Source organism: Ambystoma mexicanum, chromosome 6p (assembly GCF_040938575.1).
Source record: "Ambystoma mexicanum isolate Mex_15411 chromosome 6p, UKY_AmexF1_1, whole genome shotgun sequence".
NCBI classification, from domain to species: domain Eukaryota; kingdom Metazoa; phylum Chordata; class Amphibia; order Caudata; family Ambystomatidae; genus Ambystoma; species Ambystoma mexicanum.
This window is the reverse complement of record NC_090935.1, coordinates 608974660-609118838: the sequence shown is the minus strand read 5'-3', so window position 1 is coordinate 609118838 and position 144179 is coordinate 608974660. Positions and strand designations below refer to the sequence as shown.

Here is a 144179-nt window from a genome sequence, read left to right as displayed (position 1 = left end):
ATTTCCTCTCTTCTATGGAAAATCTTGAGCCTGTTAATATGGAATACCTTAGGGGCTACCCCAGGGACGCCCATGTCAACCAGATAATTGACTTTGCCCACCTTGGAGATGATCCTGAAATGTCCGGTCCACTTATTTGCCAAAGCTCTAGGCTTGGTAGGTTCCATCACAAGGATCTCCTGTCCTGGTGTCCAATCCACTTGCGAGGCTTTAAGGTCATGCCAGTATTTGTTCAACTCCTGGCTCACCTTAAGATTCGCTGTTGCCTGGCCCATCATCTGTGCCATCCTCCGTTTGAGGCCTAACACCTAGTTCCCGACTTGCTTCGCAGGACCTGGAAGGGTGGCTTCTAACCCTTCTCTGATTAAGGCAAAGGGCCCCCTCACGGGATGTCCAAAGAGCAGCTCAAAGGGCCTGAAACCAACACTCTCTTGAGGCACTTCCTATAGGTAAACAGCAGGCATGGTAGAAGGAGATCCCATTTCCTCCTTAGGGGGCTCTTCCAAAGCACACACCATCCCCTCGAGAGGTTTATTAAATCTCTCACCCAGACCATTAGTCTGGGGATAGGAGGAGGTGGAGAACGTATATGTTACTCTGCATTTCTTCCACATCGCTTGCATGTAACTCGACATGAAGTTGGATCCTCTGTCAGAGACCACCTCTTTAGGGAATCCAACCCTGATAAAAATGCCCAGGAGAGCCCTGGCAACCACCTTGGCAGTAATGGTCCAAAGGTGTATAGCCTCAGGGTACCTGGTGGCATGATCAACCAGGATGAACCAATGTCCACCCACCTGATGTGGAAGGGTCAAAGGGACTGACAATGTTGATGCCAACCCTCTCAAATGGTGTGCCAACCACTGGCAAAGGCTGCAGTGGGGCAATGCCAGTACCGCCAGTCTTCCCAGACAACTGACAAGTTGAACCGTCCGGCAGTGGGACTCCACTTCTACTCCCATCCGGGGCCAGTTGAAATGTGCAGAGAGCCTCTGCTTAGTCTTTTTGGTCCCAAGATGACCAGCTAAGGGCACCTCATGCGCCAACTGCAACAGGAAGGTCCTGTAAACCTTGGGTACCACTTTGGGATGTATTGACCCACTTTTGCTCTGCTATGCTGCATCACTCTGTTATGGTGGTGCCAGAAAACAGCAAAATGGCCGCAAAACCCTTGTGCGCGCCAAAACCCCTACAAATCACACTTTTCAATGCACAAAAAGATGGCTGCCCAATCTGCCACGGATGTTGTCAGTGGTAGTGGTAGAACAGAGCTCTCACTACTGACATGTGTCACTGGGCTCCACAACAATTGAAAGTGGAGTGCAGAAGGAAAAAGCAGTGCTTTGCTAAATGAAACTCCAATATTGCTTTAAAATCACCTTTTCTCTGCTGCTGAAACTTCAGAATGCCGGTACAGAACACCTTCCAAATATTAAAGATTCTTGCTGGGTGTTACAATTCACTTAGTTTAAGAAATCATTGTGAACTTACAAGGTCCTGAAAGGTTGAGGGCATAAAGAGATTTCCACAGAAAAAGTGACCCGCCGGTGGATCTGTAAAAAAATCTCTGTGCAGCAGTGGGCTACCTGTGATGACAGCTGTCAGGCGCCTTCCTGATTAAACTTTAACATGTTAAACTGAAAGTCAAATGTTTGCAATCTAAGAGGCATGTTACGGATGGTGACCCATATTGTAGTTGTTTTGATCCCATAGGTTTAAAATCTTGAATGAGAATTCTAGCTGCTGTTTGATACAACAAGTTTGTTTTGTGCTAAGGAAAAGCCAACAGAGTAACAATTAAATTAAACCTGGTTGAAGCTGCCAAACTGGAATAGCAAGTTTTTTCTCACTGAAGGAAGGCCTTTCCCCTAGCAGGAACTCACTGGGAGGCGTTAATTACAGGGCAGGAAAGAATCTGGTCTACAGTGGGAAAAGGAACAATGACAAGCTGCAGCTCAGGAAATTCGAAGTGTGAAGAGAGTCGTAAAATGGCCTCTGCAAGGAACAAACATGGAGGATGGCTCCTGGCCTTCCAAGGAGAGACCAAGGGGTGGAGCCAAGCAACCATTTTTTGCTAAACATGGACAAAGAACACATTTTAAAAAGACTGATAACTTACGATTCAAAATTGTGAATAATATAAAGTTGTTCATTTACATTTTGGCTGCACGGGTGAAGAGGCGCCAGAACTGTGTGACATGTTCTGGACAGCAATGGCAAGAAATGTGATTTTACACAAAATGTATTTCCGCTAGAATTGTGAAACTTTATACACTCATTCCCATGTTAAACACGCACACTTGTAGAAATTTACTTAAAAATTGGACATCGTGTTCATAGTGAAAAGGGCAGAATTCTGTGGAAAGCGGAGACAAGATCCCACAGCTACGGGGTTTTGAGGAATAGCTGCTATGTAAAATATGCAAACTGTATATGTGGTTTTATAGAGGTTGCACATGTGTAAATATGTATTTTGCCAAAAATAGATTATGTGTTCCAGGGGATAGGGGTGGATTCTCAGCCTCATAAAATTGCACCATAAAGATGACACTCTGTTTCTCTCCTCCTATCAAGGCAGAGAGTAGACTCTGAACCAATCACCTTTCAACGGGGCAAGCTTGGCTAAACCAGCCCACACACCCCCTTTATGATGTCATTTCATAGCATAAATAGAGACAGCAGAGAGCAGATAAGCACAGACAGATTCACTCACTCTCCTGATGCTGGCGGAGCACCCTGCTCCTGAAATCTACATCTTCCTTGCTCCAGACTCCAGAAACTTGGCAAAGCAAAAGGCCTAATGCATAGCTGAACCATTTTCAGCTACGCCTCAAATTCTAGAACAAAACCCCACAAGCTTAAGAGGAAGCATCATAATACAGCCGGGCTGTGCTGTTACTGCTTGCCTGCTGAATTGAAATATCCTCAGAACCAAGAAGGACAGATCCAGTCCAGTCCTGTGCCGTGCTGTGACCAGAGCACCTTGCTGACCCTGCCCAGTCCGATGTGCCCAGCTGTCTTTCCTAAACAAGATCCAATCCCCTGACCAGAACTGACGGTCCCATTTAAAAACCTATCCAGTGAGGATGAATAGGAAGAATTGTGTCACTAGTATATGTACTTGCATAGCCTTATCCATATCTTAGACCCATCCTATCTTGTATTCAGAACCCCTATTGTTAGGAGTATCTTTGCATTGTCTGGACCCTCTCTCCAACCCATCCTATCTTTCCTCCAGAACTAGTATTGTTAAAACTATCTCTGCGATGATCCTTTTCTCATCTGAAGAAGGCAAGTGTCCTTAGCAGACAGTCACCCTGATCAAGTGACTATGTTCCTATGTGGTATTTGTTTTTTTCATAGTCATCCTCTAGTGTAAGCAACCCATTGTAATTTTAAAAGTGCATTCCTGTTTTCCATTCTCGCGCCTATCTCGAAAAACGACCTTTACTAAAATGCCTATAACTCCCTCCATTTTTTGTGATTGAAACAAAATTTCAACTCCTGCTTGTAGCTAACATCCACAGCATTCCATTGCAAATTCTCCTGTTATCACGAAAATCGCACAGTGAAAGGTTTGCTACGAATTTTCGTTTTGAGAAATTGTTACACATGTAAAACAGCTTTCAACTGCTTCCGACTTGAATTTTAAGATTTCAAATGTTTTCTTGGGATTAAATCATTGCTTGTGTTTGTGTGCAACTATCCAAAGCGGCTCCCATAAGAATTTAGAGAAATTTAGGTGTTTTTGACCACATTTGGTGTTTTTGCCCAGTACATTTTAAAGACAATCTTAAAAGCCATTCAGACAACTGGATAGTCAATTCCGTTTTTCTCTTGTGTTTGCTGGGGGAAAGTGGGATTGACATTCTGTTGAATTCTGCCATTCCTGAATACCTGCTCTCTCCTCCTATCTCTTTACATTGCCTATTGGGGTTTGAGGCATGTGCAGGGGGAACCTCTAACCACAGTGCTATCACAGTGCTATCTGATCAGAACCAACACAAAAGTATTATTTTCTGCGCTGAATTGTTTTGCTCAATACTTAGTTCTCGTGTATTAAAGATATTATTCAGTGTTAAATCACCCCATTGGTGATTGTTGTGTACCTATTAAAACACATTGTGATTACATTTTAAATACATAAATAAATATTTACCTTTGCAAACCAGCCTGATTCCTGGTTCAGTGTGACCGGAGGGTTCCAGGAGAAGGGTGTGATATGAGTGGTATATCGTTAAGAATAATGATCTTTTAGACACAAATAAATAAGGATTTCAGTTGTGCACTACATGCTGAGCATTGACTTGGGTGTGTGTGACTTGGGTGTGTGCTGGATTGAAATCACTTACACCACCAACCTCTTGAGGCCACCAGGTTCAGGCTTAGTGGGCTCTCTACAAAGGAGCTCACCCTCCCAATAAATCTTGTATGACCTAGGCTTGTGCCTGGGTCTGTTTTCTTTGACCCCCGAGAGAGTGGCATTCTCTCTGACCCTTACAGAGGTTGCCCCTAGGGGGGCCCCCTTCAGCCAGCAGGCATTGAAGGTCAGGGTGATCCTCTGGGTTGAGTACCTCTACCACAGGGGGGGCTTCTGGCTCTTCTCCCTCAGGAGATGAGTCTCAGGTTACCACTGGACCCAGCACGTCCAGAGCCTGAATCCCGGTAGGAGCTGCTGAAACAGCAGAAAGAGAAGGAGCCTCCTTCATAGAGGTTGCCTTCTTACTCTTCCCTCTTGCCTCCCCTTTGGCTTGGGTACCTGACTAGCAGTCAAACCCGGTGTGACTTATGACCTAGTGACTCCAGCAGCAGTCAGGTGTAGCCAATCCTAGATAAACCCCAACTCTACTAAATCATTCCCCAACAAAATAATGACAGGCACATTGTCCTGAACCAGGACAGGAATCTTCGCTGTCTTGTCCGCAATCATGATGGTGACTAGGGCAACAGGAGATAATTTGGGTGGCATTTGAGAAGTTCATCAAGTTTCAGCAGACTATTTGGATCGACTTTGCATTAGTAGATGATTGTATTCAAAGGACTAAGAGGGAGGAAAATAAGGCCTCTGTTTTGGATAAAAGTCTGTATTGTGCCGGTATCCTCTCCAATGACTTGTCTGCCTCCTTTGAAAAGTAGTTGGACCTTTTTTTTCTCTTCGCTATTCATGAGATCATTTGTCCTGTGGTTGTCAGGGGCACTGCAGGGGACTGGGGCTATCTCTTGAGCAATTCTACATGGCATTCCAAGACCAATAACACAGAGGCATGCAAAGTCACTATGGAGCGTAATCCGTTCCATGAGGGGGCAAATAAATGTATGTGTTGGTGACACACTGCCACAGGAAGTCCATGATTGTCGCAGTTCCATTGTTCAGAGCTGGCATCACATTGGTTGGATTACAGTGGCTGTTCTGGCCCACTGGCACACTTCCTTTGTCCTTGAAACAAAATGAAGATCAATTGAGTTCCTGTACTTTTACAGATTGCTCTTGTTGATGCAGACAGGTCAATGTTTTCACATGCGATGCCCATACCTTTCTATAACTCGCATCTATTTTCATTATAGCTTCTTCTGCGAATCCCAATTAGCCCTCTGCATTGAATATTGCTTGCCCCTTCATCCATGTGTTGCTCCAATACGTTGCTCTCTCTTTCATCACTTGTGGTTTTGCAAAACATTGTACACCTTAATTTTTCCCCCTGTCTTTACATTCTTCTATGGATCTATCTTCTATTCTAATTTGTACTTTGTGTCCCTGAACCTGCCCCTGCACCTTGCAGAGTACTAAATGTGCCAAGAACTGTGCATCTAAAGTTGGCATTTCCTTGGATAGGGATACTCTGTTATTGTACTAAATGTTCATTTCCTCAGAATGATGTTCATCTAGCAAGTTATTATTTACTCCTGCATTCAATCGTCTTTTGTGTCTGGTCTCGAGGTACTTTCTAATAGTGGCCACATTTACCACTTCAGGATCATTATTTCATTTACCTCTAATACCTAAACTAATTAATTTCATGAATGTAAAGGAAAGAAGAATAAAGAATAGACAACATAACTCTATAAACACATTCCTAATATTGCTATGATTGTTCATTTTGGCTACCTGAATATTCATTGCTGCATTGGCTCTGCTGTGCCCGAAAGGTTTCATTCTCCTAATGTAATTTCTAATGGACTTTTACATTTTTAACTCAACTGTGGCTACTGATTCTTTTTTGGGCCCCAACGTCTGCTTCGATTCAGTGTTGTGCTGGTGTTTTTGAGCAGATCGGTCAAGTGCACCCAGGCACATAGATTTGTCAACTTTGCTGCAGTTGGTCTGGCTCTCCCCACCTCGTAGGGTCCTGTGAACTTTGGCTGATTCCAGCGGCACGTGTGATGTCTGGCGTAGAGTCTGTTGCCTTGATTTAGCTGAAGGGATTCTTCTGTCGCTGTGTTTTGCTATTCTGTTGAAGCTCTTTGGTGCACTTTGATGTTTATCTGGGAATATTTAAGCTTAGCACAGGTCGGCATGTTTTTGAGATATACATTAAATACCTCCCCCAACAAATCAGCTCCCGTGCACATAATACACTGTTCATGTGGGCCCAGCTTCTGTAGAAAGTTTGTAATAATCTAATTTGTTTTGGTGTTCTACTGGAAGGAGTAGTAATCGGTGTAAAGTGACACCACCTATGTTGTAGGCAGCTAAACCTGTGGGGGCAGTTACAACAGCTGACAGTTTGTTTGTCAATTGTTGAAGGAACTTGCTGATGATTTTCATTAAGAATGTTTTGCCTGAACCAGCTTCACCACTGATGTACAGTAGTATAGGATTGTAATTTTGGCAGGTACATTCTTTATTTTCATGTTGTACACCATGTGCAATTTCTTTTGTTACTTCTTCAACAATGGTGTGCTGCTCTTTGTTTAGTTTTGATTGTAGTGCAGTTAAGTTTTCTGTATCTTCTTCATAGTGGCACATGGTGTTTTCTACTTCTGTCATAGCTAATTCTGCCTCATTTGCTATTAGTGGTTGTCCCAGTGGTTCTTGACTTCCTGTTATAGAAGGTTGACTACTGTCGGGAGTGTCCTTATCTAGTTGGGCCTGGAGTTCTTCTTCATGTTGCTGTTCATTTTGCAACATTGTTTTGTACTGCATAAAGTTCACATTGGTGATGGTGCTTTCATTTGCTTTGAAAGCATCTTCGTAGCAGTCATAGTTATCTAGTAGCTCTTCTTCTTTCTCCATCGTTTAAAAAGTTGTAGGAGGGACATGTAATATAGTTCTTTCTGTTGAGGAGTTTTTAATGACAATTTGATATGATTAATTAAACTTGGTTTGGTAAATTTTACTAAGCTGCCTTCACAATCTGTCACTGTATATCTGCCTTTGCTTTCATCAGGTTTTATATTATTTTTGTATGCAAAGTTTTGGGCTATGTGGTATAGACACATGTTTTCCAAAGTGGTACTCCTGTTCGGGTAGTATGTGTCTAGTAAATTGTTTTTCAAAATGTCTTGGCTGTTTGGATCATTTTTGCCTATTGTTTCTATGTCATCATATGATTTGAGAACTCTTTTTCTAGATTTAGCAGGACCAAGACTTAGCCATACTATATTTTCAGATTTCCCATACATAGCACTACCGGTTAAACGATCTGCAGCTTCATAGGTGCCATATTCTCTATGAGAAAGCATTTTTATGCCTAAGCTGTACAATTTCTGAGATAGTGTTTTGTCTGATGATAGGTCATTCCAGAGGTCTTGAAGCTCTGTTTTTTCTGCTTTTGTTAAGTATGCTGTAACATATCGTGCAACTGCAGTGGAATTGTCTGCAATGTACTGCACATCTATGTTTGCATTCCATAAGTGGGCAATGATTGCATTGTAATCATTGATATATTTTGATTCTTCTGTTCTTTTTATGTAATAAGTGTTCTTAGGTGATTTACCTTTAAGACTATGTCTAACTGAAGACATAAAGTTGTTTACTTCACCTGTTTCTGTAACTGGTCTAGGGAAACCAAACCGGCATTTGGTGTAGTATTTCCCTTTCTTTTTGTATTTGTGACGACAATATTGGCAACATGTGTGCCTTTGAAATCGTACAATTTGTGCATGAAGGTCACTATTTGTCGTTTGTGAAGGGATTTCACAAGTGACATATTTTTGGATGAACTGCAAAAAAGTGGCATCACTGTCCTGACCAAATTTAGGAGCATCTTTAATCCATAAAAGCATGTGGATATGTGGTGCTCCTCTGGCTTGATATTCTTTTCTCCACAAGAAATGTTCCACTTCTCCGAGTGGAGGAACAGTTTTATTACAAATAAAGTGTAGCATAGCAATGAAACAATGATGGAAATATCTTGAAACATTAACAGGATCTAGAGAGCAAAGTTCTCCAGGTGTTAGTATATCTAGGTTTGTTTTGTTTTTGTTTGATATGCGTAGGAAATCATGTAAATCTTCCCATGCATATTCTGCACAACTTAATGTAACAAACCAAGTGGGTGGTCCAAGGTTTCTGATCATACAACGTACATCTCTGTGACATCGGAACCAGTATTCTTTTGTACCACACATGGATACTGCAGCTGGATCCAGAAGTTCAAATTGACCAGTTTCTCGTGACTCTTGAATTATTTCAGTTGTTCCCCTTAAGTTTTCTTCAATATTTATTTCTTTGTAGTACTCATTATTGTCTTTTAGATATTGCAAGACTTGTCTAACTTTATGTAAGTCGACGAGTTGTTGCCAAATTCTTTTGTCTTTTGTTGGTTGTTGGTACACCATTTACTAAGATAATTAAAGATTGTTCTATTGGACTTTGCACTCCTAGAGTGTGTACATTTTCTGTCAGATTTAATGGTAAATAAACTACTTTGCCACAAATACCTTTCACCAATTCAGAGGGAGGTAGTTTTGCTGTTTTTGGTTGAAGACGTATTATTGCTTGAAATGTGTGTACTGTTTGAATTATGATGCTCTCATATAAATTGAGTTGTTGCAGGGGTTTTGGTAGTGGAAATAATTCCAAATTATTTGTGATAGCACGTGAAGGAGTTTTGTTGTTGTCAAGTTTTGTAGTGCAGTAACTGCAAAGTATTAAAGGGTCGGTTATTTCATATTTGATTTCTGCTATAAGGTAGAGAGGTAATTCAAACCATTTAGAATCTTCATTGTCGTCTATTTTGTATGTTATGTCTATAGTTTTTGTATTAGTTTTATAAAAAGTTCTGGGGCAACGCAAATGGTTTGGTATTTCAGCGGATGTACTTTTACATTTTGGTATTTCTTTTTTGTATGTGTGTAGTAGAAGGTTGCCATGTGTACAATAGTTGCTAGTTTGTTATTAAGGTATTGCATTTTGTAAGTGGCTTTCACTTCCAAAATATTACTTCTGGATATGATCAATTTCTTCAAGTAGTTCTTTGGCTGTACTATGTAGAACAATGTTATTTAAATTGGCTAGTGCTAATGCAGGACATTTAGCATAGTACAGTTTATAGACTAGATTTCTTATAGTTGGATGATGTGTTGATATCATTTTGATATGGTGGAGGGTGCTTTTGCAAATTGGTCCTGAAATGCAGGCTAATGAATGTCCTTGTAGCCCTGTGTATTTACGAACTGGACAGGTATCCATATTTTGCAGCAGTTTCATTTTGATTTTGTCTTTGCCTTTCACATATTGATTGAGAAATTGGCGTAAAGATTTGAAAGATTTTTTAGGAATGTTGCACCTTGACGTGCATGACCATTTGTATACTGGATGTTTTCGTCCAGTCGAATGGAGAGGTAATTCTGAATTTTCAGGGGATATTTTTGTAAGCAGTATTTCTTGTTCCATTATGGTATTATTAATTTTTTCATAACCTTGTCCACTGCTATGTATAGCAATCGTATTTGTTTGCTTTTGTTTGTATGCTTCTTCATTAAAATATGGTTCTGTGTTTGTGGTGTGACTCCATTCACCTCCACAGATATTTAAGAAGTTAATTTTGTTGACATTCCGTTTATTGAGAAGTCTTTTTTCTAATTTACTAATTCGTTTTTTTAGTGGTTTCATTCTTTTTAACACTAAAATAAATAATTTTCATTTGAGAAGGATTGCACTGTCTATCAATGCTTCTAATATTAATTTTCTATAGTAGGTTTTAAGGGTTGTGTATGATTTATCTCTGTTTTTTATAAGATTTTGAAGGACTCTGTGACGCAACATTTTTGCTAAAATATTTTTTTTGGTATGTTTACTTGCCATTATATCAAGATTTATAGGAGCAGTTTTAGCAGTAGTGGTAGCTGAATTCTTGATAATCATTTTCTGTTTCATTTTACATTTCAATAGAAGAGGCAAAGTTTCTGTACTTGAAGCATGTTTTGTTTTGCTAAATGACTGTATTAGCTGTTTTGTTGGAACGTTTTGTACAAATTCTCCTAGAGATGGAAGCTTATTTTGGATACTTCTTTCTTCATTTGCTCTACTTCTACGTTGTTTTCTACAGACATGCTTTTTGGTAGCCATTCTTTGGGGTCTGTTGAAAAAAATAAAGAAGGTATGGGTTGGGTTGTTCTGCGATGCATGTGTGCTCTGTGCCTGAGTGTCTGAGTATGATGGTAGAGATCTATGTGATGGTGTGTGAAGGCTATTCTTCTATTTGTGTGTTACAATGCTGGGATTCAGATGGCAGTAGAAAGTAAGCTAGTGGTGAAGAGAAGCACAAATACTAAATCTAATGGTATAGAATTAAAACAGTTCTTTGTTCTGCAATAATAACATTCTAGAGGCTGAGTTATGTCATTTGTGCACCGAAAAACGGGGATCTGTGCAGCATTCTGCCTGCAAATCCCTGTTTAACAAATGGATATTTGTGGGCAGAATGGTACACTGATCTTTTTTTTTGGTGCACAAATACCATGAATCAACCGCACAGTGTGTTTGAGTAACAGTAAGAATATTATGGTAGTATTGTACTTACTTTTTTTGTGTGGAAAGATTAGGTTTCTTCTGAGTTGTTGTTTGTACTTCGGATTCTGCTGCTTTTCAGGAGAGTGTTCTTCACTGTAATTGTAAATGAAAGAAGTTAGTAATTTTGTGTGTATATAGTATGTAGTTTCCTTTGACTATGTGCAGCCTTCATATTTTATTTACATTATGTTAGTTGAACATGCTATGCAAATAAGTAGAATAGAAAGTGTATGAAACACGCTTTGTTTCTTAAGGCTGTGTTATTGGATGTTAGGAGACAGAAGAAATAATGATATACTTATTTTGCAATTTTTATAAGGTAAATGGCAGATAATCTATAGAAAAGCATGGAATGTATGCATTTGTGAAGGTGTGGGTAATAAATCAGAAGGATGTGATGTACAGGTAGTGGTGTTATTGCATTTGGGAGTTTTTCAATGTTAGTGTTTATCTGTGTGAGTGTTTGAAGGTGCTTGACCTTATCCTGGCTGTGTGTATTGTTTTAGATAGCTGTGTGTGTAAAAATGTGTTTAGATAGTAGACAGGTTTGGAGGTGACAGTTGATTATAGTAGATGGGAAAAATGACGGTAAATTCATTTTATAGGTTATACAGATTAAGTGACAGTTGCTCTGTTTATATGCATCCATAAGATTTGTATTTGTACCGTGCAGAAAATATGCATATCTGTAGTTTGTATTCATGCATGTGGATATGCATGCAGCTGCAAGTAGTAATCTTGGAGACTTGTACAATAGTTTTTGTAGTAGGTGCTTTCCAATGATATGAGACTTGCACTCAGAGTAATCTACAGTACATATGAAGTGCTGAACTCTGATGATGCAGTTAGATGTAGAGGTCTTGAATGTGATTGGTGGATGGTTGTGTGACTGTTTAGTTGTATTCAATGAGGGAATGGCACAGAGAGTGAAGTGGAAATGGTAGAAGGGCTGTCTAGGTTACAATATGTCCGCGGACATAACGGAAGTCCTCGGACACCGCAAATTAGATACAGGGATTTTGGGGTAGAGAGGCATGCAAATGAGAATGAGCAGAGGAATTGATTGGCCAGTAAAGTTTGGTGGGTGTTTTTTGTAAGAAGACAGTTTGTCAGAAGGTCTTTTTCCTGAGAGAAGAACAGTTAGCTATGGCTGTGTGTTTCAGAAAACAGATTGTCTGGATTTTGGGAGACTCATGGATACATTGGTTGGAGGTGCATGCACAACGCTGTGGAGTAGCTGCAGATCTTGGATTCCCTCATGTGGAAGTGCACTGGCAGGGAGTATGTGGAATAAAGTGGCTAGACTTGCTACCTCTCTGTGCTAGTTTGCAGACAGAGCATCATCCAGACATAATTATAATTCATTGTGGAGGGAACAGTTTGGGGCATGTGTCAGAAATTTCTTTGCAATTTGCAATGAAAGAAGGATTTAGGAAGGTCATGGAAATGTTTCCAAATTCCCAAGTAATTTTTTCTCGTATTGCGCAAAGACAAATGTGGCTGTGTTCTTCTTCATTTGGTCCACAAATGGAGAAAGCGAGGCGTAATGTCAATAAGGCTGTTTGTGCCTTTCTAAGAGATGTTGGCATGTCCTCTTTTCACAATTAAAATATTATGGGTCTCATTACGACCCCGGCGCTAAACCATGGTGCTATTAGCACCATGGTCCATGCCGGGGTCCGACATGGTGAATGGCGGAATTACCGCCCCATTCCAAGGTTGGCGGGGCGGTAATTCCCCATTCACCATGGCCCCTTCCCCATTCCCATTTTTGGCCCATAGGGCTCAATGGGAATGGGGAAGGCGCTAATTACAGCACCGTAAATTACAGTGCCGTAATTAGCTCCTAGGTCCCTTTGCGGGTTGGTTTTTTAACACCTGCTAAAAGCAGGCATTAAAGTGCAACCCGCAAAGGGACCTCGTAATCAGGCGTTAAGGGTTTAACGGCACCGACACCTTTTACGGTGCCGTTAACCCCTTAACACCTGGGTTGCATTGAGGCCCTATGTTTCGTAGCACAAACATTTTTGGTAGAGATGGAATCCATATTACTTATGCTGGTAATCATATTTTTCTGAGAAATGTACAAGATGCATTGCGCCCTTTTGTGAAATTACAGCCAGCTTTTTTGCAGTAGGTGTTGATTTTTTTACGTTTTTCAAATACAAAAAAATACCACAAAAGGCTCTTTTCAGAGCCACCACTTCCTCCCAGAGAAAAGTGCAATAATTTTGATAGGGCAACACCCCAAAATTTTTGATGTTTGCGAACTGTCCGCGGACTTCTAAACAAAAAAAAACAGGAGCCTGCTAAATTTATTTCCCACTTCTATTTTTGGACTGTGAAAGGCGGCTCTGAAAAGAGCCTTTTTTTAATTTTTGTTGTTTTGTATTTTTTTTTTTTTTACACACAACACATTAGGAGAGGAGGCGAAAGGAGGGTAAGGGGGGACACCAACCACAGGGATAAGAAAGGGCGGGTGGAGAGAGGAAGATGTGGGATGGGCATTACTTAGGTAGTGAGTAGGTCTTCTCGTGCTCTGAGACCAGTGGCTCAAAAGCACTTCGAAGTCTCTCCCCCCTGCGGAGTACTGCATCGCAGTACATATACAAAACTGTGACCCTCAAAAGGTAAGGGTCATCAGCATTGTGAATGGCCTGTGAGGCAGCTGGAGGGATGCGCTCTCCCACAGGAGTGTCTCTTGTGGTGAGAGGAGCTGAAACAGAGGATGAAGTAGAGGAACTCAACCTACTACGCTCGTTGCAAGGTACGACCTTACGAACAGCCCTACCGTGGTACGACTTTAGGTGACGCTTCATAGTAGTCGTACCAAAGCTGTACGAATCAGGCCTCCCGCGACTCAGTACCATTTTGCACTCGTTGCAGATGACTTCGTTCGCACGCGCCTTGGATATGTTACCATGAATGGTAAATAACCGCCACACCCAAGAATCACGGCGAGTGCTGGTAGTAGGGACTTCCACTACCTCATCTTCATCATCCTCTTCATCCTCCTCTTTGCCCTAGATATGTCAGTAAAGGAATAAAGGGGGAGCCAGACATGTGATGTAATCAGTGATATCATCAATTACATTTGTGATGTCATCTTTGATGTCCTGGGTGTTAGTCTTAGCAGTGCACAGTGGTGGCGCGAGTTATGGTTGTTTAACTTACCATAACTGGCGAATTTCAGGGGGTTTTCGATTTTACTTGGAACCCTAACATCTCTTTAGCAAAGTTTTTTTACTGAATTTCATAGGTTTTTAGTAGAGCAACTTAACCATAACGTCCCTTTAACAAAGTTTTTTTACTGAATTTCATAGGTTTTTAGTAGCGCAACTTAACCATAACTTCCCTTCAACAAAAATGTTTTTACTGAATATATATATATAGTTACATCATTGCAAGAGTGAAAAAACTTTGTAAAAGGGACATTATGGTTAAGGTGCACCAATAAAAAACTATGGAATTTGGTGAAAAAGCTTTTTAAAGGAACGTTATGGTTACAAGAAAACCAAAAAAAAACAGAAATTCACCAGATGACATCACTGATAACATTACATATCTAGGACACTTGTTTTTGTTCACTGTTTTTGTTCACTGACATATCTAAGCCAGGTGTTTTTGTTCACTGACTGTCAGAATATGGAATTTAAAAGGTGCTATATATCTAGACGTTAACCTTGTTGAATGCGCTTAAAGTACTTTCCTTAGGGTTTGGTCCCAGCTCATGGAGCACATACACAGGGAAATAAGCAGGCCTCAAACACAATTCATTTGTATACATGAAGATGAACTTTATGTTATTGACATTTTTTCTGATGATGTGTTTCTTCCTTACTTTAATTTCCCTGTATGAGACTCTGATTTGTATGCATTGTGGGTCTTCATATGTATTTTTGTACTAGCACAAGTGTGTAGTAAGTCTTGAATTGTTAGCTTTTTATTCCATGTTTAACATTACTGAAAACTCTGATAAGGTAACATTCATTACTTTACAATCCAAAATTACAAGATTAAAAATAGTGTAGTTCTATCTGCATGCTGCAGCCATTGCCTATGTGTATGTATGATTAAGTTCCTGTATTAACAACAGTTGTGAAACACTTGTGTATGTGTGCGCTATAAATAAAATATCATATCACACCACTCCAGTATAATGTTTTGTTTAGATGAGTACATTCATTAATACATTAAGTAGATCAGAGTAGGTCTCCTGATCACCCCTGATACCTTGTTACCAACATTATGAGCACAACCCCTTGTGGGGAATTTTCATCAACATTTATTTCATATGTTATGTCATCAATGATGTCATCAATAACATGTGTGATGTCATTGCTGATGTCCTGGGTGTTAGACTTAGCAGTGCACGGTGGTGGTGCATGTTGTGGTTGCTTAGCTTACCATAACTGGCACATTTCTGGGGGTTTACGGTTGTACTTGTAACCATAATGCCCCTTTTTCACTGAATTTCATAGGTTTCATTAGTGCAGCTTAAGACTCAGGTTGGTCGGTTCTGTAGGGGATATTTTTTCAAATATTTTATTTTAAATTGAGGGTTCGCCCTCTTGTGAGGTACTTAAATTCCTTTAAAACTGTTTCATAGATGAAAAAAAGGTTTTTATTAGATTTCTCTATCCAGAGGACATAAAAATAATAATATACATATATATGTATTTCTACTGAATGTTCATATTCGTTTTTCTTGATGTGTAGTATCCAGTGCTTTCAAGGTTTCTTAAAAATTCAAATCTCCCATGTTTTTTCTCTGTTCTGGTCTTTTTCATTATTATTCCAGAGTCCAGTTAGACGTTTTTGATGGTTCCCATCTTATTTTAGGGAAAATCATAAACCAGGAGACCCAGCAAGTTTCAAGCAATTAAGCTGCTTGTCTGGGTTATTGCTGGTAAAGGAGCCACAAAACGCCGACCGGTTTCAGTGGCATTATCGAGGTAGAGGCCACATTCATCAGGGCTGGGCAGACACTCAGAGACTGACGTGTCAATAAGTTGGATAACAGTAAATACCACCTAGTTATAGGGGTCCCCACATGTATCCGTGTGGTTCCCCACGTTCAAAGTAACACAGTTCAAACAAAAGGGTCTTGAGGTCCTGTCCTCAAGACAGTTTTTATAGTTTATCATGTTTTGGGATTGCATTCCCCATGACTTCAATGTGACAACCACTATGTGATTGAGTCTTTCAAAGTTCAGCTTATATATGGGTCAACCTTACCCTCCTTCTGGTTGGTTCACAGTGTCTTTGGCTTTTACGATAGCCACGGGGGGTGCACCTCTGTTTCTGACTATATCACCACCCTGTGTTAGGCTAACAGGCGGCAATTTACTCTTGGTCACCTTTACCCTCCATCAATAGTAACCGCCTGCGACAACAAATAAAACACATTAGAAAACCTGCAAATAAAAGTCATGTTAGGGTGGGTTGGGTGATACAGAGTTGTTCCTGCAGCTGGAGTCCAAGCGGGGAAAGGGTCTGTTCCCCCTGCACAGCCCCTAGATATAGAAGTCCCCAAGGGGGGCCTCTGATGTCACCTATGGAGGTGGGAAAATACCTTCACCCTCCAAACCAGGGACTGCCCAGTGAAAGGGCCATTCCTCCATTTCCTCCCCCAGAATCTTTTATTACCCTCTTTCCCCTTCCATTGAGTCACCATTCCGGTGACCCCTGCTCCCAGTGCCTTCTCCCAAGAGAAGAAGGCGGGCGGGGACTCGGGGGACTCGGGGAACTCACCCACTGTGCCATGTTAAGCCCTGGCGCCCTGAGCACCTTTGGGGCAGCGCCGTAGGCTTTCCTGTGTCATGATTACATTTCACTGAGGATTGCATCATTCCGATTCCCCTGGAATCCGTTCATTTGCATCCATTGTGCCCAGATGTTGTGTGCAGACACTTGGTGCAATCTGTGGAGATGACTGGGGAATGCAGACAGCCATCTTTGGCATGGTGGGCACACATGCAAGCCCATGTTATGTCATATTATGTTGATTTATACCGTGCACTGCAACCATTTGCATGGGCTCCAGGGGCTATCGTGGCTCTGTAAGAAGTGGGTGGGGTAGAGATCTGCCATCATTCCCTGCATGCATGGAGTGAAAGTCACACAAATCTATGCAGATCCCGGGTCCCTGTGCCTTTTCCCACTCATGTGCAGTGATTCCCTGATCCATTTCCGCCACGTGCAGAGATATATCAGATTTTTTTTTTCCCCTATATTTATTTATTTATTTGTTTTGGTAGCAAAAATTAATTTACACCTTTACAAATAATACATATCACATAAAATTCATGTAAAATCATAAAAACTTGATCAAAGTTGATCGATACTTGAACAACTGAAGCATGATAAAACACTTGAGCATATTTCCACTACATCATCAAAAATCGCAAATGGGAATCTACAATATCAGGTAGCATACCTAACATAACATGACAATAATAATAATATGGCATCACAGCCCTCCACCAACTTAAATACTCCCACAGACAATTGGCTAGTGCAATCAATCATAAGGAAGACAAAATCTCAGACACCCAAAATTACCCACTCCAGAAGGTCCTATTGCGTGACAACAATTGCTCCTCAATTATTGCAACAAGTCTGACAGTTGCTAGTATGATGGAATTTGAGTTTCCTTGCATACATCTCAGCCATACTAGGTGACATTCAAACAGGGAATAGGAGGTAAGATATGCGTCTAAGCAACATTGCCTATGCTTGAAGAAGAAATTGCAGTACATGAAGAGATGTTCCAAAGTTTCGGGCTCAGATGTATTTAGGCAAAATCTGCATCCCTCCCATTTTGCCAAAGCCCTATAACAGGCCCAATTCCTAATACGAGCACTCGTCTGGATGAGGTCCAGGCGGAAGCGCATGTAAGACCTTCTTGCTGCTTTGTCTGGAAAACATAAGATATATGGCAGCCGAGGTGTAACTGCATGCCTAAAAGTGGCATAGTTGGAAAAGGAAGAGTAGCCTCCAATCTGATCGGAAATTTGAGCCCAGGAATTTTTGAAGAAGCGCCTTTTAACTTTAGCAGGGGTATTAATCAAATCCTCCTGCGTCATATTCAATGAAGTTAAGATCGCATGTGTCATCTCTTTCACTTTGGAGATCGAAATAGGACACTTTCCAGCAAGCATTGCCTGGAAGTCCTCGTAGAGTGAGTTTGGGGGTGGAGAAATCATTTTAGAGAATGCAATTACAGTCCGCCAAAGATATTTGTCTTCTAATGGATATAAGCCCAATTCATGTATAATGATAACGTTGGGTAGATATCCAGGAAGCCCCAAAATCTTCTTCCAAAGTTTACCTTGTAGGAGATTTCGGAGGGGCCCCAAATTCAGGAGGCACATGTCAACTGCATACAGGAGGATGGGCTCTATTTTCATGGTATAGTATTGTATAAGAGGAAGGAGGGAATAACGACAGTATTTGATGACAGTATCTCATTTGGGCCAATAGTGGGTTAAGCTTGGCATTCAACACTGTGCGCCACTTGCTAATAGACGTCCCATTCGATAGGTGATAGCCCAGATACGTAATCTCTTCTTTTCTCAAGATCGGCTGGGCATTTATTGTAAAGTTAAATCTCGGAAGCTTTTTTTTGGCAGTGAAGACCAATATGTGTGATTTGGCTGAATTAATGGTCATATTATTCAGTGTACAATATTCACAAAACAGGTTTAATTTATTTTGGAGTCCAAACGGCACTCTATCGAATATTATGACATCATCAGCAAATGCTAGCCAATTGAGCCGCATGGAACCCAGTATTGCCGGGAAAGAATTGGAACTGTGTCAAATCTTGTCAATATCGGCGAGGTAAAGATTGAATAGGACCGCAGCCAAATTGCAGCCCTGCTTGACACCTATGTCAGTTAATAGCCCTTCCACGTTGACACCTATGTCAGTTAATAGCCCTTCCACGTTGATACGGACCCGGTAGGATGTATTCTGGTGTAATGCTGCAATTAGCGCTACTAGTGGAGATGGTATACCACATGCCAGCATATTTTGCCAAAGCCGAGTGCGAAGTACATTGTCAAATGCAGCCGAAAGATCCAGTGCTGCCATGTATATGGTGCCATTTGAGTTGGAGTGTGCATTCCGAAGGAGATGGGCTAAAATTGAAGCATTTAGTTGAGTGCCCATTGCTTTCCGAAAACCGACCCGGGCTTTTGAGAGAATTTTTAGGTCGTGTATATGGACTTCCAATTCCGACAGGATCAATCGTGCAAAGATTTTCCCAGCTGTGTCTATAAGGGCAATAGGCCTAAAATTTAAAGGATTGCTTAAAGCATATCAGCATATCAGAATTGGGTATGAGCTGTACTGCGGTGCAAGTGGCGCCATCAGAATGAGCTTGAAAGTTTTCTGCCATTTGTTCCTATTTCAGATCCAAATGTTGATGGTGTGTGCGCTAATGCTTAAAAATCCATTTGCAGAATGTGTTTTTAGCAGGAAGCGGCACAAGTGCTAAAGTAAGCTCATTTATTCTCTCAGTCAAGTCACAATGCATTCTCGGCTGTGATGGAAGACGAAGCGATAAATATGTTTTCCCAATATCCCCCGGGGATAGCTTACAAATGCTGCGAATAAAAAGAACACAAGAAACCCTGCTCTATGTTAATTGAAATTCTCTTTTAAGATAGTGGCTGGTTGGTTAGGCGCTCTAGCTGCCCCTTGCTTTGGCATTTCAATGCATTCCATTTAGATGCAGAGAAAATAAGTGCTTTTCTAAAACTAACAGACAATACACCCCAAGTACTCACCATTATTCGACTGGCTTCTGTCAAATCTCTGAACGCATTAGGAATGTTAAAGGTTTATCCATCTTTACTTCTCCTTAATCGAAATCAAATATTCCTTTGTTAGATAGATTCGAGTGGATTTCAGAATGGCGGCAATGTAGAGACAAAATGTCGGTTTGATTGGCAGTTTATTGTCTGTGAGGACTGGATCCCTTTCCCAAAAGTATGGTGCACCCCGAGCCTTTAGCTGCAGAGTTTGAATTCACCTCATGCAAGGGGCTATTATCTATGCTTTACTTATGTAGTGCATCACTAGCGCCCCTTAAAGTTTACAAGCACTTAGCTAAAGAGGGCCCAGTGGGCAGGATGGAACGATCCTACCCATGGAGACATTTTGGGAGGAAGTGGTGGGGAAAGTCGTGATTCACAGTGCCGGCCTGCAGGGATTAGATAGTGGGCGGGTGTTGCTGTTGAGTTGAAAACAAGAAAAGAACAAACAAGCAGGAGTGGAGGTGGCAATGGCGGCACGTGCAGCGGTTCCCACAGAGGTTGTAATCGCGGCCGCTCATGCTGCACATAAAACAGAAGGCCAGGTGGAGGGAGTGTTCTGATGTGGGTACATCCCCAAAAGCTGACCACAGGTATCTCCTGAGAAAAATCAGCTGAAGGGGCAGTAGTGATCACGTGGTTTGGCAATAACCGCAGAATTAATGGCAGGGCCTGTGGTAGTGTGGGCTTCTTTCTAATAATGTAGTGTCACATTTTAGGCATGGATCACGTGTTCATGGTATTTAGTAAACTGTTTGCATATTGTTGATATAGGGGTTGTTTAATTTTGAGTGGGGGTTATAGTGTATTTTGCTAAAGCATAACGTAGCATTCTTGCATGATTGCATATCCGCACGCACGCACACACACACAAACCGTGCGCGCGCAGCTCGGCAGGCCTAGCACCAATTTCTCGCTAGATTTGCTGAGCATAACATAACTTTAGGCACACATGCACCGCACACCATTTTCAGCATTGTTTTTCATTCTCAATAGGACATACACACCTGCATGCGTATACGTAGACGCACGCACACACACAACATGTAGCTTGGCAGCCTGATATTTTGTTTAGGGCAGTGTGCACGTGCCATATAACATATGGTAAATATCATATTATGTGATAGACAACATGACAACTGAGGAAAGTGTATCAACTGGGACAGGGGCTTTGTCTTTTATTAGCATTTATGGTGAGGGGAGATGCAGAAAGGAAAATTTGACACACTAAAGCCAAATCGTGTTTTGACCTAACAGGGGTCTTTATCAAGGCGTGTGTTTGGGGTTCAATAAATGTGGGTTGGAAGAGCTCCTGGAAGGTGGCTGTGCTGAGTAGCAAGATGTCAGGCCTTCGCTCATCTTGTTACAGAGGCCTCGCTGGCCTGATTGCTTGCTACTCGGCAGAGTCACCACGCACAAGCTCATCATCCAACCCACATTTATTGAACCCCAAACCTACGCCTTGATAAATACACCTATTGGGTCGAAAAAAGTGACGGCTTTAGGGTGTCAACAAACCAGCACTAAAAACCAAACCAAAGTGACAAGACTTCTCATTTCTTTACTCTATTTACTCAACGTAACCCAATGTTCTACTTTATTACATATCCAGTGCACTGGTGCACGTGGTTCTCACAAACCTTTTTCGGAACTTAAGCCTTTTACTGAATTTAGGTGACCATAGAATAGTCTTTATGGAATCTAAGCTAATTGAAGAGTCTAGCACGGATTCTAAGTTAAATGAAGAATGTTAGTCAAGGTTTAAATCGTAAAGAACGTAGAGTACACCCATTTGTGGAATCTAGAATAATGTTGATGGTAACCTCGTACTTAACCTAGGAGCATGTAGAATTTAACCTCTAAAGTATGCTTAGCCAATACATGTATTATGAGTCACTGTTTAGAATGTAGAAAATAGATCTAACCTCTCTACATGCATAGGGAAACTAGCCCAAGGCACAGCCGCAGACCCACATGCATCAGCCATTATACACCACTTGAAGACACTTCGCACAACACCTCTGCCATAAGCATGCAGCTAACGTTTGCGAGAAAAATTCAATGAGTAGCTGCACACATTGGGCCTCATCAGGAGTTGGGCAGAGTGGTAAAAATGTGGCAGTAACGCTATTACCACTCCACCCAATCCCGAGTTTGGGCAGAAAAATGGGAGATTCACTAGCGACTAACTGAGCGGCTGTAACGCTATTTGCGTTGGGTGTTATCCTGGCTGATTTACCACTGGGATTTCGCCCAACCTGTGATGACCTCCATAATCTCTCTCCTGTTCTCACATATCTAGACCACTTATCATCACCAATACACATGCCAGCTCGACACGGGTGACTTGCATGGACTTGACCACCTCTCATATCATTGTACTGGCCAATATGCACACACGCATGCTAGCACCTCTTTGAATGTCTTCCCATACCTGGACTCCAGTCCCCTTCCCCTCTTGTTCCCCCCCGAGGGCATTCAACCTGCAGCGCATAGTGACAATTCTAATGGTGAAAGGCGCTATACAAATTACATTACATATGCAAATTAATGGTCATTGTCTCTTTACAAATAATGAGTTCACTCCCTGTGATGTCATTTTCTATATCTCCACTTACAGTGAAGTCTATACATATGCAAATAACTGTAAACATAACTGCAACATAACCTATTCCAGGATTCTGTTTACTCACAGTTCTTTGCATAGTTCAGATCTGTTTCCTATTGTTCAACCCATTCATGTCTTTCATATCTGTTCCTTGTAAGACTTAATTCTGCCTTAGTTTGTTATAATAAGATAACCTTTTAGGTAGCATACTTTTGTCATCTTGCAGTATTCCTATGGAACAAAATCCCTCACATGAAAACGATAATGGGTTTAAAGTAGTTAATCACCACATCATGAATCATATCCTCATTTCAGAACATTACCACAGGCTTCAATCCGTTCCCTCTATTGCCTTTCTATTCATCACCATTCACTGATAGTTACATTTTCTGCACACTAAAAGGAAGTAGGTTATGTTGCTTTCATGTTACAAGACTAAAGAGAGAGAAGAGGGGCATGCATCTATTGTTTTTCTCCCTGGGCTATTATTAGTTTCAGTAAATTAAACGTAGTTTTAGGAAAGAGCCGGCTGTGTTACTTCAGTTGAATTTGACTTCAGACACGTAATGTATTCTGTTTGTTGTTTGGGTTGGGGACAGGTGTTAAATAGGCTATGGGAGGGGGGCCCCCCAACTCTATCTTTGCCCCGGGCTCCAAAAACTGTTAAGATGGCCCTGTGTATCATGCAGCGTTTCAATGGCAGGAACACATGCAAGCAAGTGCAACGACCTGTTTTGAATCTTAAAAAACAGGGTGAAGCTGGCACACATCATCCAAAGACTGGAACTCACCCCTGGCACACAGAACTACGCAAAGCTACCTACCAGGTCAGAGGGAGTGACCCCAACTAGCAGAAAGGCACACCATACCAGGGGATGAACACAAAAACATGGCCACGGGTATCTCAACGCCCAGATCAGGCACTCGATCAAGAATAACAGCATCACTAACCTTGCCTGTCCCAGCACTGCCAATCAAGGTGGTGCCACAGAAGCACTGGGACCATTTGATCCCAACACAGACCCTTCATCGGTAGAACCCAGATGGATGATCTGGATACAAACATTTGAAATGGCAATGGACTGTAAGGAAATAAGGACACTGAGGAAGATGAGGTCTCATCTACTAATGCATGCCTGAGATGATGTGCTGCACATTTTTAACTCCTCGGCTATAAGGGATAGCACAGATGTATATCTCTCTGCTAAAGAGGCGCTAACTGTGCATTTTATGCCACAACTAAACCCTGATTACGAGACATTCAATTTTGCACCATGGTCCAGACAGAGGAGGAAACCCTCAATGCTTACCACACTAGGCTACGGCGATTGGCGTTATCCTCTGAATTCGAGGACATAGAAAAGGAAATCAGGTGCCAACAAATCATAAATGGCATGAACTCTGAATAACTGCGATGGATAGTACTGAGCGAGAAGGGGATTTCCCTAACAAGAATACTGGAGTATGGATGCCAAAGAGCACTATCACATGCCAGAGCAGCTCAGATGGGCACCACGCTGCAGAAGCTACAACTTGCCCCACCACCACAGCGGCACAAATTACCAATCGCCCAGCTGCCAGAGAAGAGCACAATGAATCCCACATAGCCACATGATGGCAACCAAGGATACTTGGACCAACCGAATGCAGGTAGTGCGGAGGTGTGTGCCATGGAAACAGAAACTGCCCTGCCCAAGGCACAATGTGCGGCGCATTTGGTCGCCGCAATCATTACACACGTGTATGTTGATCGTCAGAGCCACGGCAAAGTGCTCAATCTGAAACCGCTCATTCTCAACCACCGAAACCACACCCCAAGAAGAAGAAACAAGTGGACACACGTCTGGTGGTGACTGGTGACAACTCATCTACGGATGAATCCGGGAATGAAAAGTAGCAGTTGAGACAGGACGCACAAAGAAGAAAGGCAAGATTCACCTAGTTTCGGCCTTAGAACAAAGCAGCAAAACATCAAAGGAAAAGAGGAGACCCAAGTGCCTCATACACATACAAGGTCAGGAAACCGTGATGACGATCGATACCGGTGCATCCGTAGTGATGCCAGTTGAAACACTTTTAAGCAGATGAAGCCTCAGTCAGAGCTAAAACACACAGACACATTATTGTTCAAAGATATGGCTGTAAAACTCTGTTACCTCTTGTGGGACGGTTCTGAACAATGCTGAGCAGATGGGTCAAAGAGATCAGATCCAAAGTATACGTTGTGAAAGCAGGCATTGAGTGCTTACTCAGTTGGGAGTCAGCAGAGGTATTGGGACTAATCAAATTCATCTGTGACTTCTCTGACTTCACAGACATCAGCAACCTACTTACGAAACAGCTCAGCCTCCTACAGGGCATACAGCGCCTGAAAGGTAAACTTAACAAGTTACACATTGACCCTTTGGTGCAACCCAGAGCAGTGTGGCACAGACGGACACAGTTCAACATGCGAGATCTAGTCACCAAGGAGTTACATGAACTGGAAAAGGCAGGCATCATAGAACCAGTATCAGGCCCAACCCCATCGGTGTCCCCCATGGTCGCCACTAAAAAACGAAAACAATATGGGAAAGTGTGAATCTGCATTGACATGCAACTGTCTAATGCAGCCATTACAAGAGAACAGCACATTACCCCAACTTTGGACAAAATTGTGACAGACCTCAAAGGGTCCTGATTCTTCTTGAAACTAGACCTCAACGCTGGATATCACCAGTTGAAGATACACCTTCAACAATATTGGTGTATCAAGAGGGGAAAGACAACCCAGCAGATTTTCTGTCCAGACACCCAAAAGCAGCAACACTACGCGAGGTAAAGGAATCAAGATAGACTGCGAAACACATTTGCCAAATTGTCAGCACAATGAATCCCAAGGTGAAAACCAAGGTGCTGTGACATTGTAAAGAATGCAGTACTGGCAGGAGAGTGGAAGTCATTCCCCTGAAACGTCCACAATCGCACAGCAGCAGCCAGGGACTTCCTCACAGGGATATTCCCAGTTTGTCAAGAACTATCAGTTACAAGGGAGGGACTGATTCTAAGAGGTACACGCATCCTCATTCCCACCAGCTTGCAGGACCGGATCATTACTCTTCCACACAAAGGTCACCAATATACCTTGTATTAAAGAGAACGCATTGCTGGGAGGGGAAATTCTCTTTATTGAGGGTTCTTCGAAAATGTATCAAATTAGTGGAGAAAGGTATTCTGGCGCAGCTGTAGTGAGGCATAGAGCAAAAGGCAAGTTTGAAGTTGTAGCAAGTGCAAGACTACTGTCTCACTTTTTGGCACAAGCAGCAGAATTGGTAGCACTCATTGCCGTGCTGTACAGTGACTCTGCCTATGTGATGTCAACTGTACATGCAGGGTTAGCATGTTGGAAAAGGAGGGGCTACCGCCAAGCGGATGGCACTCCAGTGCAGCACACATCTTTATTGGCCACACTTATTAAGGCACTACAACTCTCAGTAGCCATAGCGGTCGTTAAATGTGCCACTCATACTAAACAAACAGACTTTATTTCTTGCGGGAAGAAACCTTCAGATGCAGATACACCTAATGTCAAAGAAGAAGTAGTCACAACTATGGTGTTGCAAGAAGGGTTTAGTAAATTACCAATGACCCAATTAATGGAGATTCAAGGAAGTGCACCACAGGAAGAGTAGGAATGATGGAAACAGAGTGGGTGCTGTTTATCCCCCAAGAAGCAATATGGTTACAGGACAGCACTGGAAAGCTGGTGATGCCAGTAGCATTGAAGATTGTGCTTGAATAGCTGCATTACCTTGTGCATGTAGCTAGGAAAAGTCTTGGTGCAACGATTGTGGAAGACTGGTTTATTCCAAATTTGTTAGAACAGGTTGCATTTTATGTAGTAAACTGCATTGTATGTGCAACGTTTACCACGGGGCAAACACTGAGAACATTTAAAGGAGTAATTCCTAGACGAAATGGTCCTTTTCAACATTTACATATGAACTATGTTGATATGCTGCAGGTATGCAGTGGATATAGGTATCTAATAGTGGTGGTGTGTCCCTTCCCCAGGTGGATTGCAGCAGGTCCGTGTACACACCCTGATGCCACTTGCGCAACTAAGTTTTTAGTACGTGAAGTCTTTCCAAGATGGGGTGATAATATCCCTGCAAAAATGTGGCCATACAAGGATGGTGCTGTTTTGTTTGCAGCTATATTACCCCATGGAACATGCGGACGACATCCCTGCAACCCCCATATTTTTTTAAAGGGAGCAGGGGACAGCCCCGCATCCCCTGCTCCCACTTACCCCATATATTGTCCCAATAAATAGACACCTATGCCGTTTCCAGGTGACTATATGTATGGCAACATTATTTATGGGGCTAATATTGCCGAATACTGATGGGGTGTGTGAAGTGCTGAGATACGATAATGGGCCACATTTTGTCAATTAAGTATTTGAACAGATAGGGCTGTTATTAAACATTAAGCATTTTTTTCTTCTGCTTATCATCCGCAAGCAAACAGGATATGTGAGAGACTCAACTGCCTCCTTAAAGAAAGGATTGCCAAGATTAAGCTCATTTTGAAAAAGGGATGGGTATATTACCTGCCCTTGGCTCTATATGCCATAAGGAATCAGCCTGGTTCGGACCATCACCTCACCCCCATGAGCTAGTAACAGAAAGGTTAATGGGAACGCCTCTTACCCCTCTATCGAGGAGTAGAAGTGATGCCCAGAGTACAGCAACATTTTTAGGAAATTAATCAAATTAATTTTTGACATGTATGACTTCTAGCATCTCTCTCATTTCAGATCAACTCAAGCGGCAAGGAGGACAGTCTGAGAACATAGATGAAAACCATTCAGCAACTGGATCAAATGAACTACTATTGGTACCTAAACTATTTATTGGAGACACTATATCAATTAGAAATGTTACCCGAAAGTGGCATGAGCCATGATTCCATGGCCCCTTTATCGTTGAAAACATAACCCCATCAGCAGTAAAAGTTCAAGGCAGGCAAGTGTGGGTCCACTTAAATGACACTAAACTGTATAGGGGCGAGACCGTACCTTCCACTGTTGCCAATTCAGAAGCGAGACAAGATGAAGAATTTCAGCATGTGCAGACTCAATCGATGACGAGGAAGAAGGACGATAAAGCTACAAATTAATAAATGCAGATTTTCATTTGGACTGTGACTCCCCTTGGACACTCCTTATGGATATTATAGCAGGCGTGCAATTCTTTGCTAGAGTAACAGGAATCTTTGAAAATGAACTTTAGAGAAATGCTGATGTATCACTATTATGCATAAACGACAATGCTTGATTAAGAATTGGAAATGAGAGCAGTACCCTGACTCGTTTCTACTGAGCATTTATTTGGCTAGCCCTATAAACCTCACAGACATTGATGTGCATCGTCTCGTGCTTGTTTTTGTGTTTATCCTTCAAGCTTACCCTGCTCTTATCAGAAGGAACGTGGATGTTTGCACTTTTTTTACATGATCCTAAAAATGGGCCAGTGATAAGAAGACTGCTAATTGCAATATATTAACAAGTGTTACAACTTTAAAAGTAAAGTGTTTTTCCTTAAATAATTGAAGTAAAAATGAGAAATGTTGAAGCTGGTACAATTTCAGAGAATGAGCAAGCCCAGGAAATTCCAGAATGGCACAATTAGTGGGGATTAATATGTTGGTTTGTGATGTGCATATGCACAATTATACTTTGTGTCTTTTTGTTTCTCCTGATTTGCCTCTTCTATTTCATTGATCCAAACAAAGCCGATGTCCCTTTAATTCTCCCCACTCCAGGAACTGCTGTTGATTTGCCCATTACAGATGAGCCAAAACCCCTTGTGTTTTCTTCCCGTAGTAAAGCTGCTTTACAGTTGTTTCCATTGGCTGCAATCCTTCTGTTAGGGAGACCCAAAAGAAGCACAGAGGAAGATAATGATGGGATAAACACATATATAGCTAGTACAGCACACTTGGGTAATAACATATGGTACCAGCAGTTGGGAGAAAGAACATCTAAGGAGGTTTGCTACGTGTGTTCCCTCATACCTTATGCTTTAGAGACCTCCAGAATATTCATAGCCGCAGAAGTCCCAGTGAAAAAAGCCCATTGCCTGACGCATCTTGCACTTTGCCTGACAAGAAGACAGTTTTAAGGCAGAACAGCATCCATAGTGTGGATGAACAAGGCAAAGGGCCTCATTACACGGTAGGTGGTAGCCATGGCGCTACTAGCGCCATGGCTACCCCTACCGCCGTTGGAGTCTGGGTTCCCGGAATAGGGACTTACCAGTCTATTCCAACCTTTGTGCGACCGGTAAGTCCCACAAAAAGGATGGGTTGATGGACTAGTTGTGTGCAGGGCAGCAGCACTAACTGGAAGATGGGAAAAAATTGTGGTAAATGCATAAAAAGAATGCAAGGATCAATGTCCGAAGATTACAAAATTATTGACATAGGTTGACGACCAGGGAGGACCATTGCAGATAATACCCTTGAAGGATGCATCCTTATTTTTCAGAAATAATGGTGAGAAGAAGGTTGGAGAGAATCGCCAGTATGGCCGAATATTTGATGTACCAGGTATGAAAGATGGAACAGCTGTCCTAATGGATCATTATTGGGCTTGTAGGACCAAAGCCTACATGAAGCTGCCTAAGGACTGGGGAGGAACGTGTTCATTAGTGCTTGTCCATGTTCCAGCGTTAGTGATTCATCAGAGTGACTCGAACACTGGTGAATTTCCAAAAGCGGATGCCCATTTGAGAAGGAGAAGAGCACTTGACTTTCTCAATCGAACAAAGAGAGAGAACTATTTCTCTGCAAAATCAATAGAAGCCTTTGATACTATTCCATATGAGCACAGATTGTTCAGCAAGACTTCGGCAATATTCAAAACTATCTTTAAGCCTGGAATCCAGACAAGCGTGCCAACCAGTTATAGAAGGCTGTATAATGAAGGGCCTTATAGTTTAAGAGCCAATAGTATTCTGTGTACTTAATAAGTGTTGAAGATGACTTGCACTAGGGGTGCGCATAAGTTGTCCACCTGACTGTAGAGACCCAATCACAACCCGTTCCTATAGAGAAAGTATACTTAGATGTTCCCCTTGATCCAACCAAAACACCCCATAGATTTCTTTTATTTGCCATATAGTATGACATTACTTATGACACATTTTTTGTATTTAAGTGCCATTTTTTAGGAAATAAATTGAGAGCTCAAGCGAACGTCCGTTGATGTCCGTTGTAACTCCCTATTTTAGACAACTGATATTAAAACAGCCGGATGAGACTTTTGCCAACTTCCTGAGTCTGTCTGATTATTTGATGTAAGACTTATTCTGCTTCCCATCCATGCATGACAAGGTCGTGATTAAGGACCTTATATTAACTGGAAAGCCGGACACCCAGCCGTTCGGGGCTGAGAGCAACCGATGTGACACGTCTCATTAGCGCTGCACAATCAGGTCTGCGGCTTACAGCTATGGCGCACCACAGCTGCAGATAGATATTCTATGTTTCAACTGTCTCTCCTCATAGTAAGTGGTGTGTCATTTTCTCTCCCAATACCTATTGTCCTGAAAAAATGGACATGGTACTCCTAAAGTATGTAAATGTACAAATTGTTCTATGGAGTATCCTACCTTGTGGCATACTCTGGGTATTCTCCACACTGGATGTGTACAGTTTTGGGGGTTTATATGCGTTTGGTGAACACGTCTCAAGTGATTGATTGTGGGTTTTTTTTGTCTCTCTCTTTTCCTAAATTTTAATGGGCATTGCAATTGTGATGCTTACTACCCTAACACAAAGTTTTGAAGAAATCTAAATCTGAAAGAAAATCCCCTGATGAATGTTCTACCATGTTGGTGATAGGAACAGAAACATGTTGGGAGTTTTAGCATTAGAGACACTTTATGAGTGCCTACTTTACAGTGTTGTCAATTGTGTCTGGTAATTGTTATTTGTTGTGTTTTTTTCTTGTTCATGTGACATTTATACCGAGTGTTTTTCTGCTTTGTGATTCAATAGGTGTTTTTATTGATTGATTGATTGATATTTTATTTCTATTGTGCTCATACACAAGTGTTTCAGAGTGCGACAAGGCAAGGGAGAGGGAACGGGGGCGAACAAAAACAATGATCTTTCTAGGCCCAGTGACATTGAGAACGTGCAAGTGCAGGGTAGAGGGAGAAGGGGGAGAAGTGCATGGAAGGGGGAACAAAAGGAGAATGAGGAGCGAGAGGAAAAAACAAAAATAATAATAAAATAATAAATAAAAAGGCAACAAACAATGGGAGTGCAGCCAGCAAGGGGCAAGTGCTGGCTTTATGGCAGCAGGTCGTGTAGGTCTGAAAGTGCAGGAAGAAAAGGGGAGGGCTGTATGGGTACAGATACAGACCCCAGTGCGGGGGGTGGCCCGGAGGCAGTGCATGAGGGTGGCAAGATCAGCAGGTACCTGGGCCCAGAGGACAGAGGGTGGCCAGGTGCATGGTGCCGAGGGAGAGTAGAATCTATAGGGGTGAGGGGAGGAGAAGTCAGAAGCAAAGAGGAAGGTTTTGAGGTGCTTCCGGAATCAGAGATGATTCTCCACAAGTTTTTGAGTGGCAGGGAGGCTGTTCCAGAGGGAGGCCCCAGCCGAAGACAGAGATCTACCCCCAGCTCGTTTCTTTAATAAACGATTGACCCTGATGGAGTTAGAGGTAGAGTACCGGAGTTCTCGAGATGGGAGGTATTTGCAGAGGGATAGCTGAAGGTATGTTGGACCCAGGCCCCAGAAAGCCTTGTGGACAATGCAGAGAGTTTTGAATTTAATCCTTGCATCCACTGGGAGCCAATGGAGAGAATTCAGAGCTGGAGAGATACGATCCCAGGGCTTGAGGCCAAGGACAAGTCTCGCAGTCCTGTTCTGGATAAGTTGTAAAGGGCGGAGAGTAGAGGCAGGTAGATTAAGAAAGAGGCTGTTGCAATAGTCCAATTTAGAGAGAACCAGAGCTTGGGAGACAGTGAGCTTCTGGGGGAATGAGCGGAAAGGAAGAATACCTCTGAGGAGGTGCAGTAGGAGGTTTGACTTTTTTGATACATCAGCGATGTGGGTGGAGAAGGAGAGTGTGGAATCAAAGGTGACACCAAGGTTTATGGCCTCGCAGGTGGGGATAGGAGGAGGGCCAAGGGAGGCCGGCCAGAGAGTGAGGGGAATTATGAATGTTTGCATACTATAATAAATTGAATCAATTTGTAAATGTATATACTTTTTGAGTACCATGTCCATTTTTTCAGGACGATAGTATTGAGAGAGAAAATGACACACCACTTTCTATGAGAAAATACGTTTGAAACATAGAATATCTATCTCTTTCCTTCCATGTTAATTTTGGCCGACCACTGGCTGGGGAGATAGATCGATCCTGTATAGGAGTCTATCTTTTAGGGGGTATATTGTTACCTGTATTAGCTATATATGCACCACAGCTACATACAGCACAAGCGGGCCCTGCAGTAGAATACAACAGTCGCCATGAGGGATGAGATCAGTTCCCAGGCAACAAACAGGGAATTTGGCTGAATAAAATACAGAAATTAGCTGAAATTATAGTCTAGCATCAGACCTCAATGGTGGATTGGCTGCAGTTCTTTCTGAAGGGGCCTTGGGTCTCAGGGAGTTGGGTGCAAGGGAACGCATCCAAGTAGAAAAACAACATGGCAAGCAGGGTGAACTGGAGGGCAGGAAATACCAAAGTTTGAAGTTATTCCTCTCTTTCCAGATTGGCTGGGCACAGTGGGATGTTGCAGCTCTTGTTGCTCAGGATGTCATGGTCCAATAAAGTTTATGCCCGCTGGGATACCACCAGACTCCTGATGAGGCCGATTGTGTATTATTTTTGGTGAAAGGTAAGTTTATGGTGTAAGGTTGTAATACATTAGTATGGGGGTGTTGTTAAGAATTGATGAGTGTGTGGTTGTGTAGAAAAGGACGGTGTGTGAGACGGGGAAGAATGGCAAGATACAAGTATTAAAACATTGATTTGCATTGTTAAAAGAAAAGATTCTGCAAGAAGAATTTGACAATATAAAAATGATGATTTCATAAGGTTGGGCAATAAGGGAAGAAGGGGAGGACAAACATAGGGGTTAGGGTGTTGCCCTGTAGGTTCAGGGGGCAAAGAGAATGGATCTGGAATCATGACAATGCTGATAGAACACATGTATGCAACATTCCTGCAGCATTGGGATAAAATATTAAGATTACACCACAGTGGGTGCGAGATACAGCAGGACAGCTTTTTATCCCGTGGCCCGGAGAGGGCACACATACGTCAGAAATTGTATATATATATATCTTTTGACAAAATATAAGGGGCAGAAATGAAAGATATTGGAGTTATAGAAGGCATACGAGGAAGAAGGGGAGGTCCCCAGAGGAAAAGGGGATAGGAAAAAAGAAGGCATTTGCAGCACCACCTCCACAGCACACCAGGTATGGGGCAACCATCAGCCCCACCCCTGACTGGGTTCTTTCCTCTAAAAGCAGCAGTGGGATTACCAACCCCCAGTGCATTCCCTTTATGGAGAATGGGGAAGATAGGGGGCCTGCGGTCTGCAGCAGGGGTAACATAAAAGAAACCACCAGCTGTGCCCTGGTCACAGAAATAGAGAAACATGCACCGCAGCAGATAGAGGTGTTGAATGAGGCAGATGAATAATTTATCGAGCAGCAGGTAAGCAGGAAGAGGAACGGCATGGTGGGATTACGCCCCCCAACCAGTGGAGATCAGAGCAAATAATGTTTAAGATAGATCCTAAACCAGTGTCTGATAGTATAGCTCCACTTCAGGATCAAGGCAGTGTGTGGAGTGATCTAGGAAGAATATATGGGGGAACTTGGCACCAGGAAGAGGAGGAAGACAGGGGCAGACCATCCTATCGGGCAGACCATGGTCTGAGACATTGAGAAGCTGTAACGCTCACCTGATTCCCGTAGAGGCGCCGGTCTTGACTGGGCGTATACCGTATCTTCTAAGGTGATGTGTAACACACGGCTGGCTCTTTGGGCTGGACCCCTGTGCACTGTATGTTTGACTTGAAGGGTAAGGTGTCTGCAGATAGAAAATATGGGATTAATGAACTGGGTTATTGAATGTCTCTCTCTTCTTCCCTTTCTCTTCTCCTGAAGGACCCCAAAGGTTAACGCGCTCACCTTAGGTAAGTGAACGCCGTGCTCTCCATCTGCTTCGGAGCAGGGTGCTGAAACCAGTTTCCTCACTGGATAAGGGAAGCAGGCCTCTTGACTTCAGAGGACTGCTGTCCGTCGTTTTCTTCACGCACGGTAAGTTTCGAGTAATTCAAATGTCTTTAAAAGTCTTTAGTAATGTTGTATCTTGTTTTGCAGGGTTCCGGTGATGGCCAAGATGGAGCCCGTGTGATGAATAGAAGCGCCTTGAAGCACGTAAGTAAGCGCTTGCTGCCTGCTTCACGGCGCTCTAACTGTCTTTTTCCTTTGCAGGTATAAGTTCGGAGTGGCTGCAGGGTGCCCGAATACCCACTGGGTTAGATGTGAAAGGAGTAATGGCTCGTGAGTATTTAAGTTCCCCAAAGTCTTTAAACGCACCTTGTTTTATCTTTCAGATGCGGGATGCAGCGCCGAAGGCCTCCGGAGCGTGCGCAGAATTGGTAAGCTTTTGTCTTTCAGATGCCGGAATGCAGTGCGAGGCGTTGATGACAGCCGATGGATCAGGTAAAAGGAGCGCTGTCACTGAAGACCGTAATGCTAACCTGTTCTTTCTTGTCTTTATAGGTGTTGCTGAAGACTGGATTCAGGATGGTAAGCCTTTTTCCTTAGGCCCAGGATCAGATGCAGAAGACACGATGAGCGTTCTGCTGCAGAGGATGCAGAATAACACAAAGCAAGATTCATCCATCGGGTGTGGTTTAAATAGCCTCCTGTAGTGCTTAGGTGTCTCCTTCCACAGCCACGCCTAGGAAAGAAAAGAGTCCCTGCTTTCCAGAACAGTTCCAGGGTTCTGAACCTAGGGAGTGGCTCCTGCCCCACCCAACAGGAAAAGTAGTCCCGAACAGAAGAGGACCAGAGGCTCAACTGGCAGGTAAGTAAGCAGCATGGTCTGCCGCAGGTAAGTCCACCCAAGCATTATGAGCCCGGCGCTTCCAGCGCTGGGACTGGGCACATTTATGAGCCTGGCGCCACCGGCGCCAGGACAGAGTCCAAAAGGTCTCAATTGGGACCGGCTGGCGCTCGGAACCTGGGTTATGGGTCTGCTTCCAAGGGAGTTGGTCAAGTCCTGACCTCTTGGAAGCAGAGATCATGACAGTACCCCCCCTCAAGGCCCCACCCAAACCGGGCTTCTCTGGGGGTTTGGGTTTGCCAGGAAATGTTCGATGAAATTTTTTGATTAGGCGAGGAGCGTGGACATATTCAGCAGGTGCCCAGGATCTCTCTTGGGGGCCGTAGCCTTTCCAGTCAATTAGGTAAAATAGTTTAGATTTGGAGATCTTGGAGTCCAGAATGCTTTTGACTTCAAACTCGAGTTCTCCATCAACTAGGATAGGTTTTGGAGATTTAGTTAGTCGGGTTTGAGGTTGCACGGGTTTTAATAGAGAGACGTGGAAGACCGGATGAATCTTCATGTGCGGGGGCAAGTCCAACTTGACCGCTACTGGGTTTACTATGGTAGTGATGGAATAGGGACCAAGGTATCTTGGGTTGAATGTACGTGGCCCTTTTAGAGGTAGATATTTGGTAGATAACCAGACTTGATCCCCTACTTGATATTGAGGGGCTTCCTTCCGATGTTGATCTGCTCCTTTCTTGTATTGTTCTTTAGCCCTTTGAAGCTGAGAAACAGCTTCCTTAAAGGCTTGGGTGATTGTAGCATGCAGGTATTCTACTGCTGGTGTTTCAAGATCTTGGAGGGGATCCAACTCCGAGGTTCGAGGGTGACTGCCGTATAAAAGAAAAAACGGGGTTTTCCCAGTTCCCGAATGGACAGAGTTATTGTAGGCATATTCGGCTATCCAAAGTATGTCTTTCCAAGTTTTTTCAGTTTGTTGCAGCATGCAGCGTAAATACTGTTCCAGAGTTTGATTGGTCCTCTCGGTTTGTCCGTCGGTCTGAGGGTGGTGACTGGTCGATAGTCTCACATCAATTTGAGCCGACCGACAGCAACTTCGCCAAAAATGAGAAATAAATTGACTACCACGATCCGATATTAGAACCGAAGGAAAACCGTGCAGTCGGACGATGTTTTCCAGAAATTCACAGGCCAGAGTTGCTGCTGTTGGCAAGCCTTTGAGCGGAATGAAATGCGCCATCTTGGAGAATAAGTCCACGATTACTAGAATCGTATTGTATCCGGAGCATGGAGGTAGATCGGTGATGAAGTCCATAGAAAGCGTATGCCAAGGGCGAGGTGGGATGTCAATAGGGCGTAAGAGGCCTGCTGGTCTTTCCTTTTGACTCTTGTTTTGGGCGCATACTCCACAGGACATTATAAAGTCTCTGATATCTTTTTTCCAAGACGGCCACCAGAAGTAGCGCTTGATCTTTTCTGAAGTCTTGGTCATACCGGGATGTCCTTCCATTAAAGAATCGTGATAACAAGAGATTACTTTTTTCTGTAAATCTGTGCTGGGCAGGTATAATCGTTCTTGGAAATACAACAAGTTGTCCTTTACTGCAAAGTCCTTTCCCTTTAAAGGCCAATTCTGTATGTCTGCTGGAGTTACAAGTTGCCTGGCTTTATCCTTAACTTCCTCTATGGATTGTGTGGCGATTACACCCAGGATTCTTTGTTCGGGAATGATAGGTACAGGTTTAGGGTTGATCAAGTGTTCTTCCACTCCCATTCGAGAAAGGGCATCGGCTTTACCGTTTTTTGTACCGGGTCGATAGGTAATTATAAAGTCAAATTCGGCAAAGAATAATGCCCAACGAAGTTGTCTAGAGGATTGGGCTTTTGCAGTTTTCAAATATTGCAGGTTTCGGTGATCCGTAATCACAGTAACGGTGTGTCGGGCCCCCAGCAGATAATGCCGCCAAGCCTTAAAAGCAGACTTGATAGCCAGAAGTTCCTTGTCAGTAATCGTGTAATTGATTTCAGGAGGCGAGAATTTGCGGGACCAAAATGCCACAGGATGCAACTGATTGGTTACCGGGTCCTTTTGTGATAGAACTGCCCCCATGGCAAGACTTGAAGCATCAGTTTCCACGATGTAGGGGAGTTCGGGGCGAGGGTGTTTTAAGATTGGTGCAGAGATAAATTTAGTCTTCAAATCCTGGAAAGCTTGTTCCGCCTCGGTAGACCATTCAAAACGTTTGTTTTTCTTTAACAAGGCAGTGATGGGCTGGACTATTCGAGAAAATTCGGGGATAAACCTACGGTAAAAGTTAGCAAAGCCTAACATGCTTTGCACACCTTTTACGGAGGATGGTGATGGCCATTTGAGAATTGCATCGACCTTCTTTGAATCCATACGTACTCCGCTAGGTGATAATATGAATCCCAAGAATTCAACTTCAGTCACGTTGAAAACACATTTTTCCAACTTAGCGAAAAGTTTGTGTTGACGCAATCTTTCGAGGACCATTTTTACGTGTTTCCGATGTTCAGATTCCGATGAAGAATAAACGAGGATGTCGTCAATGTAAACAACAACACACACATCTATGAGCTCTCTGAGGACATCGTTCATAAAATATTGAAAGGCGGCCGGGGCATTGCAAAGTCCAAAGGGCATGACCTGATATTCAAATAGCCCATATTTGGTGCGGAAGGCCGTCTTCCATTCATCGCCCTCCTTTATTCGAACCAAATGGTAGGCTCCTCTAAGGTCCAACTTTGTATATATGCATGCTTTTCTGACCTGGTCCAAGAGTTCAGGGATCAAAGGTAACGGATATCTATTCTTGATGGTGATCTGGTTCAGGGAGCGATAATCTATACAAGTTCTAAGGTCTCCTTCCTTTTTTGGAACGAAGAACAAAGCTGAAGAAGCAGGGGACTTGGAAGGACGAATAAACCCATTTGCCAGGTATTGATCCAGGTATTGACGAAGGTGAAGGTTCTCAGGCTCGGTGAGGGCATAAATTCTACTACAAGGAGGAGTAGATCCAGGTATCAGGTCTATCTGGCAGTCATAAGACCTATGAGGAGGTAGAGAGTTAGCCTGATCCTTCCGGAAAACATCTTGGTATTCTTGGTATTCGGGAGGTAACTGGGGAGTCGTCTCTGAAGAAGTAGCTGCCAGTGCAACACCAGGTGGAGGATGACAAGTAGAGACACATTCTGGAAACTGGACCGTTCTTGCTCGCCAATCGATCAGAGGATTGTGTTTCTCTAACCAAGGAATTCCTAGAATAACCTGAAACTGAGGGGCCTTGATCACATCGAACACGATCTTCTCATGGTGTCCATCTTGACTTACGAGCGTCACTTCTTGAGTGGTATGCGTTACTGGTCCGGAGGCTATCTCCGTTCCATCCACCGTAGTAATGACGTCCTTTACAGCCTTGGGACAAAGAGTTAGATTCATCCTCAAAACCATTGCATGATCCACATAATTGCCGATGGCACCGCTGTCGACGTAAGCTTCAATTGCATGTAATCGATCCGGATTATCAGGGCTAATGAGGACCATAGGTATCACGAAATGCGAGGTCACGGAACTGGTTTTCACGCTCGGCAAGAGGACCTCTATTCTTGTCGGGCGAGGTCGTTTCCCTGCTCAGAGTTTGTAACTTTGGTAACTGCAGCTCCTACTGCCTTCTTGGCAGGTTTCACCGGACAGTCTCGAAGAAAGTGCCCTGAGTTTCCGCAATAGAGGCATAATTGCAACTGTTTTCTTCTTTCCCGCTCCTTTTGTGTTAGAGGACCTTTCAGGCCCCCTATTTGCATGGGTTCCCCGGAGTCTACTCCTTTGGAAGGAGTTGGCGGTTTGGAAAATACTCGAGCATCAAACTTGGGACGATCAGCCTTCCTGTTCTGCAGTCTGTGATCTATTTGAACAACTAAATCTATATAGTCCGAACAATCTTGTGGGGGATTCACTACTTGGGCTAACACATCTTTGAGCTCTCCACGTAGACCTCTATAAAACAGCGTAATCCTTTTGTCCTCAGGCCATTGAGTTTCCACTATCAGTCTGTTGAAAGATGCAATATAAGCCAAAAGGTCTTGATTACCTTGTCGCAACGAAAGAAGCTCATTGTCCAAAGCCTGCCCCTGTGAATGTCTTGCGAAAAGTTTTTCCATACTGAGCTGAAAAGCTTGAAAATCATGGAGGACCGGATCATCTTGATTTACTAGAGGGATCGACCAGTCTGCCGCATTACCACTAAGGTACGAAAGCACGAAAGCTACTTTAGCCTGATCAGTTGGAAATGCTGCTGGCCGGCATAAGAAATGCAACCGACACTGATTGATAAATACTGCAAACCTCTTTGGGTCACCAGAAAATCGTTCGGGCGGAGCCAGAGGTACATTCCCAGGTAGGTTGATCTGCACTGGACTCATAGAGGATGTAGAAGGAAGATTTCCCCCAGATGCGGGTAACGGGGTCTGTCCGGCTTGTGACTGTAGCAATTGCCTAGCGAGATCATCTGTTCGCTCCTTGGAAATAATCAGTTCCCTTTTTAGAGCGTTGGTTTCCTGACGGGCTGCATGCACTTCTGCCCTTAGTTCCCCAAGCAACTGGGCTAGCTGGTCGGTATCCGAGGTTTCCATAGCGCCTGGACGGGAGTTTTGTGGTAGGCTTTGTGTTCTGTAACGCTCACCTGATTCCCGTAGAGGCGCCGGTCTTGACTGGGCGTATACCGTATCTTCTAAGGTGATGTGTAACACACGGCTGGCTCTTTGGGCTGGACCCCTGTGCACTGTATGTTTGACTTGAAGGGTAAGGTGTCTGCAGATAGAAAATATGGGATTAATGAACTGGGTTATTGAATGTCTCTCTCTTCTTCCCTTTCTCTTCTCCTGAAGGACCCCAAAGGTTAACGCGCTCACCTTAGGTAAATGAACGCCGTGCTCTCCATCTGCTTCGGAGCAGGGTGCTGAAACCAGTTTCCTCACTGGATAAGGGAAGCAGGCCTCTTGACTTCAGAGGACTGCTGTCCGTCGTTTTCTTCACGCACGGTAAGTTTCGAGTAATTCAAATGTCTTTAAAAGTCTTTAGTAATGTTGTATCTTGTTTTGCAGGGTTCCGGCGATGGCGAAGATGGAGCCCGTGTGATGAATAGAAGCGCCTTGAAGCACGTAAGTAAGCGCTTGCTGCCTGCTTCACGGCGCGCTCTAACTGTCTTTTTCCTTTGCAGGTATAAGTTCGGAGTGGCTGCAGGGTGCCCGAATACCCACTGGGTTAGATGTGAAAGGAGTAATGGCTCGTGAGTATTTAAGTTCCCCAAAGTCTTTAAACGCACCTTGTTTTATCTTTCAGATGCGGGATGCAGCGCCGAAGGCCTCCGGAGCGTGCGCAGAATTGGTAAGCTTTTGTCTTTCAGATGCCGGAATGCAGTGCGAGGCGTTGATGACAGCCGATGGATCAGGTAAAAGGAGCGCTGTCACTGAAGACCGTAATGCTAACCTGTTCTTTCTTGTCTTTATAGGTGTTGCTGAAGACTGGATTCAGGATGGTAAGCCTTTTTCCTTAGGCCCAGGATCAGATGCAGAAGACACGATGAGCGTTCTGCTGCAGAGGATGCAGAATAACACAAAGCAAGATTCATCCATCGGGTGTGGTTTAAATAGCCTCCTGTAGTGCTTAGGTGTCTCCTTCCACAGCCACGCCTAGGAAAGAAAAGAGTCCCTGCTTTCCAGAACAGTTCCAGGGTTCTGAACCTAGGGAGTGGCTCCTGCCCCACCCAACAGGAAAAGTAGTCCCGAACAGAAGAGGACCAGAGGCTCAACTGGCAGGTAAGTAAGCAGCATGGTCTGCCGCAGGTAAGTCCACCCAAGCATTATGAGCCCGGCGCTTCCAGCGCTGGGACTGGGCACATTTATGAGCCTGGCGCCACCGGCGCCAGGACAGAGTCCAAAAGGTCTCAATTGGGACCGGCTGGCGCTCGGAACCTGGGTTATGGGTCTGCTTCCAAGGGAGTTGGTCAAGTCCTGACCTCTTGGAAGCAGAGATCATGACAGAAGCAGAACAACTCGTATAGCAATGGTAGCTGGGATGGCAGATGGAAAGAGGGTGATGAGAAACAGGGGGACACAATTACCTTTGCTACAGAAGGGCTGGGGCAGCCCAAGAATGTTCCTGGGCCAAACATGGACAAGGAGAATTTAATAAGCAGCCTGCCATCTCTTCCCAAAGGGGCAGGGAAGTGGATTCATGCCTTAGAAAAGTAAACAGCAGGAATGCCTCTAGCAGTGAGGGCATGAAGTATTTGTTTGCTACCCTGTTGGGGGAGAAAGCAGACATATGGGCAAAGGCAGGATATGAAGGCATGACATTGAAAAGTGATGCTGAAGACGGGGCACCATTCAATAACTGCAGGGCTAATGTGGGGAAAGCACTGAGACAATGTACCCCGACACAATGGACAGGCAAGCAATCCTAACACATACAATGGGTCCAGAAGAGGACCCTGCACAATATATTGAAGGAATACACGAGAAGTGGCATCTACAGACGTGGCAACCATGGGATGCTAACATACCTGTTTTTTATCACATTTTAGTGAGAGGCTTCTGACAGAGTTGCAGGCAGAATTGGGAAAAGTAGTGGGAATAGAGAATAAGGGCTGGGCGGAGATACAAGCATACATAGTGCACCATTGAAAGGGAAAAACAGGACAAAGAGAGTACAAGGATAGAAGATAATAATAAAACAGAAGTGTAATTGGTGCAAATGAAATTGAGCAAGATAAGTTTGGAGGGAGCACTGATAACTGCTGCGTCACAAGGAGGGTTTGCACCACCAGGGGGCTTTTCACCACAAGCAGGGTTTGGACAGCAGGGAGGATTTGCACTGCAAGGGGAGGTTAGTTCCACAAGGGGGAATGGTGCCATAAGGGGGGTTTATGCCACGGTGAGGGTTACTGCCACAGGGAGGTTACGTACCATTGGTATTTACATGACAGGGGGGGTATTTCCCTAGGCCACTAGGAAGAGGGTTTCAAAGAGGGAGAGGAATTGGGTTTGTATTTGGATGGATGAGGGTGCCCTATGGAGGACAATGTGAGAAAATGGGCTAGATACAGTATGGCTTGTTTGGAAGTACAATATACCAACCCATTCCCTATTACACACAAACCCAGCAGCAGACACAAACAATACAGTTAACATATCCCCAGAATACCCAGATTATGCGACCACAAGCATAGGTTACCGCAGGTACCCAGGATGCACCGTTGGTACAACCACAGCATGTTGCAGTGCCACCAGCAATGGCACAACAGCAGGGACCGCCAGTGATAAAACACCACAGCAATTGCTTACCCCAAAACCCCTTCAGACACAAGCAGAGGTGCAAGTAATGTATTGTATTAATTAATTAAATAGAGCTCTTTCCCCATTTGTATGACCTCAAAGCGCTTTGTAGTTGGAACGCCCTTGGTGACCGCAGTCGATGTGCAGGAGGTTCTAAGATTTTAAATTAGAAAATGCTTGTGTGCCCGGTTAGGACTTAGGTGGCTGGCTAAGCTCCAGTAAGAAGCCCGGAGGTCAGGCACGTGGGTGGGTGCTGTTGGTGGTTTAGGATAGAGTGCTATTGCTGAAGATTCAATGTGTGCCCAGCTAGACTGAATTTCTTTTTTTCATTGGTTGTCGCTCTATACTAGTGGCAGAGGTGTTGAAGGTACGTCAGGTGTTTCAGTGTGGACGGCTATGTGTGCTGCTAGACTGGAGTGGTATAGCCGTAGCTGCATTGCATGGTGCATGGATGGATGGCCGTGCCTGTAGCCTGTGTCCACGGACATGGTGTAAGATATACATACCGTATGCTTGGATGGTGGAGTTCGACTGCTGTGTTATTTTTCTTTGTCCAATGCAGAGGGCTGGTCTCGCTATTCGTGGTCTCTCTGGAACAAAAGTCTGAGCAGCGAGGGAAATGCCTGGAGGGAGGAGGCCATGGGGGATGAGGGACGATGATAGGGGGTGAGGAAGAACGATATGGAGGATGGTAGTTTGTTACAGAGTAAATCTGTGAAAGCTACCAGCATTTGTGAGATATTGGTGGGTAGGAGTTTTGTTGTTTTACTAGGGAAGAGCAACATTTATTACTGTGTGCATCAGCGAATGCTGCTTCCATCCAAGGAGTATTTATGGGTAGGAGTGTTGTTGTGCATGGGGAGGGCGATAATTTGTCATGGTGAGCCACTGCGAACACTGCCGGCATCTGTGCAGTATTGATGGATAGGATTTTCTTTTGTTTGGGTTTAGTGATGTAGTTTATAGAAGCGAGAGGTTTTCATGAGGAGGGAGGGAAAAGCGAGGTTTTAAGGGCCGTTCTGAATGCAAGGTGATTTTTAATATTGTGAACATGTAGGGGTAGTGCGTTCCAGATGATCGGCGCTTAGATGGAGAACAAGGATCCACCCAGTCTGGAGGAGTTGTAAAGTGGGACCACTAGGCGAAATACTGTGCCAGATCCCAGACTCGTTGAGGGGTGGTAGCGCTGCATTTTGTCTTGAAGGAAATCTGGGTGGTAGTGGTGGATGGCCCTGTGGGTGATGCACATGGCTTTAAAGGTAGTGTGTCAACCAATCGGGAGCACATGGAGAACTCTTAGTGTAGGGCTGATGTGTTCTCTGGGAGGTAGGTTAATGACCATGCATGCTGCAGTGTTTTGGATTGGTTGCAGTTTCCTTAGTTGAAACGCTGGTGCACCTAGGTAAAGGTAGTTTACATAGTCTAAGCGGGAGATGATGATGAAGTTGATGACTGAGAAACAGTGAGAAAAGGTCAGGTAAAGGAAAATACACCTGAGAATCCGTAGATGGAAGAAACAGGGTTTAGATACAGAGGTGATGTGTTGGGCGAAGGATAAGCCTGTGTCCAGTGTGCATCCAAGGTTTTTCACCAAGTTGGAAGTTGCCGGTGGGGTTCCTAGGGATTGCGACCATGGAGTCGGGTGGGTTATGGGCACTGTTTTCCCACAGACTAGGATTTCAGTTTTCCAAGGACTGAGGATGAGGTGTTTGGTTGTCATTCAGTAGTCAATATCTGAGAGGCATGATGACAGATCTGGACTGTTGGAGCCTGGCGATTTGGGGATTTTAAGTAAGCATTTGGGAGCGGATGAATGCAGCAGAGGGGTTAGATAGATGTTGAAGAGTAGGGGTATAGGGATGCTCTTTGTGGGACCCCTTGCGTTACAGGTCGAGAGGTGGAGGTGAATGGGTAGAGGAGCATCATTTGTGAGCAATTACAATGGATAACAACTTGCTGCCACAGGGCAGAGTACCCCCACAACACGGGGGTGGTGGTATTTGGGGTTATCCTTTCTTTTCACTGGGCACTGATATTTCTGCCCAATTGGACAGCTCAGAGACAGCTCGGGCATGCTCAATCCTGTCAGTAAATGCAGACCAGGAAGAGGAACCACAGGTGGCATTGACAATAGGAGGAAAAACATTATAATTTCTAGCTAATAGAGGGGCTACCAAATCCTACATTATGGAGGGAAGGTTCCCATTGTCAGGCAGTATAATGGACACACAAGGGTTTTCTGGCCCATTTTAACTGTTTCTTTCACTGAAGATTTGCCCCTCACAATTGGTACACAAGAAATAGTGGCATCGCTGTTGTATGCCACAGACACCCCCGTTAACCTACTGGGAAGGGACATAATGCGCAAATTAAAGATGACCATCTCCTTTACTGATATGGGTGTAGTGTGTTGCACTCCTGAAGTATACTGTGTTTGTGCATGTGCAGTGATTCAAGCACTCTGTGCCTACAGCGCGCAAAAAGGGGTGCCGATATATCTAGAATTGTTCCTTTATGGAGTGCAGTTATTGTTAGGATGGGTGCCCAGAATCAAACAGAAGACATTTTGACTGCCCAGAGAATTTCTGTTCAGACCAATGGCACACAAGTAACACCAGGGACGATCATGAAGATTCAGCTAGATGTAGTGATTACACAAAAGGGCAAGGTATTTTACAGGGGGTTATTTATGACAGTGTTGAGTGGTGCACCGTGTTATGTATTGACTCCATACAACGTTCAACTGACTTGACTGATGAAAAACCTTTTGCAGATGAAGAGGGCATAGGGGAAATGGTATTTCAAATCAGCATACCATGTCACTTGCTTGTACAGCTTAAGAAGGTCCTGGAGAGCATTTGGACAAACGGGCATCATGATGTAGGTCTCTTAAAAGGGATAGGGGCAGTACAGATAAAATTAAAAGAAGGATCAATATTATCACAATTGAAGCAGTGCCCCCTGTCAAGGGAAGCACTGGAGGGAATATATGGCACCATCGTTGCATTATGGCAAGAGAGCATAATATTGCCCGCAATGACCCCATGCAACACAGCTGTGTACCCTGTCAAAACGTCAAAGAGGAGTCTTGGATGATTGTGCAGGGTCTTTGCCCACTGAATAACATTGTGAAGGGGAAGCTTCTGGTATTACCAAACCCAGCAATACACTTTACAGTATTGACCTAAAGAATACAATTTTCTCAATACTCTTGCACCTAGATTCACAGTTTCTCCCCGTGTTTACTTACTGCGTGCAGCAGTTTCAACACACAAGATTATCACAGGGGTACTGCGAGTCTCCAAGTATTTTAACAGGGTTTTGCAGGCATATTTGGGCTACCTACAGATGGAGGTACATCCAATTCAATATGTGGATGATTGATTGGTGTGCAGTTCCACAGAAGAACAGTGTAGAGAGGACTCAATGACACTACTGACATTACTGGAACACAAGGGGTATAAGGTGGCCAGGGGGAAGCTACAATACAGTCAAAAACGGTGGTGTACCTTGGACAGTTGATATCATCTGAAGGGAGGAAATTGACCTCTGAAAGGATCACTGAAGTAATGGCCATACCACGACCAAACACATTGAAAGAGATCCGGCAGTTTTTGGAATTGTGCAATTATTGCACTTCCTGGATATCTGTTTTTTGCATTTTTGCAATTATACCAAAACACTTCTGCAGGGCATCAAGGAGGCACAAAAAAGAAAGGTCCAACAGATTGGATGTCAGAAATGTTACAGTACTTCAGAAAATTGAAAAAATGCACTCACAACAGTACCTGTGCTTACCACACCAGATTACAAAAAATAAGTGTTCTTGTTTTCCTACTGCAATGGGGAGGTGATGACGGATGTCCTCACACAAAGTGACCTAACAAGGTCACAAGCCCCTGGCTTACTACAGTGGCATTCTGGACCCAGTGATGGAGGGTCATTTCCTGTATGAGTAAGGACTGGCAGCGGCAGAATTAGCTATTGAAATTTTTTTCATCATTCCGATGGGCAGTTCCGTGACATTATATGTGGAGCACCCCCTGTTTGCGGTTTTAGGGAAATCAAAAAGTACCTTCACCACCCAACGAGCATCTGAGTATGAGGTGATATTTTCCAACCCATCAGTAAAAGTTGTGCGTTGTCAACCCAGCCTCATTCATTGTACAGCTTGTGCAAAATAACGATGAGGTACATGATTGTGCTACTTACCAGGAAGGATTGGAGGATTTGTACAAAGTGAGAGAGGGTGCCTTGGAGGAGGGAGGAGTGTATTTCGTTGATGGCTTTTCAATAATTGATCAGAAAACATGATGCAGGCACACGAGGTGGCGGTTGCCCGTCTGGACAGGGTTGACTTTGCGGTAATAACACAGGTGAGACTAACAGCGTATTATTCTGCCCCAGCAGCCAAATTGATGGCTCTAATATCAGCTATAGAAATGTGTCAGGGATGTTGATCCACCGTGTATTCGGATTCATCATATGTAAAATCCACTGTGCACTCAGGATTGGCAAAAAGGAAAAGGAAGGTTTGAAAATGAGTGATGGCTCACCACTTCACTATGCATTCTTGCTAGTAGGATTGATGGATGCACTATCTCTCTCTGCCATACTGGTGGTGGTCAAATGCACCACTGACATGGGGGGGGGGATCTTGTCTCCCGGGGCAACGAGGCAACAGATTTACCATCTATTACTTATTACTAATTTTCTTGCACTGTTTTCAGCATTTGCCTGACAGCTATCATGCCTTGTCAATAGTTTATTGAGTCATGTTGGGACTCATTTATAGATGACATTTTTTTTGGGTGTTGAAAAGAGGTATTAACAGGTTGCGACACTTCAGCCACCCCACTCCACTCAATATTAGACAATGCCACTGACTCTCATCCATAGAATGTACATGGCTCGAAAAACCCCTATGTGGTCAACCTGGGCCTGGCAGTAGACGAGCTAATTATTTCGGAAGGAATGAAGTGTGCTATTTCAGGGGTATGTTGAGGCGCTTTCACTTGTAAAGGTACAGGTTTCCAAATGAGGGAGATTTATTTGAGTAAGTTCTTTGGGGGGTCTTGGAAGAAATTGTTTGGGGGAAGGTGGTTGCTGGGATGGAAGTCTCGCCAAAGATAAACTGCACCAGTAGTACGGTTTACTTCTCAGGTTGTACATAGTATGGTTATGCAGGAGTCATCTGAGAATAAGCAGTGCCGTACTGACAGTTCTTACCTTGGACCGTACGTTCACTTTGTGGTGAAGGTTGCAGCATGGAAGGCTACACAAATCCTAATTGAGAAGGATTTGATGCAACATCAAAAACGTTTTTCAAGGGAGGCACTGATGAGCAGCAATGAAGATGGCGGATTGAGCGTGAGCTATGATCTGGCAAAATCCTGTTAAAATAAATATCCTTTCTGGTGCCAGAGCTGAGTGGTTGTAGGTGCGAGGCGGTGGTGGAAGGTGTGACGCATACAATGGTTGACCCCAGTAAGCATCCGACCTTGGGGAGAGCCGTGAGAGCGGCTATAGCAGGCAACTACAAGGAAGTGCGGCTGAGCCTGGAGACTACATCAATTGCACCTGGGGGGCGCTGAAACTTGAATCTGTGAAGGTGTGTGGCCTGCAAGGGGGAGGAGCCGCAACATCCTGAGTCTCGCGCCAAGATCAACATATCGTCCGGGTCAGAGTGGATGGCTTTAGCCACATCTGCTATCCTGCTGTTGCGGACTGAGGCTCAGAAGCGTTGAGGCACCATAGTACAGAGACATTAGCCCTGGCAGTGCTGGGCTAGAACTGTGGAATCGGCCCGGATCAGCATGCAACGCTGATGAGCCTCAGTCCGCTACATTGGGCTACCCAATTAGCCCAATATCCATCATCTCTCCTGCAGTCTGTCATTCAATTAATACCTTTGAACTTGGCCTTGCAGTGGTTCACTGTGCCTGAGAATAAAAGGGAGTGAAGCATGGTCTTATCTTCTGGTCTCGGTCTAGCTCACCCCAAAGTTTATTCTCATCCGACCATGCGACTGGAGACCACGTTTGCGAGCTCTTTGCTGTGTTTTAATACCATTAAATGAATTAATCTTGGCAACCTCAATGGTTTTCATTACTCCTCAAACAGGAGCTGAGTTTGCTTCTCACATTTTTTTTATCTTCTTGAGTACATGGCAAGGCTCTCGGTGGTCCGACTCTTCACACTGCACCAGGCAAGACTTTCTCGAATCTTCCTTCGCCGTCAGCTATTGTTCTGCTGCGCCACACTTCCGACTCTTCCATTCATGGGGTCGAAGTTTACTAAAGTGTGTTGTAGAACATCCAGATTCTATAAATTCCTATGTATGTACATTGGTGCATAGCCATAATTTATTCACTACGTATCCAGCCTTATGATTACTTTGTCTACTTGCGTTGCTGCGTATGTACAATTGTAAAATGGTTTTGCATTTTCTTCGGTGCTTCTCTACAGGTGCAATATCCATTTCCAGAGGGAAATGTTGCATACTTCATTACTTCATCATCAGGTTCTATAAGGTTGATATTCTTATTTCATTTATATCTCTTCTGTGTGCATCACCTCCACTTCATGTTGCGTCAACAGTTCTTTCTTCATTCTTTTCACACTTCTTCTGGGAACTTCCTTCAGAAGGTCATAATTTCTTCGTGTATACATATAGGGTTTACTCAATGGATACCTTGTTTCAAGGACTTTTCGCGGCATTGGCATTCTTACTGGTTTTGCACATGTCACAATTTCCAGTTGCCCACATATAGGCAGAATAGGGGCTAATTTCCGGTTGAGGTGCTTGGCTCCTCCTCTATACTCCCCCCTCTGGGCAATTCATTGACAACTCTCTCATCACTCTTTACATCTACACATCTTCGTCTGAAGAAATATTTCTTCGGAGTCCAGATCTTGACTACTCCCTTCAGGCATCCTGCTGATTTCACATGCTCATCAATATTCCAAGTCATAAGACTGCACTGTCCGTTCGGACTGCAGTGAATCCATCTTCCCACATTCTTCTTGGGGCTTCTTGGATACAGGAATTACACTCCCTCTGGTGTGTCAATACTGCCCTTTACATAGTCTCTGATTTCTTCATCTGTCAGCAACTTTGTTTTGAACCCAGGCTCAACATTTCATTCCTGTTGCTTACTTTGCAGTCTATTTATACTGTGTGATTACAATTCTAACTACACAGAATCAAAACATGATCATCACTAACAGGGCTCCAAGGAACTTGACAATTTTCGCCATCCATTGTGGAGCACATGAGAAGATTGATTCAAACCAGCTGTCATCAGCAGTGTCTTCTCTTCATATTCCATCTTGACGTGCAAGTTTGTCAGCATCGTTATGGCCTGTGTCAAGGTACCATTCTCGTCATTATGAGAAGCTATGAATGTGCAACATGATGCTCCGATTTTGTCACAAACACCTCCATCCATAGCTGTAATCATATTCAGTACATATCTGTTCTGAAGAGTCATCAGTCGTATGGCTCTCAGCTGTTCCTTGAAAGCTTTGAATCCCTTTAAGGTAGTGTTGATCATCTGCAAAAGCTCCCATCTGGTTATTTGTAACCACTCGGCATTTGCCATCGACTGGATCCCAGGCACAAAGATAACAGTAAAAACTGAAGCAGTCTTGCTAAATAGTCTGTGTTCATATGGAATAGCATCAAAAGCTTCTATTGACTTAGCTGAGAAATAACTTTCCCTCTTCATTTGATGAAGGAGTTTAACAGATTTTTTCTTTCCCTGGCTGAGCATCTGCTGTTTGAAACTCTCCAATATTCAGGTCACTCTTTGCAATTATTAATGCTGGGCATGACTAATCCCCATAGAACATAGTCCTCCCCAATCTCTGGGCAGCTTCATATATGCTCTGGATCCGCAGGCCCAGTAGTGATCCATTATCACCACTGTCCCATCCTTCATTCCTGGCACATCGAAAATTCACCCCCATTGTTGATTTTCTCCAACTTTTCTTGTGGCATTATTTCTGAAGCACAGTTCTGCACTAACCAGAGGCACTATCTGCAACAGCCATCCTCTGTCTTCAAACCATGTTGGCAATTTTGCAAACCTCGGACATAGAGGTTTGCATCCTTTTTCCACTCGATCTATAATTGGTTTATGATGTCCAGCTACTGCCACAGCTCTGCATACGACTATGCCTTCTTCCCAGCCATCTGGAGAAAGTACTATTCCCCAGATCTGCATCTGTCCTCTTTCCTTGCATCTTCGTATTTCCTTGGCACTTGAGCTTTTGATTTATTTCCCAGCGAATTCCTGCTCCTTTCACGCCTGGCTGTTTGTATGTTATCACATGATATCTGGTGTGTGCTCTTGCTCTTGTCTTTAAATCCTGAACATAATAGTCTTCTTCTGACACTGTCCAATCAGTTGCCCAGACTGAAGATGCTTTTTGACCCTGGAATTGACCTCTGGTATGGCAGAGTGCGTTAAGCAATGAGCTGTTTCGGCATCTATCTCTATAGCTATGAATATCTTAGACTTTTCCATAGCGTAATGCAGGAGAGTACAAACATAGCAATCATCCTGAGAAGGTTCTCTTCCCTACCTCTTTCATGTGTTGATACATGTTATTCCCCAAATGTGCTGCGCTGTCTAAATAATCATTTAACTCATAATCGTCCTCTCTTGCACTTCTCTTAAGCCTTTTTCTTACCAGGTGAGTTCTCATAAGCATCTCATTTAATACATCAGTATACATTCTCCGTACAGGGGAACTCATAGGAACAGTTGTCAGTGAAATAGGTGACTTTACATGTGTCACTGGTGTAGGGATAATCACATATGGCCTTGGCTTCCTTGCAACCTCTAACTCTGCATAGGTCACTGGAGTGGGGAGAATCAAAGGGACTTCTATCCTTTTGGAACCAACAAGATATCAGCATGAATCAGTAAAAATAGAAAAACAATAACAGATGCTCTGCATATATAAATTATGCACCAGTACATGAAGCCCCACCATTGATGTCTCTCCACATGTCGTTGAGTTTGCTCACTTTATGGAACTGTATTATGCTCAATAAATCTCATTGTGCCTGTATACTTATTTCTAAAGGAAGCAAAATACCTTTTTAATCAGACAGCCTTGTTAAATGCTCAGGTAGCTGCTGAATCTGCTCAATTATTTCCACAACTAACCGGCTGATTGCAGGACGATTTATAGGATATCGTAGAAACACATAAGTGTTGGTGTTGCACCAAACAAGATAAGGATGAACTTTAATTAGGTAATACAAGACCATAACAAGTAATCTGTAGGTATCCTCATCCGATAAAACCATTTATGCATCAAAAAAGACATTCAGTGAAAAACAAATCTGGGAACTGCTCCCTTTTCCAATCATCAAAAAGGAATTCCAGATTGGGCATTTTACATGTATCTCAGCGCTTTCTAAGGTCCAATTTCAATGAATTCCTGTGGCTCAAGTACAGTAACTTTCTCACTTACTGCTCAAATATCTATAAGGAGTGTCCATGGGAGTCACAGTCCAAATACACACTTACATTTATTTATTCAAAAATCTTTGCGTCCTTCTTCCTTGTCATCGATCAAATCTGCACGTGCTGAACTACTTCTTTACTTGCTTCCGAATTAGGCGGGGTTGTTCTGGTCTCACTAGCATGTGGCTTCACATCATTAAGATATTATCCAGGCACGTCTTCTTTGAACTTTTACTGCAGATGGAGTAACATTCTCTTCGATAAAAGGACAACTAAAAAGGGGCTCATGCCACTTCCTAGTGAAGTTGCAGATCAGTATGCGATCTCCATTGAATAGTTTTGGTGTTGATAAAAGTTGTTCAGATTCGGTTGCTGAATGGTCTTCATCTGTGTCCTTAGACTGACACCCCATATGCCTCAATTGATCTTAAATGACAGAGATACTAGCAGTCATACAAGTTAAATAGGCATGTAACTAATTTCCTAAAAATTCTGCAGTTGTCTGGGCATCACTCCTAGTCCTTGATGGAGGAGTCAAAGGCCTTCTCATTCACCTCCCTGTGACTAATTCATGGGGTGTGAGGTGGTGGTCTGACCCGGGCTGATTTCTGAATGCATATAATGCAAGGGGCAGATAATACATCCACTCCTTCCTCAGTGTTAATTTCAACTTGCCGATTCTCTCTTTGAGAAGGCCATTGAGTCTCTCACATATTCCGTTTGCTTGCGGGTGATAAGCAGAAGAAAACTTGTGTTTAATACTAAGCAATATACTAATTTGCTCAAACACCTCATTAACAAAATGGGGCCATTGTCGGATCTCAGAAATACTCCTTGGACTAAAAACGTTGCAACACAAGTTGCATCAGGGTGTGTACATGGACCCGCTTCAATCCATATCAAAAAGGAGCAAACCACCAATATCATATACCTATATCCACAACATACTTGCAGCATATCAGCATCGTCAATATGTAAATGCTGAAAAGGACCATTCGGTTGCGGAATCACTCCTCTAAATGTTCGCAATGTGTGCCCATCAGTAAACTTTTGACATATGATGCAATTTATTACATAAAATGCAACGTGCTCTAATAGGTTTTTCTACAATAGCTGCAGCAAGACTCTCCTTAGTTACATGCGCTGAGTAGTGTAGCGGTTCTAATGCTACACTTAATAAGGCTAAAGGAATCACTGCTTCACCCTTGCTGCCCTGTCACCACAATGCTTCAGATGGGGATAAAGAGCACACCCTTTGCGTCCACTACTCTTTTTCTTCCTGTGGAGCACTACCTTGAACTTCCATCAATTGCGTTCTAGACAAATTATGAAATTCTTCATTTACAATCTTAATTGCAACAATTTTTTCTTTCACATCAGGAGTATCAAAACTAGAAATATCTGGTGAATATGCAACCCTTTTGGCCTCTTTGTCTGCAGCTTGGTTCCCGCGTGAAATAAAGTCTGTTCTCTTAGTATCTGCTGCGCATTTAACTATTGCGATGGCTACCTGGGAGTTGTAGAGCTTTAATAAGCCTGTCCAATAATGCAGCGTGTTGCACTGAAGTGCCGTCTGCTCAGAGGTAGCCCCTCCTTTGACCAACATGCTAATCCTGCATGAACGGTTGATGTCACATAGGCAGAGTCACTGTACACCCTCACTTCCTGCCCTTTGAGATTCTCCAGCGTGACAATAAGCTCCAGCAATTCTGCAGTTTGTGCCAAAAAATTAGACCGTAGTCTCGCACTTGCTACCACTTCAAATTCCCCATTAGCTCTGTGCCTTACCACAGCTGAACCGGAATGCCTTTCTAAATCAGTTTGATACATTTTCTGGGACCTGTCAATAAAGGGAACATCCCCCTGCTAGAGCAGTCTCATTTACCCTTGGGATTTCATCATAAAACTCCTCATAATTTGAGCAATCATGCTCGAACTCTGTAACAGGTTCCGCTACAAACCTGGCAGGGTTCACTATTTTACACCTGACTTTTTTGATTGCTGGATTTGATATGCCTACCTCATATGCAGAAGCCCATCTGAGACATTAATGTACCCTTAGGTTTCTCCAAAACAGCAAACAAAACATGGTCAACAAATAAAGTCAAGGAACACCCCATCAAGATGCTTGCAGATGTCTCAATAGCGAACGTGGCTGTTGCCAGCGATTGCTTGCAAGGAAAGTATCCTCTCATAACTGGATCTAAAATCCCACTATAATATGCCCACGGTTTATATCCAAGTGTTGTTCTCTGTGTAAACACTACTGTCATAACCATTCAATTTGTGTGCGAGAACAAAAATAACTCATTGGGAATTCCTAAAACTGGAGCTGTACAAGTTGCTTTCTTCAACTCCTCAAACCCTTCCTCCATTTCCTCAGTCCATTCTATCTTCTCATTATTCACTTGGGCTTTCTTTAAAGCCTGCAAAAGTGGTCGTGTATATGAACTATAATCAAATACCCATGCTCTAACATAGTTACACAATCCCAAAAACTGCTGCATTTGCTTTATTGTGTGCGGTTTTGATGTATTCATAATTGCCTCAGCCTTTTCAGGTGTAAACTTCTTTCCCTCATCTGAAATCAACTGACCTATGTACACCACCTCTTCCTGGCAATATTGTAGCTTCTCGTTATCTACCCTGTATCCTTCGTCTGCCAAAATAGTCATCAATCGAATTGAATCTTGTCTACACTCATCCTCTGTCATGCTACAAACTAAAATATCATCTATGTACTGCAGCACATTGCTTGGCAAATCAATATTACTTAGGTCCATCTGCATGACCCATTAAAGATCAATGGGGACTCGCAATACCCCTGTGGCAAACAAGTATTTTTCAATTTAGTCTTACGGAACGTAAATGACGTGAGGTCTTGAGAGTTCTTATGCAACGGGATTGAGAAAAACACATTTTTCAATATCATGCCTCTGTGGGAATACTACATAGAGTCATCGCAGAATTTGAAACTAAAGGAAACGCTGCCTCTACAATATGGTTAATTGGCCTCATGTCCTGAATTAAACGCCACAACCCTCCCTTTGATTTTTTTCACAGGGTACACAGTTGTATTACGCAGTGACTCTGATGTCACCAAAATGCCTTGTTCCATCATGGCAGATATAGTCTTGAAAATACCCTCATCTGCCTCTCGAGAAATTGGATACTGCCTTACTCGAGATAAAATTGTTCCTTGTTTCAGCTTAATCTTAACTTCTCCCACCCAATAGGTCTACATCATAAGGGCCTGTAGTCCATTAGGAGGATAGCACATTTTCCATATCTTCAACAAAAAATGCAGGGCGCTGCCACACAATCACCATTCGCTGTGGGATCTCCCATATCTCTATTCTGACCCACTATGTAATACTGTTTCATCATCTGATGGATTGTCCCTAAACATATCGTCATCTGTGACATCAGACAATCTATACCCTTCCCCAATGGCAATTACATTCTGCATGGCCTATCTTCATCGTCAAATCCTTCAAGCATGGCTAATTCCCCTCGTACTATAGCTGCCTGCAGCTGTAAGGGAAAAATCTGCCCCCCCTCTTCATACATAGGTATCTGTGGCCTGAACAAAAATGCATCAGGTATTCTCATAATCTTTTCCACTAAGCCAGATAACCATGTTAAGAAAATGCATACCCCATAAAGAAAAACTTCTGGCTCTAATGGCACTCCTCACAGAGCTACCTGCCCTGTAAACACCATAATAAATTAATCCACGTTTATATAATGTATCCCTGGAGTGGAGCACACTATCCCCTCATCAGTGAGAGAAATTGTAATATTTAACTTTGTCATTAAGTCTTTGCCCAGAATATTAACTGGTGTTTGTCTTGAATACAATAAAGGTACAGACATGTCACACTCTCCTACAGAGACTGGTAATTCATTAGTAAATGGAACTTTACTTGTAGATCCATTCACAGTGCCATCTTAACAGTTTTGGGGGCTACGGGGCACAGACAGCCTGGCACCCCCCCCAAAACCCATGTCACCCCCCCAAAATCCATGTTGCCCCCCGAAACCCATGTCCTATGACCACCCCCCTCCAAACCCATGTCGCTGTCGCCTTCCGTGACACGACACCCATGCCCCCGCCCAATGTGAGAAAGGAAGGGATTACATATCTCGAGTCCAATTCAACAGATACTCCTCTAAACTTTAAATGAATTATCTAGTTGTTAATAAAATATATACATTATACATATGTGATCTGTTTCCCCAAGAGGATGCTATATTAAGGACATTTCACTTTGTTTTTGTTTCAAATAATATATATGGCTGATGGCCATGATAATTGCAATCCCACCCATTCCTGCCTCTGCTCACCCAAAACACTGTTAATTTACCATCAGGCTTTGCATTCAAAGTTCCTGCCAAGGTCTGTTCAATCACTCTTCTGAGAGTTAACTTAATTGGAGTACACACACACTGAATGGGGTGGAAAACACTGAAGGAAACATTATGGCAAAAGAGACTAACACTGCAAGATAGCAGAAGGGGCGTACTGTGTATGTACAGGGCAGGTATAAGGAGCAAATCATTGCAGAAAATGCAAGATGTAAGTGTAATTGACTGAGCTCAGTTGGTTATAGTGGCGCATGTTTGACGGGCCCAGAACTACAGGGCACAATGTGGCGGGAGGATAGTTTAGGGCAACATGCTCGCCTTGGAAGCAAGACGAGTCGGAGCAACACAAGTTGGTTCGATCCCCGGGCGTGCAAGGCAATCAGAGGATATCTTTATTGCCCGGTTCCTGTCCCTGCCTATAACATATCAATCGCTGCCTGTCATGCTTTGCTTGCTCGCATGCACCTGGTTCCCCAAACGTGTGTTGCTTTATGGGGTCCTGGGGGGTAGGAGGCTGCAGCAGCTGCCTTTAAAGCCAGAAAAAGAGAGAGGCTGGCACAATGTCTCTAAGACGTGTGGTTCGCCCGTCTTTAATGTACCATTATGCATTTTTGGGCACAATGCAATGCAAACTGTAAAGCATGGCATGTGTTATAATAAAATAAAACGCATTGTCAGTGATGGTGATACACTTGGCTGTGGGGCTGGGATTGGGAAGGCGGCAAACGAGCAGGCCCATCAGACACACATGCACGAGAACGACTAAAATGCTCCTGTAATGAACGCTTTCAAAATAGTGCATAGGCCATGGGCACCCAAATAGAAATAAGCCGAGTTCCAGTGCTGCAAAATCCCACACGTACCTTTTCAGATCACACCCACCCACCCAGGTGTGCGGAGAGTCCAATCGTTGCAGCATCTCTCCATGTCTCGATGGACAGATGCGCTGTATCATGTGGAAATGTGCAAATTGGGGCCAATTCGTAAATGTTTTTTTACTTGAATATCTTGTGTTTAAGGTGAAAATGTATACCCTTGCCTTGCGGACACATGATTCAGATATGCGGGCACGTGCTAGTATGGCTTGAATGTCGCGAGAGAGGCTGCCTTGTGGTTTTTAGGTGGATGAAAGGGCAACGGCCTCTTTAACGTGAATGTCTGTGCGCCGCTCACCACTTCTGGCGAGGATGAGCGTTGGCGACGTGGGCACTTCAACTGGTCCATGAAACTTTAGGAATATCGTTGTGGGGGGACCGCTGGATCATCTGCCAGAGGGGAAGGGATGCTGCTTGGTCACGGTGGGCAGGGATTAGGGTCCCAGGTGACCTCCCTTTTGATAGGGCTTCTCAGCTGCGATTCCTTCTAGAACTCGAGGGTGGAGGAGGATGTGCAGCGTGCTGCCTGCACTCCACCTCCTCTTCAAAAAGGCAGCGCATCACATGGCTCTATGCCCACCCATATTTTATCTATATGAAAAGATTACATAAACACACGGGTACCCCGCCCGTGACACAATATGCTTTACCTTTTTTTTTATATACCCACTGTTACACTGTACTCTCTTGCATCTTGCATCACAGTGACACCATGCATTGCATGCCATGCAACAAAGGCAATTCAACTTGTATGTAAGAATGCAACATATTAATATGCTCAATGTGACCCAGTACCAAAATCACCTGGTTGATGAATCAAACTAATTCCTCATCCTAACACTTAAAATGAGTATTTATTTGAAAGTCTCAACAACACATCAATGACATATTTTTATGAACTCTGGATTGAGTTATGAATCAACATCTGAATGTAGCACACAGAAATGCTCTCTGAAGTCTTTTGTCTATGGTTGAGGTCAGGTAATGCAGGTGGTACGGGCCACAGCCATTTCAAAAACTCAATGTGGCAAAGATGGCACGATCATCAAATGTGATGCTGTGCACAGTGTGAAAGAAGAACCACATGCAGTATTCCAGACCAGGGAAGGAATCCAATGTTATTTGTCCTGCTATTTGTCATACTGGACAAGATGTTAAGAGGACTGCCAATGTCTGAGTGCCCTATGGATGTCTAATACCAAATCTTTCCACATGCAGGAGACCAGGCCTTCTAAATGGCAAGACACTAGAAGAATGCTAATGGCTAGCAAACATGAGGGGAAAGGGAGAGAGAGAAAGCACATTAGTCGAAAAATACCCCCCAGAAACCTGCTCTCCATATCTGGAGGAGGGATGGATCTTGGAAGCAGAGAAGAAGCAAGCAGAATCCAAATAGTAAAGCTGTACGTCAGGATTAGAAGTAAAATGCCTGAAGCACCTTGGCTAGTAAAATACTGAAAAAGTGCTCTATTGTGAGAGAATGTTGCATCCTGGAAACTAATTTCTAACTCCTACAGCTAACTTCTAACATCCATTGTTTTACTGGGATGAGACTTATATTTCTGAACCCTTTTTTCTAGTGTGCCCTTTGAAAACATTTGTTGTGTGACATTATTCTATGCTGGGGTATCACCCAACATAAACTTTTCATTAGAACATATTATAAACCGCAAAAGCAAAGGTTTAATCTGCAATTCGCCCTCCAGAAAAGGTAAACCAAATTCTGTGATGGCACATTGGATCGGTTCAACCAAGGCTGTACAGTACCATCGAAATTATAAAACCTCTCCAAATGAAATTCCTATTAAAAATGCATACATATTTCCTTAACTCGCCGCCCTCTTCCTAATAAAATACAGGTGCGGTTAGAAACTTGCTGAAATGCTCATGAGGGACATGCATTCCTCTGAACGTTAGGTCTTACGTTACAGCGAATGTCTGCAGTGCGAGGACGTGGACGTTTCCGTTACATTACTGACTGCAATTAATGTTAAGACCACTGCCCATCTGCTGCAAGTACTTACCTGATTTGGTCGGAGTCATTGTTGCCTCGTCGAACTGGCACACAGCTCACTGGCTCGGCTGCCAGTGACTCTGTCTCTCTCGGGCCTCTCGGGTGGGTCACTCACGTGGGGTGGGTTGGTGGGTGTATGTCAACCGCAGCTATGGGGTTCTGGTGCACAGACTAGTGCACAGTCAGTGCACACTGACACTGGCTAGCACTACCCACTACTGCGGCAGTGCAGACAGTGGCAGTCAGTCACCCGCGACCCAACTAGGTTGGTAGGCCGCACCCGCACACACGCGGCAGCAGCAGGCAGGCTCTAGTCTCTGGCTGAAGAAGAGATTGAAGATGGTCGACTGACGCCATGCCTAGACACCTTTGAGAAGGTGGCGCCATGCTGCCTCCTGTGGCAACAGCAACACGTCACCATGTCATTTCACAGCAGCCAATGAAAACTGCACATTCTGTGTTCCTGCATAGTAACAACAGAATGGTAGTTTTCATTGACTGTTGTTGTATTGTGGTCCATCCCAGGCCCAGCCTGCAATGATTTATGATCATCCAAAAGTTGTTGTTGTCAACTTACTACTCGAAATCAGAAAGCCGGCCCAGTGGGGATGGGAGCAGAGAGGAGACTAGAGCACTATGTTGCTTAGTTACTTCTTTACTTAGGAAGGAAAGAAGGATCATTGATCTTTAAATTAAAGTCAAGGCTGGGCGCGGGAAGCGGGAGCCAGCCATGCACAGTGCGCTCCTCGACGTGCGTCCTGCTGCAGGCAGGCTGGCACGGGCACGTGCTATTCTCACACGAGTGACACGACACTCAGGATCATTCTGGGGGGCCCCTCCAGGGCCACTGGGATTTGGGGGCCCCTGTTTGCCCCCCCATAGAGACGTCCCTGGCTCCATAGAAGCCTTGAACATTTATGGCCTTTCCTGATAACAAAAACTTTCCCTCCCGTATTCATGAGTGAGTTGCTCCAGTGTCTACTAGAAAAGAAAAACATTTGCCTTCTATGGTAACATCAACCCTCATTTCCTCTTGAGGATTTGGTGTCACTGATAGCACTGAACACATCAAGTCGCCCTGTGAGCTGTCCTATTGTGGCTACATGCTTATTCTCATGCCCGTGAAAGAACATTCTTCCGCAATATTGACACCCCCTACTCTAGCAGTCAATAACTGCACTGTATCTGCACTCTGTTGTATCGGCATGGGTGCATGCTGTAATTGTCTTGCAGCGGGTTCAATGGTGCTTGCTGTGGTTGTAAAGACTGTTGCGTTTGTGGCACTTGTGCTTGATTCACTGTCTGATCTTGGGCAAACCCATTCCTATCTTGCGGGCTATATGCTGGAGGATAAGCTGTCCCCCCCTCTTGAGAATTGCCCATTCCGCACATACCCTCGGCTACCGGATGTTCGGGCATTGTACCCTGTCATTCTACATGTCCAACATATAGGAGGGAATCTCCTCAATTACCCTCCCTGCACATTTTGGTTATCATACTGCAGATTTTGAAACCCGCCTTGGTTATTTTGAAAACCACCCTGATGATTCTGAAAACCTTGTCTTCCTCTAAAACCTGTACCTCTGCCTCTCGGCACAAACCCATTTCCTCCTTGATCCAGCTGGCGTTGATTATTCACCTGTTGCACACCTATTGCTTGCTGCGTTCCAAGCCCCTCTCTTCTGGACTAACTTAGCTTCCTCAATAACTTAGCTTTCTCAAGTTTCCTAGCATCCTCCCTCTTCTTACGTTTCTCTTGCAGCAATAGGCAATGATGTGCGATAGTCAACTGTATCTCTGCTCATGGGTTTGCTTCCATTCCCACTTGTTTCTTGAGCTGTTTCTGTACCTTTTCTGGCAACCCCTGACACAAAATGTGGTAAAATACTGTCACAGATTTCCCCAAGGCTCCCTCGTTTCCAAAGTCCACCGTTCCTGAAAATGTTGAATATAAGCAAGCAGATCTTCATTTTCTTGCATCGTACGTACCATAATTGCACCCATATCTTATGTATCAGGATACTGTACTCTAAGGGCTTTCCAGACAGCTGCCCTACAATTATAAAATGGCTCTCCATCATGAGCTGTGTTCTGTGTTGTGACACTTGAATAACCTGCTCTCGTCCATAAGTCATCAGCTCTTTCCCCAAGAATGGCTGCTAGAAGACCTTTAATGTCCCCTACAGTAACCCTGTTTCCTCCTGTCATCTTTTCTAGCTCATAAATCCATTTCCCCACCCGCTGTTAAACTGGGGAGTTTGCATCTTAAATGATTCTTGTCCATTTGGGGCCACGGGATATACTATGGTCTGGCCCCTCCTTTCTCTAGTAGGGGGAATTGTATAAACCCAAATCTGCAATCCGCTCCCATTGTCTGCCTACTCATTGTGGGAACAATGGTTCCCGATTGCCTTCTACCTGGCAATGACCTCAACCTGCTCACATATGGGGGTGATTCTCCCCTCTCGCTGTGCGACCGTGCTTTAGGTCGCTCTGGCTACACCATGGGGTCTGGCGTCCTATCTTTAGGTTTGTCTAAATCTGACCATTTTACTTCCTTATCTGTCTGCAGACATCCCTCAGGACCGCATGCACTTTCTCCCTCTTCCTCACAGAAGTTTTCTCTTTCTTCGTCTAACATGTCCAGTCCCCAGCTAGTGTGGGTATGAACTTTCTGATCTCTGTTTAATGTTAGTCTGTCCAAAGACAAGGCTCTATGCTCGAGACTAAATAGGCTTCCTTCATTTCCTCGTAACTGGGCCCCAGTGGATCAACCTTCTTTTTCCTTGCTTCTCGACTCGTTTTTGGTCCTCATCTCCTGATAAGCTTTACCCTAGATGGTCCTGGCATTGCTCCTTGCAACTGGATAAACTCCTGTATGTCGCCCCCTGATATAACTGGACTCAGTTCCATTAGCTCTTTCTCAATGCAATCAATATCGTGTGCCCTCTGTCTTTACTTTCGTTATATTTCTTCATCTAATTCCCTTTGGTTTCTTGCTTCCAATCTAACTAATCTTCTTCCTGCTTTTTCTCTTCCCTTCTTTCATTTGCTCTACGCACCTCTTCGTCTCTTCGTCTTTGCATTCTTTTATCTCGTTATTTCAGTTCTTCCTTTTCTTGTCTCCTCTTTTCTAGTCTATCTCGTTCTTTGATTGCTCTCTGCCTGTTGCCATACTTTCTCTGTTCTTCTGCCCTTTCTTCCTTTCTGAGTTGCACCTCCTGATATATTTGCTCTTGCCTTTGTCTATTCTTCCTTTTATATTCACCTTCTTTCAATCGTTTCTCTGGTTCCCTGTCTTTTTTATCTTGTTTGTCCTGCTCTTCCCCTTGCCTTACTTCCTCGATACCCTTCCCATCGAGTTTGAGCAGTATCTGTCCACCCATCTATTCATTCTGTACGAGCGTAATCTCATCAGTTCTATCCCTTTCTCCTTTCCATCTCTTAATTTCTTTTTCTTTATCTAAAGATACATTCGGCCGTTCACTCTTCTCCTCTTTATCTTGCAGGACCTTAGAGGTCTCCTCTTTTCCTTTAGCTCTTTCTCTTTCTGGACTCTCATCACTGCTATAAGCAGGCGGTTCAGATATTGGGTTACTATTGTCATGGGTATCAGGCAGGTAGTTGGGGCAAGCTGGGCGGAGGCTTTGCAGGCCTGGCATAGGCATTCAAAGAACCCATAACAAATCCCTCCTTTCAATCCTCCCTAGTGTTTATAGTAACTTTCTGGTTACCACTTCCTGTTGCCAAACAGGAAGTGCATGATAACTCATGAGCTCTCTAGTGTTTGGGTGTGGCTAGCTATAAAAGCTACACCCCACCCAAGATTCTTCCAGTGTTTCGTGTTGCTTACTGTGAGCTGTATCAGCAACACACTTACCGTGCTCTGCATCAGCCAGCATCTGCTTACCTGCTCCGGATCATCTTGTTTCTGCTTACCTGCTCTGGATCATCCTGCTTCTGCTTACCTGCTCCGGATCATCCTGTTTCTGCTTACCTGCTCCGGATCATCCTGCTTCAGCTTACCTGCTCTGGATCATCCTGCTTCTGCTTACCTGCTCCGGATCACCCTACTTCTGCTTACCCGCTCCGGATCATTCAGCTTCAGCTTACCTGTTTCTTACTCCACGCCGCAGCTATCTCCAGTTAAGAGGGACCTGTAAGAACAAAGAAGAACAGCGTTAACACGCGTACATCAGTAACGCTGCACATACTGACCGAATCGTCCACGACGCTGGAATCCAGGTTAGTTGTACGAGCGCACAAACCCCTGTAAAAGAAAGAAGAGACATTGTTCATTGCGCTCGCTCCAATAACGCGGACACTTATTTCTCTGTGCTCTCTCTCTCTACGCGGTGCATACTTACCAAAAGCCTCGGTGCAAACTTACCTAATCACCAAGTCTCCAGTAGCGCTGAACCCGGACCCGAGGTGCTAATACCACATAATTTCTCCTGCAAGGGAAAGGGAGAGACATTACCAGGCGCACTCGAATTGTAGGCGCTGCGCAAACCTACCAGCAGCTAGCTTCTACACACAGCGCTACTCACCCACAAAAAATCCTGGCAAACAAAGACAATACGGACAATTTTGGACACTCAACATTCTCTGCGCAACGTTCACTTGTGGGAAGGACTTTATAGCCAGTGAAGAAACTGACACCTTGAACTCTCGGCCTCGATGTGAAGGCATAAAACAGCGTTTGGCATCTGAACTCAGCCTACAGACATTGGCGCCAATCACATGAGTGAATCGCGCCCCTGCAAATGCAGGATGGAGTGCACAGCCTACTAAAGATCAAGGTAAGCCCATAGGGGGACATCACAGCACACAGTAAAGAGAAGGGAAGGGCCCAGGGGAATCGGGTGAATTCAGGTCTGAGTGTACACCTTGTATTTGACAGGTTTTCCTCCGGGTGAAACAGGGGAAGTGAAGAATAGGGGTCAAGGGAGGCTCGTCCATCGCTCCTGCAGAGACACAGGTGAATGTGACAGAACACGAAGCCCTCCTCAATACCTCTTCCCGAGCGATGGAAACCTCTGAGGTAGACCAGCTTTCCCTATTGTTAGGTGAACTACGGGCCGAGGTGCATGCAGCCCGCTCAGAGACAAATGCCTTAAGGCGTGAACTGGTAGTCAACAGGGACAAAACAGGCGATTTGGCAAGACAGCTCCTACAGACCCAAGCTGGTCTAGCACCCCTACCAGGTTGAGTTCCACATGGGCAGCCTACCGTGGCACCTGTAGCCACACCCGTTCAGGTATTGCTTCCAGGCCCTTTAGCACCCCCGGAACGCTTCTCTGCGGATCCCATGAAATTTGGAGTGTTCATGAATCAATGCCGGCTACATTTCATATGCAAATCAGACACTTTTCTGAACGACCAAGCTAAAGTAGCTTTTGTCCTCTCCTATTTAGGATGGCACACGGCGGACTGGTCTGTCCCATTAGTGCTTAGGGACGACCCTTTACTGAGAAATTACCCAGGTTTTCAGCGTGAACTGGAAAAACTATTTGCCCATCGGACTCGAGGTCAGGCCCTGGATGATGAGCTACTCTCTCTGTGACAAGTTGGTCAGGATCTTATCTCATATGTTGCTACATTCAATCACTTAATAGCCGAATCAGGTTGGCCAGAGGAGAAACAAATAATGTTATTTTATCGAGGACTGAGAGGAGAATTAAAAGATGTCTTGGCACAAGTAGTTAATCCTCCCGAAGATTGCAGTGAATAGATCTACCTAACTATGCAACTAGACCACTGGTTACAGGATCACAAGGCCGACCGAACCAGATCAGAGCATAGACCAGTGTATGTCCGACCAAAGAAAGCGTCCCTTCGACAGGCCTCAGAAACACAATCAGAGCCTGTGCAATTGGGTGTTCTCAGGGGACCACTCCCTAAGGCGGAGATAGAACGGAGGCGTCAGGAACAATTTTGCTTATATTGCGGCCAATCTGGTCACTTCCTACGGAACTGCATGATTAAACCCCCAAGGAAGACAATGGGGGTACTAGATAACACAGGGGAAGACACAGGTGCGGTAGCAGAAAACTCCAACGCCCGGCAGATGTAGAGGTCGGTCTTTAGAGCCAGGAACGGAGCACTCAGATCTCACATTTCAGTATTCCTGTGGTTTTGGTAGACCCTTCACAGCCCACCCGAATGCATGCCCTCAAGGCTTTCATACACAGTGGGGCTATTGGGAACTACCAGACATAAACACTGCAAAGACCTTGGGATTAGCATTTCACCATAAGGACACTGCAGAACGCGTGACAGCTGTGGATGGCACACAACTCCTTTTGGGACCATAACACAGTGTACTTCTACTATCACCTTAATCTGCCAAGATGGCCACAGAGAAAGTATTAGATTCAACATTATCGCTGCACCCCACTTCCAGGTGATTCTTGGGATACCGTGGCTAGAAATGCACAACCCAAAGATAGATTGGCGAACTCGAACCTTACTCTTTTCCATAGAATGCGCCTCTTGTTACGACATCAAAGGGATCAAAGGAAGCCATTGTTAGCTTCACAGGAAAAGATAGCAGGTTTAGGCTTGGTGGTCGCTTTACCAGAGGAATACCAGGAGTTCCAGGATGTTTTCGGTAAGGAGCAAGCTAATACACTACCAACACATCGAGTTTACGATTGCCAGATCGACCTGCAACCAGGGGCACAAGTACCGTGCAGCCGCATTTATGCATTAACCGAGGAAGAAAACACTCATCTACGGACCTACTTGGATCAATACCTGGCCAATGGCTTCATTAGACCATCTAAGTCACCAGCTGCCTCCCCACCCTTCTTCGTACCGAAGAAAGAGAGGGACTTCAGAATGTGTACTGATTACCCGGCCCTACATCAAGCCACCATAAAAAATAAGTACCCGTTACCTCTGATACCAGTACTCACAGACCAGGTGAGACAAGCAAAGATTTTCACCAAGCTAGACTTATGCGGCGCATATCACCTGGTACACATGAAGAAAGGGGACGAGTGGAAGACTGCGTTCCGTACCCGCTATGGCTTGTATGAATACCAGGTTATGACCTTTGGGCTTTGCAATGCCCCGGCTGCGTTCCAGCATTTTATGATTGATGTGTTATGAGAACTCCTCGATGTATTCACAGTCGTCTACATCGATGACATTCTGATATACTCCACCACTCCCCAAGAGCACGTAACCCACATGCGAGCTGTACTCCGCAAACTGCGTGAAAACCAACTCTACGCAAAGCTAGAAAAATACTCCTTCCACATCAGCGAGGTGGAGTTTCTGGGATATGTACTGGCACCGCAGGGGATCAAGATGGACAATAGAAAAGTGGAGGCAATCCTCACTTGGTCCTCAGCCACGTCTGTAAAGGGAGTACAGAGTTTCCTAGGGTTTGCAAACTTTTATCAACGCTTCATATCAGGATTCTCACATATTGTACATCCAATAACGTCCTTGCTGCGCAAACACGGAAAGTTCGAATGGACACCAGCGGTGGAAGAAGCTTTCCGAGCTCTCAAGGAAAAATTCACCTCAGCCCCAATTCTGCAACACCCATAGCCCGATTTACCATACATCGTGGAAACTGACGCTTCAAGCATTGCCATGGGGGCCGTATTGTCTCAACAAAATCCTGAAACCGGATGCCTTCATCCCATAGCCTTTTGGTCAAGGAAATTTTCCCCAGCAGAATTAAACTATGCAATTTCACAGAAAGAACTCCTAGCAATCAAAAACGCACTGTGTGAATGGCGACATTACTTACTAGGAGAAAAACACACCATCACAATAATAACAGATCATGGGAACTTGCAATACTTACTCTCAGCAAAAGCTCAGTCTTCTAGGCAGCTCTGTTGGGGCCTATCCTTAATGGAATACGACTTTGTAATCACCTACCGCCCCGGAGTTAAGAACGGGAAAACGGATGCGTTATACCGCATTGGCACAGGAGAGGAAGTAGGCAATGCCCCTAACTCGGTATAGATCATACCCAGCCATAAAATTCTCGGCCTCTGCATCGGCCCATCTCCGTTAAATACTCTGCAGGAAACAATAAAAGAAAACATTTCTGAAGTAGACCGACGTTCTGGGGTTTCGACCATATATAGTAAAGAAGGGTGTTGCTTGGGTTGATGAATGTGTTGAGTTGTTGTAGGCATACTCTGCCATCCATAGAATTTCTGTCCAGCTTTGGCTTGTTTGGTGTAATAGACAGCGGAAATACAGTAAAAAATCTACATGCCAGCATCATGAAAGCAGCCAGAGAAGCCAGCAGGAACATAGAGCAAGCCTAAGAAACACAGAAAAGAAACGCTGATCGGCATCTACGAAAAGCCCCAGATTATCACGTGGGAGACTCGGTCTGGCTGGCAACTAGACACATTGCTTTAAAGGGTCCCAAGAAATGTCAGCCTAGATACATCAGCCCATGTACTATAGAAAAAGTAATTAATCCAGCAGCCATGAGACTGGCGTTACCTCAACATATGCGTATACATCCCGTATTTCACGTGTCACTATTAAAACTAGCACACCCAGGAACCCGAACTTCCACACCTCCCGCACCCATACAAGTGGGTGAAGAAGCAACAGAATATGAAGTAAAGAACATATTAGATTCCAAACAAGTACGAAAGACCCTCTATTATTTGATTGACTGGAAGGGGTACGGACCCCAGGAAAGATCATGGGAACCCAGCACGCACATGCATGCCCCCCGATTGGTGCGGAAATTCCATCGGGACCATCCTGAGAAACCAAAGCCCTCATACACACCATTGGGAGGGGTCTTGAGGGGGAAGACTGTCATGGGTATCAGGCAGGTAGTTGGGGCAAGCTGGGTGGAGGCTTGGCAGGCCTTGCATAGGCACACAAAGAACCCATAACAAATCCCTCCTTTCATTCCTTCCTAGTGTTTATAGTAACTTCCTGGTTACCACTTCCTGTTGTTAAACAGGAAGTGCATGATAACTCATGAGCTCTCTAGTGTTTGGGTGTGGCTGGCTATATAAGCCACACCCAACATTCTTCCAGTTCTTCGTGTTGCTTACGGTGAGCTGTATCAACAACACACTTGCCGTGCTCTGGATCAGCCAGTATCTGCTTACCTGCTCCGGATCATCCTGTTTCTGCTTACCTGCTCCAGATCATCCTGCTTCAGCTTACCTGCTCCGGATCATCCTGCTTCTGATTACCTGCTCCAGATCATCCTGTTTCTTCTTACCTGCTCCAGATCATCCTGCTTCAGCTTACCTGCTCCGGATCATCCTGCTTCTGCTTACCTGCTCCGGATCACCCTACTTCTGCTTACCCGCTCCGGATCATTCAGCCTCAGTTTATCTGGTTCTTACTCCACGCCACAGCTATCTCCAGTCAAGAGGGGACTTCTACACCGGCACCTGTAAGAACAAAGAAGAACAAAGTTAACATGCGCACATTGGTAACGCTGCGCATACTCACCAAATCTTCTGCGGTGCTGGAATCCAGGTTAGTTGTACGACCGCACAAATCCCTGTAAAAGAAAGAAGAGACATTATTCATTGCGCTCGCTCCAATAACGCGGACACTTATTTTTCTGCGCTCTCTCTCTCTCTCTATGCGGTGCATACTTACCAAAAGCCTCTGTGCAAACTTACCTAACCACCAAGTCACCAGTAGCGCTGAACTCGGACTCGAGGCGCTAATATCACATAATTTCTCCTGCAAGGGAAAAGAAGAGACATTAAAAATACATAGATGGAGAGGAGGGCACTACTTTGATTCAATCTTAGAGCCGTGGGTTTCTGTAGATTAATCAAATTTAATGTTCAAAATGTTTTAGCCTGGAGCTGCCAGTCCACAATGGTCCCATAGCACTAAGACCAGTCCAAACTTGAAATATCCAAAAATAAAGTAACTCTACTTTGTTAGGAATGGCGCTTCTCAGTTTGCCCCATTCGGTTGCTGCCAATTCATAAAATGCGTATAACAATCTGAGTCAAAAATAGTAAATAGATTCAAAAGTATATGTTTTGTAGCAGGAAATGTTTAATTCACATTCCTGTCATTTTCCTTAAAATGACATGATCTTGCAAATCCAAAATCAGTAAATGGGTTTACATCTTGAATTGCCCACAATACGCAAGTTCTAATGCATTTCGGATTAAACCTTCTTCAGGGCGGTATTATGGCAAAATTAGTGTCACATAACTGATATTACATTCATATCTGGTAAATATTCAAACATTAATATTTATCAATATTTAAATCAACATTAAATCAATACAAAATCACATACCATATCATGTGTGGATAGCATCCGTGCGCATAGGTGAAAGAAAACAAAATACATGCATACATTAGTTAGCTAGCAGTTTAATGTACTCTATCTGAAGATATGGAATTAATTTGCATGTCCTACCTGGGTTATGTTAAATTCTTGACTATGTACGTGCCTGTACACAGTTGTATCTACAAACAGAAAGATTAGATGTCACTCTACTTCTAGTCTCACAGAAGTCAGCACATGTAGTCTATTGCGCGAGCCGTTCTTACCGTCCAGCTTCTGCTCGCGAGTCGTGTGAGCCGAGTGAGCCGCTGTAAAGCTGGAGCACGTACGCCTCGCGCCCCACCTCCGGGCGTAAGCCCTGGGGCAGGGATGTCACCATGGAAACTCAAAGGCGACGGACGCCTTTGGTAGAAAAATATCTGTATGTGTTCGAGAAATCTCAGCGCTCAGAATGCGGGCGTCTGATGCATCTATAAATGGGCAATACGGTGAATGTAAAAAGAGAGTGTATCTGCATTGCAAGTGAACACGCGGAGGTAGACAAATTGAACCCCAGGTCGGGGATGTTACCATGGAAACTAGGAGTGAACGGACGCATCGTACAGAAAAGTATCTGCTAATGTACAAGAAATGTTTGCGCTGTGAGAACGTACGTGTGTTGCATCTAGTATTCATCAGTTAGCAATTCGAAAACATGAGAGAGGGGATCTGTATGCGTTGCAAGAGAGCACCGGGAAGTAAACAGGTACAACCCTGTGCCTATCTGATGGTATAGAGGAGTATAGATGGACCTTCTCCCACTTCTCTAAAAAAATGTATAAGGTCTGTAGAGAGTGACTCATATGTTATGCACTGAGGGAGCTTCAGTAGGGGGTTGCATAGTACCTTAACATAGGAGCAGGACTAAAGAAGTGTATGGTGGTAGATGTTGTAAAGTTAATAGTGCATGACATTTGCAAAGATACGCAGTAACTTAGTATTGGTCACAAAACTAACAATTGGAATAGAAGCCAAAACAGATCTCCCGGTTAAGCACCCAAGAATATGTGCGCTTTGAAATTTCAATATCAAAAGTGACCAATGTCCAAAATAGTGTTGTGTGACTTACACCCATAAAACATTACAATGTAATAAGCATTATAAAAAGCACATGAAATTAATCTCGTCATTTAGCCCCTTTGGAGACAAGGAACTCAAGCGGTCAATCCAGAAGGATTCTCTTTGGTCCATCCTTTTCTGAAAATTCTCGTGGATATCTCTTTTGATTACCACTTCCAAAATCACAAATCGGATCTGAGGCAGGTTGTGTTTTCTGTCATACCAATGTCTGGCCACAGCTGAGTTGGGGTTATTGTTCCTTATACAAGACCTGTGCTCATTCCATCTTGTTTTAGCTACCCTTAAGGTCTGGCCCACATAGTATAAACCACACAGGCACTTAATAGTATAAATCACGTTGTAAGAGTAACTTTGGCACCCATTAATGGAACTGCATGACATTTTGCATGTATATTTCTGCTTCTGAGTGAGTATGCAAAGTTTGGTGGGATTCTGTCATGAGGGGGCAAAATTAGAGGTGGAATCCCAAAATAATGTAAAGGCGTATAAATGAGGTGCCATTTGATGAATCTACACTACATTTGGCAAACTGATAATAGAACTAGATTTACATGTTTTTGTTTCGTTTGGTGGGATTTTGTGAAGAGGGGGCAAAATTAGAGGGGGGTCCCAAAATATTGTAAAGGCTTATAAATGATAGATATAGATAAAGATGTATTTGTAAAGTCTGAATGGATTTTGTCAAGCGGGGGCTAGGTAATATGACAATTGTATGTGCATACATTTGACACTTTTGAAAAAATAAAACATGGGTGGATTTCCAGCAAACTTGCATAAGGAGCATTGCAAGGACCTACAAGCATGGTTTTGCGAATGTGCCAGTGTTTTATTATTTGACAAGTGTCATAATGTAGCTACAAAAAATAGCGGTATACATTTAGCGACTGAGGGGTAGCCTGTGGCCATGGGCAGTGGCAAGATTGTCCGGGTCATGGAATAAGGTCATGATCCGGACAATCTGGCTACTGGCCATGACCAGAAGGGCCAAAACATGGGATTAAAGTGGCCATGTCCACCTGGGACTGGCTTTGTGGTAAAGTTATTCGAAATTAGGATAGATCTGAAAGGGAAGAAAAATTTGGTTGTGGTAATATGGTCATAGGGTTCTCTTTGTGCCTTCTGCAGGCTGCCATGGAAAGCGAAGAGGGGCCCTGTATAGAACCCTCGTCTTCCCTTTCCATGGTGGCCATCTTGGAAGAAGATATTCCTTTCTACACCGGGATGCCACTGGCGTCCCGGTGTAGGAAGAAAAATCCTTTTTTTAGCACCCCGGGTTCCCACTTTGGGAACCTAGGGTGCTAATGGCCTTCATCCCCCATTTCAGGGGCTGGAATGGTGGGATAATGGTCCAGAGACCTTGTTATCCACCCTCGCTTCACTTGGGCTGATAACTTGGGCTGCTGGGCCGGTATCCACCATTCCAGTCCCTGGAACGGAGGATGAACGCCACAATATTCCCATTAGCATAACACAAAATGCAAATGGAAATGCTGGAAAATCTTATTGAGTCTATGTACTTTACTGAGAAATATAAAGTAGATTCAGTCTATACATTTTTCTTTTAGTTCTATTTTTTAACTGTGAAAGGTGGTTCCTAAAGGAATATGTCTTTTGTTGTTTTTGTATGTATTTGTTTTTGGCAGGAGAGCTGAGAACGAAAGGTGGGGAGGGAAATGAGGGAAGAGGCACCGAACACAAATATGGAGGGGTAGGTGGACATAGGAAAATGTTGCATGTGTGTTATTTCTAAGGTAGGGGGCAGTGTTTCTCATGCTCCTTGATTACAGCAGTGGTGGTGGCTCTTGGGGCGGATGGATGGCAACAGCTGTTGCCATTTTAAGATAAATAGCAGGTTTGCTAAAAATATGTACTGTGTACTAGATTGTTAATGGATAATGAGTAGGAATAGGTGTTGGAGCAGTGCAAGGGAAATTTTGAAGTTGAAAGTTCCTAGATCAGTAGAAAATGCAGTTCTGAACTGTCAGCGAAGCAGAGATCTTATCGTGAAGTGCAGATGGGTTCTCGGACACGTCATCATACCGCGCGCCAGCGTATGTTTATATGGCGCTGTCCGGAAGGTCCGCTATGAAGTCAGATGTTCGTAGACGTCTACGGATGCAAAACTAGTTGAAATAGTTGCCAAAAGTGTATGGAAGTGTTAAAAATTATTCCAGAAGGTGGGAAATGGCAGGGTTTTAAGGTTACACTTTGTAAATTGGACACAAACATTGCTATATTGGGTAAGTATGATATTAGTAAGTTGTAGGAAAATAGCATGCACTGGTAAAAACCTATAAAATTCACTGAAAAAACTTTGTTAAATGGACGTTATGGTTAAGTTGCACTAATAAAAACCTGGCATCTGTGAGGGGGGGAAGGAGTATTTATGTGTTTGTAATTATGTGTATAGTTTTTGCTACGAATTTCTTTGTTATTTCATGTTTTGTTGTTATAAGTAAAATGAAAATAAAACATGAAAGTTGCACTAATAAAAGCCTTTGAAATTCACTGTCATCAATGCCATTTGCGATGTCATCTTTGATGTTCTGGGTGTTAGTCTTAGCAGTGCACGGTGGTGGCGCGAGTTATGGTTGCTTAGCTTACCATAACTGGCAAATTTCTGGGGTTTTTCCATTTTACTTGAAACCATAACGACCCTTTAACAAAGTTTTTTCTTTGAATTTCATAGGTTTTTATTAGTCCAACATAATCATAACGTCCCTTTAACAAAGTTTTTTCAGTGAATATATAAATATATATGTACTCATTCCACCCTTGTTACTCTATACTATCATCACACTCCCCTGTTCTCACATTTCTTTTGCCACATCCTTCAATCTACTCACCATTCGCCTTTCGGCCATTGACACTCGGGATCATCTTCTCCTCCAACCGCCCACTTTCGCCTTCGGTCCGCTCAGCACCTATGGAAGCAAGGAGGGATTTCACCGTCCCACCTGTATCTTCTTTACTTGCAAGTTTGTCCATGTTTGGCCGCTCCCCACAGGAAACCTTGCGTTCTTCCAGCTAGATGGTGGAGGACACCAAAAATTCTGCAATCGCTAAGAGCTTTATCGGTCGATGGGCCTGCACCATCCTCTGCTATCAAGTGAACCCGGACAGCGGGTCCTGTAAAACGAGGTAACAGTATCTGAGATGGATGGGGATGCAGATCTTACTCAAACATCAATAATCAAACCGACTCAAGAAGTTGGCAAAAGGAAAAGCTCTTTTAATAATAAGTAATTTAAAATAGGGAGTACAACGGACGCTGCACAGACTTATTGCAAAGTATTTCATAAAAAAACAACACTTTTATAGTAAAAACTCATAATTCATGATGTCATACCACTTGGCAAATAAGAAAAACGTACGGGGGTTGTGGTTGGTGAACGGGGAACATCTACATATACTTTCTATGGGCTAAAGGGACGTGATTGGATCTCTAAGGTCAGGTGGGCAACTAAGCTCGTCCCAAGTGCAAGTCATCTTCCGTGTCATGAAAATATATGACATACAATTGGCTTTCTCAAACTATAGGGCTCCTTAATAAATGGCCCTCTATAATTGGTTGGCACGCTTGTACCCTTCTGGAATATTCCACTCGCTAGCAGCACACAACTGGGACTCCAGGTGTTGGGGGGTTTGGCCTGGTCATGCCTCCCCACCCAATTAGCCCAACATCCATCATCACTCCTGCGGTCTTCCATTCAATTAATACCTTTGAACTTGGCCTTGCAGAGTGAAGCATGGTCTTATCTTCTGGTCTCAGTGTAGCTAGCCCAAAAGTTAATTCTCATCCGACCATGCGACTGGAGACCACGTTTTCGAGCTCTTTGTTGTGTTTTAATACCATTAAATGAAGAAATCTTGGCACCCTTGATGGTTTTCATTACACCGCAAACAGGAGCTGAGTTTGCTTCTTACGTTTTTGTATCTTCTTGAGTACATGGCAAGGCTCTCAGCGGCCCGACTCTTGACAATGGGCCAGGCAAGCCTTTCTCGAATCTTCTTTCTCCGTCAGCTATTATTCTGCTGCACCACACTTCCAACTCTTCCATTCATGGGGTCCAAGTTTACTAAAGTGCGTTGTAGAACATCCAGATTCTATATATTCTTATGTATATATATTGGCACATCGCCGCAATCTATTTCATACGTAGCCAGCCTTATGATTACTTCATCTACTTGCGTTGCTGCGCCTGTACAATTGTAAAATGGTTTTGCATTTTCTTCGGTGCTTCTCCGGTGTTAAATGTTGCATACTTCATTACTTCATCATCAGGTTCTATAAGGTCTATATTCTTACTTCATTTATATCTCTTCTGTTTGCGTCTCATCCACTTCATGTTACATCACCAGTTCTTTCTTTATACTTTTCACACTTCTTCCAGAACTTCCTTCAGAAGGTCATAATTTCTTCGTGGATACATTTAGAGTTTTCTCAATGGATACCTTGTTTCAAGGACTTTCCATGGTATTGGCATTCTCACTGGTTTTGCACATGTTGCAATTTCCGGTTACCAATATATAGGCAGAATATGGGCGAAACTTCCATTAGAGGTACTTGGCTCCTCCTCTACAGTGACGTGTGTCCTTCCTGATGGGGCTGTACTGGGACCTGTTGGCAATTTTTGGCAGTGAATGGGCAACATGACGAAGGGAGCTGGGAAAAAGTGGGGACCTATGGATTCCTTTACAAACACGCCCGTACGGACCCCTAGTCTGAAAGATCCAGGAACAAATGTTGAAATATACCTGCCGGATGATACCTCATGAACTGGTCCATTGGTGATAGCCATGCAAAATGGTTTTGCGTCTGTAAATCTAAAGCTGGATGATATAGTGGCAAATACCAGCTCTCTATGCTGCAAACTAGACAAGGAAAGCGGTTGCATCGCGAAGGCTGAGACCAGGCTTGGGGACGTGGAAGATAAGGTTGAACAACACGGCTGTGCAGTATCAGGCTGCTGAAGGCAGAACTGACAGTGGTCCAGGTGAAATGTGATGATCTTGAGTCGCGTCCCCATCAGAACAATGTGCGGATTGTGGGGGTGCCTGGAAAAGCTGTGAAAGGACCCATGGGACCTCTGTTGAGGAGCTATTCAAAATACTGTTCCGGACGTTGCAGTTCTCTGCACAATTCCTTTAGAGCATGCCCATTGTGTCCTTACCCCAATCCTGAAACCAGGTCCTCACCCGCACACTATCATCGCCAAACTCTTGAATTATAGAGACAGGGACCTTGTCCTTAAAATGGCTAGAGAGCACAGAACACTGCACTTTAAGGCTAGTAACATCCACATCTATCCTGACCTTGCAGCTGGGGTTCAAGTGCTGCAATGATCTTATGATCTGGTGAAGCACCTGCAAAGGCCTCTGGAGATCTCATATGCCCTTATGCTCCTGGCCAAGCTACTGATACAACACAGTGGAAGGGCACTTTTTTTGAGAACCAGCCGATGCCATCATCATCTGCATAGAGGCATTGATCCTGCTTCCCCCGTGGGAGCATCAGAATAGTCCAGTTCCTAGTCATACGTCAGAGATCAGGCCCGCTGGTGCGGGAGAGTGAGAAGACTATTAACTTTCTGCATCCTTGGACCAAGGAGAACTTAAGCAAAGGTACAATGAGCTATGGATAAGGCTATGCCTAGGTGCATGGTTGATGTTCATGAAGCGTTGTTGTTCACACCACACCCCTGAAGGTTTCCATTGATGCTATTGGTATACATCATTGAGTTGGTGGAGATGGTGAGGAGGGGTGAGGTGGGTAGTGGAGGGTAGATGTGGAAAAGGATGTTATGCATGTTGTAGTTGGGGTTGGGTTTTGCAAGGATGTCTGCGTTACTGATGAAGGATGAGGGTGGGTGGAAAGGGAAGGGCAGGGCAGGTGTATGTTACTGTTGTGTTGGTTGGGAAGCAAGGGTGGGGATATAAACTGTGAGTTAAGTCACACAGTTTGGCAGACATGTTGTTTAGTGAAAGTTGTCACTGGCTAGGGGTTGACCATTAGTAGGGGCTGTGAGGTGGGGCCACATAATTGCTTTATTTGTGTGAATGAGTGATTTTATTACTCTAATTACATGGAACCTCTGTGGCCTTAATAATTCTACTAAAGCTAGGAAGATGTTAGCGTATCTTGAACAACGACACCATTCCATGATTGCTATTTTACAGGTGACACATGAGCTGGGTAGCTACATAAGGGGTTTGCACCTAATGGGGTCAGTAATGGTTTTAAACCGACTACCCGTCGCAGGTGAGAGTGGTGTTTACCCTTCGGCACCAATCATTGTGTTTTCAGGTCGATAAGAGCTGTATTGATCCTGTGGGAAGGTATGTGATAGTATGGAGAATGGTCTCCAGGATTATGGAGGGGCTGGTTAATACCTATGGTCCAAATGTGGATAACCCAGGCTTCTATGGACCAATCTCTGAGATACTTGCAAGGGCAACTGCTACCCCAACTACATGGGAGGGGTGATTTTAACACTATCCTTGACATAGTACATGACCAATTGATAGCTGCCTTGCATGGCCTCGCTAATGCAGTGCACATGATTGGGCAGATTATGTCTCATTTAGGTTTGGTGGATGTGTGGAGGAACAGACACTCTGATATTCAGGAATATACCTACTCTTCATCGGCCCATGATACGATGTCCAGGATAGACCTCTGGCTGCTTTCTACTGATTGGGTTCCAAGGGTGCGCGTATGTAAGGTTCACCCACGTAACCTGTCTGACCATTCACCGGTAGAATTGCCTCTTGCTCTGGATAGTCCCCTCAGACTCAGGCCTCTGTGAAGAATGGCTCCCTCTATGCTGCTGGACGCCGGATAGGTGTCATCCCTTCAGGATACAATTGATGGGTATTTTGCAGTTAAAGAGTGGTCAGTGTCTCTGTATTTGATAGTTTGTGAGGTGTTTAAAGTATGGAAGAGTGGTGAATTACTGGCAGTGTCCACTGCGACACTCAAGGGGTTTAGACTTGAACTACAGGAGATGGAGTTAGAATTGAGACAATCAGAAAATGAATACGGTGTGTCCAGCACCAGGCCCCTGTGGGGTATGATTAAGGGCAATATACTGAAGTTTCCAGCTGGTGGATAAGGAGGTTCATAGATAAGGGGAGGCTGACAGGCTCGGAAGGTTAATGGCTAGGGTGGTGAGAGGTGAGAGTAGGGTGCAACCTATTACTGGGATAAGGGGTCGAACGGGAGCATTGCTGAGCTCAGATGGAGAAATCAATGCAGAGTGTCTGCACTTTTATACAACCCTATATACTATGCTAATGCTGATAGGTGTACGGATGCAAAGCTGGACCAATACTTGGGGGGCATTGTTTTCCCATGACTGTCTGAGGAGGCGTGTTGAATCTTGGACCAACCTATAACAGTGGAGGAGGTAGTTGCTGCGATCATGTAGCTTGGGTCAGGGAAGGCTCTGGGCTTGGATGGGTTAGGGATTGAACTTTATAAAGAATTTAGGCAGATCTTGGTGCCCCGGTTGCTGCACCCATGTGAGGAATCGTTAGAGCATGGTCAGCTCACCCTGTCACTATTTGAAGTGATTATAACAGTACTAGCAGTACCACCCATCATCATCCGGGTCTGTAGCTGACATGAATGTGGGGGCCTGCTATAGCCTTGTGATTGTTTTATTGTGTCATAACTTCTATTTTTGAAAAATCGCAAAACCGCCTATACTGATAGCACAGGGCCGGACCTTGCTCCAACCCTGTGCAGGGTGAATGGGTGGGGTTGTTCAAATTTCACTATTACCTGTAAACCCCAGACTGGTATGCCGACCTTGTGTCCTAACTTCCTATTTTTGGAAAAGTTGCAAAATTGGCGATCTCCCGAAATTGCCTATACTGATAGCACAGGGCCGGAACCCACGCTGTGCAGGACGAATGGGTGAGGTTGGTCAGATTTCACTATCGCCAGTACACCCCAGACTGGTATGCCGACCTCGGGCCAACATTTCAGCCCACCAACTGTAGTGGGGCTGAAGCTAACAATCGCAAAACCGTGAAAACCATCAATCTACCGAAATCACCTATACTGATAGCACAGGGCCGGACCCGGCCCTCTGCAGGGCGAATGGGTGGGGTTGGTAAAAAGGTCACTATCGCCAGTGCAATCCAGACTGGTATGCCAACCTTGGCCGAAATTCCAGCCCACCAACTGTCATGGGGCTAGAGCCAATCCGTAACATACAAACAGACTTTCACAAATATATATGTAGATTGTTGAAACCGGCTAGAACACCGCATGAGATGGCCTCGTATAGGCCACTGTTCTTGATTAACACGGATGCTAAGGTGTTTGAGAAAACCTGGCTTCTTCCCTATATGTCGCTGATGGTGCACCCGGATCAGTCAGGATTTATCCCCAGTAGATCAACAGCACTGTATCTACGAGGGCTGTTCTGCATAATATCGCAGATTAGTCTGCAGACGGAAAAAGCTTTTGATTCAGTTTTTGGGAAATTCGTATTTAGGGTACTGAAGAGTTTTCAATTTGGAAGCTATTTTATCAGATGTTTACGGTTGCTGTATGCTGGCCCTGTTGCTAGGGTTTACACCAATCACACGATATCACAGATTTTTGAAATGGGCTGTGGAACACGCAGGGGTGGCCCTTATCCCCTCTATTGTTTGCCCTCACAATCGAACCCCTTGCGCTGTTGGTGTGATTGCAACATGGGTATAGATTTATCTGTATAGCTGGGCCTCCCCAGATAATTTCCTTGTATGCGGATGATGCCCTCTTATGCATATGAAACCCGGAGCGGAACCTTGGCCTTGTGATGGAGGAGGTAAACAACTTTGCATACTACCCAGGCTACAAAGTTAATAGCACTAAGTAGGAATTGTACCCGCCTACAGATGGGACGATGGGGCCTAAGAACCTTATGGGGTTCCGATGGATCCAGCTTCAGTGTAAATACCTGGGTGTAATTGTTTCCAGAATGCATCATTCTTTATATGCTGACAATCACAAGATTTACCTGAACTGCCTGACCATCAAATTGCAATTATGGGCCGCCCACGCCCTATGTCGATGTACGGGCGACTGTCTATATTGAAAATTATTGTTGTTCCAAAACGGATGTACTATTTTATTAATGTCCCAATATGGCCCAGGGACAGGTTTTTCACTGAGTTATATGATGGCGCAAGCACAGTGCGCTGACCACTGGTATTCTCTGGACTCCGGGACGGTGTACTTGTCACTAGAAAAATATGGGGCGGCACCGAGGGACCTCGGGACAGTCATTTTCAGTGACTAATATGTGGATTATTGCTCCTTCGTCCCAGTCTGCATGACTGCGAATGCTTGGTTGAGGCCATTTCAAAGACTAGATTTGACAGCCCTGTATAGCGGTGTGGTCCCCCTGTGGAATTTCCCCACACTTCCCCCCACACACAATGCAGACGTCCAGTCGTCTTTGGACACTGATGGGCATTTGGACCTTGGAGACCTATATACAGGAGGGAGGTTTGTCACGCTAGAAGATTTCATGGCGAAATTGGGGAATAGACCCATGCAAATTCTACAATATTACCGGTGGAGGGTGGCGGTCCATACAATGCAGACGTGCAGTCGTCTTTGGACACTGATGGGCATTTGGACCTGGGAGACCTATATACAGGAGGGAGGTTTGTTACGTTAGAAGATTTCATGGCGAAATTGGGGAATAGACCCATGAAAATTCTACAATATTACCGGATGAGGGCGGCGGTCCGGCGTTGGTGGTCGTCATTACCACAGGAACCCGACTTTCACAACTGTACTGAAGCTATAGGGTTCAGGCTGGCCAAACCTCCAGGAATGTGTCACGTGTAAAGTGGGAGCGGGATCCGGACACAGAGATACAAGATGTCCAGTGGCCTAAATATTGTCTCTTAACTACAGAAGTGTCGATGAAAGTGCGATTCCAACAAATACAATTTAAAATGTTAAATCAGTTATATTACACTCCGGCTAAGCTCCCCAGGTTCTCCCCGGATATGAATGATTAATGCAAAATGTGGGAGGGCAGGGGCGGACTCGGCCCACATGTTCTGGGATTGCGTACTCATCACACAATTTTGGAAAGAGGTAGCAGAGATGTTACATGGGATTGTAGATATATCCCCTGTGCTGTCGCCTCCTAAATACCTCTTGGGTGATATTAGAAAGGTTTCGATATCTGTGTGCAGGTTCTTCAATATTGCTTGCATTGTTGCGAAAAAATTTATATTGAAGTATTTGAAATTCAAAACAGCTTGTACATGCTCGGAATGACTTAAAGAATTAATATATGCCAACGTGAGGGAAGTGGGCTATGTGGCAACGGTAGTGGTGGCATGTCGACCAAAAGACATTTGGAGTCCGCTTTGCAGTTATCTATCTCACACGGAGCAAGAGGAGGAATGATAAGATAGGTTATTCATAACGCGCTTAATACCCAGAGGCTTCTAAGCGTGGACGCGGGGATCGAACCTGTGATGCTCCGTGTCGTCTTGCTTCTAAGGCGATCACGTTGCCGCCGAGCTATCCTCCCGAAAATCACATTGAGGTGTATCATGGATAGATAGTGACATTAACACTGAAGCTTCTTTCTCTGCTAATCGTGGTGATGATTAATGTATGCATTTGCAATTCTCGGTATGGCCTGTTTATTTCATCTGGGGACTGCCAGTACTTGTGCAACGTAATATACAATATGTGTGTCCGTCTGTTTACTAAATAAAGTAAAAAAAAAAAAAAAAAGAAAAGGTTCTTCTTGACTTGCTTCTATGAAGGGAGGTATAGCCCTGTGGTAGACTGCACTTCTCCATGGCACTTCTGTGCTGCGCTCGGTATGGGGAAGTGATTTTCAAAAGGTAGGCTCCATCTCCTCCCTCGCCGTTCGGCGCTCCAGGATCTCCAGATAGACAGAGCAAAGAGATTGCTGTCAGAGATGCAGAAGTAGACTGCACTTCTCCAACGCACTTCCAACTTGTGTTATTAGAGCTGGGAGAGTTGTTTGTTTCGGGCAATATACAGTCATTTCAGGTTTCAGAATTGGTTACTGTGAAGGGTTGTAGTGGGTTACGGTTGGAAGACAAGTTGGATCAAGAGGAGTCAAATGAACCAGCGGTCCAGTGGGGCGGTGGTAGAGCTGTACAATCCTGGGACAGGAGACATTTGCCCAGTGGAATTACTAAAGAGTTTTGAAATGAGAGGAACAAAAAAAAAGCAGGGGACGTATTTTGTGCGTGAGAATGGTAATGTAGGGAAAGGGGGGCAAGTGCTGGCAATGTTGAGAATTGCGGTGATGTGGGTTGGTGCGGACACAACATAATTTGCTACCTAGCGAGTAAGGCTTTGGGCAGATGGAAGTTGAGCAAGTACAGAGGGTATGGTATGTTAGGGGGCTTGAAAAGTTATGTAAAGGGAAACACAGAATCTCTGTCACCCATCTGGTGACAAAGGTCAAGCAGCAAATTTGATTTGTGGACATTCTATTGTAAAATGTGACAGACAGCAAAAAGAGACAAGGAAGTATGGAAAAGAACTGGGGAGGGCCTACGGCAATGCAGAACTGGTCTTGTCCGGGCTCGGGCAATGTGCCGAGGGCAGTTGCTACCCATGCTATTTGAACTGGGGGCCAGACATGGACGGTGGACCTCATGATAATTCGTTTGGGAGAAAAGGACTTGGTTCAGTGGAGTGGGCTGGACATAATAAAGATGATGACGAAAGAGTAGGGAATTTTAATTAGGTTATGTTGGGCACTAAGATTATCTGGACACAATTGCTTCCACAGAGGATTTGGAGAGGTGCAAGGGACCCAGCAGCCATTGCCAAAGCTATGAAGGAAATTAACAGCAAAATGCTGGGGTATTAAATGGTTGCTGGGAAGTGATGAGTGGGAAACAAAGTTATTCGATTTGAAATACCAGCATACTTTAGGCAGGACGGAATGCATTTGTGCTTTTTGGGGAAAGAAATATGAATTTGATGGATGTGGTGGACAGTTTTACGAAGGAGGAGGAGTGGCGATTTAGGGGACAGTGTAACACGAGCTGGGGAGAGTACAGCTGGGTGCTGCCAGAGGGAGAGCAAACCAACTGGAATAAGGATAGTAAAGTTAGAGTATAAAAGGTTGGAAAAGAGAATAGATCTTTTTGGTAAAACAAAGTGAAAAGAACAACAGTACTTGGAGCTAGCCCCACAGGAAAGTATGATTGAGAGAAGAAAAGGCAAAGAACATAGAGAGACAAGAATGGGGGGACATGCAGGGAAAGCTACAGGGAAAGACGTGCACGTGAATGGGCGACGTAAAGTAAAGAAATGGGCGAATGAAAGTTAATGGGCACAAAATTGAAGGGGTTTATGAAGAGGACGTTTTTATGATGTCAATTTGTAAACTGGCCCTGCCTCAATACAGTGGGCCTCATTACGAGTTTGGAGGTAGCTATGCCGTTTTTAGCGGCATGGTTACCCCCAAACGCGGGTCCGTGACCCGCAAAATGGGAATTACCGGGCCATTCCGACCATTGCGGGCCCGGTAATTCCCATTCGCGGGACCCGGTACGTCCCCATTCCCATTTGAGCCCCCATAGAGCTGAATGGGAATGGGGAGGATGCTACCAATGGACCCGTTAATGATGGGTCTGTTGTTAGAATCCTGTTCTACTAGCAGGTACGCTCTGCACTTCTGATCTGACCAGGCGTACAGAGCTGGACCCGCTACAGAACTCGTAATGTGGCGGCCCGGTATGAATGGTTCCGGTCCCTTACCGCCACCGTTCAAACCGTGGCCGCCACAGTTGTAATGAGGCCCAGTGTCCTTTCATAAACAGAGCTGGGGTCAGAGATTTTTATTTGAGCCGATCTCACACAATGGGACATACACCTGGATTATTTCTATTTGATGTTTCATGGAAAGAACCTCAATCCCTGTTGAACTTAGAGCTACAAAGTCTTATGTTACGATGTTTGCCAGCACTCCACGAATCCTTTGTAACTTAGCATAGCATAGAGTACTGGCATTACCCAAGCTGAGAACGTCTTGGTTCTTAGGCCATGGCTTACAAACCACAGTAGGACTAGTAGCACACTAACAGCTAGCCAACAGGTATAAGACTTGGGCCGGTTGATGTGGCACCAAACCATATTATTTGATTATTTCTGACATGGCTGGTAAAATCTGAGTTTGCCTAGCAGTGAATAGTAAGATATCATAAGCATAAAAAATGATAACATGGCAAGGATCTCCAAAGTTGCATCTCAACTTGCACACTGAGGGTTCCATAATCAGAGTAAACAACAGATGTGGAAGATGGCATGCCCATCCGGTTCCTCTGTCAAGTGTGATGAATCTAGTGAGTTCATCCCTAGAAACCCGGTATGGGCCTCCTCTCATGTGGCCAGAGATAAGAAGCTGCTACCTAAACCTGACACTGTGAGTGGTACCAGGTGGGAGGTTCACGTGGGAGGTGACACATGCCAGGGGACATTGCGGACCTCCATATCCCATGATTCCCCTATAATACCTGAACTATTGGTGGCTTACTGTAAAATAGAACAAACTAATGTCTAAACAATTCTTTACTGACTTCAGTTCCCATAATGCTAGAAGTATTGTGAAGAGGAAGAAGGGCTCAGAGGCAATGACGACTCAGAAGGCAAAGGTGCGGTCCAGTTGCTACCTACTAGAGCACCTAAGCTGGATATTTAAATCCCAAGATGAGGCACAGCTGTGGAATGTAGGTGACGTAGAGGAAGAAGGCGAAGGAGTTACTGAAGGCTGTGCAGGAGGCGTAGCTGAGAAAGCTGAAACTATCTGAGGTGCAAGAGCAGCCACAGTGAGAAGCACACCCACAGGAGTCACCCTGAAGTGCAAAAACAAACTGAATTGCAGAGTACGTGCAGCAGAAAGCGGCATACTAAGAAGAAGCCCAACTGGAGGGGAGACGTGCTCCCAGAGCAACATAATGCAGGTTGGTGAAACTGCAGAAGATTAGCGGAGCTGTCAGCGCTCCAGAAGACCGTCACGCAGCTTACCAGAGGTTTGCAGAGGTTGGAGAGAGAGCAGACTAAATGCTGGAGGTCTTCTCTGAAGCATGTCAGCAAGAAGGAGCCGCCGCAGAGAACCGGTGAGTTGGCTGAATGGGAATACTGACCCCGGGGCGCTGCATACTAGAAAATTGTTACAATATAACAATTTTTAATACCGAACAATTAATGAATCAAAACAGACACCATTTTCTGAATATCGAATAAGTAAACAAACAAATAAAAGTGGCAAAGAAGAAAGATCCCTTATAAAGGACTAACAGTGGGTAAAGTGTATGACCAGCATTATTAACAGCCAAGCGGCTGTCAAAAGACTTTAATAGAACTACCAGTGAGGAAAGCCTCTAAACAGTATTACCAACAGCCAAGAGGCTATGAGGGAAACATATTAAGACTACCACTGGGAGATGCTCTTAACCAGCATTACCACCAGCCAAGAAGTTATGAGAAAACCGTAATGAAGCAACCAAGGCATAAATCCCCTTATAAGAGATACACTTTTGGGAAAGCTTACATCTCAAATTGTCAAGAGTCAAGAGACTATAAGAAAAAGGCAGTTATTGTTCAACCCTCCTTTCAAGAGAGATTGGTTTGGAAAACCCTGGAATTAATATTGCCATCTAAGTCATGTTTGAAAGAAGTTGTAGGCGTTTTTCTTCATGGCAGGCGAGCATACCAGGAAAGGGTTTATAGTGGTTAGTCCTGGCAGGTGAGTGGACCAAGAAAGAAGATGTTGTGATAAAATACCTTTGTCACAAAGAGCTGTGTTTAAACAACCTTTGTTGAAGAAAATCCATTTACTTTATAATTTGTTTAACAAGCAGGGCATCACTTAGACAAGTTGATTTACTATCCTGACAAAGTGTTTTACTTCAAGAAGATGTATTAAGAAAAAGTTGAAATACTATCTGGACAAAAAGTAGTTGTTTTCAAAAGGTGTTACATGATAACAGAATAATTATATTGGTTTGGACGTATGTTTGTGAAAGAAAGACAATTATCTTTTCAATAGGGATATTATGGAAAACATAAAGATATTTTGAATTTTCAACCAAACATTGTGGAAGAGACATTTGTTGTATCCCAGAGAAAGACATAGTGGTTGAAAATGACTTTTATGTTACCTTGAACAGAACTTTGTTGAATCAGTACTGTAATCAAAGTATTACTGAATTCATCCAAAGGAAGGGAGTCCAACCCTGGTCGTAAGGAGTGCTTTAAATACATTTACGTTTGAATTAAGACATTTTTTTGTTGAACAAAGAATTAGCCATACTTACCTTGTATACTTTTGTTTTGTGTATTAGTGTGAGGGTCAGAGCTGTTTTGGACACTTTTCTTCACTTTTAGTTTACCAGGCAGGGATCTCTATGTTAGGGTATGGAAGGATAGGCATTTATCAAACACTTTTTGTTTGAATAAATGGCAAACATTGAGGAAACCTTACCTTTGTGTCCGTCACACATTTCTGACCCTCACACAAGTCAACTGGGGTCCAATTACAATCATTCATCCTGAATTGGGTAACTGGGTTGTAGCCAACTCAGTATGGCAGAACCAAAACCCAAAACGCTGGTGCATCAGACAAATAAAGGCCCACTCAATTGACCTGAACATGATTTCCCCATCTGGACTGGCCACTGCATAAACTCCAGAATTGCCGTTTACCAAATCCTGGATTACAAAACACTTCCTTAAATTTAAAGTAGTGTTTCTGCCAGGTGCAAATGCTGGTTGATTGTGAGCAATCAACTTGGTCTTCAACCCTTATAATCTACCAGCTAGCACTTTGCTATGAATCTTCACATCATTATTTATAATGATACATATATACAGGACCTGCATTTAGAATCCTATTTGCCATGTTTCAGCAAGAGTGCAATTAGTGCCTTTCTCCTGGATATGGAAGGGAGCTTTCTCCAAATGCTTCCATGAGCACTTCATGAAGATGATGAACCAGTAAATCATACAATGTTGAATAAAACACACCCAGTAACCCATCAGTGCCAAGTGGAGTCACACCCTGTAAGTTCTGCATAGCCAAAGTAATGTCTTGTCAGATAGTGGTGCATCAGGAGTCTGCCTAGCAGTGTCGGAGAAGCAGGGAGACTCCACTTCATCATGAAAGTGGGGCATTGTTCTTGATACATCCTCACATTTTTCATATAGAAAGACTCATAGGATTCCCGAAAGGTGTTTTTAATCAACTGAGGATCATAAGTCAGACTCCCAGTGGAAGATTGTATTCAAGTGATAGGTTTCCTATTGAGTGCTGTTGATACCATCAAGTTGTGTTCCTTGCCTGGCTTACTTCCAAATTAATGCAGTTATTTAGTGTATTTGGTCAATTTAAGTTTGCCCTTACCTTTCTAAAGCCTAATTCAGAGAAACCCCTGCATCTGTAGCATCGGATACATGACACCTACTCAAGTTCTTAATCTGACTCTCTAGCTTAGTTATTGTAGAGTGAGGAATTTTCTAGTTGGGTCTTAGACAATTTGATACAATTTCAAAATAAGATGAATATATATATATAGAGATAGGAATATCCAGATGCACTATGCACTTTAGACTAGCTGCTAGCACTATGCACTTTACGCCATAGACATATTAACTGGAGACTGGGATACCAAGAGGATTTAGAAAGGACCATATGTACATGTATGTGATGTGATGTAATGGCAAATGTGATGTACTGTTGACAATGAATGTGCAAGAAACATATAAGGTACAAACTAATCAGATATCTAAGATGCACTAGGCACTTTAGACTGGCTGTTGGCACTATGCACTTTAATATCTACATCATGCACATTGTAATAGTATGATGTTGCTTATGTTATGGCCCCTTAATACAATGATGCTGCCGTACATATGAAGTATATAATATGAACGGCACGAGCATTGATACCCAGTTGTGAATAACACTACACAATTTGCATGTTCAAACAGACTGGATTTCAAAATCAAGGTGGACCCACTCAAAGATGGTTGACACTATGACATATAGAAAAAACATACATTGTCACATGGAGTATTTTAAACTAAATGGGTATGTGGATCACATGTTAGGATCAGGCGACCGCGAAACACGTCAACTTTGTTATGTGTGGGCTGTACACTTTGGGAGAGCCACGATGTTAATGGACTTTTTACTCTTAGCAATGTGGTGCACAATATATTGAATAAAAAGAAGATATTTGTAATATTGGTTTCCTGAGGAATCTTTAAAGAATGGGGGAGTGCCTCTCAACGACTGCGGAAGCAACAGTCCCACGAACATATATATATATATATATATTCAATGAAAAAACTTAGTTAAGGGGACGTTATGGCTAAGTTGCACTAATAAAAACCTATGAAATTCAATGTAAAAACGTTGTTACAGGGACTTTATGGTTACATGTCAAACCAAAAAACCTCAGAAATTCCCCAGTTATGGTAAGCTAAGCAACCATAACTTACACCACCACCGTGCACTGCTAAGACTAACACCCAGGACATCAAATGTGGCATCACATATGTCATTGATGACATCACTGATGACATCACGTGTGAAATTAATTTTGATGAAAAGTCCCTACAAGGGGTTGTGTTTATAATGTTGATAACAAGATGTCAGGGGTGATTGTGTAATGTTAAACATGTAATAACTAGCTAACAATTCAAGACTTACTACATACTTGTGCTAGTACAAACACCACATATGAAGACACACAATGCATACAAATCAGAGGCATATACTAAAGTAAGGAAGAAAGAAACAGCATCATCAGAAAATGTTAATAGCATTTAAGTTTATCTTCATGTATACAAGTGAATTGTGTGTTTGAGGCCTGCTATTGCCCCATGTATGTGCACCATGAGCTGAGACCAAACCCTAAGGAAAGTACTTTAAGAACATATGAGAAGATTAACGTCTAGATATATAGCACCTTTTGAATTTTAATATTCGGACTGTAAGTGAACATAACTACCTGGCCTAGATATTTCAGTGAACAAAAATAAGTGGGCCAGATATGTGATGTCATCAGTGATGTCACAAATGACATTTGTGATGTAATCTTTGATGTCCTGGGTGTTAGTTTTAGCAGTGCACAGTGGTGGCGCGAGTTATGGTTGCTTGGCTTACCCTAACTGGCAAATTTATGAGGTTTTTCCTGTAACCATAACGTCCCTGTAACAACGTTTTTTCATTGAATTTCATAGGTTTTTATTAGTGCAACTTAACCATAAAGCCTGTGGCGTCCCGCTTTAGGAATGAAAATCCTTTTCGAAGGTGGCCACCATGCAAAGAGAAGGTGGGGCTCAGTACAGAACCCCTCTCCCCTTTCCATTGAGGCCTGCAGAAGGTCGAAGTCAGAACCCTATGACCATATTACCACGAGCACATATTTTTTTCCCTTTCAAACTTATCCTACTTTCAAATAACTTTATCACATAGCCGGTCCCAGGTGGACATGGCCCCTTTAACACAATTTTTCATTTCCAGCGGTCAAGGTCAGTAGACATATTGTCTGAGTCATGACCTTATACCATGGCCCAGACAATCTGACCACCACCCATGGCCACAGGCTATACCTCAGTCACCAAAGGTATATCACTATTTTTTGTACCTACATTATGACACTTATCAAAAAATAAAACACAGGGTCATTTGCAAAACCATACATTAAGGTCCTTGCCAATGCTCCTTACACGAGTTTGCTTGAAACCCGCCCATGTTTATTTTTTTTCAAAAGTGTCAAAATGTATGTATATACAATAGTCATATAGCTTAGCCCCCAACTTGATAAAAATCCATTCAGACTTTACACAAACATTCAAGGTTGGGTCTATAATCTTTCTGACAAAATTTGTCCAAATTCGTCAAACGGCAACAAAGTTATAAGCCATCTAAAAATGTTGACAACCCCTCTAATTTAGCACTCTCTTGAGAAAATCCCACCAAACTTTACAAAAACATTTATATCTAGATTTAAAATCGTTTTGCAAACATTTGTGCAGATTCGTCAAATGGCACCACATTTGTAAGCCTTTACAATATTTTGGGAGCCCCCCTCTAATTTTGCCCCCTCTTGACAGAATGCCACCAAACTTTGCAAGAGCATGTATATCTAGATTTAAAACCGTCTTGCAAACATTTGTGCAGATTCGACAAAGGGCACCACATGTATATGCCTTTACATTGTTTTGGGACCCCCTCTAATTTTTCCCCGGCTTTACAGAATCCCACCAAACTTTGCAAAGCCTTTCAGTACCAGGTCTAAAATAGAATTCCAAAATTTCATGCAGTTTCATTAAGTGGTGCCAAAGTTATAAGCCATCCAAGAACTGCTCCCGAACATCTGAAGTACCCCGAACGTCACAGGACTGTTCGCGAACATCCGGACTGTTCTCTGACTTTTATGGTGAAAACACCCATTTGTTGGCTTCTTATGGTTTTATCCCATCCCATCCACATCACCACTCACCTCCCCAGAGAATGTTTGATAAGTTTGACAAGTGTAATGTTGTGTTTTTTTATATGTTTTTACCACGATGTGCGCGATGTGCGCGGACATCAGCCAAAGTCCGCAAATCCAACATGGTGGGCGTTTCCAAAAATGTTACGCACTTCACACTTTTCACCATCCAATCAGGGGGTGCGTCCGATGTCCGCAGAGATCACGTTACCTCTAGACTAATCGTATGCCTGTCCGCGGACCGAACAGGTAAATGAGTCAGTGGAGCCAGATATCAACATTTTTTTACCTACATTATGCCTGTTTTAAAAAATAACTACTGGACGGATTTTCACCAAATGTACAAAAGCACGCTTTCGGGACCAAGCCACCGCTCCACCCGCATATTTGGGTAAAATCGGTCCAGCGATTTGGGCAGTAGGCATGAGCAAAGTTTTTTCTATTCAGTCTGTGGAAAAAAAAATTGGGACCCCTTCTATAACTTTGCCCCCCTTGAGGAATCCTTACCAAACTTGCCAAAGAAATTCAGAGCGGTCCATATGCTTTTTTTGCAGAGTTTGGTTAGGATTCGTCCAGGCAGAGCAAAGTAATACGCTGCCCAAAAAGTGCTCTTGCTATGGGTTTAGCAACATAACCATAACTACACGGCCGCTACCAAAGGCCGTGATATATATATACAAGTATCAGTTACACTTGGGGAAGCTGTCTGGCTGCATACAGAGGCAATCTTCTGGCAACTTGCATCTGGCAGACTCGTTCTTTTAACCTAGGAAGAGCTGAAACATTCACCATCCCACTTAATGTCACTTAACCAAAAATCTTGATATTTATTTCTCCTCCATTGCTTGCCAGGTCGTTTTGCTCTTTAAGAACCCCCTTACATACATATATCTTCATTTGTATATTTATGTTACACCTGACTGTGAACAAATATTGAAGTCACAGCACTGTGTAGCAAATATACCAACCAAAGAAATATTTCTATGAGTGATCATTTGTATGTTCATTTAACAGTATTATTACACTCGATTGGACAAGATAATATTCCAAAGCTCAGTCAGAACTGTACACTACTTTCCATGAAATTAATACGTGTATTGTGGAAGTAACTATAATTCGATTGGCCTGGCCTATTCTAGCCTTGCTAGGGAATGACCTTACAATGTCTCAGTGACCTATCATGTAGTTTCTAAGGCAGATATCCATGTTGACCATGACAAGCAATGGTTCATGCCCAATGCGTTGATTGAAGGTAAAACATCATTTTAGAAAAGGGTCTGTCTCTGTGGGCTGGCCCAATAGGAGAGATGGAGTGGTGACCCACAATCCTTCAGCCACCACAGATGAGAGAAGTTGTCAAAAAACGGCAGGAAGCCTACCACAGTCTATCTATACTGACCCTAACCCCAAGCCTAGTCACAAAAGTGGGTGGATGTAGGAGTGAAGGTAGCCAGGTTTCTGTGAGACGGTCTTGCCTGAGTGCAAGCTAATTTGTGGCGGGGGGTTCTGTATATGGGGGCAGATCTTTGTTCCTTTGGGCATTCAATGTCAGCAAGAATTAAACGTGGTAACAGGCAGAATGAAAATATATATTCTTCAGTGGCAATGCAAGCATATATTATTGACACAGACCATGTTATTTTCTTAGGGCAGAGTCGGGATCATGTGCCACATATAGTTGAAAGGGAGCCTCATGAGTATCTCTGAGCACATTCTGCATTAGGTGGCAGTAGTGAAGCATATACTGTGGATACAGGGCTTTAAGAGATTCATTGGAAACGATTGGCATGAAAAAGTGGCAGCATGGCATATTTTGTTCAGACAGGGTCTCATGCATGTCTTTGGGTACAATCTGGAGAAAAAGGGGCAGCAGAGTACATATTGTAGAGACAGGGCCTAATTTCTTTCAGTGAGCACAATCAGCATGAAACTGGAGCAGTGTAGCATGCAAGATCTGGGACAAAGAGAGGCAGAACTCTTGTATATTGCTGCCAAGCTTCCAGGTCTGCTTTAGTTATAATCACCATGAACATGTGTTCTACTGTAGCAGTGCTTACCTATCTGGCTGACACAAGCATCATGAGTTTCTTTGAGCACAACCAGCCTGAAAGGGGGTCAGCATTTGTGTATATTAATAAAAGTCTTCCTGATCTTCTTCAGTACAAGCTGATTAAAATGTGTTTACAGCTTCATTACTGGCATATCTGGCTGAGACAAGCCTGATTACTTTCTTTGGGCACCCCCAGCATTAAAGCAAGGTAGCACTGGTGTATATTGTTGACAGGTCCCTTGGACTGCTTAGGGCATAGTCATTATAGAAATCTGCTGCAAAATGCACCTGTGTACTGTGAGGGGTCTGAAATCCAAGACGTACACAAAGGTATAGTTTTCTCAATGTTTGCCATTTATTAAAGTAAAAAGGGATGAGATAAAGGCCTATCTTTCCCTATCCTAATGAGGATGACCCTAACTAGAAAACTAAAACTAAAGAAACATATCCTACCCTAACAAGTCTCTGACCCTCACACTAATACATACAACTAAAGTATACAAGTTCAAACTTATAGGTTTTAGAAAGTACACCTTGTGACCAGGGCTCCCTTCCCCTGGACAAATCCAGGAATACCTTTGGAAAAGTTCTGATTCTACAAAGTTCTGTTCAGTTCAAGAAAAAATGTTTTTACCCTCCACTGCGTCCTTCTACTTGGTAAATTAAATGTATTGTTCACAAACACATTAAAAAAACGGTTGTTCTCCACAATAGCCTTCTTTGCAGGGCAAATGTCTCACAAAATACAGGTTCATAAACCAAGGCAATTGGTTTTCTCATGATGCAAAGCAATTATTAGCATATCACACTTTTTCTTAAAATTAAATACTTTTGTCAGGATAGCACAGCAACTACCAAAGAATTAACATGTTCTTTGTACCACACCTTTTTGCCACGACCACACTTCTTCAAAACATCTTCTTCTTTTCTGGTATACTCTCCTGCCAGGACTAACTACTGCTGATGCCCTTTCTGGTGTACTTGCCTGTTAGGGAGAAACCTCCTACAATTACAATTGATCTTAGTGGCAATATTTGTTCCAAGATTCAACAGCCCAGTATCCCATGTGAGGAGGGCTGAACAATGGCTGCCTCTTTTTATAGTCTCTTGACCCTTGGCAATGTGGGTTACAGGTTTACCCAAACTGGAAACTCAAGAAAGTAGAATTGCACCCAAGTTGCCTTTTGACTGCTTCTTTACAACCTCTTGGCAATGCAGGTTACAGCTTTGCCTCAGTTCGTGTCCCATAGAAAGGGAGTTGTGCCCCTTGTATCCTCTGCTCCTTTACAGCCTCTTGAATATTGGCAATGTAGGTTACAGGTTTCCCCCAGTTGATATCTCATAAAAGGGGAATTGTCCCCTTGTATCCTCTGTTCTTTATTTGTTCGGTATTCAAAACTATTCTTTACTGTCAATTGTCTTGCTCAGAGCCTTAACATCAGGCCAACTCACCGGTCTCCTTTGTCATCTCTGCTTCACATTCTGCTGCTGCGGCAGATCTCCTGCATTGTTCCTGCTCCATTGCAAGCTCCTGTGTAACTCCAGCGGACTGCAGGTCTCTTCTCCAGAGTTCTGCCACCACTGTTGGACCTCCGCGTCCTCTTGCACACCGAAGCACCACACGTCAGGCTATGAGCACGTCTCCCCTTCGGCTGGGCTTCTCTTCCCAACACCGCTTCCTGCTGCGCACACTCTGCAATGTCACACACCTACACTTCTCGCGTCGATTGATTTAAGATATGGCTATAGTGCATGAAGACAAGCTCTCTAGACACTAATCATCACAACCCTAAGGGAAAAGGAGGGTTTTGTTCTGGGACCTAAAGGGAAGCACTGACTGTAATCCTAGTAGGAAACAGTTTGGCTTCTTGGACTGCGAACTATTGCACACCTGTAGAAATCAGTTTGACTGTTGGAGGCTGCAAAAGCAGTTCACTGGAGCCTTTGAGGGGGCCTTCAGGGACATGCTGAAGAATTTTGTTTACGAGCTAAAGTAGGGTAGAGACAGAGAATGCACATATGCCCAAGCTTGAAAAGCTGACTTAAATAATACTCGATGATGGACATCAAGTTAATGTTAAGATACCCTGACGGAGTACACAGGTTGTATTGGTACAGTCTGATGAGACAGCATAGATAGAAATAACCCCCTTGTTGCAACGTAGTTTGGGCGCCACTGTTCAATTTACATAATACTGGCTCCCGTCATAGAATATGAAGCTGTAGATGCAAGGCCCCATTTGGGTACCACCCCATTACTGTGCAGCCGAAAATACAGAAGCCCAAAATACTGAATTTAAAATGCTACATTTCACCACATATATATGTGGGGGGTGTGGTGATAATAAATGTGAGAGGTCTGAGGGGCTGTGGGGGCCTCCTCCGTCGCATATATATGTGGCAAAATGGAATTAAAGAAAAAATAAATTCAGCATTTTGGGCGTCAGTATTTTTTTTTTTTAAGTTTTCACATAGATCCTCCCATTTGACAGTGCAGGAAGTAATGACTCCTAATAAGCAATGACTGTGCCTGGGGATGTGGTGGAAGATAGCATTGGAATCCCTTCCTGTACACCCCAGTAAGTGCACTGCCTTTCTGATGGAATATTGAAGTGCTCCCCAGCAGTGCCCAGTTCCTGCAGGGGCCATGGTTGAGTCAGGCACTGCTTTATTAACCACATCATGCAATTACAACAGTGTATAACCCTAAAATGGCTACTGTGAAGACAGATACGTATTACCCTTCATCCCTCTTCCTTGTCACAGTCCTACATAGATTGAGGGTGACTAATCCCTGGAGACATGTACTTACTACCCATATTAACAAAGAATATGGCTCGTTACACAACTTTTTCTTGTAGAACTGGTTTCTCCTTTTATCGATGTTGTTTTAGAAGGAGAAGGCATAGAATGTCCAATAAAGTTTCAAATTCAAACAGCAATTGAGGAAACACATTTTTTTGTGTTTAATATTCACTTGATCCCCAATTATTGCTTTCTTAATTCTCAGTTGAAAGACTAGACCGTTAACTGCTTTTCAAATGCTGAATGAGTGGCAAAACCTCTGGGTTACTGAGACTCACTTCCTGTCAGCTGTGCTACTTTCCTTTTTGCCTCCGTATTTAGTAGGATTGTAGAAATAGTGTTTCCTGCATGTGCCCATTGAAGCACTGGAATGGGCGGCGAAGCTTCCCATCAGAAATATGTCTGCCCCCGCCTTCTGGGGCGATTAATGCACCATTTCCAGAGTCCGCAAGAGTTAATATCGTTTTACAAATGTAGCGAATTTATCTTTAGTATGCCTCAAACCTACATAAATTATGAAAAACACATAAAATACAATCTCATCAGGAATTCTTAGGTGAATAGTTTAGGAAATGAAGTGCCTGACTCGGGAAAGCGACGCCATTTATCCCTGAGCTGAAAAGGAGGAGTTACACTTTTTTTTGTTGTTTAAGTTATGCTTAGGCAGCAAAGTGCCTACCACTGGGGTTTGGTCACCCTCAAACCTTTTAGGACTGTGACGACGAAGCGTAGGTCTCAGTGTAAGGAAGATCACTGGTAAGGAGTTCAAGCATGTTATGGCGCACACCAATGAAATGATAACATGGCATATGGTAATGGCGCTTCATCTAAGCTCCATGCATTATTCATGATGCTTGACTTGCTCACCGCACCAATCACAAAACATAAAAAAATGTATTCCACAGCCTTCTGTCGACATTGCCACGTTTCTCCCTCGCCAGGCCTTACACACTATGCTAAAATCATTGATTAAAGCATGAAATACAAATGGCAGATTTTTGGGTGATTATAGTTTGCATATTTCCTGGGTTATTCTCATACATTGGAGGGACATATTTGCCGCACGTAAACAGTTGTGTTGAAGGGTTTTACCTTTCCTACGCCGACTGTGTTACTTACCCAGAAAGCAATAGGCTTTCAATCCGAAAAATATTCTTGGGAACCCCTCTTTCGCCTCGATCGGTTAGACGGCGGTTCCTTTTTAGTTCAGGCCACAGTGTTACGGAACTCTCGACCCAATTCTATGCTCAGTATCCCTGATGTACTTTCCTTTAAAAAGTACCTTTGTTCTATTTAAACTGTTCCTTCATAGGATTTTAATCCGTTAACGCCAAGAAACCAGCAGTGGAGGTAGATTGTCCTTTATGCGTGGACAGCAATTGACATAGAAATCCCTCCATAACAAAGGACTGCACAAGGCAGTGCGCGGTGCAGAGCCTTGAAGGAACAATTCTTTTAGGACTGTGTTCCAAAATATGTCGACCCTCATTGCTGAGACTACTTAGGGTCGTGCTGCGGCTGACCCAAATGATACCCAGAGTGCACGCAGGCTTTCTGCGCAGCATTGTGAATGATCACAACATGAAACCTGACATAACCAGCGTTAATGTGTGAGGAATTAGCATCTGGCAAGGGTGTTGGAGCCCTAGCTTTTTTAATTAATACAATGGAATGGGTAAATCCAACTCTGAAGGGGAAATCTGCTGAACAAATTCCCCTTTCATAAAGGCCCATGCCAAAAGCATAATGTGTGTCTGTGCTCTGCTGCCTTAGTATCCTGATCTGCAGAGCCTGCTCTACTAGTGGCACAGAGCAGTTACAGAGGTTACAAGTGCACATTTGACAGTTGCAGTGACAGCCAAGTCTCTGCAGTGCAGGGGCTGCATTTGAGTCATGCAGCCATGTACCAAAACCCTATAATTATGGTGGCAGAGATATCTTTAAATATAAGCCATACTTGAGTTATGGTGTGGTGAATGGTATTGTAATAATCATTACAGCCATGCCAATTTCATATCACACATGTGTCACAATGTGAAATTAGCTCAGCTGTGAAGGAATTATCTGTATTCTCGCCAGACAGGACCTTGCCACTGCTGGCATGAATCTACTGTTGGGGGATTGCCTCTCTTTGGTGCTTTGTGATGGCAGGTAACTCCTCGCAATAGAGACAGCCCACTCCACAGGAAGCTCCCCTGGGAACATGCATCATGCCCAATCACAAAAGACTATGGCCCTCATTACGACCCTTGCGGAAAGCGAAAAACGATGGCGGAAATGCAATACCGCCATCGAATAGCGCTCGGTGCGACTATGACCCGTCACCGTAAAGTACGATGCCATTAGCGACACCGTAGTGAACGCCAACGCTAACTGCACCAAGTACGCGCGCGCGCGCGCGCGCCATGCCAAACCGTAATCAGCACCATGGCGCAAGGGTACGCGAATTCCGACCCTAGCGGACATGTACTTAACGCCATCAAGCACGGCGGAAAGTACCATTCCGCCATGGTGAGAAGTACGGCATCGCGAATCAACCGTAAACGGCCCCACTGAGTGCCTGTACACCGCTCCCTGGCCACATAGTACAACTCCCCGTAGGTGCAACGAAATCACAATGCAACCAGTGAAATGTACAAGTCACCCATGCATGCCAACGAACAAAAGAATCACCAGAGGGGCCAATGGGAGCTGCAGGGCACAGATGGCACGAATACAGAAGCCATACCAATGGACATGACCCCAGTCTCCCACCAAGAAACGCACGCAAACACAGGCACCTGTGACCAGCAATATTCCGATAATCACATCATTCCACCAATCCACCTGGCTGACCGGCATCTGTTACACAAAACCTAATCCCCCGCCCCTGAGCATGACATCATCCAAACAGTCATATTGGCAGCCCTCACCCCTGACCTCACTGGGCTTCGTAGGCAAACGCGCCCAGCACAGTACCACGCAACTATACTCCGAAGCTGGAACCCAATGCAGATCTCCCCACAATACATCGCTCCCCAAATAGGAATATGCCACATCACTTGCAAAGAAGAACGCTACATGGCCCATATCAGAATAGAAATTTAATGCACAACAAATTCACCAAGCCCATACAGCCATTAGGCCATGAACTCCAAAACACATTTCACCATTGTGGGCTGCATCCGCAAGAAATGACCAGCTACTTCTTGTGTGACGCCCTGTTCCTACATGGTACACAGGGGCTACATTCCGTACGAAAAGGCAACATGGAAGCGCCTAGAACCGCAGGGCCGTCCCAATAGGGAGGCACTAGTCCAGCTGAAAGGCCGAAATGTTGCTCCGAGCCACTAGTACTGCGTAAGGGCATGTGGCCCATTGGCGATCGTCCCATAAAATCGTAATGCTGCTCCACTGATTAACACGAAGCAGCAGGTGTCGGGAGTAAAACCCATCTGCAGGAGTGGCATACAGATGGCAGTGGCAAAAGGGGAGGAGATACCTGTCAACCAAAAGAAAAGAAAAAGAAAAGAATGGCCATCAGAACTACATCCGAACAACTCACCTCAATGATCACACTAAATCCACAGCCATATGCATGCTAGCCCACTCCAAAGGATCATCACCACCCCAAAACCACTTGCGACTCATAACTATCCATATCGAGGTGAAACCACCATCACAAACGAGTGTACCTGTGCATGCGTCTGTGAAAACAGAATCCATCAGATGGGATTGGTAACGTGCATGGACACAAGTGTCTGAAGGCGCGTCGAGACAGGGAGGGCTCAACAAGGCCAGATAGACGATGGTCCCACTATGGCAGCCCTGCATCACATAGCGCAGGGGAGGCGGACAGATTCCAAGAAGCCCTGTACATGGCAAACACCGTATCAAATCATCTGCCCATGCATCCATTCATCATTCCCTCATCCCGTAATGATAACGCCTGTTACCATACTCACATAACATGTGAGAATTCCATTGAGTCTGTGCGTTATGCAGCCTGCAAAATCCACTGTGCCCCAGCCCGTAATTCCAGTGTTGTGAAGTAACATGTATTTGGGAACGTCCGGCCTCATCGCCCACTTCGCTATTGCGCATCCCAAACTATTCATATCAATCATTGCATCCTCGCCATGGCCCCTGTCCCAAGGACACTGAACAATAGAACGTTATATTTGCAGTCAGACCTGTGGGCATCTCCTCGCCGCTAGCTGAAGACCGAAAGCGCCGCCCTTCGAATTCCTCATTTGCAACATCACGTCGAAAAGGCATATGTGGCCGCTTGAAATCACAAATTAATCCATCTAGTGCGGCTGTGTGTGAAAATGGCAACTGCCTTCACTCACAAATGGGAGGCCCCGCCCGTCGGTGAACCTCGGTACAGTGATGCATGAGGGTCCACCGTTACTCGAGTACTACGTTCCACTGACCCTTCACAAGTCTGTTCGCGACTGCAAAGAATGCATGTGAAACAATGGGACCATAGCCGAATAAACATATCAACCAATGTTACACGGCCATCGGGTACTAATACATGATTGTAATAGCAAGATGCCATTCCTCGAATTGCAGCGTTGTGTGCGGGACGTGCTCGCCCAAAGGGGAGAGCAGCTTGCACAGGTGGAATGAATCACCACAGGTGGAGGCCATACAGCCTGAAAACACATAAATTGCACGCCCAGTCTCCTCCCACAACCACTCCGAAATGCTACCGGCAGGACTCGCGATGTTGGCCCTGGGGGACCTGATAGCACTGCAAGTACTCCAACTCCAAGAAGAAGACGAACACCAACTACAACCGGCCGCACGGAGGAGACGCAGGAGGAGGAGGAGGGCAAGGCAGGGCCAGCAAGGGCTGCCAGCACAGCCACTACCACCACGCAGGCAGCCCGCAATCCCACGCCTCCGAGCACATCCTTTCAACCTCACTGATGAGCAGATCCACACCCTCTACCGTTTGGACCGGGACACCATAGCCGCCATTGTGGACATGACACAGGCTGACCTTGTCAGCATGATAGATAGCCCAACCGCCATCCCACCCCTACTGAAGGTGGTGTCTGTACTCCACTTCCTGGCCACAGGCACCTACCAGCACACAGTCGGACAGTTGCATGGCATTTCTCAGCCACTGTTCTCACGGACACTATTGCAAGTGCTCGATGCCCTCCTGCAGCACGCAGACGACTACATCTCTCTACCACGCTCGGAGCAGGAAATAACCAACACAAAAGTGGGATTCCATGCACTTGCCGGCATACCGGGTTGCATTGGTGCCATCGACTGCACCCATGTGGAATTGGTCGTCCCATATGCCATGGAGGCCCAGTACCGCAACCGAAAACAATTTCATTCACTGAATGTACAAATGGTGTGTGACTCCAACAGGATCATTACACATTGTTGTGCCCGATTCCCTGGATCAACCCATGATTCTATGGTCTTGAGGAACTCTACAATACCACGCTACATGGAGCGACACGCAGGGAACAGATCCTGGCTCATTTCATGCATGATGATGTGGGGTATGTGATGCGGCAATGACCTGGCAGGAAGGGGGGGGGGTGCGTACGTAGCAATGGCATTCCACATAATTCGTTTATCGTCCACATACAGGTGATGCCGGATATCCACTGAAGAGATGGCTCCTCACACCAGTCCGGAACCCACGGGACCAGCATGAGGAGGACTACAACCATGCCCACTCACGTACCCGTGTAGTCATTGAACAGGCATTCGGCCTACTGAAGACTCGTTTCCGGTGCCTCAGCAGGTCTGGCGGGGCACTCCTGTACCGCCATGAGAAGGTTGCAAAGATGGTGATGGCATGTGTCATGCTCCACAACATGTGCGTACGTAGAAATGTGCCCATGCCCCCTGACGCAGAACTGCAAGCACCTGAAGATGGTCATGATGAGGGTGGGGATGTGGCAGCACCTCAAGGAGTCTGCGAGGCACAGGAGGGCCGTGAAATTCGTCAGCATCTCATAGATGCATGCTTCTAGCACTCACGCCTGGTGGCTGATACATGGACACGGGACTCGTGGCACTGTGTGTGTCTGGTACATGCACAATATGGACTGTACGCCTATGATGGCCTAGTACACAAAGATCATTGTCCACACATCTCATTGTTTGATCGTGCATTGTTTATGGCATATGTGATATCATGTTGAACACCCTATCGACCCGCCACCCAAGTGAGCCCAACACACCCCCTCCACCCTCCTACCTCCCCCCCGAACACCAGTGTCCAAAGATGCTCATTGTCAGTGGGCAGTCGCTATTGCAAGCCCCCTCTGCGGGTATCAGGGGCACCCCTGCCTGTGGAGCGCAGGTCCCTCCCAGATCTACGTTGGGGGCTGCCCTGGACGGAACTTGCAACGGATGATGTCTCTGCCTGCTCACGTCCATGCATGTCCCTAAGGGTTTGTGAGAGCTCAGTGAGCACACGGCGCACTGCGGCAAGTTCGGCACATACGTCTCTGGACGTCGCATGCAGTTCCCCCCTCAGGCTCTCGGTGCTTCTCTCCATTTGGACTCTCAGGCTCTCGGTGCTACTCTCCATTTGGACTCTCAGGCTCTCGGTGCTACTCTCCATTTGGACTCTCAGGCTCTCGGTGCTACTCTCCATTTGTGCCCTAAGTGTCTCAGTTGATGTTTCTATGTCTGCCTTAGTGCCCCCACATCCATCGGCATGGTCCTTGAGGAGCGTGGCCAGTTGCTGCTGTTGCACGATTAACTGGTCGAGGGACTGTTGCCTCTGCTGGGCCATGGCCATTTGCGGTGGTGTCACAGAGGGGCTGTTCGCCTCATGTTGCCCTGCCACAGGGCTTGTGGGGGATGGCCAGTCGTCGTCTTGTGGGTGCCCCTGCGTGGTATCCTCATGGTGTACGGGATGGAACAGACAGGGGGATTGGGACAGGTCATGGATGGATCTGACTTCGACATCCCCGTCTTCTGTGTCGGAGCATGCTGCCATTAATGGGGTGTCACCTATGGTGCTGCTGCCACCAGAGGCAGTACCTTCTGTGGCATCCATTGGGGGGACCTGTGGTGGTGCTGTTGTGGGCATGCTGGCTGCTGGGGTGCCTGTTGATGTTCCCTCCTGTGTGCTGCCACTTGATATGTGCTGCTGCCGTGTCTTGATGCGTGCAGCTGAGGTGGAGGGTCTTTGGCCGTCGGTCTTGGCCCTCTTTGCAGGTGTGCTGGTAGGGGTGTCCTGGAGCTCGTCGTTTGGATCGGACCCTGTGGTGGAGTAAAGGAGGGCGAGCGTTATTAATGGGTCTGTGGGAATTGGAATGGCAATGTATCACATGCATTGGGGTGGTACCTGAGGGTGATTTGGGTCGGGGCCTTGGAGGTGCTTTCATTTGTGTGTGGAGTGAGGGTGCAGTTGTTTGGCAGCCTGCAGCTAGGGTGTGCCTGCTGCACGTGTAGTGGGTGTTTTTGGGGTTTTTACTTATTTATGTATTTATTGTGGTTTTAAAGTGCGCTATCAGGCCAATGTGTGTGGACGTTCTCCTGGCCATGTGTTGCTGTTGCGCTATGTGGACACATGTGAGTCACATGATTGGACATTGTGGATTTGGCATGTTTTTATTTGGGCCACCTACCTGATTCTCCGGATGTCTGCACTCCTTTCTCCATCCCTCCGACTCCCTCTATGCTCTCCATTCCAATGGTGGAGGCACAGATTTCTTCCCAGGGGGTCAACTTGATGGGTGATTCCGACCCTCCCCCGGTGGCTGTGGCAATGTTGCGGTTGGCAGAAAGTATGCTACGGACGCGTATCCGCAGGTCGTCCCACCGCTTCCTGCATTGCTGTGGGTTGCGGGGTGCGGTCCCCACCGCACTTACCCGCTGTTCCACCAGGGCCCATATGGCCTTCTTGTTCGCTAGTGCCGTCCTGGTCATTTGCGTGGAGAAGACGGCGGCGGCATTCTCCTGGGGGGTCTCTGTGAGTACGGTGAGTTCCTCACGGGAGAAGTGGACCTGCCGCTTGCGGTCGCACGCTTTCTTCGCTACTTTTCCCATTTTTCTTGGTTTCACTAGGGTGGATGACGGGTTGGGATGTGTCTCAGGGTGGTGTTTTTAGTGGTTGTGTGTATTTTGTGGTTTTATAGGTGTACGGGGTGTTGTTTCCCGTTCCGGGCCCATGTTTTTACTTCCGTTTCCGTATATTTACGGTCGCCGTACTTTCCGGTTGGCGCTCACTGCGGTGTCCGCTATGATGGGTGGCGGTATTGCACCTAGGGCGCCGTACGGCGGCGGTGTGGGCCGTTTTGGGGTCATTTCCGCCATCGCGGACTTTGCACTTCCGCCATGGCGTGGTGCTCGTGCCCGATGGGTCGGAATGGGCCGCACTTTGCTCCATCGTGCAATGGCGGAAACGCTATTTACGCTGTGGCGGTCCGGTCAGTCGCTTTCCGCCAGGGTCGTAATGAGGGCCTATGCCTCACACCAGGGTGCTACATATCTAAAGGCCTTTGACTCTATTGAGGAGGGGTGGGGTTAATGGAGACAGAGGTGCATCTTTACAGCTGAAGGAAGGTTCCGCTATCTTGTTTCTCTCTGTCACATGTTTCCTTCCTGTCCCCTCCACTTCCTTTAGCACAAAGCCCTTTGGGTTTGATGTCAGAAGGCAAAGTCCACTTGTTCCAAGAATGGGGATTGAACATCTAAAGCAAGCTAGATTTAGTCTAATCACATCAGGTCTTTTGCCTTTAACAGAAGGGGGTTCCCACCCCTTCTTTGAATCATCTTTTGGACTACAGCTCTTGAATATTTCGTTGGACCCTTTTGGGAGAGCAGTCCTTTACAAAGTCCTCCAGTTGTGAGGTGAAGACAGGTGTTCTAAGGCAGATGCAAGTTCTGTCCCCTATCCATTCCCAGGGACCATTGGGGGGGATCCTGTTGCTGGTACAATGCATTTAGGTCAATCAGCTACACTGCTGCCCAGGACCTCACTGTGTTGATGGACCCTTGGAAGCTGTGTGCCAGCCTCACCTGTGATTGGGAGTGCAGGAAAATGACTCATCTTGTCCTGTAGACCCTGGAGTGGGACTCACAGCTCCTGAGAATCAAGAAAGCCAATATTCTTGCCATTTCACCAACAAACCCCTGCGAGCTGTAATTGGAGCCTGTTCAACCCAGTTCCAACCACCAGGACCCTCCGGAGCTGCCTCAGTATGCTTGTTCACACAGATTTGCCACCACACTGCCAGCTAAAACGCATTGTTGGCTTGGCTTAGTTATTTATCATTGTATATGATGTTTAATGACGGTATATATGTTTGTAAAGCCTTGATTGTACATTCCTTTATTTTGGACTGTTATGCGTGGCTGTTTGGGTTGTGTCTGAACCACCTTCACACACCTCTTTTGAGAGTATGGCCTTTCCTCGGCCCACGTTACCACAAAAGGTAAAGCAGGTATATCTCTAAACTGTGCCTGGTTTACCTTTATGATTGTGTTAGCTTTGGGTTTGCAGAAGTGTGATGATGGAAGTGGCTGGGGAGGGTGATAGTAATGACGCTGCCTACCATTCCTCCCAGAGAACAAATAGCATTGTCTCTCAGAGGTCCCAGAGTTACCACTGGTCCCGGTCGTCAGCAATTGTCCTTGGACTTCACTTTACTTTATTTATAATGCGCAGCCAATGACCCAGAAGCTCACGAGCACACATAAAAACAAAAGACTTAACACACAAAACATTAATCATAAAAATCATTCAGCAAAAGAAGAACAACAAAGATTAAACATAGAAAATCAGTCAATTACAATTCTAAGACTCGTGGTAGAGGCCAACTTTGCTAATGAATTGCAGCAGTCAAGAAAAGCAGGGAGATTGCTAGAGCCAAATCCGCTGACAATACAATCCGAGACTTATTTTGGGATGTACATATCCCAAAATATCGAATTATGAAATCACAGAGACCACTTGCCTGTATTTTTTAAATGTATCTGTTGGGATTTCATCTGTTTGCCCCCGCACTGCCTTTAATGTATGTGGGGGACACCCCCGCAACCTCCACAGCACATAATACCGAACTGGGGGACTAGGGTTGCGGGGGACACCACTGCAACTCCGGCTCCCCTGTTCGGTATTATGGCCAACGTGCATTCAGCATTTTTGATTCAATCTTTTCATTAATTACTGTATTTTGAAGTCCATTCCTTAATTTGTACCCTCGGCGGAAGTCTCAGATCTTGGGTTCTGATATAACTACCCCCAGTTTTACATTGCAACCATGTCAATACCTTATTCCAAAGGGCCTCCCTCGGATCAATACCCTTTACATTATTTACATTCACAATTACCATATTCCTTTTTATCGACAACCAACCCTTTTAAATATGGATCTGAAATCCCTGACATTGAAGCCTTTTTCACACAAATATCTTTAGTATGTGAAAAGCCGGTTGAATTGTTCTTACGACAATTCGGTACTAATGTCTGTACTCAATTTGTCATCACCTTGCAAACTGAGGAGGTTATACTGCCACCAAAGCCTTGTTTAATGGTATGATTTACGGCAGGTTCAGCCGGTATGAACAAAGGGTTACTAGATAATTCCCACTAAGTTTGGCAGCTTGCTTCTGCCTTATTGACAGTATTTAGAGCAATCAAATGGTCTGTTTGGCACTCTTTATCCATCCTAAATAGCCGAGTGAATCCAAATTCGGAAGTCTGTAACTGTCTTACATTTATCCAGGTCACGAATAATCCGCTCTTTAAGAGACTGCCAGCTAGTGGCCAGATTCCATCCCTTCTTATCATGAGCCATATCAGCAAGGGCTTCAGAATTGACAGTATCCATACTATTAAATGGATGTTCCATAGTAATACTGAGATTGTTCTCATTGGGACCCCTGCCCCCGCTTTCCCACTTTCACTTTGGCCGGCATCCCTTGGTCCTCCGCCTGCACCCACTTGCGAGGCTAAAAACCTTGGAGTCATCTTCAACTCCACTCTCTCCTTCTCCTCTCACATCTCAGACATCTCTACAAAGTCTATCAGCTACACCTCCTCAGAGGTTCTCTACCTTTTCTCACTTTCCCACAGTGGCTCACTGTCTCCAGAGCCCTGGTTCTCTCTAGGGTGGACTACTGCAACAGCCTCTTCCTCAACCTCCTTGCTTCGGCCTTGCTACCTTTGCAACTCATCCAAAACAGAACTGCAAGACTTATCCTTGGTCTCAAGCACAGGGACCGCATCTCTTCGGTGCTGAAATCCCTTCACTGGCTCCCTGTGGCTGCAAGGATCAAGTTCAAGGCCCTCTGCATTGTCCACAAGGCTTTCTGGTGCCTGAGACCTATCTATCTTCCACATTGCCTACCTAAATACTATCTCTCCAGAGCCCTCCACTCATTAACCTCCAACCTTCTGTGAGTGAGCTGGTTCTCCAAGCAGAGATTTGGAGGGAGATCCTTATCCTCGGCAGAGGCATCCCTCTGGAGTAGCCCCCTGAAGCCCTCCGTCTTGAGCCTGAACTCCATAAGTTCAGGAAACTCCTTACGACCGTCCTCTTCCCCTCTTCCTTCTCTCTCCATCTACCCTGCTAACCTAGCTCACTGCTCTTTCCCTCTATCACTCCTTTTCCTTACAGCTTGCTGACTGGTATCCGGGTGCACCTCAGAGTCTCAGAGGTCACTGGCATCCCCGCCAGTCCTCTCTCACACTTGCCCCAAGGCCCGGCACTCCCCCCACCCTCAATGCACTTAAGAAATGACCTAAGAGAGTGTCTCTCCCTGCACTTACCCCAATCTCCACCAATCGGTTGCACTTGGACCCCCCCCTTCCCTGTAACTGTCCGTACACTTGCACGATCAGAATGCACCGTGCCTGAAGATCGTCTGTCTGGCTCCCCTGTCTTCACCCCTTAATTGCACTTGGTAAAACTGCAGAATCGTCGTCAGGCCTATTTGCTGTGACTCAACTGTTAATTGTATTATATGCACTTACTCTGCCTGTGCAGACTATTATCGTCTCAGAATTTCAAGGGCTCTGAGCAGCTGTTGTTTTTTTCCCCTTGTTCCCACCCTCCTTGAGCGCTTTGAAACACTTGCCTTCTGTATAGGCGCTTTATAAATAAACATTACCATTACCATAGCTTTGCTCACTGCTATATTAAGGCTTTTTGTTTTACCTATTTGTGATTTACAGATGATTTCCTCATGTTGATCCCGATTCACTTGAAGAACAGACTTAGGAGGTGAGGCAGAAGTAAATCCTGAGATATTATATTATTGCAATGCACCTATGATCAGAGTCGGGTTTCTGATATTATTGACTTGCAATGCATCTGTGATATTACTTTCGTGACCCTCCACTGTCAGGGGAACATTTATTAGCACCTGATTACTGGCAGAAGAATCTAAAAAGTGACATACTTCATGATTTCTTAGTACACTTTTTACTTTTTTGCAGATGCTGATTGCGCTGAGAGGTCCTGGCCAAAACATCCAAAAGACGACGATCTCCTGGTGACAAGGGGTTGACAACTCGCCCCTTTACTGACGCCAGAGATTCCAATACAGCTTTTAATGCCTGTGACCTGGTGCCAGGAATTATATAGGTTTTAGACCAAGACCAAGCAAACACATAAAAACGCTTCCAAACCAAGAGATGACACTGCTAGAATGAACTTAGGCAGGAGACTAAAGGGTAACGTACAGGCTACTGCATGGCCCACGTCGCCACGCAGATCCCAGTAAACAGCGGTGTCATTTCACCAAAAGACCAGGAGACGCGGATGTGACATCACAAGACCCTTGACCTCCGATGCCATCCCAGGTAGTGATGTCATTCGGCCCCACCCCAAAGTGACATTACAAGAAGCGAGGGAACATGACATTTCACCCATTGACAAAACAGGAAGTGGCATCACAAAGGATTGTTCCTAAGTACACTATGATAAATATGGTTACGATATCACTGTACAAGAAAGGATCGCCATATTACCAAATTACTGTGAATGCAAGCAGAAGTCCAAGGCCAAATGATAATGATGTGTTATTGTATAGCACTTAGGCTTAATCGCTTTATATAGAACAAATATATATATACAATATCACCCAGCCTGTGTTGGTACTCATTTATTGACCGCAGAAGAATGAATGGCTGAGTTGACCTTGGTGAGATTCAAACTTTCAAACTGCATATCATAAACACATTGCAGAAGAGAGCACTCAACCCACTGAGCTATCTTACCAGCTATAGCTATTTTACCGGCTGTAGTAAAATGGGCAATTACATGTCTGAATGTTCTCAAAGTCAGAAAGCAAATTACACTCTGTAGTGGGTACCATTAAACTGGTAACTGAGATTGAACAGCAGGTCAGTTCATCTGCAGGTCTGGTGCAATGTTGGCCACATGTCAAGCTTCGGAGGATCTACTTTTCAGGCTTCATAGTTTGGCGAAATTCATACCATTGGGAGGGTTCATAACTGTGTATTAAAGAATTTAGAGTAGCGCAGGTAAAAGTAGCGCTCTCACACGGCACTCTGGGCACTCGTTACCTCATGCATGCAAATATCCTGAACTGCATGCCGTGGGCATAGGAAAGATAGACACATTACAACAAAGCATTAATTGTGGCACAATGAAAACAAGGCCCACTTGATGTGCTAAGGTCAAACATGTCTACACTGTACACAACCTTTTAGACGCAAGGATTTTGTCAAGTGACCGAGGACACTGAGATGGAATGACTTGAGATGATCGTAACAGACAACGGCAGAAAAAAACATGCTGTAACTACAACTTTCGATAAGCAAAATACATAGTCCGAAATGGATGCTTATTCTACTCTAAATGTTTTTTGGACGTTTTTGTCTGCATTGTGAATTTCAGATGTTTAAGAACAGACTAAATCAGTGACTCACCCACTGAAGTGTGCCTGAATTGAACCATTAATTGTATAGAATTCCAGAAAGACAAATTATTTGTTATTCCTCTTCTTTCATATTTTGGGTCATTGATCAAAGTATTTTACTTTTGGAACTTTTAATAGGCCTGTACAAGAAAGCCAGCCACTCCATTAACAAAGAGCCACATGGCACTGGCCACAGCTCAGGAGCTTCCACTTTAAAAAAAAGATGTTTTAGTTTTTTTAATTTTCTTCAGGGGTAGAAGGAAGACCACAGGTGTAGCAAGGGAGACCTCAGGGGTCGCAATTGCGACCCCTGGTGACCCCAAAATGAGGTCCATGACAGTTAACCTCTTATATAAGCAAATGCTTCTCACCCTTCAGTCCCCAGTCAAAAAACGGGTTACCAGGACATAAAGAGGACAACAAAGGCCCGGACATCAGAGGCACGGTAGCAGCCAGTTTCCGACAAAGTCCCATAACGCGGTAGACTCTGATGCTCATGCAGACTCAGACATCAAACCAGCCTCTATCTGGTTAAAAGTAGAAACCTTACGACGTGATCACTCGTCAAGCTGCACTGCTGATGCAGCCGCCTCCAACAACCTCGACAGGAAGTTGGAGCACCGAAACGAAACACCATTAGGAGAAAAGAGATGTGTTAAACTTCGCTGTGTGGGTTGCTTCTGAGCCACATTCACACCGCTCTTGAGAGTATAGCCTTTCCTCAGCCACGTTACCACAAAAGGCAAAGGAGTTCTATCCCTTAACTGCACCTGTTTTACCTTTATGATTGTGTTGACTTTTGGTTTAAAGACGTGTGAGGGCTGAGTGGGCCTCTAATCATCCTTGCACGCCTGCAGGGCAGAATTCAATTTGTCACATAATGTTAGTGAACATGCTTGTTAAAAGGTTAGCATGAACTGTATGGACAGCCGGACACCCACCTGCCTCTCACACATAGCATATATTTATTTAATTTATTTTTACATTTGTATAGCGCTCAGGCTGCCCTTGGGCATCGCAGCTCTGTTACTTGTGCACAACTTAGTTACAGTTACATCATAATTTACATCATTTGAAGCTTCGTTTCATTTTCATATCATTATACATTGTACATTTTATTATACATTGTACATTTTATTACAGTGAAGTTACAGGCTAGAAGGGTGTGGTGAGAGGTGATCAGGTGAAGATAAATGTTTTTACAGCTTTTCTGACTGCTAGATGAGAGTTTTCGGCTCTAATGAGTGGTGGAAGGGCGTTCCACTGCTGGGCTGCTAAGTAGAGGAAGCTGGCACCTCCTGCTCGGGCTCTCTTGATTTTCGGTAGCGTGCGTGAGCATGTTTGAGTAGGGCCCTCTGGTCGGTCTTGTGGATGTGGAGAGGTTTATTCCTGGAGAGAGGTGGGGCGGTGCAGTTTTGTGGATACACTTTTGTGTCAGAGCAAGAGCCCTAAAGAGTACTCGCTCTTTGATTGGGAGCCAGTGAACTAGCTTCCTGGCGGCCATGATTCTTTTAGGAATCTCGATGGATGCGCATTGACATGCTGACAGAATCACAGTTGGAGCATAGCTCTGGCCTTCACACACAGGACCAGCCACGGCCACATGTCCCACTTCTTCCAGGCAGTCCCCCTTCCGGCTTGAAGGCTCATTAGGATAGACATAGCCTGTGCCTATCAGGTGCCTAACATTGCTCGCTGCTACACTGCCATTTCTTTGACTCAGCAACAAAAACGCAGCCCCACGAATGGAGCACTTACCTGGCCAGCACGCATGCCTTCCAACATAATCCCTCTAGCGCCCACTCCAGCCACACACTCAGCTTCCCGCTTGCCGTGTTTCCAGACAAGCCGAGAGTGGTAAGACGCCACACGCTGGACAAATGACAAATAACATATCCTAACATGAGTTAATCCTGCATACAATAGTCAGTACTAATAACAATTTTTCAGAAGTGGGGATTTTTGGGCAGGGATTATGCTGTACTGTTCATGGGCCACACAACCGTCACTGTGTACACAAGAGGGCAAGTGTGGGCCGTCCAGTACTGTGCCAGAGGATTGCGTGCTGTTTCTCCCTTTGATTAGGATGAGGAAACGGTCTCCCACCCCCACTGCCATTTCCCAGTGCGTCGTGGAAATTCTCTTCCCATTCCCTGCCCCCGCCGCGAGTCTGCATGCAAGCAAAGGCTGTAAAGGGAACACACATGGATCAATAACACTGTAATTGAACATCTCAGATGAATGTGCCTGCAGAGCAACCCCCGTCTGCCTTCAGCCCCATCGAGAGGACGTCCATTTGCTGTGCTCAGAACAGCCACCTACCATGCAGGAAGCGCTGAGCAACGGGAACGGTGGGAATCTGACTCGTGGAAGGTTTTCTTTTAACCTTACCCTTGCAGTCTTTTTCTCTTCGGATGAGGGGTCTGCAGGAGTAATTCATCCGCCCTCCAATTCAGCTTTGTTCAGCTGAGAGGGTAATTATTGTCAGAGATTGGGAGCTATGGAAGTTTGTTTTAGAAAGGCTCTTCTGGATATCTTTATATATAAAGCTGAATGTATGTATGTGTGTATGTTTGTCCGTCTATACAAATCCACACTGTGGAAGCCACTGCTACCATATTCTGAATGGATTCCTCATTTGTCTGGGGCAAGATTGTAGTCTATGTTTGAATGCAAAATATTCACTCCGTAGACACCCTAATTTACTAATGCTCACCGCGATTCACTACAATAGGTATTAGAAGGAGGCAAAATTTGGAAAAGTGAAGCAAAATGTTCGATGTGTTGGTTATCCCTTTGAAATGTATGACTGCTGTATACAGTTCAAAACCGTTTATTAAAGCATTTTTAAAGGGAATGAAGCATTTTTCTTTTTTATCATACCACTCCAAATATGGGAAATGGCAAAGTTAAAGTTTACTTAAATTAGTTCACCAGAAGAGAGCACAATTAATCAATCTTTCTTAGATATTTTCCCAAATGTACTGAAGCCATTGCATGACTGAAATATGCCACACAAAAAATGAACATCACTTGGAAAAGCTCCATCTGATGAAAAGCGAAAATCAATATCAAGAGCTTCTGAAACACAACAACAAACAGTAGCACGGCTTGCCGACCAGAGGACAAGAGCAACTTTCTCCAGGGTAAATGAGATGCCAGAGCAAACAAAAGCAAGATTGCTGACATGAGGACAAGAGCAACATCCTCCAGGGTACATGAGACACCACTCAATCAGGATACAAGCAACACCGCGTACCCCAGTTAGTCACCTAAGTGCCAGGCTATTATGCAAGTCTATGCAAAAAGAACAAGCATACTCGTCCTTGGTATTTAAGGGGTAAAAATGCATTTTGTTTCACAAAAAAGTAATTGTTTTTTATCAGGACCGGTTTTAGGGCAGGGCTGGCTGGGCAGCCGCCCGGGGCGCCATTAGCTCCCTGCCATGCCAGCTCGGGGGAGTCTTTCAAGGTTTTCCCTGAAATGTCATGGTGGGAGAAAGCACAGCAAGTGCCCTATTGAAATTAAATGCGCCCAGCTCTTGTGCTGGCACCAGGCATTCCAGCGCAGGAGTGGGGTGCATTTAATGACAATAGGGCGCTGATGCTTTTGCATCGGCGCCTATTGAAAAATGTGTCCCGCCCTCCCCCAGGCCTGACCGGGGTGCGCAGGGTGTTAAGTGGTTAGGCACTGAATTTTGTTTTTTCTACCTGGGGTGCTGCTGTTGCTAAGGCCGGCCCTGGTTTTTATATAGTAAGTACCACGACCAAGGAATGGGTATCATACTGTGTGCTGCATGACCATTTGAAGCAGCACACACTGTAATTTACTCAGGTTTTAGCATATACTTCTGATTTAAAAAAATAGTAGCACCAACAAGTACTAGGGGACAATTCACAGAAACACGTCCTCGGGTTAATGATTATTTATATTTTTTAATACGCACTTAATACCGAGACCCGCCTCTAAGTGCGGGAGCCCCATCAGGGAGCTATCCTCCCGCCCCCTGTGAAGGGCTCTTAATGAACCCTGCAATCTCGAAGTTTCCAGGCGTGTACAGTTGTGATGGAGCAGTGCCCCCTCGAGTTACAAATGGTTCGGTCATGGCAAACTGTCAATGCCTCGAGGAAGGGCCTGCAGAAAGACTTTAAAAATTGGCAAGAAGCCGGCAGCATTGGTTCTCTATGAGGTGCACCTTCAACACGTAGAGTGTAAGATGCCAGACATATACCAATCCTGGTAGACGAAACCCCTGTTCCACATTTGTGCCAAAACAGAGTTCTTAAATGTAGGATTTGTGATGCAATTGCACAAAACATATAAAGGAGAGATTTTTATTTTTTTATTTTTATTTATTTATTTACAATTATATACAAAATGCAAGAGAAAAACAAACAGTACACAGTAAAATACATAACACATCCAAAACAGCATATATGTATAAAACATCAATGGCAGAAAAAAAGAAGAAAAACAAATCAACTCTTTAAAAGAAATCATTAAACTTTCCCCAGATTTTATCATACAAGGTCAATTTAAATTTCAATTTATAAATCATTTTTTTCAATTCTTGAAAGTTTGTGCATCTCCTCTACCCATTCGTCAAGAGAAGGAGAAATCCTGCTTTTCCAGCCTCGAAGTACCAAGCGTTTGCCCACAATGCCACCCCTGAAAAGCCATTTTTATGGGCAAAGCTGAGATCAGATATCCCAGAGTCATCTCCTAGTATTATTGTCTTGAAATCCAAAGTGGGACCTGTGATGCTGGAAATGCATCGGAGGAACAGGGCCTCCGTATCCTTGTCCTTTATTGCTTTTTATCGTGTGTTCTGTCGTGTTTTCCGCGCAGGAGTTCATGTGGGACTCTTGGCGGTGGTGCTCTCTCTCTTTTGGTTTGGCGAACGGACCCGTGGGATACCCTTATGGCACCCATGGGTGGGGGGTACAACCCTGTGCCCCTAGTGTATGTTTTTGGGCACCTGCGGGTGGCCCGCAGAGCAGGGTATGGGCTGGTGGCAGCTCCATGCTTAATTTGACAGGTGCGCAGAGTATCCTCCATTTTGGGATACCCTGGCCCTGCCATTGGGATCAGTTGATTCCTGATGGAAAACAAAATGGCCCCTGTGGCCTCTTGCTTTCTATTACCTATTACCTTGTTTTCCCAAAGTCCTGGGAAGCCCTGACTCTGTCCCTTCCCCCTGACTGGCTGTTGGATGGAAGTGCCATATATGGTGTTGTTGTGAAGGCCTGGCCAGACTAGCTGGAGCCTTCCCGGTGATGTATGTTGTGGGTACCTCCTGTGGGTGGGACCTGGGTGAATAGAGTATGTGACGAATATGCATTCTGTGTTGTGGATGTCTAGTATCTGGTGGTTGACACAATGACTGAGACAGCCCTGCCCGAAACCGGTATGAATGCAGCTTGGAGTGTTGAATGGCTCGGTACTTGTCCCAATACACATAACTTGTTGTGAGTGTCTGGAGAGAAGTGAATGGCCTGAATACCTCATGTGCCTGATTGGCTGCCTGCCTGCATGAATGCCCTTAGTCGTGATTAGATGCTTGAGTGTGACCCAGCGGAATGAATGGGAGATCAACAGTATATCTGGGGACCTCTCACTGCTAGGAAGGGTGTTCAGAAGCTGAAGTCCACTACGACGAGTAACTGGAGTAACTGAAGCTTGACTTTGAAGCCCTGCTGGACGAGAAGAATTGCTGTTGCTCTCCTTCGCAATCTGAAAGCTGCTGTGTCTCCAAGGACTGACCCAGAGAGGACCTGGTAAGGCGCCCTCTTCCTGAGCTACGAGGGACCATCGTGCACCAGCTGATCTTTGCCAAAGCTCCCTGGTGGACAGACCTTCGACAGGCTGCCGACCCGAGACGGGGACTGCTGCGGAATCTCAAAGAGAAGCACCCGGACTGTTGTCCGCCACTGTCGACGTCCGCCGTCACCGACCGGAGCCACCGTGCTCCCGTTTGCCTAAGAACTTCATTTTGATCATCGGACGCTCTCGTCTGCAACGTCGCCCGCTTTATACCGCTGGAGAAGGCCCGACCGTTGACGCGCCGAGGAGCATCCGCCGGTGGGTTTCCTGCCACCTAAAGACCACAGAGACGCCGACGCCTCGACGCCCTTGCTGGGCCACAGTTCTTCATCATCTCTTTGCGGACCAGAACTATCGTCACCGAGGAGCCCCGCACGCCTCTTCCTTGCAGGACGCCAAAGCTCTGTCGTCGACGAGCACCGCTAGGAACGAAGCTGGCACTTCACTGCCGTAGTTCAACCTGTTCTCCGTCGGACGTTCGACGACCCGTGACTCCTGCCTTAAAGGGAGGGCACACAAGAAGGGCCATCGATTCCCAGACACCGAGCGCCGAGTTCCTCAACGCCTCTCGACGATCCGTGGCTCCTGCTTTAAATGGAGTCACTCAAAAAGGATCGGTCGAGGCATCTTCGGAGAACTCTACTCCACCAGGTACATTGGGGGGGGGGGTAAAACCTTAATCGGAGGAAATAAGACTATTGAACAATATATGGACTGGGGTTGTGCTATATATCTTTATTTTACAGGTTGCCCAGGTGGGAGGATCTCCACACAGAACTGTGTTTAGGTAACGGGGCCAGCATTCTGCCTATTGTTTCACCCATCTTACGTTCCTTCCTATCTCTATTGCTGGTGTCCTCGTTATTGATCTGTGTGACATTTTAACCATACAGTTGATGCACTTTAATGAGATTCGATAACATTAGTGGTACCACTTTAGAATTGTATATATTTATCATTGATGATTTCCGAGTACAAAGTGCGTTATTTTGATCGTCTACATACCTTTGAATATTAATTATATAAAGACTGGGTTTTCAGTAATACAGTGTGTGGACATTCCTTTGTGGGGGTTCGGGGACTACACTGTACTTAAGAACCAGCCTGCATCACCTCCTGAGAAGCTAGGCCTTGATTGCTCGTCCATTGCTACCAAATAGAGAATCTTGGCTGGGGTCCTCTGCGCCTCTCCTCTACCATATAGAGAGCGGAAGTGCAGACACCCCCTACCAGTCTTTATACTGGTGGCATGCTTATGGTTTTAAGAATCAGTGTATAACCGTGCCACTTACAAAATATCTGCACTTTATTAAATTAAGGTTTGGTTGTGTACAAAATAACTACATTACAAGCAATGGAGTCTATTGCAAATGGTAAATTGACTCGGATGAGCTTAGAGGCTCTCCAGAGTGCTTGTGAAGCCAGGGAGTTACACTTTGTGGATAAGTCTAGGGCCGAGCTGATAGCTGCCCTGGTGGACTACCAGACCGATGGTGAAACTCTTGATGAGGGGGGGAATGCAACCAATGAGGACTCTGCCCCTGGGGTTTCTACTGAATCTGTTTCTGGGAATGCCGCCATTCCTCCTGCCTCTGTTCCGAACCCTAGCAATTCCTTGGAGCTTGAGTTATTAAGGATGAAATTGGCCTTTGAATATCGCAAGTTGGAAATAGATGCTGAGCATAAGAAGGAGGAGTTGGCTCAACAAGTTGAACTCAAGAATAGGGATCTTGAACTCAAAGACAAGGACACTGAATGTCAGAGAATCCAGCTAGAGAAAGCTAGAGTGGAGACTTCAGCGAAACCCCTTGAGAGTGTCAGGTCCCCAGCAACTAAATTCATGAAAGATTTGATTGGTGTGTTTGTGGAGGGTTCTGATATCCTCCAATGGATTGAAGCGTTTGAAATGGCTTGTGCAATTCATGATGTTGACAAAAGAGATTAGGCTAAGTGTTTGCTAAGCAGAGTGCCTCAAACTGAATATGACTGTATTCTGAAGCTGAGTGTGGAAGAAAGGGGTCAGTATGAGTGTATGAAATCTGCTTTGATTGCCAAGTTTGGCAAGACACCTACCCAATACCTTAAAAGGTTCAGGGATTTTAAGAAAAGAGAGAATGTGTCTCGGGTTGACTGGGTGAGTGCTGCGCACATGAATATGATGGGGTGGATTGAAGGTTACAAGATGAAAACTTTTGTTGTATTGTCCCACCTGTTGTTTTTTGAGCATTTTTCTGAAGCCTATTCACCGGAGCTGCGTCAGTATGTTGCTGACCGGAACATCTTGGATCCCTTTAAGCTGGTTAGGTTGGCTGACAAGTGGGTCTCCCACCGGGTGTCCCCTAAGGACTCCAGTGGGAAGGACAAGGACAAAGAAAAGGGGGCCTCTCAGAAAGCTGAGGAGTCCCAAAAGCAGTCACAGTCGACTAAACCTAAACCCTCCTCTCCTAAGACCCAAAAATCTAGTGGGGATAAGTCATCTGTGGGTGGGAATAAGAGTAGTGGTCCACCTGCTGCAAAGCAGGCTCCCGGTGGTTCCAGTACCGTACTCCGCACTCCCGGCACTTGTTGGGATTGTGGGGCTCAGGATCACAAGAGGGGTGACTCCAAGTGTAAAGGTAAGGCACTTGGAGTACAGGCTGTCAGCCTGACCTACCCTTACCCCATGTCTGAGGTGGAGGCCACTGTCCTCCCCTCCTCTACAGGGATCACATTTGGTGCTCCTGTAGAGATTTCCTTAGTGTCCCTTGGGGCCTGGGACCAGTACGCAGAAGTACTGGTGACTATCCCACAGAACACCCGTAGATTTTTGAGAAGTGTCCTCCTGAATGGCCAGCCTTCTACCGGTTTGAGAGACACTGGGGCAAGCATGACAGTGGTGGACAGGACCCTGCTCAAGCCAGGGGACTATGTAGGTGCTCCTCTGAGAACCACCAGGTTAGCTGGTGAGCCTTGCAAATTATCATCTGTAGCCCGAGTCACACTCGTAATTGGAGACAAGAGAGCAAAGCTTCCTGTCCTGGTTCAGGACAATGCCCCTGCTAACATTCTGTTAGGAAATGATCTAGTCGAGTTGGGATTGATCGCGGATGGTCTTCCCATGACTGCTGCTGCGGTCACTAGGTCACAGGTGACCCCGGGTCTGGCTGTGAGTCAAGTACCCGAGCCAAAGGCGCGGCCTAAGGCAAGACGAAGGAAGAGCAAGAAGGCCACCTCTGTGGAGGGAGCTCCTTCTCTTCCTGCTGTTCATACAGCACCCATTGGGATCCATGCTCCGGACGGGCTGGGTCCAGTGGTAAACCCCGTCTCAACTCCTGTGGGAGAAGAGCCAGAAGACTCTCCTGTGGGAGAGGTTCTCAACCCAGAGGATCATCCCGATCTTCAATGCTTGTTAGCTGAAGGGGGACCCTCCCGGGCAGACTTCTGTAAAGGACAGAGAGAGTGTCACTCTCTCGAGGGTCTGAGGAAACAGGCCCTGTCCCAGGCACAAGGAGAAGTGCCTAGGACATTCCGGATTTATTGGGAGGGTGAGCTCCTTGTTAGTGAGCCCACTAAGCCTGAACCTGGTGCCCTCAAGAGGTTGGTGGTACCCCAGGTTTACCGGCCCTTTCTACTGCAGTTGGCGCATGAGGTGCCGTTAGCTGGTCATCTTGGCACCAAGAAGACTAAGCAGAGGCTCTCTGCCCATTTCTACTGGCCCCGGATGAGAGTAGAAGTGGAGTCCCACTACAGGACCTGCCCAACTTGTCAGTTGTCTGGCAAGACTGGAGGCAGTGTCATTGCCCCACTGCAGCCATTGCCAGTGGTTGGCACCCCATTTGAGAGGGTGGGCATCGACATTGTTGGTCCCCTTGACCCTCCCATGTCAGTTGGACATCGGTTCATCCTGGTTTTGATAGATCATGCCACCAGGTACCCTGAGGCTATACCCCTTCGGACTGCAACTGCCAAGGTGGTTGCCAGGGCTCTCCTGGGCATTTTCACCCGTGTTGGATTCCCCAAGGAGGTCGTCTCTGACAGAGGATCCAACTGCATGTCTAGTTACATGAAGACCATGTAGAAAGAGTGCGGAGTAACCTACAAGTTCTCCACCTCTTACCTTCCCCAGACCAGTGGTCTGGTTGAGAGATTTAATAAAACTCTCAAGGGCATGCTAGGTGCTTTGGAAGATCCCCTAAGGAGGAAATGGGATCTCCTCCTGCCATGCCTGCTGTTTGCTTACAGAGAGGTACCTGAAGAGGGTGTTGGTTTCAGCCCCTTTGAGTTACTCTTTGGACATCTCGTGAGGGGGCCCCTTGCCTTGATCAGAGAAGGTTTGGAAGCCACCCCTCCAGGTCCCGCCAAGCACGTGAGGAACTATGTGTTAGGCCTCAGACGGAGGATGACACAGATGATGGGTCAAGCAACAGCGAATCTCAAGGCCAGCCAGGAATTGAACAATTACCTGGATGACCTTAAAGCATCGCAAGTGGATTGGACTCCGGGACAGGAGGTCCTCGTGATGGAGCCTACCAAGCCTCGAGCATTGGCAGATAAATGGACTGGACCCTTCAGGATAATCTCCAAGATGGGCGAGGTCAATTATCTGGTTGACATGGGAATCCCAGGGGTAGCCCCTCAGGTATTCCATGTTAATAGGCTCAAGCCTTTCCACAGGCGAGCCGAAGTCTCATGTCTCTTGATGGCTTCAGGGCAAGAAGAGGATGAGAGTGAGCCCCTTCCTGATTTGCTGCATAGCAACCCTCAGGATTGCTCAGTGGAGGGAGTGCATCTCTCTCCAGATTTGACAACTGAGCAGCAGAGGGCCTGCAGGACTTTGCTCCAGCAGTATGCCTCTCTGTTTTCGCTGACGCCAGGCCTTACACCGTGGTGTAAGCATGAGATTGACACTGGTGACAGCGTGCCTGTCAAGAGCAGGAGCTCCCGAATTCAGATACGGTTAAGAACCACATCCAGGCTGAGGTTGCCAAGATGTTGGATCTGGGTGTTATTGAACCCTCAACCAGTCCCTGGTCCAGTCCCGTGGCCCTTGTCCCCAAGGCAAGTTCCCAGGCAGGTACCAAGGATTGGAGGTTCTGTGTGGACTACCGAGGAGTCAATGCCGACACCAAAACTGACACGCACCCATTGCCCACGGCTGATGAGCTTGTGGACATCATAGGTGCTGCCAAATTTGTGAGCACCTTTGACCTCACCTCAGGCTATTGGCAAATAGCTCTGACGGACCATGCCAAGGAAAAGATGGCGTTCTCAACACCAGAGGGACTCCACCAGTTTAGGGTCATGCCTTTTGGGTTGAAGAATGCCCCTGCCACCTTCCAGAGGTTGGTCAATCATGCTCTCAGTGGGCTGGAAGCCTTTTGTGTGGCTTATTTAGACGACATTGCCGTCTACAGTTCCACTTGGGAAGAGCACCTGACCCATCTGGGTAGAGAGTTGCAGGCCTTGAAAAGGGCTAACCTCACTATCAAGGCCACCAAGTGCCAGATAGCTCAGGGGAAAGTCACGTATCTTGGTCATGAGGTAGGAGGGGGTCAAATCCAACCCCTCCCCAGTAAGGTACAGGATGTACATGACTGGGAGACTCCCACTACTCAAACCCAGGTGAGAGCCTTTTTGGGCCTCACTGGGTATTATCGCAATTTCATGGCGGACTATGGAACCATAGCTGCACCACTGACAGCTCTGACTTCACCCAAACAGCCTAGGAAGGTTAATTGGACTGAAGACTGTCAGAGGGCCTTTGATGGCTTGAAACAAAGTCTGTGTAGGGCACCCGTGTTGTGTGCACCCGACTACAGCCGACCCTTTATCGTCCAGACGGATGCCTGCGACACCGGAATTGGAGCTGTCTTGTCCCAGTTAGATGACAAAGGGAAAGAACATCCTATCATATTCATCAGTAGACAACTCAAGGGTAGAGAACGTAGGTGGGCTACTGTTGAAAAGGAATGTTTTAGTATAGTTTGGAGCCTTAGGCGTTTTAGGCCCTACATTACGGGGTTTACCTTCAAGGTCCAAACAGATCATAAGCCCCTGAAGTGGCTTATGCAGATGAAGGGTGAGAACCCAAAACTGCTCAGGTGGTCCATTAGCCTGCAAGGGCTAGACTTCACCATAGAGCACAGACCAGGGAAGAGTCACGATAATGCAGATGGCCTTTCCAGAAGGTATGTTGACCGTCTGGATGTGGGTGTCTATCCCGTGGGAGATTAGGCACCATCCACCTCAGTCTGGGGGGGGCGACTGTGATGCTGGAAATGCATCGGAGGGACAGGGCCTCCGTATCCTTGTCCTTTACTGCTTTTTATCGTGTGTTCTGTCGTGTTTTTCGCGCAGGAGTTCATGTGGGACTCCTGGCGGTGCAGCTCTCTCTCTTTTGGTTTGGTGAACGGACCCGTGGGATACCCTTATGGTACCCATGGGCGGGGGGGTACAACCCTGTGCCTCTAGTGTATGTTTTTGGGCACCTGCGGGTGGCCCGCAGAGCAGGGTATGGGCTGGTGGCAGCTCCATGCTGAATTTGACAGATGCACGAAGTATCCTCCATTTTGGGATACCCCGGCCCTGCCATTGGGATCAGTTGATTCCTGATGGAAAACAAAATGGCCCCTGTGACCTCTTGCTTTCTATTACTTATTACCTTGTTTTCCCAAAGTCCTGGGACTCTGTCCCTTCCCCCTGACTGGCTGTTGGATGGAAGTGCCATATATGGTGTTGATGTGAAGGCCCGGCTAGACTAGCTGGAGCCTTCCCGGTGATGTATGTTGTGGGTACCTCCTGTGGGTGGGACCTGGGTGAATAGAGTGTGTGACGAATATGCATTCTGTGTTGTGGATGTCTAGTATCTGGTGGTTGACACAATGACTGAGACAGCCCTGCCCGAAACCGGTATAAATGCAGCTTGGAGTGTTGAATGGCTCGGTACTTGTCCCAATACACATAACTTGTTGTGAGTGTCTGGAGAGAAGTGAATGGCCTGAATACTTAGTGTGCCTGATTGGCTGCCTGCCTGCATGAATGCCCTTAGTCGTGATTGGATGCTTGAGTGTGACCCAGCGGAATGAATGGGAGATCAGCAGTATATCTGGGGACCTCTCACTGCTAGGAAGGGGGTTCAAAAGCTGAAGTCCACTACGACGAGTAACTGGAGTAACTGAAGCTTGACCTTGAAGCCCTGCTGGACGAGAAGAATTGCTGTTGCTCTCCTTCACAATCTGAAAGCTGCTGTGTCTCCAAGGACTGACCCAGAGAGGACCTGTTAAGGCGCCCACTTCCCGAGCTACGAGGGACCATCGTGCACCAGCTGATCTTTGCCAAAGCTCCCTGGTAGACAGACCTTCGACAGGCTGCCGACCCGAGATGGGGACTGCCGCGGAATCTCAAAGAGAAGCACCCGGACTGTTGTGCGCCACTGTCGACGACCGCCGTCGCCGACTGGCGCCGCCGTGCTCCCGTTTGCCTAAGAACTTCATTTTGATGATCGGACGCTCTCGTCCTTAAAGGGAGGGCACTCAAGAAGGGCCGTCAATTCCCCGACACCGAACGCCGAGTTCCTCAACGCCTCTCGATGATCCGTGGCTCCTGCTTTAAAGGGAGTCACTCAAGAAGGATCGGTCGATGCATCTTCGGAGAACTCTACTCCACCAGGTACATTGGGGGGGGGGGGGGGTAAAACCTTAATAGGAGGAAATAAGACTATTGAACAATATATGGACTGGGCTTGTGCTATATATCTTTATTTTACAGGTTTCCCAGGTGGGGGGATCTCCACACAGAACTGTGTTTAGGTAACGGGGCCAGCATTCTGCCTATTGTTTCACCCATCTTACGTTCCTTCCTATCTCTATTGCTTGTGTCCTCGTTATTGATCTGTGTGACATTTTAACCGTACAGTTGATGCACTTTAATGAGATTCGATAACATTAGTGGTACCACTTTAGAATTGTATATATTTATCATTGTTGATTTCTGAGTACAAAGTGCGTTATTGTGATCGTGTACATACCTTTGAATATTAATTATATAAAGACTGTGTTTTCAGTAATACAGTGTGTGGACATTCCTTTGTGGGGGTTCAGGGACTACACTGTACTTAAGAACCAGCCTGCATCACCTCCTGAGAAGCTAGGCCTTGATTGCTCGTCCATTGCTACCAAATAGAGAATCTTGGATGGGGTCCTCTGTGCCTCTCCTCTACCATATAGAGAGCGGAAGTGCAGACACCCCCTACCAGTTTTTACAGGACCCCCATCGGTGATCATAACATATACATTACATACCTCAGTCCAAAAGCCACATACCCGTATACAACTCCACAACATGTGTTCTAAAGAACCAGCATCCTGTACACATCCCCAGCATCATCACTATTTATCAGTCCTCTCTTTTTTAATTGTTCTGGACACCAATAAACACAATGAAGTATTTTAAGTTATTGTGACCTTTCACCCAAGTTCAATGAGCACAAGGAAACATTTTACAAATATTTTGCCAGCAATCAGGTGTAATCTCCTATCCAATCCTTGCACTTTAAACATCCCGAAGCTTGTCATTACCACGATAGCGTGACACAATCAATTTATATATTCTACTTTCCAAGCCACCCCCATTTTCTTTAGATTTAGCAAGAAAGATATTCAGGTCCACAGTATTTGACCAATCAACTTCACATATTGACCTCTTCAGACGTCTTTAAGCAGAATCCGTCAAACTCTCAACATTCCACCTCTCTCTCAACTCATTTGCAGTCAGCCAATGACCATCCTCACCAAGGTCACCGATCTGTTTAATGCCAGCAAGATACCAATCAGGCCAAAAAATGGTTTTGCTGTTGTCTCGGATCTTAGGGTACAGCCAAATTGAAGCCCGTAGACATTTAAAAGCATCTTTGCCTAAACACACCAATAACTCACTCCAAGCAGTGCGTAAAAATGTGATCACCATTGATCTACAACCAGGATCTTTCATATTTGTAGTTAACAAAGCCTCCGGCCCAAGCAGAACGAAGGCATTCGATTCTGCTACTGCCCAGCGATCCAGAACTGTACTCAAAAAAGGAATGAATGAATGTGTTGAAAAGGCCAATGATATGCTTTAAAATTCTAAACACCTAGCCCACCCTGATGAAGTTGCAACTTCCAAATACTAAGCCTCAGCGGTTTCTTATCCCACAAAAATTCCTGCATTAGACGGTCCAGATCTTTCCAGTAACGATTTTTAATTTTCAAAGGTAGCATACTAGTTCCAAAATTAACTTTGGGAGTCAAATTTATTTTAAGGGCGTTTACCTTACCCCACAGTGACAAATTTAGAAGTGACCACCTATCAAGATCCATTCTGCATTCCTTACTGATTGCACACATATTCTCATAAACAATATTAGAAACAGAGGACGTCAGCCAAACGCCCAAATAGCGCAATCGTGCATCACACCATTTAAATCCCATCCCTGTGACTAGAGTCTCATCACATCTATGAGAAAGAGGCAAAATCTCTGATTTTAACCAATTCACCTTATAACCAGATGACTTGTGAAAACCAGACAAAATCCGCATCAGGCAGGGGAGAGATTCATCCAAATTTCAAAGAACCAACAGAAGATCGTCAGCATAAAACCAGGTCTTCTGCGTAACTCCCCAGCAGCTCACTCCACTCAACCCAGGGTCATTTTTGAGAGAAATAGCCAATGGTTCAATCGCCAATATGAACAAAAGCGGTGAGAACGGACACCCCTGACGAGTACCCCGTTCCAGACCAAAGGGTTCTGACTTGACTCCATTCATTTTTACATCTGCTGTCAGGTTGGAATACAGAAGCTCAATGCTTGAAATTAACTTGTCACCAAGATTAATTTCCCTCAAAACCGAATATAAATAATCCCAATTTACTCTGTCAACCGCTTTTCAGTGTCAAGGGAGAAGACAGCAGCAGCATAATCAACCCTATTAGCCTTTTCCATAGTATGTAATCATTTCCGAATATTGCTAGATGTGCGTCTATTTTTCATAAACCAGGATTGTTCCTCATCAATCAATTTAGGAAGAAATGTTTCTAATCTTAAAGCCAAAACCTTAGCTAAAATTTTGTTATCAGTGTTGAGGAGGCTGATAGGGCGGTACTTTGCTGGTTGATTGCCGTCCTTTCCCTTTAAAAAAAAACTGAGATAGAGGCATGACATGTGCTCTTAGGTAGTGCCTTATCCATTGTACTAGCGATAAACATATCTGTCAAATGTTCAAGGGCTGAATCTGGAAGAATTTTATAAAATTCACAAGGAAGTCCATCAGGACCAGGGGATTTACCAACATTCAGTTCAGAAATTGCAGTTTTCACCTCGTCAATCATCAGTTCAGTATCAAGAAACCTACATTCAGCATCCAGAATCTTAGGAAGCACAAGATTCCCAAAGAAATCCTTCCCTTTTCCTTTATTGCCTGCCTCATTGCGATATAGATTCATGTAGAAGTCACGAAAAACCAGATTTTTTTTTGGATCAAACGTAATCCTACCCTCCAGATTCCAACATTGTCTTTTTCAATCTGTATGCGAGCCACCTATCACATTTCTCACCCTTTTCATAATAAGTACACTAAGAGTAGAGTAAACTAAGTTCCGCCCTCAACTACAAAATATCATCCATTTCTCTTTTAAGTTTCTTCAAAATTACTATCTTAGCAGAGTTAGAGGATCAATCATCAAGTCCCTAGATACTTCACCAATTTTCAGATCAAGTTCCAGTCTGGTTTTTTCTTCTTTTTCTTTTTACCACTTGATAATCCCAAACAAATCCCACGCATACAACATTTGAAAGCCTCCGTAAACTGACCTCACATGAACGATTCTCCTCAGCAAAAAGTTAGCTTCCGAAACAATTCTGTCCAATATTTCATCATCTATCAAAACTGAAGTGTTCAGTTTCCATGAAAAAGATCTGCAACATTGAAATTTAAATTTCAGGTGTATTATTACAGGAGCGTGATCACTCACTAAAATATTACTAATATCACAAGAAACAAAGCTTTCCTTCACCGCCCCCCCGGTCAAAAGCATGTCCAATCTTGAGTACACACCATGAGCACCCAAGAAAAAACTGTATTCAAGTCTGTCCAGGTGCACAAGGCACCAATTATCCTTTAAGTTGTGTTCAACTAAAAGTGACATAAGTGCTTATAATAGGAGAGATTGAAGGCCTCTCCCTGAGTCTCTGCATGAATGGCGGTTCTGACATCAGGTTGGAGAACAAAGATTGGATGATGCTTGAATCTCAGCCAAGGTTAACGGGTTTGTTTGTGACTAGGATCTTCAATGCGGGCTGTGTTATCATTTGCATCTGGTACAACCTGCAACGGATTGGATGAATGATATTATCTCTAGTGGCAGTGGTTGTATGGCCTTTCAGGTACGTGTTCATTCACGTAAACATATTTGTAGGTGAAGGTGATTTCACAAATGAAGACAATCATGAATCAAAATGGCTGCCATGAGAAAATGAAGAAAAAAAACGGTGAACAAAGAGCCCCTTTCTATGTTTCTGGCGTCTGAGGGGGAGCAATGGAGACAACATGAAATAAACTTTGGCAAAGTGAATAGGTCTTCTTTTGTTGTTAGTATCTAGGTGAATACGATTGTATATGTGGATACATAGAGGAGCATTCATATAGTTGTTCTGGATGGATGAGCGTGTGAAAACGGTTGGTTGCACATATGGGTATGGTTGGCGGGGTGGATAATCAGGCACTGTTTTGTTATCAAGCCTGTGCCCTCCATGTTATAAAGATGTATGTGGTAGATTTATACAGCTACGGTGAGGAGGTGATTGTCTCTTGCAGAATGTGCCTTGGGGTTGGGGCGGAGGGTGACATGGTCTGCCAGCACGTGGGGGAGAGCACAGGTGCTCTGCTATCAAAGAGAAATGATCTGGCAGAGGAATGGGCGGAGGAGAGGTCTAGAAATATGATCTGTCTTTGTGGATACCCGGATAGCATTAATTAATTTTCCTACATGAGCCATCACAGGATGGTAATAGAGCACTTTGCACCCTAAGCTAAATGTGCCATCCCTGGACAGAATCTTCATTTGTTTTAATGTGCCTTTGCTTATAGAACAAACATTAAGCACTTAATTTAATGGTATAGTCAAACATAAATGTACACATTAATTATGGGTTTGATCCACATATTTTAAAACAATCAAATACAGGAAACGCAATATAAAATATTTCCAATATTTTGAAATACATAAAAAAATGACAGGTAAAAATATCAACGTCATCAATACAATGCAATTAAAATCAGATTACATTCTCTCTAAACCGCTCCAAGTCAAGAATCTCTTGGAAGAGGTCCCCGAAGGAATATGAAAACGAGAGTAAGAGAAGATGGTGATGTCACAAGAAGTGATAGTGACGCACGAAGAAGATAAGAAAAAGACAAAGATGTATGGACCTTATAGAAACTGATGACGAAATAAGGAATTGAGTGAACATCCTTATGCAGAAAAGAAGATTGCTTGTGTGTGTGTGTGCGTGTGTGAGACACACTGCAGAAAAAGCAAACCGTTCAATGAATGTACAGACGCAGCAACGCAAGTAGACTAAGTAATCCTAGAAGTTGGCTATTGGTAGTGAATAGACCGCAGGCGAAGCCGCCATTGTATAGTGTCTGGACATCGATGTAACAATTTTAGTAAGTTCAAACCCACAGAGAAAGAACTGTGTGTTGCAGCAAAGAATTAGCTGGAGATCGCAAACTTGAAGGGTGAAGCTGTTTGGCCTGGTATCAAAGTTGGAGCAAGGCAAGGCCGGTTATCTATCCATGAAGAACAGAAACCGTGAAACACTGAATAAACCCTTGTTAAGGTGCAAAGAAAGAACACCATGAGTGACAAGCTTATTAAACCAAGACAATTAATTGCTGAAAAATTGACCGAATTGCGGTCTCCTGTCACATGGACTAAGGATGAAAATAGGAGTTGGGCATGCAGACGAGAACTGTGATAAGCATGTGCCCGTACTCCTTTATATTCCCAGAGATGAGAACACATTACAAGGCCAAGTTCAAAGGCAAATCTTCATGGCAGAAGGCATAGGCGATGAGAGATGTTGTGCTCATTGGGTGGGAAGCAAAATCAAGTCCATCTCCCGGTACCTGGGTGTGAGCTTACGTGCTGCTAAGGAGCCGACTAATCCAGACATGGCACGAGCGTGCCAACCAGTTATAGAGGGCCTTATAACAAAGGTCCTTATAGTTTACGAGTCAATAGTATTCTGTGTACTTAATAAGTGTTGAGGATGACTTGCACTAGAGGCAGGCTTAAGTTGTCCACCTGACAGTAGATCTCCTATCACAACTCGACCCTGTATAGTATTCCCCTTGAGCTAACCACAATCCCTTGTAGGTTTTTCTTATTTGCCACATAGTATGACGTCACTTATGACAAATCTTTAGAACATAAGAGTGTTTTTATGTAAAATATTTTGAGAGCTCGAGCGAACTCCCTGTTTTAGACAATTGATATTAAAACAGTTGAATTGGACTTTGCCAACTACCTGAGTTGGTCTGATCGTTTGGTGTAAGATTTACTGTGCATCCCATCCTTTGCATGACATGTTACTGATTAAGAACCGTATGTTCACCACCCCAGGACAACAACACTAGGGTGCGACAAAGATATTATAAAGAGCATTTTAATGAGCAGAGCTATATGCTGCTCCTGGATATCAGTCAACAGCCCGCACGAAGGAGGTAGAACACATCTTGCTGCACATCGAACATTATATATGACCCTTTATGTTTCAAATGTATTTTAGATGTGTCCTAGTGGTCATTTATGAAGACCTAGGATGCCTGGAGACCATGCAATGATCAGCAGTGCTCTATATAAATACCACCAAACAATAGTGGTAACAGCAGTTTTTACTGCAGTAGAATTCATTGAAGGAGAATTCATCACATTTTTTTAATCAGATTTTGGCTAAAATATATGTGGGGTGGGTTTAGGGGAATTACAAAATGTAGGCGGGTTAAGTGGTGGTTGCGGGGGTCTCCTCCCGCATATAATTGCGGCAGAATCGATCAGTAAAAACTAAAAAAAAATTGATTTATTTTCAATAAAATCACATGGAACCACAATAGTAGTTTCATTCACGACTTGTCTGAACTATCTTAGGACACCATACCCTACATGAAGCTTTAACAGAACAGTAACAGAGTGCTTGGCATTCAGAGCTGCCTGCGCCCGCATGGCATGCTAGGGTAATAAAAGACTACCTTTTATTCCGCTCTGCCTAATCACCATGGTTTCCCAATGAGACCCTCCAATCGCAGCATAGCTAGGACAACCCAAAGGCATGCAGATGGTTTCTGCTCTGCCTGCATGGCTGCCCCAAGCAGCACCTTTCAAATCACCCAGTAGGAACCGTCTCAGGACAGTGAAGGAATATCCTTATCACTCCTGGTCGAGTCACCCTGCCACACATTATTTCTCATCCAAGGCTTTTTACTCCATCCACTCCTTTTCGGTAACACTTCTCGGAGTGAACCCTGTGTCAGGCTATTGTTGGGATCCGATGGGTTAAAATGGAGTGAAGAGAGAGAGGGTCTAGGAAGTAAAAATGATGACACTCAGGCTGATGGCCACAGTGCTGCTGCTTCTGCCTCACCCATAGACCGAGACAAAAAATCCCCTATAGAAAGGGAAGAGGCCGACTCCTTATTATAAGCAGTGCTTAATTTATAAAAAAAGAATAAGTGCCAGGTCCCAAGTATTTTCTAGCAGTCCTGTGACACTGCGGGTGGGCAGTTCCCCACCCCTGCTGCCACCACCCATAGCTGCTCCCCACAGAGTAGACTTATTTGGGGTTATACTACAGCTCACACCTGCTCATTGTGTTAGATGAATGCTCTGACTATCACCACTTCCTAATTAAAATGAGTCTGAGACAATAAGTGCTGGGGCTCAAAAGTAAGTGCCAGGGCCAATACTGATTATAAGGTTGTTTCTATGACAGCAGAACATGTGCTTAATTTGTATTTATTGTAATTTGGACATACATTGCCATGGCCGTGCACTGGGATAAGTACACAATAATATAGCAGACACTCTGTTTGGAGCCAGTGAAAAAATAGAAGGAAGGATGTCTTCGTCCATTTCTTCTCTCAGCGTGAGGTGTGTGTTTGTAAGTACTTATAACGATAGTTGCGATAGAATACAGCATAACAATGAAAAACACAATGGGCCTCATCACGAATTTGGCAGTAGCCCTTAAATCCGGCGGTAGCACTGTTACCGCTGGATTTAAGGGTCCGCCAAATCACGGCTTTGGCTGATTTCCCCCCAGCTATGAGCTGGGGGGAAATACACCGAGAATTTGCCGATTTTCGATGCATTTACTGCCGGCGGGAAATCCGCCGGCGGTAAAAGCGCGACATTTCCGACATGTCCCCATTGAGCCCAATGGGGAATGGGGCATTCCCAAATGGGCTCAATGGGGAATTCCCGTTCCGCCAAACCCGTGATTCGGCCTAATAGCGCCAGTGGGTTTGGCGTTAAGGCTAATAGCGCTGGTGTTACCGCCCAACTCGTGATGAGGCCCAATGTATCAAAGAGCATGATTCACAAATCTCTTCCCTACTGAAATAGGTCCCATAGCTCCTAAAAGCTGGACGCTTCTGGAACTGAGCATTACACAGAATGCGCCCGCCATGTTTGACTGGGCAGATTGGGTTTCTCTACTAGATGCATGCAGAAGCTGGCAAAATAGAAGAGCACGATAAACACTAGTGGAGGGTCAGCGGCGGGAGCAGGAGAGAGAAGTCAAGTGCATGCGTGCGGTGTGCCTCGCATCAACAGACACGGGATGTACCCCTAGCCAGGGGACTGGATGGGGCAGTTGGTTCTGATGCCAGTTAATGTCTCATATCCGAGATGTAGTCACTGCCTCAGGGGTCCAGGTGCTGCCATCATGTTCACTATGGTGAATACGGGGCCCGTGTGCTGTCCTCTAACTTCAGGTGGTGCCATCATATTTCAAGAGCAGCCTCAAAGACCACGCTTGTGCCATCTGATTGCAGATATGCCTCGCATGGCACATGTTTTAAATCTGTTCTACTTAGACCGCTTCTGAAGAAACCGTCTCTTGACCTATCTGGCTCTACAAGGTGTCACCCAACCTGTCTCATCACAGCTCCAGCAAACAGGCTTGAACCTTGTCAGACCACACATCTTTGCATGAATGTGGGTGGTTTATATGGCACAAAACTAGCTAGAAAGCAACAGATCACTGTACAACAAAAGGACTGGCACACAGTGGGCTGCATGACCTTGTCAGTCTATGGTTTGTACAGAATACTTATACTCTTTACACCCTCTGCAAGCTGGCTCCATCCTGGTCCAGATGCGTCTGGCCCAAGAAACACCACTCAGGGATACCCACACTTAAACATGGACCACCTACTTATAGTCAGTATATGTAAAGTGCTAACTCAGATGTCCAGGTGCTTTCACCATGGGCCAAGTGCAAAATCAAATGCCCCTTTACTGCCATTAGTTGTGACATAGCCTGGTATACACATATGAGGTGCTAACCCCGGGCTACATTCGTATCCTAAGTGCATCGTCAAACACCCTAGGAATGCCATCAAATGCCAGTGAATGCCTCATATGCATGGCATAGTCACATATGCAAGGGTCAGCCTCAGATATGCATCACCCCGCCCCCTCTGAACCCAGCTTCCGCAACTCTTACCTTGAAGGGCCCCAGTGAGGCCCCTGCCCCCGTGCACAGGCTCCTATATCCCATAGCGCAGAGAATCCACACTTGGGGAGCCACCTGCCATGCGTGCTCGTACCCGCGAGGTGCATCTCTTTTCCACGCCACCGCTGCTCTTTCCACAGCGTCCCCCTTGCTTGCACCACGCTGCCACCGCGTGTTACTCCGCTTACCTCTCAGCTTCCATTTAGAAGCTGCTGGGGGCAGTGCTTTAAGTGAGCCGGGGCCTGCCGGGCCGTTCCCCGGCAGCCTCCAAAATGCGGGGCCCTCCCGGGGCCGCCGGTCCAACACAACATTGGCGGGACACATTATCCTGCCGCGGCTGCAGCCGCGACGGGAGATGGACCCGCCATTTTAATGTCAGGCGAGCTGACAGAAGTGCCAGGCAGTCAAAGGAAGTTACAGTCCCTTTGTTTCCCCAGGTCGCCGAGGCGTCTTTCACCCTCGGCGAATCTGGGGATTCCTGTGTTTCTGTCTTTATAAAAGATGGGTTGAAAAGTAAACAATTCAATCCTTCTTTTATAAAGCTTTGCCGACAAAGACGCCTCTCGTCAAAGCTATATAAAATATGGCTTGAATTGTGTACTTTTCAAGCCATCTTTCATAAACAGAAATGTTTAAAAAAAAGATGGTTTGAAAAGTACACAAACCATAAGGTATGCACACAAATATATAAATGTTATATATCTATGTGCGTACCTTACCGTGGTTTGTGTGCTTTTCAAGCCATCTTTTATAAACATAGAAGTATGTCACATATTTCTATGTTTATTAAAGATGGCTTGAATAGTACACAAACCATAGTAAGGTAAGCATACAAATATATAAATACTTACATGCATTTATATATTTATTTGCGTCCCTTACTATGGTTTGTGTACTTTGGTAGGCCACGCCCATCCCACAAGCCATGCCCCCAAACAAGCCCCCCCCAGCACCCCCCACCCCCACCCTCAAGTTCTTACCCCACTTATAGCCCTGGTTGGGGGGCTAGCTGAGGGTACTCTATCAGGTGCAGTGAGGGCAGCGCCGCGTGCATGAAGAGAATTCCCGGCATTCTCTGGTGTTCCACAACACGTGTTGTGTTGGCCTAACGGCCTGCAGAAACAGTGCGCCCATCTTTGCCATCTGACTGGGGTGAGTGTCCTGCACACCTGTAGTGCTCGAGTAGCCCCTCTGGGCCCTCTCTACAAACTTGTCAAGGCCCCCAGGCCCCTCGATCCCCTGTTCGCTTTCCCTTCCCCACCCCGCGCCCTCTTCCTGGTCCCGCTCCCTCCCGCCTCCTGACCCGCCCACCCCGCTCCGTTTGGTCCTCTGGACCGTGTTGTGTTGGCCTAATGGCCTGCAGAAACAGTGTGCCCACCTTTGCCATCTGACTGCGGTGAGTTTCCTGCGCACCTGTAGTGCTTGAGAAGCCCCTCCGGGCCCTCTCTAAAAACTTTTCAAGGCCCCTCGATCCCCCGTTCGTTTTCCCTTCCCCACCCCGCAACCTCTTCCCGGTCCCGCTCCCTCCCGCCTCCCGACCCGCCCACCCCGCTCCGATTGGTCCTCTGGGCCGTGTTGTGTTGGCCTAACGGCCCGCAGAAACAGTGCGCCCATCTTTGCCATCTGACTGAGGTGAGTGTCCTGCGCACCTGTAGTGCTCGAGTAGCCCCTCTGGGCCCTCTCTAAAAACTTTCAAGGCCCCCAGGCCCCTCGATCCCCCGTTCGCTTTCCCTTCCCCACCCCGCGCCCTCTTCCTGGTCCCGCTCCCTCCAGCCTCCCGACCCGCCCACCCTGCTCCGATTGGTCCTCTGGACCGTGTTGTTTTGGCCTAACGGCCTGCAGAAACAGTGCGCCCATCTTTGCCATCTGACTGCGGTGAGTGTCCTGCGCACCTGTAGTACTCGAGTAGCCCCTCTGGGCCCTCTCTAAAAACTTTTCAAGGCCCCCAGGCCCCTCGATCCCCCGTTCGCTTTCCCTTCCCCACCCTGCACCCTCTTCCTGGTCCCACTCCCTCCGGAGCTAGGTGAGTGCAACCACGTGCATTTAGTATCCTAACCACCCTTCTTGGTGGCATCAGTGGACCCCCTACCCCCTTGGTAGCCCATCCGCCTCCCAATCTCTCCCCACATCCATTCCCTTATTCCCCGACCCTTCCCGCCTCCCACTCCCGCCCACACCCCTCCCATTGGTCACATCAAGGGACTTCCATTCATAGCCAACCTCCCCAGGGCAGCCCCTGCCCGGCAGCCCCATCGGCTAAGGACCCCAAGGCAAAGGACGGCCCCCACAGTGACGGCTCCAGGTCGTATCTGCAGGTATCAGCAGGAGAAGCAAGAAGCCACCAACAAGTAAGTGTGGAAAGGGCGGGGACAGAAGCAACTACTTCTCGCCATACTACCCTACCACTCTATACTCAACATTTCAGAGGTATGCCCAATAGCCTCTCTGTGAAAGTTGAATTTAAAAGCGCTTTAGAAGTAGAATTTAGTATTGCGCCCACTAGCCTCTCTGTGAAAGTTGATTTGAAAGTGTGCCCAATAGCCTCTCTGTGAAAGTTGATTTGAAAGTGTTCCCAATGAACTCTCTGTGGTAGTTGAATCTAGAAGTGCATTTGAAGCTGAACTTAGCAGTGCACCCAATAGCCTCTCTGTGAAAGTTGAATTCAGAAATGTGCCCAATAGCCTCTATGTGAAAGTTGAATTTAAAAGCGCTTTAGAAGTAGAATTTAGTATTGCGCCCACTAGCCTCTCTGTGAAAGTTGATTTGAAAGTGTGCCCAATAGCCTCTCTGTGAAAGTTGAATTTAAAGTGTTCCCAATGAACTCTCTGTGGTAGTTGAATCTAGAAGTGCATTTGAAGCTGAACTTAGCAGTGCGCCCAATAGCCTCTCTGTGAAAGTTGAATTCAGAAATGTGCCCAATAGCCTCTATGTGAAAGTTGAATTTAAAAGAGCTTTAGAAGTCGAATTTAGAATTGCGCCCAATAGCCTCTCTCTGAAAGTTGATTTGAAAGTGTGCCCAATAGCCTCTCTATGAAAGTTGAATTTAAAAGTACATTACAAGCCGAATTTAGAAGTGTGCCCTATAACACCCCTGTGCAAAGTTGAATTTAGAAGTGTGCCCAATAGCCTCTCCATGAAAGTTGAACTTAAAGTGTGCCCAATAGACTCTCTGTGATAGTTGAATTTAGACGTGCATTAGAAGTTGAATTGAGAAGTGCGCCCAATAGCCTCTCTGTGAAAGTTGAATTTAAAAAGTGTGCCCAATAGCCTCTCCATGAAAGTTGAACTTAAAGTGTGCCCAATAGACTCTCTGTGATAGTTGAATTTAGACGTGCATTAGAAGTTGAATTGAGAAGTGCGCCCAATAGTCTCTCTGTGAAAGTTGAATTTAAAAAGTGTGCCCAATAGCCTCTCCATGAAAGTTGAACTTAAAGTGTGCCCAATAGCCTCCCTCTGAAAATTGAATTTAAAGAGTGCACAATAGCCTCTCTGTTAAAGTTGAATTTAGAACTGTGCCCTATAACATCCCTGTGCAAAGTTGATTTTAGAAGTGCCCAATAGCCTTGCTTTGAAAGTTCAATTTAAAGTGTGCCCAATAGCCTCTCTGTGAAAGCTGAATTTAGAAGTACATTAGAAGTTGAAATTAGAACTGAACCCAATAGCCTCTCTGTGAAAGTTGAATTTAAAGTGTGCCCAATAGCCTCTCTGTGAAAGTTGAATTTAAAAAGTGTGCCCAATAGCCTCTCCATGAAAGTTGAACTTAAAGTGTGCCCAATAGACTCTCTGTGATAGTTGAATTTAGACGTGCATTAGAAGTTGAATTTAGAAGTGCGCCCAATAGCCTCTCTGTGAAAGTTGAATTTAAAAAGTGTGCCCAATAGCCTCTCCATGAAAGTTGAACTCAAAGTGTGCCCAATAGCCTACCTCTGAAAATTGAATTTCAAGAGTGCCCAATAGCCTCTCTGTGAAAGTTGAATTTAGAACTGTGCCCTATAACACCCCTGTGCAAAGTTGATTTTAGAAGTGCCCAATAGCCTCGCTGTGAAAGTTGATTGATTGATTGATTGATTGATTGATTGATTGAAGTTGAATTTAAAGTGTGCCCAATAGCCTCTCTGTGAAAGCTGAATTTAGAAGTACATTAGAAGTTGAAATTAGAACTGAACCCAATAGCCTCTCTGTGAAAGTTGGATTTAAAGTGTGCCCAATAGCCTCTCTCTGAAAGATTGAATTTAGAAGTGCATTACAATTTGAATTTAGAAGTGTGCCCTATAACACCCCTGGGTAAAGTTGAATTTAGAAGTGCCCAATAGCCTCGCTGTGAAAGTTGAATTTAAAGTGTGCCCAATAGCCTCTCCGTGAAAGTTGAATTTAAAAATGTGCCCAATAGACTCGCTGTGAAAGTTGAATTTAGAACTGCACCTAGTTGTCTAATAGTCGAATATCCCATCTATACAAAATTGAACCTAGAGGTACACCTAATACCATCTCTGTATACAGTTGAATGTAAAAATATTCCTAATGGTACCTAGTAGCTAGCCTAATATAATCTCTGTGCACAGTTGAATCTAGAGGTCTACCACATAGTACCTAATAGCCTAATATGCCCTCTATGAGCAGTCAAACCTAGATGTGCACCTACTAATCTAACATCATCTCTGTGCAAATCGAACTTGGAAGTGAGCCTAAACGTGTTCCCACACTGAATCTAAAACCGCAATTAGATAGCCCTCCCAAATTCCAAGTAAAAGCTCGTACTAAGCATGAGTACACCGACTCCACCAGAGCTTATCGGATCACTCCCCGATCTGCCCCCCCTCCCGTCACACCCTGCTCCAATCATTCCTCCCCCTTTCGCATTCCCTGCCATTCCAAACACCAAGCCAAAGGGGCACGATGGCGAACCATCCACCCTAAGACCACTCCTCCCCCGAACCCCACCGCCGACCGCCCAATGTTAACCATGCCAGCTCCCCTCAATATCATAACAGGCACACCCTGCCCCGCAATCATACACCCCCTGCCTTGCCCACAAACCCCGCCACCTTCCCCCGACCACACCCCTTCCCCTCCCTAAAAACCGCATGCCTAGCCCTAGCAAGAACCGAAGCTGCATCCCTCTCCCCCTCTGACCCCCCCACCCTCTCTCACACCCCAATCGCAACAAAGAAACTAAAGAGGAAACGTACCTGGTCCCCCTCAATCTACCAGCACTCATCGCCTCCCCTGTCTCGACCCACCACCTCATTCCCGCAATCACCTCCTTCCCTCACGGCTTCACCCTTCCTGAAACCCCTCTCCCTCGATTTCTCATCAACTGCAACTGAAACTCCTAAACGCCCACACGCCACCCTCAAATCACCCGATCCAAACCCAATCATCCTAAAACACGCTGCCACCCAATCCCGCCCGAAGCCCGCCAATTTTTCTGCTCACCCACTATTCCCATCGAGCATCACCCAGTCTACCCCTCTCCCTCGCCAGTCTCCACTCTCTCCGCCACCCCTGTCTCGACCCAGCACCTCATTCCCGCAATCACCTCCTTCCCCTGCGGCTTCACCCTTCCTGAAACCCCTCTCCCTCGATTTCTCATCAACTTCAACTGAAACTCCTAACCGCCCACACGCCACCCTCAAATCACCCGATCCAAACCCGATCATCCTAAAACACGTTGCCACCCAATCCCGCCTGAAGCCCGCCAATTTTTCTTCTCGCCCACTATTCCCATCGAGCATCACCCAGCCTACCCCTCTCCCTCGCCAGTCTCCACTCTCCCCGCCACCACCCCCTTCCGCTCCAGCTCCGAGACCAACCTCGCCTGCTGATGTGAACTGCATCCTATTTAATGCCCGATCCGTAGCAAAAAACCGACACTCCATCTTTGACCTAATCGCCTCTGACAAACCAGACCTAGTCTTCATCACCGAAACTTGGTTCTCTGACGACTTCGCCCCAATTGCTAATGAAGCCTTCCCCCCTGACTACTCCCTCATTTCACTGAACCGTCCCTCCAGAGGAGGGGGAGTAGCATTCGTCTCTCTTCCACGCCTTAATCATCGACAACCAACCTTCCATTCCTTCCTGCGAATCTCTCCTTGTTAAACTATCCCTCTCCCCGTCGCTCTCACACAGCTTCCTAATAATCTACAGGCCCCTTGGCTACGATAGAGAATTCGCAAACAACCTCTGCGACACTATTGCCACCCTTCAACTAAACCACCCCAACCTGAAACTTCTTGGAGACTTCAACATATGGCTCGACATTCCCTCCAACCCTATGACACACTCTCTGGTTGACGGTTTAGACGCAATTAACCTCCAACCCCACGTAAATGGCCCGACTCACTATAAAGGACACACTCTTGATGCCATCTTCAGCTCCAACACCCGGATTCACTTAAACCCCCCCACCCCCATCATCTGGTCTGATCACTTCATTCTCTCGTTCGCCATTAGCTCACCCAACCCCCCTCCCCTACTTGAATCCGAACCTCCAAATCTACGCAAATGCTGGAAAAAATGAACTATCGTCCCGGACCTAGCCGATGCGCTCCTCCAATCTCCACCACCCTCCTGCCAACTCAATAAAAAACTAACCCCTGACGCCTTTGACTCATGGCTCAACGCATCTCTTATGCGGCTCACTCCCCCTTGCAAACCCTCAAAGCGTTGTGGCCTCTTCCCCAAATGGTTCACTCCCGAGTTGAAGACTACTAAACAACTATATAAATACCTAGAACGCAAATGGCAGAAAGACAAAACCCAGGAGAGCAGGGCCACCTTGGCCCGACATCTTTATCAGTACAAGGCCGAAATCCGGAAAGCAAAAAAAGCCCACTACAACTCCCGAATCCTAAACTGCAAAAACCCGAGCAAAGAACTCCACAAAATCATCTCTGAATTCACCAACCCGGCCTGCAACATGACCGTCCCGACTCCCTCACAACCACTATGTGACTTAAACTCCCTCCACTTTTACACACAGCTCTCGAAAGAACAAATACTCTAGCCACCAAAGTAGCTCTCCTACATCCACCAGCCAATACTCCCCCCAATCCGACCTGCCGACCAGCTGCAACCACTACGCAACCAACGTTTGAATCCTTTAGTCCAATATCACCAGAACAATTTCTCAAACTTCTATCTGCCCGCAAACCATCTGGCTCTCCCATAGACCCTTGCCCAGCCACAACCCTGAAAGAAATTGTCGCTTCAACCTGCGCAGGAGAACACGCAAGATCCATCATAAATGCCTCCGTTTCTTCCAGTATCTTTCCCGACGCATTCAAAACGGTTCATGTCAAACCTCTAATTAAAAAACCTTCCCTCGACCCTCTCGAGCCCAAAAACTACCGCCCCATCTCAAACACCAGGTTCCTTGCCAAACCCATTGACCGAACCGCCTACTCCCAACTAAATGCCTTTGTCGAAGCCAACAATCTCCTAGACCCCGCACAATCAGATTTCAGAGCCCGTCACGGAACTGAAACCACCCTAACCTCAATCTGGGACGACCTTAAGATGACAGCAGACTCAGTGGGATGCACAGCACTAATCCTTCTAGACCTATCCGCCGCCTTTGACACAATCAATCACTCAATCCTCCTTGACCGCCTCCACTCCCTAGGAATTCGTGGAACCGCTCTTATATGGATAGCTTCATTCCTCAAAGATAGGCACTAAATAATGATACTCTCCACCTACACCTCCCAAGCCCGACCGGTCGACACGGGAGTCCCACAAGGAGCATGCCTATCCGCCCTCCTGTTCAATCTCTACCTGATCACCCTCCCACCAATAATTTGTTCACACAACATCCTGTGTTACAACTACGCCGACGACACTCAACTAATTCTAAAACTCCTGAACTCGAAACCCAACTCCCGACCGGACCTGGCATCCTGCCTCCTTGACATAGAACTCTGGATGACCCAAAGCCACCTCTTGTTAAATCCCTCCAAAACGGAAATCATGGTTTGCGGCAACCCCGAACTTCTTCTGTACCCACTACCCTGGCCACCCGCCATGGGCAACTCACCGACCCCCTCCAACTCAGTGAAAAATCTTGGATGCACCCTTGACTCTGACCTAACACTCTCGCGCCAAGTCAACAATGTCTCAAAGTCCTGCCACTACCACCTTAAAACCCTTAGGCGCATCTTTCCATATCTCTCATTTCCCAACAGACTCTCCACGGTCCAATCAATCGTTATATCAAGACTAGACTATGCAAACCCCCTATACCTTGGAATCCACGTCTACCAACTGAATAAACTCCAAAGAGCACAAAACGCGGTGGCCAAAATTCTACTTACGCTCGGTCCAAGAGACCACGTCTCCCCAGCCCTTAAGACACTGCACTGGCTTCCTGTAGCCCGTAGGGTGGCTTTGAAATCCTTATGCCTCTCCCATCGAGCACTGCATAAAACTGGACCTCAATATCTTCAAGACAAACTAAAACCTTATCATCCCACTCGCACCCTAAGATCAAGCTCAGCCAGCCTCTTAGTAATTCCTAAGACAAACTCAGTCAGGCTAGGCGGATCATCATTCTCAGCCCTGGCCCCAACCCTGTGGAACTCGCTCCCACCCCACATCCGACTAACTGAGGATTTAGCATCCTTCCGCAAACTACTGAAAACCTGGCTCTTCCCCTAAAACCAACCGGTTTTTCCAAACTAACAGCATCACAATGACACCGACCCAACAAACTACCCGATGCAAGAAACTGACAGATAATAAACTCGAATGTAAACTAGAAAGACAAACAGAACTAAACAAGTAAGGTTGATCAAAACAGTGAAGTGGATAATATGAATAAATCATTGGGAAAGTAAGGAGATCTAAACTGCTGAAATGGACATAATGAATGAGGGAGAACGAAGTGAATGGCGTGGATGAAATAGTTAGAATGGATGAAACGTATAGAACTTCGAACTGATGAATGCACTGAGTGGAAGAGTGCATGAGTGGAAGATGAGTGTGTTGAGTGGTTAGGTGTGTAGAACGGACAAGCGTGTAGAGCCGATGATTGCGTAAATACAGAGAAGCGAATAGAACGCAGGATTGCATAGAACTGATGACAATACAGAACGGACAAACGTTTGGACCGGATGAGTGTGCAGAACGGATGAGTGCGCAGAGCGGATGAGTGTGCAGAGCAGATGAGGGTGCAGAGCGGATGAGGGAGCAGAGCGGATGAGAGTGCAGAGCGGATGAGGATGCAGAGCGGATGAGTGTTTAAGCCGATGAGTGTGGAGAGCGGATGAGTGTGAAGAGCGGATGAGTGTGGAGAGTGGATGAGTGTGGAGAGCGGATGAGTGAGTGGAGTGGATGAGTGTGTGGGAGCGGCTGAATGTGTAGAGCGGATGAGTACGTAGAGCGGATGACTATGTAGAGCAGATGAGTAGCATGTTGACCCGATGAGTGTGAGGACTGGACGACTGTGTCGATTAGGATGAGTGTGTAGATATGGATGAGTGTGTAAATTTGGACGAATATGTAGATTTGGACGAGTGTGTAGAGCGGATGAGTGTGTAGAGCGGATGAGTGTCTAGAGCGGATGAGTGTGTGGAGCGGATGAGTGTGTAGAGTGTGTAGAGCAGATGAGTATGTGGAGCGGATAAATACGTAGAGCGGGTGAGTACGTAGCATGTTGACCCGATGAGTGTGAGGACCGGACGACTGTGTAGATTAGGATGAGTGTGTAGATATGGATGAGTGTGTAAATTTGGACAAATATGTAGATTTGGACGAGTGTGTAGAGCGGATGAGTGTGTAGAGCGGATGAGTGTGTGGAGCAGATGAGTGTGTAGAGCAGATGAGTGTGTAGAGCGGATGAGTGTGTACAGCGGATGAGTGTGGAGAGCGGATGAGTGTGGAGAGTGGATGAGTGTGGAGAGCAGATGAGTGTGGAGAGCGGATGAGTATGTGGAGAGGATGAGTATGTGGAGCGGATGAGTATGTGGAGCGGGTGAGTGTGTAGAGCGGGTGAGTGTGTAGAGCAGATGAATGTGTAGAGCGGATGAGTGTGTAGAGCGGAGGAGTGTGTAGAGGGGATGAGTGTGTAGAGGGGATGAGTGTGTAGAGGGGAGGAGTGTGTAGAGGGGATGAGTAGGTAGAGCGGATGAGTAGGTAGAGCGGATGATTGGGTAGAGCGGATGAGTACATAGACCGGAGGAATACGTAGAGCGGATGAGTGCATAGAGCGGATGAGTACGTAGAGCGGATAAGTACGTGGAGCAGATGAGTACGTGGAGCAGATGAGTACGCGGAGCGGATGAGTACGCGGAGCGGATGAGTACGTAGACTGGATGAGTGTATAGACAGGATGAGTGTGTAGACAGGATGGGCGTGTAGACAGGATGAGCGTGTAGACTGGATGAGCATGTAGATTGGATGAGCATGTAGATTAGATGAGCGTGTAGATTGGATGAGCGTGTAGATTGGATGAGCGTGTAGATTAGATGAGCGTGTAGATTGGATGAGCCTGTAGACTGGATGAGCGTGTAGACTGGATGAGCGTGTAGATTGGATGAACGTATAGATTGGATGAGCATGTAGATTGGATGAGTGTGTAGACTGGATGAGCGTACAGAGCGGATGAGTGTACAGAGCGGATGAGTGAAACGTCTGATCTCGAACGCCTGAAATGAATAAAAGTGCATAGAACGGACTTGATTGCATAGAATTGCGTGACGTACATGGAATGCAGGGAACATTTGAAAGAGCATACATCCCATCATACCACACCACACGCTTACTCTCTTCTTTACACCACCACTCAACTTGAACACAGAGATACTATGACACCATTCGGTACAACTGTTTTCATATCAACATCTCGCGCACACTCCCCATCACTCTATGTAAACACTGCTGGTTTCACACCCCCCAGCCAGGCGTTCTCCTCAGGCCTAACGCAGCCACACTCGGTCTGGATAAATCCTGCCAGAGCGAACACATACTCCTGATCTCAACCACCACACCTACCGCTATCAAGCAGCTACTACACGAATTCTACACCAGCTGCACACATACCAGGTGCGCACACGCACTTTTGGACTCTCTACTCTCTCTACTGACACGAACTTCGGTTCCCAAGGGCGTTCAACCTACCAGCGCCTTCAGACCATACCAATGGTATATAAGGCGCAATATAAATGCACAATAACATAACATAACATAACATCTATGGATTGGGAATCCGGCAGGGCCCAAAGGAGGGATCTGGCTGCGAGGGCAATGCGTCACTGTGTGTGAGAGAAGGGGAGGCAACAAGCTGCAGATCCGGCTCTGAATACCCTCGCGGGAGGTCACGTGTAGGCCAATGGCTACTCGATGTGCCATGTCCTGCAGGTACTGAAGTCAAGTCACGTGGTGTTTGCTCCACAGTAGCCTTTGGACCCCGGGACGGAGGGTGATTTCCCCGGACTGTCCCGGGAAAACCCGGACGTCTGGTCACCCTACTTTGCGCACACCAAAACACATGCGTACAATCATGCCATGTTTCATTTTTACTGTAATCTCCCTACAGCGAACACCCACATGCCTTATCACTCCTTTGTGATTATTTCATTAGTGATGTCACATGCGACGTCATCGGTGATGTCTGTGGTGATGTCGTCTCTGATACCATGTTCCAGGTCATACCTATGCAAGTTCAGGGGGCTTAGGCATGAAGTGTGGCTAAAATGTACATAACCATGGCATCTCTTCTACTACAGATATATAACTTTCAATCTAAGCTTAGGGAAAAAGCATAACTTCCCTTTAGTAATGTTATGTCACCTGTTTTGCCATGAGGTTAAATGACCATTACGGAATGTCAATACTTACCAAGGCAATGTTCCCAATATGTGTGAAACTTCTGTTTGATGAACACAATGCAATTTTTTTATAACCTTTGTTCACTGATCCTGTCCAGGATAATACAATGTATTTGATTGACTGAAATGTCTCTGCTTCTTCTGTTCTCCCGCTCTCCCTGTGTTAAGTGTGTATGTGCGCGCGCGTGTGTATGTGCGCGCGCGTGTGTGCGTGTGTGCGTGTGTGCGTGTGTGTGTGCGTGCGTGTGTGTGTGTGTGTGTGTGTGTGTGTGTGTGTGTGTGTGTGTGTGTGTGTGTGTGTGTGTGTGTGTGTGTGTGTGTGTGTGTGTGTGTGTGTGTGTGTGTGTGTGTGTGTGTGTGTGTGTGTGTGTGTGTGTGTGTGTGTGTGTGTGTGTGTGTGTGTGTGTGTGTGTGTGTGTGTGTGTGTGTGTGTGTGAATTTGTGAGACCGCCGAGGAATTTCTGTTTTCCATGTTAACTGGCATGATTTATTTGTATGCTGTCTCCCAATGGATGTATTCTCCGCCTCTACCCTCGCAGACATTTGCATAAAATAAAAGTTATGTATAGTAGTAACACTGCAATGTTTACAATGCAGCATCTATCTTTCATTGTATTTTATCCTAAAAATTAAAATTTAAGAAATACAACATTATCCATTGTTCCTCACTAAAAACTGAAGGGGTTTTACAAAATGGACATTGACGTCACTTTTACGATACACCATAGATGACTATAGACCCCTTGAAGGGAAACAGAGGTAACAAAGCACTTGAAACTATAACACACAATAAATAAATAAATCAAAAATGTAGCACTTGCAATGGTTTTAGGCATGGTATGTGTGTTTCCTTAAGGTTTCTCTGTGATTGGTCTGTTTGTGGTCACATATCACGCCCCAGTTTCTTGCCATGCTCCACTTCCCACCTGCATATGTGCCATGTCCCCGCGTTATTCTTTTTCCACACCAATACAATTCCGGTGAGGAGTAGGGGCCTTTGGTGAGGAGCACTGATGGGCCTTTGTGAAGAGGTGGGACTCGGAGCGCGGAGGACCCTCTGCGCACGGATGTGCTTTACAACTCGGATGGTGTTTGGGGCAGTGATGTCCCTTGAATCAGGGGTGGTGCATGGAGCATGGATTGGCCTCAGAACAGGTATGGGACTTAAGTGACAATGGGCTTCGGGAAGGAATAGGCATCCGGAAAAAGCTACGCCTTGGGGCAGGGATAGGTCTTGAGGCAGGTGAGAAGCAGTGATGGGCCTTGGTTGAGGTGAATATTAGGTCTCCCATAGAGTTAGTTGTTGGTTTGGAGAGGATGGGTAGGCAAGGAATGGGAGTGGTCCCTGGCGTAGGAGCAGGACATGGTAAGGTTGCCTGTAGCTGTGGGGTGCAGTGACGGGTTGTGCATTAGTTGGTTTTTGTGTTGGGCATCATAAAAAAATATTCGTGATACGAAATAGTATTTTGTGTTATATAGTGGTAAAAAGTCACACTGCTTCTTAAAAAAAAAATGCAACAGCATTATCACGTGTCTGCCTCCAAAAAAGACAAAGCGG

At 45.1% G+C, this 144179-nt stretch overlaps 1 long non-coding RNA gene across 1 annotated transcript; it reads left to right on the top strand.

Moving 5' to 3' along the window:
• The first annotated feature begins 32163 nt into the window (after positions 1-32163).
• LOC138511649 (uncharacterized) lies at positions 32164-107419 on the top strand. Its single transcript, XR_011280652.1, has 3 exons — positions 32164-32293; positions 106506-106554; positions 106770-107419. It is a non-coding gene; the product is annotated as an uncharacterized lncRNA (long non-coding RNA).
• Positions 107420-144179: the final 36760 nt, after the last annotated feature.